This window comes from Oreochromis niloticus, linkage group LG13 (genome assembly GCF_001858045.2).
Source record: "Oreochromis niloticus isolate F11D_XX linkage group LG13, O_niloticus_UMD_NMBU, whole genome shotgun sequence".
NCBI classification, from domain to species: Eukaryota; Metazoa; Chordata; class Actinopteri; order Cichliformes; family Cichlidae; genus Oreochromis; species Oreochromis niloticus.
The window spans coordinates 8296425-8440603 of NC_031978.2; the positions used below are offsets into that span (position 1 = coordinate 8296425).

The 144179-nt window shown below is 42.8% G+C and overlaps 2 protein-coding genes and 2 long non-coding RNA genes across 8 annotated transcripts in view; 1 reads left to right on the forward strand and 3 right to left on the reverse strand.

Moving 5' to 3' along the window:
- Positions 1 to 2231: 2231 nt before the first annotated feature.
- Positions 2232 to 113580, reverse strand: LOC100704929 (ABC transporter G family member 20). Of its 4 annotated transcripts, none has more exons than XM_019366590.2 (22): positions 113388 to 113580; positions 113165 to 113254; positions 112926 to 112991; positions 112228 to 112370; positions 105112 to 105271; positions 102372 to 102526; positions 96666 to 96773; positions 86077 to 86170; positions 79764 to 79838; positions 79371 to 79521; positions 79023 to 79119; positions 78772 to 78937; positions 75946 to 76046; positions 59325 to 59395; positions 41150 to 41199; positions 38057 to 38113; positions 37862 to 37932; positions 36219 to 36307; positions 34911 to 35014; positions 29922 to 30081; positions 7502 to 7606; positions 2232 to 4614 (listed from the first exon to the last, which is right to left on the reverse strand). In XM_019366590.2, exons 2-22 carry the CDS (start codon positions 113204 to 113206, stop codon positions 4508 to 4510), a joined length of 2172 nt encoding a protein of 723 aa, XP_019222135.1. In that variant the 5' UTR covers positions 113207 to 113254; positions 113388 to 113580; the 3' UTR covers positions 2232 to 4507. The 4 variants fall into 4 exon arrangements, with proteins under 4 accessions (XP_019222135.1, XP_019222136.1, XP_019222134.1 ...); XM_019366591.2 differs by having other exon boundaries at positions 79377 to 79521; positions 113376 to 113580; XM_019366589.2 differs by having other exon boundaries at positions 113376 to 113580.
- Positions 15651 to 25661, forward strand: LOC102076722 (uncharacterized). Of its 2 annotated transcripts, XR_003213604.1 has the most exons (7): positions 15651 to 15770; positions 20713 to 20930; positions 21648 to 21731; positions 22806 to 23000; positions 23505 to 23738; positions 24653 to 24722; positions 25261 to 25661. It is a non-coding gene; the product is annotated as an uncharacterized LOC102076722 (long non-coding RNA). The 2 variants fall into 2 exon arrangements; XR_003213603.1 differs by lacking the exons at positions 24653 to 24722; positions 25261 to 25661 and having other exon boundaries at positions 23505 to 24437.
- Positions 99663 to 100070, reverse strand: LOC112842033 (uncharacterized). Its single transcript, XR_003213608.1, has 2 exons — positions 99951 to 100070; positions 99663 to 99743 (listed from the first exon to the last, which is right to left on the reverse strand). It is a non-coding gene; the product is annotated as an uncharacterized LOC112842033 (long non-coding RNA).
- A 21375-nt stretch (positions 113581 to 134955) lies between the features above and the next one.
- LOC112842013 (uncharacterized PE-PGRS family protein PE_PGRS54-like) overlaps positions 134956 to 144179 on the reverse strand; it is a 13596-nt gene continuing 4372 nt past the window's right edge. Inside the window, exons 2-4 of the mRNA XM_025897742.1 lie at positions 136123 to 136530; positions 135805 to 136032; positions 134956 to 135771 (exon numbers count right to left, since the gene is read on the reverse strand). Coding sequence (XP_025753527.1) covers positions 135076 to 135771; positions 135805 to 136032; positions 136123 to 136530 — 1332 coding nt within the window. The 3' untranslated portion in view covers positions 134956 to 135075. The remainder of the gene's footprint in view (positions 135772 to 135804; positions 136033 to 136122; positions 136531 to 144179) is intronic.

Sequence of the window (144179 nt, forward strand, 5' to 3'; positions counted from 1 at the left end):
TGTTTAGATTACTGTAATTCTTCACTTGTTTATGTAAAGCCTCCTTGGAACGTCTGCAGGTTGTTCAGAATGCTGCTGCAAGGCTTCTGACAAGGCTTCGCATGTCACACCCTTGCTGATCCAGCTGCACTGGCTCCCCATTAAATTCAGAGTCCACTTTAAGATTCTGACTCTAACATTTAGAGCTCTGCATGGACAAGCACCAACATACATTAGAGATCTTTTACATCCATACATCCCCAGCAGGTCCCTGAGGTCATCTGATCAGGGCTTGCTGGTTGTCCATCATATGAGGCTGAAAAAGAAAGGTGACAGAGCTTTTGTAACAGTGCCCTGATCAGACAGGAATGCAGGAAAGCAGAACGAAAATGGAAGAAAGATAAGCTCCACGTTTCTTACCAAGTGTTTAGAGATTGTTTAAATAACTATCAGCGCACCATCAAGGTAGAAAGAGCAAATTATTTCTCCAAGATCATTACTAAGAATTCTGGTAATCCTAAAGTTCTGTTCAACACAATCAACTCTGTCCTGCATCCCACCACTTGAGCCATATCTGAGACTGCCTCACACACTTCTGAGGATTTTCAAAAGTTCTTTACTGAAAAAATTGGTAATATCAGAGCACATATCCCGCTCCCATCCCAGGACCCTTCTGAACCACCTACATGTTCATTCTTTTTCTCTGAATTTAAACCAGTTTCATTATCCCATCTTACTGATATAATAATGCACATGAAACCAACTACATGCCCCTCGGATGTGTTACCTACGCCATTTCTCAGAGATGTGCTGAAGACAGTCGGCCCTAACGTCCTCGCTATTGTAAATGGCAGTATCTCAAATGGAACTGTTCCTCATTCGTTTAAACAAGCTGTTGTCCAGCCGCTTCTAAAATAGACTGGTTTGGACCCGTCAGTTCTTGGCAATTTTAGACCAGTCTCTAAGCTGCCATTTTTGTCTAAAGTTCTCGAGAAAGTTGTCCTCCACCAATTATCCTCATTCTTAGATACACATAATATTCTGGATAAATATCAGTCTGGTTTCAGAGCCTGCCACAGCACAGAGTCTGCTCTACTGAAGGTGTTCAATGATGTGCTTTTAGCTGCTGACTCTGAAAGAAGTACAGTTTTAATTCTTTTAGACCTGAATGCAGCATTTGACACTGTCGATCACACAATCCTATTAAACTGTCTAAAGGCGTGTTGGCATTCAAGGCTCTGCTCTAAAATGGTTTGCCTCTTACCTGGAGAGCAGATCATACTCTGTGATGTTCTGTAACAAATACTCTTCCCCAGCTACACTCACTTGTGGAATACCTCAGGGGTCTATTCTGGGCTCATTTTTCAGAAACACCAAATTCCCTATCACTCTTATGCAGATGATACACAGTTCTACCTCTCTCTAAAACCAGGTGCTGATAGTACACTGCAGAAAGTCTCAGATTGTCTTAGTGACATACATTGCTGGATGTCTCTGAACTTTCTCAAATTAAATCACGACAAAACCGACATTATAATTTTCGGTAAGCAGGACTCTGTTAGTCTTATAAGAAATGACTTGGGCCCATTATCAGCTAATGTACATCCCCAAGTAAAAAATCTTGGTTTCATTTTTGATTCTACCCTCAAGCTGGACAAGCAAATAAATTCAGTTGTTCGTGGCAATTTTTTCCAACTCAGGAGCATTTCTAAACTCACAAATATCCTGTCATTTAAAGACCTGGAAACTGTTATCCATGCTTTCATATCATCACGTCTTGACTACTGTAACTCTTTCTATTTAGGCATCTGTCACTCAAGCCTGTCCCACCTGCAACTTGTTCAAAATGCAGCCGCAAGGCTCCTGACGGGTACCAGAAAGAGAGAGTATTACTCTGATACTCGCATCTCTACATTGGCTGCCAGTTAAATATAGAATTTATATATTTATTTATTTTATTTATATATTTTAAGGTTGTATTATTTGTTTTTAAAGCTCTCCATGGTTTGGCTCCAGGTTACATTTCAGATCTTCTTACACTCAAAAAAATGAATGAGGTGGATTGTTCATATTTATTTTCATTTTACTTAAAATATATGTTTTTGTTAAGTTAAAATATGTCTTTCTAATAAAGTCTACGTAATTGTGTCTATTATTGTCTGTACAGAATACTAATGTGTTACTTGATGGCATAACATTTAAGTTAAGTTAATTAGGATCGATATACTTCGTATATCCACAAGGCAGCATTGTAGCTATTCGAGTCTATAATCAATGACTAAACAAGCAATTTTGCCACTGTTGTGCTGCATCCGTCTTACCAAAGTCTAAAATATTTAATTTGATATGCTTGTTCTTGAGATATCGTTAGCATTATAGGACCAATACAGGAGAATCCCCATAGCTAATTTAAATCAGGATCTTTAGTTGGATCATTGCAGTTCATGTAAATCATAAGATGCAAAGACATGCAGACCTTTGTTTAGATGTTTGCTTTTACATATTATTTAGCTGGTCTTGTACTTACATTTCCAACTGGAGTGTGGGAAAGTAAATGTAAGTAGTGAACACAAGATTATTACTCACTAATCGATACAAAGCACTTTTGAACAAAAATCTGACATTTTACACAGATCAAACTGAGTTTTTGGCAACAATATATCAGCTTTCCAAGAACAAACCAAACAAACAAAAGCATCTTTACAGAATCAGCAACAGTTTTACTTGAGCTGTAACAATTTACCACCACTTTAACATGATCTTATATAAAGACACATTACCGTGTGACAAAAGTCAACTGAGGCACAGAGGTAAGATTATGAACAGAGCTACAGTATATCCTCACAGTTTGGCAAAATACAGTGAAGTCCATTTAGAAGTCCTCTGAACATCACAGAAAGCTGTTTAATTAAGACGAATAAGTCAACGCTCCCCTATTTCTACCAATCAAGAACACAATGTCCCTTAAAATGTGCGACAGGAACACTGATGAATGTACAGCAGAGCAGCAAGAGATATAATTACATTGCTGGGGAGGTGCACATCAGGTTATTGTGCATGGTTTTTGGTTATGATGCACCTATGATGTAGATTTAAGACAGAAAAATAAACAACCTGTGAGATATAGGCATGTCTTGTTTTAAAATTGTTTTCATCATTGTTTATTCTAACCTCTAATTGGAAATATACCCCACAAAACAAAGAGTGGTATCTGTTACAGCATGTCAAAACACCCCCAAAAGTCCATTCAAGATTAAAATTTCTTCATTGCAGTTTACTTCTACATAAAAAAGGAAGGAAAACCAAGCTTTCTGACTATAAACACCTTATTTCTGTATTTTCATTTGATTTTTCTTCCCTTTTTTTCTCCCTACTTTCCATAACATGTTTAATTCAAAGCAGCATTACTCCTGTGTGCTTTTAATCTGTATTATTCTTAAAGAAAGATTAATAAAAAGTCTGAGCAAATTAAATGTCTTTGTAAAAAATAAATTTGTATGGATTAGTACAGCTATATACCAGCGAAAGGAAATCTGTCCAAGAACCTCCACTCTGTCCAGCAAAGTAGAGAGAAATAATAATTAAAAAACAGATACAGTACCAATACTTTCCCCATCACCAATCTCCTCCTAAAAGAGATGCAGGCACACCAAAAAATGAGAAAACCTTCAGGCTGAACAGTCAACAGCGATAATGCACCTCTACGTGACGATTTTGCAGCACCTGGTAACACGGTGAGATGCAACCACTTCCTGTCAAGTCATAAACAGACAGGACAAAAAGCTGAACACAAACATTAAAAGCGAGCAGATAGAGAAGATGGTGTTTCTGTGGGAAGTCTGAATGGGTGAGAACCTTCTGAGCAACATGATGCAATCAGCACTTTAAAACTAGTCCCACGACATTATGCAACAATCCTCCACTCAGGTTCTCTGCTTGGAAAACATTTTCACATTTTCTTGTGGACAAAAAGCTTCTGTTGTGCTAAGATTCTTTTTTTTGAACATATAAAATTGAATGGATTTGTCTTTATAATGCAAATACATGTAGGATAGACAGTATATACTTTAAGGACAAAAAACAGTGTCTTACATTTACATGTAAGACACTGTTACATTCAGTACATTCACCAGCCACCCACCCCCAACATGGACTGCGCCACTTGAAAAAAAAATCAATCCTGTAGTATTAAAGACAAAACATCAAGAACAATACATCATTTTGTTGGAAAATTTAATTTACACTAATCTTTGTATATTTATGAGTACAATATCCTTTTTTCTATTACACACTTAAAAAAATATCTGACTGTACTTTTATAGAAGGTGCAGATAGAAGTGAAACAAATTAAAAGATCCTATATGATCCCTAGATAACATACTGCATATATTACAGCTTGTGTATTTCTGTGTGAAGAATCCCAAATGTACACTTCCATTTAAACAGGCCGAGGTGAGTCTTTGACTTCAGGGCTTCGCTTGACACCTCCACCCCCCCGTTCTGAGGGAGGCTCTGTGGGGTGAGGCTGTCACATCCGCAGCTTCAGGATGACTGTCGCCAGGATGACGAAGAAAGTGTTCCAACCCAGGGTTACAGCAAAGCCTCGCCACACCATCATCCGAGACAAACCCCAGCCTGATGAGAAGTGTTAAGGAATATATATATATTTTAGTACTTATTTTCTGATTATTTTTGTCTTATGCAGGCCAGTATATGAAAAAGGCCACTTTTCAGTCATAAAGTGTGTTAAAGGTTACAAAGTGGTGAGCAAGACTGAAATACTGTGCAGAACAGGAAGTCTTTTGTAGAGATGCAGAAGCAGTATATTAAGAACAGGAAACAGATGGAGACAGAAAAGCGGAACTAAGCAACGCACACACACACATCAAGTAAGGGCAGACATGTAGTATTGAAATAGATTAAGTGACGGTTTAGTAGGGGAGGAGCGAGCGGATTATAACATAGTGCTTCTTTTATTACAAGCATATCACCTAAGAAAGAAGCAACAGCAATTTCAACAGAAATGTTAACGTTCAATTCATTCTATTGTAATAAAAATTAAAGCTGCAAGCAGCACTGAGAGGGCCCTCGTACCCAAAGCGTCGAGACACGCCCAACACCTACACCCAGCAGGTCCGATCTGATATCACATTGATGGATTTCATGCGTAGAACCACAAGCTAAAATTTCATCTCGTTCAATGATGATTATACTCGTCCTACTAGGTGGCACTTTAACCATTACTGACAAATGACATATAAAACATTTCCGAGCTCGACTCTCATCATGCCTGTGAAGTTTGGTAGAGATTGGACATTGTGTTTTTGAGTGACAGCAGTTTACTGCTTTTTGGCGAGTGATTGAAACTCCAGGTGCCGCCATGACCACCTTGTTTTATGAACCGTAAAAAGCGCCGCAATTTAACATTGCAAAGGTCTTTAGATTCCACACTCCAAAGATCATGTTGATGTGATGAAATCCCTAGGAGGAGTTCTTTAAAGTATGAGGCCTGAAAATAGGGAAAAATGTAGCTGAAATGACATGTTCAATTGAAAATGGATGACTTCCTGTTTGGTTTGGGATATTGCTCCTAGAGCCTTTTTTTGTTCATGTTGATATTTTACATAAGCCAGCCAGATTTCAGACTCATAGATGAAACACAGGGCAGGAGCTGCTCTTTTGAAATTTTGTAGGGGGCGCTGTGGCGCCATTTTGTAATATTCCATGAAAATGATCACATAACAAGAAAGCCTTCGTGACACTGGAGGTGTGTGCAAAATTTCAAGAGTTTTTTGAGCTTTCCAAACCCCTCAAAAGCTACTTAATTTTTCATGGCAACTCGCCTTGCCACCAGGGTGCACCGTTCAATGTCAACTCACAATTATTACACTAAAGAATCAGGAGGGACTGATGTTTATTCTCACTGCTTTTCAGGTGGATCTCATCAACCTGTGAGGAGCAGTACATCAAAGTTTAAGACATGACATTTCCTGTTCCCACTTGGTGGTGCTCTGACTATTCCTGACAATGGGCACATCAATCTGTTCAGGAAGGATATGTTATCACGTCTGTAAAGTTTGGTAGTGATCTGACTGGATTTCTTTGAGTTATAGTAATTTCGTTCCTCACTGCGAGACATCAATGTTCACCATGCTGCTGGGGTCACACCCTTTGGTGAAAACTCACCGTTTCCAATATAATCCAAGACCAACTCCTTAAGGATTTCCTGGAGAAATTTGGGGTACAGTATAGAGGTGGGTGACCCAAAGACCCTCAAAGTGTAAAACATGGCATTTCGTGTTCCCACTTGGTGGCGCTGTCGCCAATGTCAAATATGGCAGTAGAAATATGTTCAGGGTTGGAGCCTTATCATATGTGTGTACTTTGGTCCAGTGCAAACCAGGCTCCAGCCCGACTAAACATAAACATCAGGGTCTGGCTCACAGGTTGATCCAGTTTCCTCCTCCCCCACTGAAAGGAGGAATTACTGTTACGATGGAGGACCTGCAGTGAATTGACAGTGAGCAATACCTTAATGATGTTATCATTGATTTTTACCTCTTTTTTACCAATATATTTGGGAATGAGAGCAATATAAATTTCATGGCAAATCATCATAATTCCCTGTGACAAAAACTCAAAAGCTCTGCAATTTAATATGGCCCAGGTGTGTAGTTGACACTGACCAAATAAGAAAATGATCCAATCAAATCCGTAGGAGAAGTTCGCAAAAGGTAAAATTCGAGCCAAAATGTCACCTTCAATTCCAAATAGCAGGCTTCCAGTTTGGTTTATATGGAAGCGTAGAGCTGCCACCCAGGCAAAATAAAAATAGAGCTGTATCACATTATAACGTGAAAAGTTTGTTCTAACAATATACTTTTCATGTTTGTACAACATACTATCATGTTACTACAATGTACTTTTCACGTTTGAAAAATATAATATCAAGTTATTACAATATACATAATTATCATGTTAGTACAATATAATTATCACCTTCATACAATATTTATATTGTACGATTGTGATAATTATGTATATTGTAATAACGTGATATTGTGAGAGAACAAAAATTCTAATTAGAGAACAATCAGTTTTCATCAGGAAAATCCAATATTTTCTTCTATGTAGACAGGACAATCTATTGATATTTTTATGGCACAACTTGACATGTGTGTTCAACCTAACATTAAAGGTGGATGAAAATGGTGTTACTCATGTGACTAAGAAGTTCATGTTAAAAATTATTCGAAATTCTTTATTTTTCAGTATTATGAGATTTAACTATATATAACATAACATATATAACATTCAGAAAAAGTCACTAGTTGTCTTTTGCAGTTTGTGTTTTTTCATTCATGTGTGTTCAAATATTAGGCTTTTTTCATATTTAAACTAGCTTACACTAACTTGCATAAGTTTTCATATAGATCCTGATTCATTTTTTGCAATAGTTTTTGAGATGATCATGTTCAAACACTGCCTCATTTCAATTTCAATCTACAAAAATGAGTGTTACCTCTGTACATGATACAGCGAAGGGCTTCTGTGGTGTAGGTCAGAGGTAGGACCAGGCTAACGTAGCGAAGAGGATACGGTATACATTCCACGGGCCAGATGATACCTACATCACAGGACAGAAAGGACAATGTGTCAGATGTAGGTAAGATATCATATACACCTCCAGCAGAAATTAATTATACTTGGATTCTGATAACAAGCAGGCTGTGAAGCATTTTTTTTCCTGTTTCTTTTTAGATTCCAAATCAGGTTCAAAGTTCAGTCTGAGCAGCAAAAAAACTAATCTGCATGGTGCATTTAGCAGCTCTTCTGCAGCAATCACTTCATCAGCATGCGGATTTTGCTTTGAATTGCAGATGTTCAGAATTCCATCTTTTTTAGGGAAATCTGGACTAAAAAGCTCAAAGATGGAAATATTGAGATATGGCTGGAAGATCCAGAGTAGAACAGCAACAGGATGAACACTGCGGTGGAGAGATTTTATTCACTGCTGTTTCCATCCTTTTAGGCTACAGCATCAAAATAAGAGTAAGAATTTCTTATTATTCTCTGTGTTCTGACATCACAGATAAGCATTTAACAAATATGCAGAATGTACTTGTGAATTGTTAACCGGGACAAACAGCCTCGCTGTTTCGTGGATTTTTTTTGTGTGCAATTTTGCACGCTTTTTTTTAACAGCGCATTGTGTTCTGTGCTCTGATTGGCTGTAGACCATTGTCAATAAATCTCGTGCCATGTCTCCTGTACAGTACAGAATGCGTTCAGCTTGTCAAATTTACATAAATCTGTGATCGCTAGCAGTGTGACTCTGAAGTGCCGTACTGCATGTTTGTAAGTTTTCTCCCCAACAAACACAACAATGTCGACGAAACGTTTTGCACCGTCAAAGGCAGATGCACCCAAAAGGCAGAGGAAGATGCTAACCATCGTACAAAAAGTTGGACTTCTGGACATGCTAAAGGAAGGTAGAAGTTACAGCATTTTTCGGACCATAAGGCGCACTAGATTATAAGATGCATTAAGCGAAACAAAACAGTCAGATAAGTAAAACTTTACTCAACTTATTCGTCTTGCTTCCTCTACTTCAGTACCATTGGTCAAGTGGATCAACAGTGAGGTATGGCACATACTGCGTACTCGGTCTCTTGCATTTAGATCAGGCATTGAGACAGAGTACAAAGCTGCGAAATATGGACTGAGGAAAGCCATCACAGCGGCCAAGAGGCAGTACAGAGAGAAGCTGGATGGCTTCTATTCTTCTGCTGACCCCAGCCGGATGTGGCAAGGCCTGCAGCACATCACAGAGTATAGGGCCACCACCAGCACCAGCACCGTCAGCTCTGCAGGTGGTCTGCTGGATGATCTCAATGCATTCTACACCCGCTTCGAGACCTTCCAGACCCTCCAGACCCCCCAGATCACCTGGACCTGCCAGAACCCCCAGACCACCCAACCCACACCCCCGCCAGCGGTCTCAATAGACCAGGTGCACTAAGCCCTGAGGAGGATCAACCCCCGCAAGGCAGCAGGACCAGACAACATCCCGGGACGGGCCCTTAAAGCATATGCCAATGAGCTGGCGGAGGTTCTTACCTCCTTGAACACTGTCCCCACATGCTTCTAGACCACAACCATCATCCCTCTCCCCAAGAAAAGCCCAGCCACCTGCCTGAATGACTATAGACCAGTTGCACTCCCTCCAATCATTGCAAAGTTTTTTGAGAGAGTGGTACTGGTCTTTATCCAGAGTAACATTCCAGACACTCTGGACCCCCTGCAGTATGCCTACTGGCCCAACAGGTCCACATCAGACGCAATTGCTGCTGCCCTTCACTATTCCCTCTCCCATCTGGAAAACAAAGACTCATACATCAGAGTACTTTTTGTTGACTACAGCTCCGCCTTCAATACAGTCATCCCACACAAGCTCACTCACAAGCTGGCAACACTCGGCCTGCACCCCACCCTCTGTGGCTGGCTACAGGACTTTTTGACTGGCAGGCCTCAGTCCGTCAGGATTGGCAACAGGACTTCAGTCAGCATTATCACAAACACTTGCGTTCCACAAGGTTGCGTCCTCAGTCCCATCCTCTACACCCTGTACACCCACAACTGTGTCACCTCCAACAAAGACAACATCATTTTGAAGTTCGCGGATGACACTGCAGTGATCGGTCGCATCACTGGAGGAGACGAAGTGGCTTACAGGAGAGAGGTGGCCGGTCTAGTGTCTTGGTGTGAGGACAAGAACCTCACCTTAAAAACTGACAAGACAAAGGAAATGATAGTTGGTACGAGGAAAAAGAGGAGGCCTCACCAGCTGCTGTTTATCCAGGGCCTTGAAGTGGAGGGGGTGAGCAGCTTTAGGTACCTGGGTGTTCACATCAGTGAGGACCTCACCTGGACACTGAACAACACACAGCTGGTCAAGAAGGCTCAGCAGCGGCTGTACTTCTTGAGGAGGCTGCGGAAATTTGGTATGTTGGCCAAGATCCTCAGCAGGTTCTACAGCTGCATTGTGGAGAGCACACTGACCAGCTGCATCACTGCATGGTACGGCAGCACTACTGCTATGGACTGCAAATGCCTGCAGAGAGTGATAACAACTGCGGAGAAGATCACCAGGAGTCCACTGCCCTCTCTGCAGAGCATCTACCATCGCAGAGTCCAGAGAAGAGCTGCTTCCATCCTCAAAGACCCCACACACCCCCAACACAGACTGTTCATGCTTCTGTCCTCGAGACAAAGGTAAAATCCAGAACGTCTCGACTCAACAACTCCTTCTTCCCCACTCCTTCTTTCCCCACCGCTATCAGGCTCCTGTTGCCGGTGCAGCCGAAGGTAGCGTATGCTCTGCTAGCTGTGCCCTGGCAGACTCTTCCGAGCAGCCGAGGAAACAGGATTGGTTGGGTGATGGTGAGGAGGAAGCATAGTCTTAAACAGAAGCCCAAGGTATACCACCAACCTGTTCATGTCTCTAACCGCTTTTCCCCACTCGACACACCTGTCAGGGATCAAACTCTGGTAATTGGTGATTCTGTTCTGAGACAGGTGAAGCTCGAGACAACAGCAACCATAGAATATGAAAAGTGGCAGGCTAGCCTCCTTAGACTGAGATTTCCATCATTAATGGGGGACATTTAAAAGTTGATGTGTACTGTAAATCACCAATTACCAGAGTTTGATCCCCGACAGGTGTGTCGAGTGGGGAAAAGCGGTTAGAGACATGAACAGGTTGGTGGTATACCTTGGGCTTCTGTTTAAGACTATGCTTCCTCCTCACCATCACCCAACCAATCCTGTTTCCTCGGCTGCTCGGAAGAGTCTGCCAGGGCACAGCTAGCAGAGCATACGCTACCTTTGGCTGCACTGGTGAATCTGATGTTTTGGTCCACCGAATTAATGTGATCCGTGAATTGTGGTATGTTGTGAAATTTGATTTTCACCCAGGTGTCATCCACATACCTGAACCAATGACTTGGTTCAGGTATGTGGATGACAGATCATATATAACAGATCATCTGCAGAGGAATGGCTTATTTGAAGAGTTTCAGTCAGGTTTCAGAGCTCATCACAGCACAGAAACAGCTTTAGTGAAGGTTACAAATGATCTTCTTATGGCCTCTGACAGTGGACTCATCTCTGTGCTTGTCCTGCTAGACCTTAGTGCAGGGTTCATTTCTGTTGACCATAATATCCTCTTAGAGTGATTAGAACATGCTGTAGGTATTACAGATACTGTGCTGCAGTGGTTTGTATCATATCTATCTAATAGACTCCAATTTGTTCATGTAAATGGAGAGTCCTCTTCACACACTGAGGTTAATTATGGAGTTCCACAGGGTTCAGTGCTAGGACCAATTCTGTTTACATTATACATGCCTCATCAGTAAAAATAGCATTTTCACTGCTATGCAGATGGCACCCAATTTTATCTATTCAAGAAGCCAGATAACACACACCAAGTAGTTAAACTGCAGGAATGTCTTAAAGACATAAAGACCTGGATGACGTCTAATTTTCTGCTTCCAAATTCAGGAAAAACTGAGGTTATTGTACTCAACCCTGAAAATCTTAGAAATATGGTAACTAACCAGTTTCTTACTCTCGATGGCATTACTTTGGCTACTAGTAACACTGTGAGGAACCTTGGAGTCATTTTCCTGTTTCATGCATTTATTACTTCTAGGCTGGACTACTGTAATTCATTGTTATCAGGATGTCCTAAAAACTCCCTGAAAAGCCTTCAGTTAATCCAAAATGCTGCAGCAAAGGTGCTGAGAAGGACTAGAGAGAGAGAGTATATTTCTCCTGTTTTGGCTTCCCTTCATTGGCTCCCTGTTAAATCAGGATTTGAATTCAAAATTCTTTTCCTCACATACAAGGTCGTGAATAACCAGGCCCCATCTTATCGTAATGACCTTATAGTATCATATCACCCCATTAGAGCACTTCGCTCTCACAATGCAGACTTACTTGTTGTTCCTAGAGTATTTAAAAGTAGAAAGAAGGGAGAGCCTTCAGTTTTCAGGCCCCTCTTCTACGGAACCAGCTTCCAGTTTGGTTTTGGGAGACAGACACTATCTCTACTTTTAAGATTAAGCTTAAAACTTTCCTTTTTGCTAAAGCATATAGTTAGACCCTAAATTCTCCCCCTTAGTTATGCTGCAATTCCCATGATGCATGGAGTATTTCTTCTTCAGTCACCTTTCTCACTCACCATGTGTTAATAGACCTCTCTGCATTGAATCATACTTGTTATTAATCTCTGTCTCTCTTCCACAGCGTGTCTTTTGTTCTGTCTACCTTCTCTCACCCCAACCGGTCGCAGCAGATGTCCGCCCCTCCCTGAGCCTGGTTCTGTCGGAGGTATATTCCCCTTTTTGTGGCTTTTACTCTGTAGTAAGTTATTTGCATATCATCATTTACATAAAATAAAATAATGATAAACAAAATACATTCGACACAATGGCTGGCACGGTAGACCACTAACTTCACTGTCTGTGAATGTTTTCAGTCATCCAGGTCATTGTAATCTAAGGAGCGTGGAAAGAAAAGCGTCTGGAATTCTTTAAGTTTCTTCAAGACGTTTCACCTCTTATCTGAGAAGATTCTTCAGTTCTAAGAGCAATTGGTGGAGAGACCCAGATTTTTAAGCCCTATTGGTAGTGTCCCCAAGAGGGTTGTTGACCCACTATTGATCATCACTAATCACATGAGCCAAGGTGTGGAAAGAGGTGTGGGTCACTATCAGCCAAGGTTTCAGGTGAACCCATTATGAGACCTTGCCCCATCATGTGACTTAGTGAGATCAAATGACCCAAGATGCGAGTGGGCCATAAGGATTCTTCACAGTGGACATAGATGGCTTCTTTTACTCCTCTTTCACACCATCTGTCTTCTTCTCTTCTGTGCTGTGCACATTAAGGAGCATGAAAAGCTCAACATTGAAGTTTCCAGGAATTGATTGATTGATTGATTGTTAATTTATTTCAAACATGTAAACAATATACAGGTACATTTAGAAAAGAAAATAAGAGAGAAAAAAAATACTATACAAAAGTCAATACATATCAATATTGCTACCGTTCTGATTCATTTACATGTTGAAAGGGAGTGGGAAGAAGTACACACTTATTTAATCCCACCCCTTTGCTATAAATTATCAGTTAATATTTAGTCATCTTCCTTACTGATATAATCTGTAATAAAAATAGTGAACAGATTTCTGATATACTATATACTATAATATCACATCATGATTTTTTTTAAATAGAGACATTGACTTAATTTCAATATTTTCCCCTTATAGTTCGAGAAGATCATATTTTTATAACTCTTTTTGGACTGTTTTATGTTTGGACATTGCTTTAATTCCATATTCAAACTGTTCCACACAAGTTACAAAAACCCCTTAAATTATAACTTCCTTCTTTCAAAAAAAACATACTCTGAATATTACCTGGCAGTTCTTCATTTTTTGCTTTGAATAGAATTTGCGCTGTTTGGAATTTCACTAGATCGGCAATTTTCAATATTTCAGACTGCAAAAATAGTGAGTTTGTATGTTCCCTATTACCTGCATTGTGGATGATTTGAACTGCTTTTTTTTGAAGAGTAAAAAGTGAATGTAATATGGTTTTATAGTTGTTGCCCCAGACCTCTGCACAATAGCTTAAGTATGGTGAAACCAGTGAACAGTATAGAATATGAAGTGATGTTCTGTCGAATACCTGCTTTGCCTTGTTTAGTATTGCAATGCTTCGTGATACTTTGGAATGAATATATCTTACGTGAGCTCTCCAGTTAAGTTTTTAATCTACACTGTTAGCCTTTGCAGTAATTTCCATAGCTTAGTACTGCAAAATCAACAGTAAAAAACTCTAAAGGATGTTTGCAATTTAGTACTGTAATTTGCAAGTAATTGTGGGAAAATTCCATGAGATTACATTATTTTTACGGTAACTCACCGTACTCATGGAAACAGCTGTAAAATACAGCAAATGTAACAATTGGTGATGTTACTGAGATTATACTATTACACCATCGGGATTTCTGTTGTTTTCTACTGTAGATCTAAGAGTAATGACCTAAATCCTCATTCAGAGTGTATTAGCATAAAATGCAATTCATTGTGAGAGTAGTATCACATGTAAACTACAATATACAGCATCATTTTTAACTTGAGTAAGTTGCAGTTACACTATTTGAAGTATTTGAAGTATAACTGAAGCATACTAAGAAGTATAATGAAATACCCAGCAAGCATTGCAGTGCTTTAACTGTAAAATTAAAACAACTATGAAACAAATAATTGATGTTTTAAACAAGAATTTGTCACAAATTCTTGTGTAATGTCTTTTACCTTCTGAACAGAGTAAGTGGGATAAAAAAAAAAATGTTTAAACCGTGAGGGAAAAGGGTTAATAGTTAATAAACCTCAACTCTCAAATCATTTTCTCACCTGTTTGCAATATAATTCTGGTACTTGAACTATGAGTGTAGTTCTCTGCAAAGGAAGCCTTCTGATAGTTGGAACTATTATCTGACTGTCTGGGGAATGGAGTGATTTGTTACATGTGAAAAATATGTTTCAACTGGATTTTAATTACTATGTTTCAACCAGAAGTAACTCAAATATAAACTAAAAACTAAATCAATAGTATACTTGTAAGTTTAGTATTGTGTTGAGTAGAGTATATTTTAAGTATACTCTTATAGACTGGAAAGGACATTATGTTAGTACAGTTATAGTGAACAAAAAGTACATCTAAAAGTTCATTTCAAGTATACTTCTATATACTAAAACGGGGGCCAATGTAGTCCCCAAGAAGCATTAGTAGTATACTTACTAGGTAACGTATACTTAGACTGATTTCCTTTCTATATGTTACATTTAGACTAATGTTTAAAAGTTACTTCATTTAGCAGGGTGTAGCTTTTTTTCTCTTCTTATTCTTTTTTATACTGGAACTTCATTTTTTCTGTATAAGGTGGTACTTTTAAGACACCTCTGCCTAACTACAGTGAACTAACCAGAAGTCTCGGAATATGCTCTTGTGGTCATTTTACACAAATTCAGGTGTCACATCCATGAAACCTACACCACTAACCAGACTCAGTCCTACAACTTCACTATCAAATTTAATAAATTCTGGGACAAGCAGAAACTGTATTTTTAGCTGTGCATTTTGTGGCAGGCCAGACTGCTATAAAATGCACTCTCCTTGTAGCACCACTTTGTCTTGGTTCAGAAGAGATGTCCTGGATATACATGATAATGTAACACGGGTGTTTTTGTTTGTTCATGTTTAGCGCGTTGGGTCGTGTTTTTAAAACGAATGTTACGTTTTTAAAGCGTGTTATGCGACAGGTGTGTGTAGCACTGGTTACACATCTCAATGGGAGAGCATTAGTCGAGACCACACCTTTACCTGACGTACAACGTGACGTATGGCGCACACTTTCAAAACAACAATGGCGGATAGAAGATATTGATCGAGGCGGCTAATGCTCCTTTCGCTGGTTGCCAACCACCATTAAATAACAACAAGAAGAAAATATTTATCTGCTTTTCTTAGTTTTGCACGTTTAAGACGCAATTCAGACTCAAACAAAGCTGCAAAGCAGGAGAAAAACATGGCCATCGACTATTCTGTGCCACAGATCCAGTTCGCTGCAGCACAGAGTGATGATGAGATGGTGGAAGAACAACAGAGACAATTTACGGACCGTTAACATGTGCAACTTAGAAGTAGTCAGAGGTTACTGAAACCAGGCAAAGACCCTGTATATCCCTCAAGCTACCGTCCAATATCCCTTATTAATGTAGACCTTAAAATAATCTGCAAAGCTCTCTCAAAGAGATTAGAGAAAATGACCCCCCTTTTAATTCATCCTGACCAAACTGGTTTCATAAAAGGTAGGCACTCATCAACAAATACACGTAGATTACTTAATTTAATAGACTACTCATGCAGTAAAAACATTGAAACCATAATATTGTCTCTTGATGCAGAAAAAGCATTTGACAGAGTTAACTGGAAATTTCTGTTTGCAACTTTACACAAATTTGGTTTTGGAACTTCTTTCATCAACTGGTTAAAAATATTATATAATTCCCCAACAGCTTGTGTCAGAACAAATGATCAAACATCCTCCAGCTTCTGTCTCCTGAGGGGCACCAGACAGGGATGTCCACTCTCCCCTTCACTGTTTGCAATTTTTATTGAGCCACTAGCAGCAGCAATTAGACAGAATTCAGTAATTAAGGGCATAAAATGCAAGAATGTAGAACATAAAATCAGCCTTTATGCGGATGATGTGTTACTTTTTCTCCAAAACTCACAAACCAATATCTCTGGGGTGATTGAATTGATAAATTCTTTCTCAAGAGTCTCAGATTATTCAATCAACTGGTCAAAATCTACAGTTCTTCCGATTAATTGCTCCTTCCATAATTCTTCTCCTACACCACTGCAATCTGGAAATATAAAATATTTAGGTATTAATGTCTCTCCTAAGCTTTCAGAATTAACTAAATTAAACCACATCCCGCTTTTAAAGACAGTAGAAAGCGATCTGGCTAGATGGAAATCTTTACCCATATCACTCATGGGAAGGGTTGCCGCTATAAAAATGATGGTCTTGCCAAAAATAAACTATTTGTTTTCAATGATCCCAAATAAGCCATCACAAGATTGGTTCAGATCTCTAGACTCATGTATTTCTAAATTCCTTTGGAAAGACAAACCCCCACGTATCAGCTTAAAAACATTACAAAGGACCAAGGATAAAGGAGGATTAGATCTGCCTAACTTTATTCACTATTTTTTAGCCAACAGGCTTCAGTTCATCTCTAGATGGTTTAAACATACCTTCTTAGATGAGCCCTGGCTAGATGTAGAACAGGCACTATGTAATAATCTAGAAATTTCAGACCTACTATTTATCAGCTCAAACATCAAAAGACATGAATGCTTTAAAAGCATCAACATCAGCTCTTCTCTGACAGCATGGTGGGAGTTTCTAAAAATGACAGCGTCCTCATTAATCCCATGCAAACGTACACCTATCTGGAACAACCCTGACATACTACAAAACAATAATATGATTAATTTTCCAGAATGGAGTTGTAAAGGAATTAAATACTTAGAACATATATTAGAGGGAACAGAATTTATTCCATTTGACAGGCTAGCTACACAATATGGGATCAACAAGAAAAGATTTTTAGAATATCAACAAATTAAATCCATAGTAAAAAAGAGATTTAACCTCAGTCAAGCTGAATTACAAACACCACCAAGTGCAGTACACTTTCTTACTCTTAAATCCCCCAAATTATTATCTAAAATATACAGAACACTTTCTAAAATAGATGAATCAATATCCCTTCCTATTGCAAAGTGGGAAGCAGATTTATCAGTAAGCTTAGACCAAAACTTCTGGTCTCAGGTATGCTTAAAAACCTTTAAATTGATTAAAAATCCCAGTCTGCAATTAATACAATACAAAATACTACATAGAGTGCACTATACAGGTCATCGGATGTTCAAGATGGGCTTTACATCTTCCAACAACTGCTCACACTGTCAAGGCAATACACCAGACAATTACATCCACGCTCTTTGGTTCTGTCCACCAGTGCAGAAGTTTTGGCGTGAGATATGTGAAGACTTATCAAAGTGTCTGAAATGTAACATTCCCGCCTCCCCTTTAGTGTGCTTGCTGAGCAACTTGGATGAGGTCACTGCAGAAATAAACACAGCCCACATTGTTTTTACAGCCCTATGCATTGCCAAGAAAACGGTCCTCCTTAACTGGAAAAATAAAAATAATCTTAATTCTAATCAATATAAAAACCATTTAATAGATCACATTAGTCTTGATACAGCCTCTGCCACCACATTTGATCAATCCCTTTGGGCTCCTTTGATCGGCTTCATCACCTAGTGGGGGTGGGGGGTCATGGTTTGGTCCTGCCTTCGCTATTGTGGTTGTTGTGGAGGTTGGGACGGGCTTAGGGCGCCAGGAGAACCCCTAGAGACGTTATCCCTGGAGGGCTCAACGCGGGGGGTTGTGGTCATAACCTGGTGAGTGGCTCTGGTCGCTCTTAGAGGGTGTTCTCCTCGTGGCTGCGTGCAGCGGGGCTGGGGGATGGTTTGTACTGGCGGACGTAGGTTACTGGCCTGGTAGCCTGGCTGCCCCTGAGTGGATCCGGGGCAGGCGGGGGGGCTTGGGGTTCGGGGGTGCTTCGTCTCTGTGATGGGGCTCTGGCTGGGCCTTGGGGGCTTCGGTCCTCGTCGGTGTGTCGCCGAGGTTGTGGGCGGGTGGGTGCACGGGGGCTCAGCCCTGGCGCAGGAGGCCTCTGGTGCATCGGCCTAACTGGGGGACTCTTCAACTGGCAGGGAGGTTGTTCCATCCTAGCAGAAGTCCACTCTGCAGGTGGGGGAAAGACACAGGAGAGGTGGAGAATAAACCTAACCTGGGTGTCTGTTGTCTTGTGTAGTCTGGAGATGATTGAATGTTGGGGTGGGTATAGTTTCCTCTCCGGTGGGGTGGGGTGGGCTTCCCCAGGTCCTGTAGGGCTTAGCGGTGCTGCTGCCATAGGCCCCGGTCTGGATGGGCCTGGGCTCCCTTGCCTTGGTGGGTACCAGAGGACGGGGGTGCCTACTGGGGTCAGCCGGGGAGCTGGCCCTAAGGAGGGGCATCTTGCCCCTCCCTTCTTTTCCTCCCCATCCCCGGCTGCCTCCCTCTTCCCGCTCCACCACACCCACCCACACAGGTAGGGCCTTGGGGTGCGGGTGTGTCACCAGGGTGCAGGGGAGGCATTCCCCCCCCTCTGTCCCCTTCTGGCCACCTGCGCCTCAATTTTATTTCACAACTTAGACATCCACATTATTCACACTCTCATAACACACACACACACACACACACACACACACACACACATATATATATATATATATATATATATGTAGGGCCTTGAGGGTGACCACGTTAACGGCGTCCAGAGGACGGTCTGCGTATTCAACCCTACCTCTGGCGCCGGTGCCCACCTCTCAATTTTAAATCCATGTAGACATTGAGGGTTCTCGGGAGGGGCCGTGCTAACACCTGCTGCTCTCTGGCAGCAGCACCATGCCCTCCCTTGTTTTAAATGCACTTTAGAACAACACGCAGCAACACTACACATGAGCGGGAGGAGGGAGGTATGGGGTCTTCACACACCCCGTTCTCTACTAGCCATCGGGGCGGGGGGGCTTGGAGGAGGTGTTGGCCGTCTGATTGGCCTCCCTGCTGCTGCGGAGCCTGGGGCGGTCTGCTTGCCTCCACCCCGGGGGAAAGGGTCACATCTCTTGGGTCTGGGTGCCGTTTCCCCCTCTGGGGGCGAGGGTACCTGGACCCGGGGTATAGAGTATGTTTGGGGAGTATGATTGTGTGTACATGTCTATGTATGTCTGTCCCTACGTTGGGTGAGTGCTGAGTGTTTGTATATGTGTGCATGAGGGTGGGAAAGTATGTTTATGTCTGTGTGTGCCTGTTTGTCTGTGTCTATATGTCAGGTCGGGTCTTAGACTCCACCTCCCTGGGTACTCCCAGGCCCTCCAAGTGTGGAGGCCTATCTCCCCTCACCACACTCCCTGCCGGTGACTGATGCCCTCAGGGGTTGGTGCATTGGTGGTTCTTGGTGTCCGGGGCTGGGCGCTCAGGTATGCACCAGCTCACTCCCGGTGGCTAATTGGCGGGGCCTGGTGCCTGTCGCTCGGTCAGGCCTCTTCCGGAGCAAAGGGGGCCCTCGGGCCTCCGGCCTCGGGGCCTGCAACTCGGTTCACTCTGGCACAGCTGGCTGCCGGCAGAGCCGGCGGGCACGCCGGTGCAGCCCCCTCTGGCTTCTGCTCCGTGGCTACTGGGTGACCCCCTCGTCTGGGGATCTCCTCAGCCCTTCCCAGGAAGGTGGCACGGATGCCCCTCCGGTGGTACTCCTTGGGCTCTCGCACTCTGGGGCCTCTGGATGTCTGGAGCCTGGATCTCCTCCATGCCTGCTTCATGCCCTGGGGGACGGGGCTATGGGCCTCCACACCCTCTAGCAGACCGTTACATGGGGAAACCTTTTGTATACAAGCGCGTTGATCCACACAGGTGTACACACGGGTGTTCACTGTTCGTAGACAAACTACACCTTTCTTAGCTGCTACTTCAAAGCACATTGTGCGCTGTCTGTCCTGCGTGCTGCACAACAACTTTCAATATTTAGTATTTACTGCTGTTCACACTCAGCTAGATTAACGTGATGGTGTTGTGTTTAGTATGTTGCTTTGTTTTTTTTTTTGTTTTTTGTTTTTTGCTTGTCCTCTCCTTTTTCTCTCAACAGGTGATCCAGGAGATTTTTTTTTCTTTCTCTTTGTCTTTGTAAGTGCCCTTTCTCACTGTCCCTTTTCCCTTCTGTTTTTCTTTTCCTTCCTCTCTTTCTTTCTCCCTTTCCTATCCCCCAGTCATGTCTGTCCCATCTGTAACAACTGAAAATAAAATAAATAATAATAACAAAGTTTGATCAAATGGACCAATACGGCAATGCCATGATGATCCATTTGGCAAAATAAATCCATTTGGTATCCTTGTTGGTCTTCAGACAACAATTCTGACGGCTTAAGAACCAAATGGGACAGGCAAAAAAAAAAAAAAAAAAAGAAGTAGTCAGAGGTAACTGGATGGAGTTCAGTCAGGTTAAATGCACGGTTGATTGGATTATATCTGAAGATCGTATGCTATTCGTGACAACTCTACTAGACTCCAAATTTCTCGTCCATGAGGGAGTATCTCAAAAGTAAATGAAACAACTAAACTTAACACTTTTTCCCTAAAACTGACTGACATGGGAAACATTAAAGTTGGACTGACACCAGCTAATCAGTCTGAAGGTAAGTGTTTTTTCACTTATTCGAGAGAAGTCAGAAATGCGTTCTTATTACTGTTTGTTTTGACTTTTAAGCTACACAGCCAGGTTATTTTCATTCAAATGCTAAGACAAAATGTCAATATCTATGAATGTGGAGACTCAAAAGACTAGTTAGGTAATAGTTGCCGATGGATTTATGAGACTTGATAGAAAGTTGGACGTTTGCAACAGGTGAATCGGTGAACTACCGAGGTTGCGCCCAAATGCTTAAAGCTGGTAGCTGGTCAGTGTTTTCAGGTGTGCTTGTACTACCTGTATGGTGCGGAGTGCTGACTTAGTCAGGCTAAACCCATTTAAGCGTCGAGCTCAAATATCTTTTCATTTTTGTGCACTGCTCTCTTGTCTTTTGTCAGCACACATTCTCTGTTTATTGAAGCCTTTTGTTAATAATTTTGATCATGTAAAAACTGGGAATTGGTCCCTATTGACAATACTCTTATTATTTATTTATTTATTTATTTTTTGCATTGCATATGTCATTTAGGAAAGGGAATTGGTCATTGAATTTTGCAACTATGTGTATTTGTAAATTTTGTGGCTTCCGTGCACACAAATTTATATTGTTCAGTTTGTATGTTAAAAGCCACAAACATGTAGCTAACTATAGGCTTTCTTCTGGAACTGAGAACTGTCCTGCCACTTTCAGAACATTTTCTGCCTTTCATTCACATATGCCTAGGAATCACAGAACAAGAAGGGAGACCACTGAGGAGAAGTTCTATGAGTTCACGGGTGACCTCAGCTGTCAAGTTCCTGGATGTGGGTATGCTGCACAAAACTTTACAACTCTGTGCCCATCTCAGATTTCACATCCAAGACGGGAAAAAAGTATTATGTCCATTTGAAGATTGCTCTAAATACTTCAGTGTCCGAACATCATTTTCCAGCCGTATTTCTCGAAAACATAAGTAGACAGTTCAGCAGTCAAGGCAACAAGAAATTGGGGAATTTGCCATAATACAAGGACAGGACACAGTTAATCTATTAGAAGACAGTTGGCTTTGTGTAATTTAAAAATGCAGGCTAAAATGCTCTTACCAACCAGCACTATACAGAGCATCATAGAGGAATTTCAGGATCTTCTCAGCTGTGCAATGCACAATGTTCTTGCAATACTGTCTGACAAACTGTCTTCATTTAATATTCCACAAGCAGAAGTGGACAAAATCAATCAAGAACTTTTTTCATAGAGGATTATATGTATCTGAGACACAGTAGGTTTCCTGACAAAGCTTTAAAAGCAAAACATCACTATTTGTTACATTATGCAGAGCTTATCCTTCACTTTGGACCACTCATTCGTTTGTGCACCCTTAGGTTTGAGAGCAAGCACTCGTATTTCAAAGCATGTACAAGTTCAGTCTTGCATAACTTTGTCAACTTATGCAAGACTGAACGGCATCAGTTACTGCAGTCCTACCTCTCAGTGGGCCAAATGTTTCCACCTATAGTTCAAATGATTGGAGAAACAAGAGATTAGAATCCTCATCTTTACAACGCTCTCATTCAAGAAGCTGTGGCAAACTTTAGATGTGTCAGCAGTTGTCTACAAAGGTACCAAGTATGTTTCCATTGTAGATGACACTGATGATGGCTTGGTTTTTGGGAAGATAGCTGTTATACTTGTTAACGATTCTGAATTGTACTTTGTGCTCGAGTTGCATCACTCAGTACTTCTCATTGACCTTGGACTTCACTGCTTGCGTTACCCTACAGAAAGAAGTGTTTGTGTAAATGCTGACAGTCTGATGGATTATTACCCACCACCACTTTATAACATGGCAGGCCTTTTTGTTGTCTCCCTACACCATTCAGTTTCCTCTTAATTCTCTTTCAGGGATGGAAATTGAAGAGGAACTCACAAGCCTCCTGCTGGCACTAGACAGAGAGAAAATAATCTGCATTGTAGAACATCTGAAGGACGTTATTGGTGTACAACAAAAAAGTGATCTTTTGTTTGTGGAGGCGGAAGATCTCAAACCCTTTCTCACACCAATTCAAATACGTAAACTACTTCTTGCATTTAAAGGAGGTTTGTGTAGGTTCTGTACAAATCATAGACTTGAGTCTATGATTTGAAGGTCACTCATAGACTCATATGTCACTGATTAGCTTGATTAGCTTTTTTTTTTCTCTTAACCATACTACACATGTACTTTGACAGTATAATATTGAAGAGCGTTTTGGGGCTCACATTGTCTGGTAGATACTTAACACGGAAAACATAAACAAAAGTAGACACCTTATCTAACACCATTAACCTTTCATTGGTAGTGGTACAGCTAAGGGTTTGAAATTGTGACATACTGTAAAATATATTGACTCAAGGTCTTTTCAATGCAAGACCTTGAGTTTGTAGTTCTTTTGCAGTCCTGGGATTGCTTCTTTTCATCTTCAGACAAGGTCCCCAAAAACTGCCTTGCCGTTACTACTCAATCCTAATTGAAGGGTTCATCTTTTAGTGAGGACATATTTGTTGACATAGTAGCTTTTTAAGGTAACTTTTCCAATGATCTTTATTTATTTATTTGTTTAGATGGCAACAGACCAGAGAACCTGAATGACACCATTACTCTGGAGCCTTGCCCTGCTGCATCAGCTGAAACATCAAGCCATCCACCTCACCCCTCCTCCTCCACGTCCACCACTATGTACAACCATTACTCCAGCTCTTGGGTCTCACACTTACAGATTCCTTGGGAAAGATTTCCACTCCGACTGTCGCATGCAATCACAAGAGGGGACAGAGCTCATCCAGAGGACAGGAGAAGTATGGTTAGAATTGTTGTGGAGGCCATGCAAGTTCTCTGCAGAAACCTTAAACGTGCATCTTGTGAAGAAGTTGCTAAAATCATTGTAAACAGATACCCTCAAACATTTGCAGATTTTACTGAAAAGGGAGAAAGACTGGGTTGTGGACATTATTCACTACTAAGAAGCATCAAATCTAGAGTTGAACATGTTAATCGAGATAATACAACACATAGACTTCGTCAAACAAAGAGAACCAGGAATGAGGAAGACTGAAGTCCCAACAGTAATGCAACCTCACCTAAAAAAGTTAGATGCCTTGTTGATAGCTATGGTTGTATAAATTGGCAGCCAGTTGAACTTCCTGAGGGGGAAATGCCAGCTTCTTTAGAGGAAAAGAAGCACATCTTGTTAACAATTTTTAATTCAGAAGGACCTGGAGCTGTGGAGAGACCTGATGTGGATGACTTCATGTGCCTCACATATATTTCTCAGCGGCAGCTTATCAACAGTTGTCCCTCACTTTCAGTAGCTGAAATTCAGGAGCAGTGGCCATTCTTGTTTACTCGGAAAGGTCTTTCGAACCACTTTTACAAACTCACAGGCATCGATATCAGTGAGCACTTAAGTCAGGCCCTCATAACCAAAGGCAGAAGGATTATTAACTATTTCTCCAGCCAGAAGCTCAAATGGAACCTTGGTATAAGGACACTCATCCAGCAGATGGTCAAAACTCCCTCACTTTCTAACAACAAGGTTGGCACAGCAACCATACTTCTCATGATGAAGTATTACAAGGAAGATGAAGACTCCCTCTTTGTCTTAGCAGATGTAAGCTTCTTACATACAGCTCTATGTTTAATGCTGTTGCTTGCTGTCCTGTTTTTGTTTTGTTTTTTGTTACATAAAATGTTTTGGTCCTTTTTCTGGCAGGAAACATCTACCAGGATGTCCATGGAAGCAGAGAGCAACCTGCCAATCACTCCAAGGCTGATTATGCTTGGTAAGAAGTCATTTATGAAATAGAGCTGATTAGACCATATTAAAATGTCTGTTTGGCACAGGAGCTTTTCATGGACACAGGTATCCAGTCTCTTTTTTCGTAGCTCAAATTTCTGTAATTTCCTTTATAAACCAAGGTTGTTGGACATGTGTCTCAGTGAACCCAGCAAGGTAACAATATCACATTTCACATTACATATTACTGATCAACATAGTAGTCTAGCTACACCAACAGCAGAAATACTGAAGTCAATACTGTAAAGTTTAACAGCAGCACACACAACTCCAAAATAACCATACAGTTGATTCATCTCCGGTAATTTAATTGGGCTGACTCTTTGTTAGGTGTGTTTAATGTGCAGAATAATTCCCAATTATGTACAATTATAATATGTTAAAACGGACTTATGTACATAAGGCCATTAATAATTAACTGTACGTAGCTATTTGCTTTATGACTATCTAGACAGTGTGAAGAAGTGAAGTACTGAAATTATTTTGTGTTGCATAATGACAACATGTTGCCCGTATACATACAGGACAAAGTTCAATGACCGCCACCTGCTGGATGGTGAGTGCAGAGGGGCGTGTAATTGTTGAGCTGGACAAAGAGAACACCTTTGCTGATGTGATGTCAGTCTTCTTTGGTTCATTCTATGTATTGAACCTGGAATACCAGGAGTCAGCATGTGCAACATTGGAACTAATTCAGAGGTATGTTTGAACAGTTAGCTAATAGTGATAGATGATGAATAAATTATCCCTAAGTAACTCATTATTTCAAATCACAACTCAATGTTACTGTATGTTACTATTTATTGTGGCATGTTTTAAGGTTTTTTGTAAGGATAAACCCTGAAGAGGGAACAAAATGTACCTCCAAGGTTGGGACAAGCAGAAAGACTGGGACCACTGTGAAGTGAAAGGTTGTTCACATTAACCCTCATATCATAACTTTCCTCCAGTGGCTTACTGAATTTGAATGGAAAACTTCAAATTAGGTAACTGTTGTTGCCATTTATTGTGAATTTCTTGTATAATTTAAGTGACCAATGTGTTGTTACCTGTGTCTCCACAGATGATCCATGGCCCATGCTTTCTGGACATTTACACAAGACGAACAACAATGAAGACAAGCTCTCTTGCCATCTTGCAAGACGCTGTCTCTGTCCAATAGGTTTTTTGAGTGCAACAGTTTTGATTTTCTTTTTCCTTCTTTTACCCGTTTGTTAAAAATTATTTCAGCTACTTACACTTTAATTGTCACATGTATTGGCTCACCCTACAAATCAATGAACTCAGTCCACAAAGCAAGGTCAGGGTTCAGTGCAGGTCAGTCAAGTTCCTTCACACCACACACCCTCATCCATGTCGTTGTGGACCCTGCTTTGTGCATTGATTTGGTGGTGTGAGCCAGTATTTTGGATAAAGTGTGTATAGAGGCAGAAGTGTGGGGCTTGATGTTCTATTCATTACAATTCAGTTTATTTGTATGGTGCCAACAAAATGAATGCCAGGGCACTTCACAGTGTAGGTTTAAGACCCTACAAAATATAACTAAGAAAACTCATCACTTGAGCATATGTTGGCTTTTATGATATAAATATGACATAATATCGTTATTGTTTGTACAACCATCTGAGAAAATAATGGATTACATGGTTTAGTAAAAACAAGTGCTTCCTCAATGAAAATATGTTTTCAGTTCTTTTTGGTTCTTGATTTTGGAAATGTGTATTTCAGCAGGGAAAAATCAGAACAGAAATAAAAAGTGGTGTAAAGCACATGAATTATTGTGTGTGTGTGTGTGTATCTATCTATCTATCTCGATCAATCGATCTTTAGTGGGTATATATATGTTTTTATATAAATAAATAAATGGTACCTTTTTTTTAATACAATACAATTTTTTTTTTTTTTTTTGGAACCCTCCAGTCTCTTACAGTATGTTACTGTTTCCTTAAATTACGGTAAATTACGACGTGTTAAACAGTAAATGACCGCCTGTAGGAACACGGTATCCTCTAGCAGAGATTAATATTTTTGGTACTGATGATGCGTAATAACGGTAAGTTACTGGTAAATATATTGCAGTTTATTACCTTGCAGCGGGCTTACAGTGACATACCGTGAATAAACGGTAGTATACCAATTTCTTAATCACAGTATAATGTTACTTTGTTGACGTAATTTACGACATTACGACATAACGGTATCTCACTGGCGACAGTGACGCCAGTGAGATACCGTAAAAAAAAAGCTACGGTGCGTTACCATAATTTGTCCAAGAGTATTATACCACAACAGCAAAAAACGGTATCGTCCTGCAGAACGGTAAGCTACCGTAATACGGCGTCACGGTATGACGCTGGCAACAGTGACGCCAGTATGTTACCGTAAAGTGGAGATGAAAAGTCTAACAGTGTATTATTACCCCCAGAAATTTATTTTCACTGACTCTTTCAATATCAACACCATTTATTTGAATCTTAGCATTTGTATTTAAACTACTATTTCCAAATAACATAAGTTTAGATTTATTCAAATTTAATGATAATTTGTTTTTATCAAGCCAGAACTTCACTTTACTTATTTTATTAGCCATATCCTCCAGTAAATTCTGCAGATCATCACCAGAGCAAAAAATGTTTGTATCGTCAGCAAAGACAACCATTTTTAATACTTTGGGCACTTTACAGATGTCGTTAATGTACAAGTTGAATTTTGGACCCAGAACTGACTCTTGGGGTACACCATAAGCAATGTCCATACATAAAGAGCAACCACCAAACTGCTTCCTGTTACTTAAATAACTCTGGACCCAATCTAAAACTACCCCTCTGACACCATAATGTTCCAGTTTTCTTATTAATATATCATGATCTATTGTGTCAAATGCCTTTGTCAAGTCTATGAATAACCCAGCCACATATTGCTTTTTGTCTATGGAATTTGTGATGTATTCTATTGAATCTAATAGTGCCAATGATGTTGATCTGCTTGATCTGAATCCATACTGACTCTCGGTGAGTAGTTTATGTTTATCTATAAATTTTTCCAGTCGGTTGTTAAACATTTTTTAAATAATTTTTGAGAATTGAGGTAGTAAAGAGACAGGCCTGTAGTTTGTGAAATGGTGTTTGTTGCCAGATTTGTATAGAGGTATAATTTTTGCTATTTTCATTCCGTCTGGAAATTGACCGGTTTGAAATGATAAATTACAGATGTATGCAAACGGTTTTATAATAGCCTCAATGACTCTTTTAACAACTATCATATCAATATCATTACAATCCAAAGATTTCTGATTTTTACATTTTTTTATTTCTATTTATATCTAATTGCTTTTTACTATATCTAAGTATATTAGTTAACCTATTTTTATAGCTTTTGTATCTGATTTCAGCATCTTTAGTTCTCTTTCTTAAGAAATCTCTGTATAGAGCATTTTTCTTTATACATGCATTTTGCAGACCTTTTGTTATCCATGGACAGTCCATATATTTATGTTTCCTACTATATTGCTTTATTGGACAGTTGGTATTGTACAGTAATGTACATATTCTAATGAATTCATTATACCCACTATTAACGTCCTGTTCCTGATATACTTCACCCCAGTTCTCTTTCAATAAATCTTTTTTAAATGCATTCATTCTTTCTTCTGTTCTTATTCGCCTGTACTCTTTTTTACTGTCCATTTTATTGATCTTGTAATTCCTATCATAGATTGTAAATCTATGAAGCCCACACACACCACCCTCTGGATCCTACAACACCAGGTAGAAAATGTTCCCCCTAAGCCAGAAGGGAAAGAAAAGGAGCACACACATGTAAAGACAGCTCTTAAAACGTGTGGTTATCTCAATTGGGGTTTCATTAAATCAGCAAAGATGCACAGTGAAGAAGATGCATGACGGACCTGACCATGTTTCAACACTTTTTGGCATTTTCCTTTATTCCAGTTGTCGTCTTAACACACACATGGACGCAGCTTTTCAACAGCATCCTGCACATAACAACAACAACCATTCAGGACCCAGTTCACGCCTTTTATGCCGGGGAGGCATGATGAGCTGATTAAGCTCAGGTGTATCAGCCTCCCCCACAGCTGCACCATGAACCACACCCTGCCACACACAGAAAAGAAGGTCAAACATCAAATTAGGGACAAACAGACGGACAAATGGAACAACACTGTCATCCCTTATGCAGCAGGTTTATCAGAGAAACTCAGGAGAGTCTTCTCCAAGCACAACATCCCAGTGTACTTCAGACCCAGCCATACACAAAAAAAACCCTGGTTCATCCCATGGACAAAACTCCAAAACACAAACTAAACAGTATAGTATATTCTGCACAGTGCAGCGAGGAGTGCTCAGACCTCTACACTGGAGAAACCGAACAGCCACTTCATAAATGCATGGCACAACATAGAAGAGCCACCTTGACAGGACAAGACTCGGCTGTCCATCTGAATCTAAAGGACAAAGGTCACTCTTTTGAGAATGCCAATGTTCACGTTTTGGGCAGAGAAGGCAGACGGTTTGAAAGAGGAGTGAAAGAAACCATCTATCTGGCACTGTCTGGCACCTATAATCCAGTTTTGAGATCCCTTCCCAGATGCCTTAATATCTACTCACATCTTGGTCATAATGCTTGGTTCATTTGATTTCAGTAAGTCACACTGGTTGGGTCAAAATCTCACAATGGGTTCAACCGAAACATCTGCTGAAAGTGATGCACACCTGTTTTCACACCTTGGCTCATATGATTAGGCAGATGATCAATAGTGTATCAACGACCCTCTTATTAAGGGACACTCCCAATAGGGCTTGAAAATCTGGGATTCTCCACCAAGTGGTCTTAGAACTGAATAATCTTCTCAGACAACAGGCGAAATGTCTTCAAGACACTTAAGTCCAGTCCATTTTCTTTCCAAGCTCCTCAGATTACTGACTGAATTTTGCTAAAGTGTGAGACTTTATTTCCACATGCATCCTCCTATAGTATCTAAAGTTTCGAGGTTCTATTCCAACTTAAAAAACAAAACAAAACACCATTTGCACCATCAACAAACACGCTTATATCCAGTTCACAAAGTCGAAGAGGATTTAATCAGATTCCCTGATTCAATGATGCTCAGATTTACTGTGCTTGAAGGCATTTTACACTCACAACACTCAATCTTACTGCTTACCACCAAGTAGAAGATTGGGCTGGAACAGTCCCGCAACGGCCTGGAGGGCATTCTGCTCGTCGTCAACGACAGATGAGATGACGAGGCCGAATGAGATGCCTGTGACACCCTGCAGCACCATCAGAATTATGATGAGCACCAAAGAGCCTTCATTAGGTATCTGCAGAGAGAGAGGGAGAAAGATCTATGAACAAGGATGAGGAAACGATAACAATGTTGAGTAAGTTGAGTATTTTCACATTGAAAGCAGCAGCAGACCTAAAAGTGGCAAAAAGCTAAAATAAAGCAGTACTTCCTGGGCAAATGCAGAAAGAAAACCTGCAGTCAGCTGAGACTGAAGAAGTCACTTGGATGAGTGACGAAACTCAACAGAATTTTAGCAGAAACACAACCAACTTTCTGGGATTGTTATTGATGTTTTCCAATGAAAACCTTTCCAACACAACATATTCCTGCACCAATAAAGCTGCAAGTGAAACTAATATTTAGTTTCACCATAAATAACAAGGAAAAATAGTGTTCACCCTGATTCTATACCAGTTAAATTATCCTGTGATGTTAAGTGTTAAATATTAAAGAGTGTTTGGTAAAATCAGGCACTGAGTTTAACTGTCTATCGCAAGTCTGTAATGTTACAGGAGTGCAATTCTAAATCACCTGGGGCAATGAGGACTCTGAATAAGTGGAAAACTCATTTAAGTAACAGAGGAAAAGACGAGAAGATGAGTGAAATGGCAAAATAGATCATTGTCACTGAGTCTGCCATCTATTTAGTTATTTCCTGTGGCCTCTCGTTCCATTTATGTTGATTATTGTTCTTAGTTCCCTGTCTGTTTTTCTAGTCCGTCCCTGTGTCTCTCTGGTTCCTTTGTGCCATGTCTTTGTAGTTGTGTCACTTGAGTCTTGTCTCCTCTTTGTGTTTTTTTACTATTTCACTTCTGTTCTACTCACAAGTCCCGTGTTCTGAATCCTTTTGGGCCCTAAACCTGCCTGCCACACAGGACCACATGACAATATTAATAATAATAATTTTTAAAAAAGCACTCTGATGTTCTGGACTTCTCTTCAGCCAAAAATACCACAAGAAATGGAAAGAAATATAACTGATAAGTAACTCTGGTTGGGGCTGTAAAAGAAATATTAAATTTTTTAAAATCACATAAAAACAGCACAACAGAGACTGGCAGTCTCCCCTCAAAAGATTTCAGGAGAAGTTCCTTAGCTAAACCGGGTGTGTGTGTGTGTCAGCAGCCTCCATGGAGTGTACACTTCCCGTGTCCCCTGACAACATGCAAAAATAAACCTGCAAGAGACCACATGATCACTTGTTGGCACAGCAATCAAGGAGGACCTTAATCAACACACACACACGCAATTTTATGCGTGTGCCCCTCTCTGATGTATGTGTGTGTGTGCAGAATTATAAGGCTTTGATGTTAGTCTAGATGTTGGGTGTCAAAAAGCAAGAAACATCCAGTTCATGTAACCCGTTTCACTAGGGTTACATATGTAGTAGCATTCCAGCAGTTCCCTATTCACATCCCTTTTTCCTTTATACCTTCTTGTTCCAGTAGCCTACTTCTCATCAGTATGTCCTGATTCCTTAACAGTTGACTCAGACCTTGTTAATACAGCCAACATCCCAGCATCAATTACATGTCTCTCACTCATGCACCAAGATAGGCTTTGGATAGTATGGGCCTGGACTGAGGACTCTGACTTGAAGCATACATATATATAAGGGAAGTGTTTTGTCATAAAAGTTTATTTCTTTCCACAGCTTTATTGTGAACAGATTCGGAGCATTACAGGAAAGTGGAAAGTGGCATGGTTTCTACTGTCATGGTCCAGATAAGGTACCTGTGTTTTTCCACGTTTTCCCTGTGTATCCACCTCTGGGCAGAGCCCTCATCAGTCCACTTGCTCACTTCACCTGACAGAAATCCCGGACAATCAACAAGGTAGTATTTAAGAGTAGTGTCAACATCTCTTCTCCGCAAGTTCATCAGCTAACCTCACATTAGTAACAAGCCGCTTTTGGGGGTTTTCATTCTGTGTTTTACTTACCTGATTTTCATTGTGCCTCTAGTCATCTCTCTGAACCATAATTCCACTAACCTGCATCTTGCATTCTCAGGATGCTGGTCGCACATTAAGACACTTGGTCTGTTTCACATTCCCAAATTCACTCCTCACCACCTGCCTGCCCTCCTGCCCTCCGGATAAAACAGGTCGAACTCTCTCCATGTCCCACCTTCCAGAACGCTCACTCAACCAGTCCCTCTCCCCACCCTGAGCTTCATACACTCCACCTACCAGGTAAAAAGCAAACCCAATCAGTATCACTATTTCCAGGCTCACGTTTCCTCCGCTCCCTTCCTAATCGGTCTCTCCCTCTGTCTGCAGTTCCATCACATCAGAGACACTTGCCCTTACATATCCTTGTGTTTGTCAATAAAGCTCAGTTCAAAGTTCAGTTAAATTCAATTAAATTCAATTTTATTTACAAAGCACCAAATCACAACAACAGTTGCCTCAAGGTGCTTTATATTGTAAGGTATACCCTATAATAAAACATACATTGTGAGAATCTTTATAGCTGTCTTCGCCTGTTTGAATCCACATTTGGGGCCAAGTCCAGGCATTCAGGCCCCCATAACAGTACAAACTGGCCAAATGAAAGATGGACCCAGTAGATCCAACCTGTGCAGCGATCTCCAAGCAGGGAATACTCTGTAATCACAAACAATTGATACAGTTCCTACTAAACCAATGCAAGTCTATCAGTGACACGCCTAGCCAGATCCCCACCATTCCTATGTCTGCACCATTCCCTGCTCCTGAGTGAGTCGTTTCACCATCGTTTTCGCAAGGCAAATTGGCCACTCCGAGCTCTCTCCGGAGGAACATCAACGACATTTTCTCGCCCACAAATGTTTCTATCGCAGGTATTCTGACCATTTCCTCACTGTTTGCCCAAATCAACCAAAAGGCTCCACCCGTTGGTAAGTCCTCGAATATGGGTGAGCGGATCTCTAACTCATTCTAAACCCATCTTATTATTACCTTTGCCACTAAATGTAAACCAGACCACTCATTCCCTACATGCTTTCACTGATACTGGGGCTGAGCAGAATTTAATAGACTTTAAGCTAGCCAAGCAACTGCATCTGTCTCTCATTCCCTTTGACCCTCCCATTCTTGCTACGGCCTTGAACAATCAGGTGTTGGCCCTTATCACCCATCAAACAGAGCCCATCATTCTGACCACGTTCGGCAACCACTGAGAGGTTCTCACATTCTTTACATTAAAATTTATGTCCAGACACTCCACTAGTTCTTGGCTACACTTGGCTAAAAAAGCATAACCCAATCATAGGCTGATCCAGGCACAAGATTGGTAGCTGGAGCGTCTTCTGTCTGGCCAACTGTCTCACCTCAGCTCTTCCCCCAGGACCTTCCGAACCTCCACCCATCGAGGCGTCCCCACCGGATCTCTTGTTAGTTCCTCAGTTGTATCATGATCTTCAAGAAGTCTTCATTAAGCATAAAGCACTGTGACTACCACTCCACGGGCCCTGTGACTGCGCAATCAACCTCATCTCCAGAGCTCAGCTACCTACCAGCCGGCTATACAGCCTGTCCTGGCCCAAAATGGAGGCCATGAAGAAGTATATCCGGGAGTCCCTTGCGGCTTGCAAAGTTGTTTGTTGCAAAGAAAGATGATATCCTAATATTCGCCAAGTCATTTCAGGAACATCGTATCCATGTTTGCTCTGTGCTGCAGCGCATTGTGGAAAACCGTTTATACAAGACTGAAAAGTGTGAATGTTATTATTTTAATTTTATGTCAGCTGTCACTTTCCTCAGTTACATCTTTTCGGGGGGGTGGGCAGGTGAAGACGGCCCCGGCTAAGATCCTTTCATCTGAACCTCTGAAGCCGAGGCCACTTTCACCAAGCTAAAACATTGTTTATGTCTGCACCAGTCTTTATTTACCCTGACAATAATTTCTGTGGAATGTAATTATGATGTTGGCAACCATGAACTACAATCCTTCACTATTTGGACTTTTACCATTTGAACTGACCATAAGAATATAACTCACCTGAGGACCACCAATAGGCTCAATGCCCGTCGGCCCGCAGGTCTCAGTTTTTTGGTCATTTTAATTTTTCCATTTCCTATCATCCAGGTTCCTGCAATGTCAAGCCCAATGTCCTGTCACACGAATTCACCACCAACACAAATTTCTCTGAGGTCACAACCATACTCCCTACCATCTATAAGGTCAACTACATTTCCTGGGACATGGAGGAAGTCATCTGTTGGGCTCTTCTGGATGAGCCCGTTCCCAGCACTGGTCCTCCCGACCAAAAGAGGTCCCTCTTTTTGCAAGTTCACTCCATGCTACATTGGACCTTATGAAGCTGAAACAATCAGTAGCCCCTCTGCTGTCAAACTGAAGCTTCCCTCATCCATGCCCATACACACTATGTTCCATGTGTCACAGCTCAAACCGGTGCATTCCAGCCTCTGATCAGTCAACAGGAGAAGACCCTTGAGGGGTGGGGTACTGTCATGGCTACCCGTGCTTTCCACGTTTTTCCCGTGTATCTGCCTCATGGCAAAGCCCTCATTAGTCAACCTGCTGGAGATCCAGGACAATCAACAAGGCAATATTTAAGACCAGACATCTGTTGTCCACACTGACTAAAAACAAACAGAAAATCAATTAAAGAAACAAACAGTGAGGTGACATCTGTTATACTGTGATGTTAAAACAACAGTGAGCTTTGTTTACATAACCAAACCGTTCTTTAGGCTGCTGTTTATATCATTCATGTCCCCTGCTGCTACTTTCTTCCCTGTGGACTTTAATTTTTACTGCTGCAAAGGCTCAGTCTTCAATCAATTCATATCAAAGCTATATCTGACCATATCTGTATTTTGCGTATCTGTACTGTTTTGTGATTTTATTGCTTCTACCTTGAAGACGAGCAGTATCATAAGAAGCAGCAGGATGATCTGAACGCTGATGATGAACAGCTGAGAGAAGAGGTGAGCCAGTATCATCTCAAAAGACCTCATGCCTGGTAGAAACACACAGAGAGAAAATACATTTTATTCACTAAGAAATTTTACAGTATTTACACATTTTACATTCACACAGAGTGCTGCAACCTTTAACCTTTAGAGCTGCAAGGATTAGTCACTTAATAGAAAATGAATCTGACAATCTGACCTTATCATTTGAAGATGCAGTAAACTACAAATGATTTTCATTTGAAATCCATAACTAGCTAAAAAAAAGTTATTCAAAACAGTAAAGCAGTTTATATGATAAAAACATAAAAGCTGAAGGCTTAGATTATTAAACTTTTAATTAAAAAAGGTTTTCCTTTTCTCGTGTCCTCTCTAAATACAGGATTTGAAATTAATTTAATTAATTATATCGTCTTGCAGTCAATGTATGAATCCCCTTAAGCATAAAAAAGGATAGACAAACTGCTTCTTTACACATTTTACTTTTGTGCAATTACTTAATAAATAATATTTATAATAGTTAATAACTACTCAGCAATATAGTACACTTTTTATAATAAAAATCAGTCGCTGTCACATCACTCACATAGCATTAACAGTTTTAAAGCTAAAAACAGCAGTATAAAAAAAGTTAAAGCTTCGTCGTCGTAAATTGCTGCTGTGATTTTGCTACTACCTCTATTGGTCATATCATACATTACACTTAAAATAAATTAAATGTATTAGATTCTTGTTGGTATTAGATGTTTAATACTAAACACAGGTTAGATTTATTTTACAGTTCTCCTATAGTAAATTATCCAAACCAATCCTCCAAACCATCTAAAAGTGAACTTTTGCTGTCAGACTGCCCAAAAAGATGAAATGAACAATAAATGAACAATGAACAATATGCTTCCTAAAGGTGTCATAAAATTACAGCATTGATGACAAAAAGTGGCGTGGCAACTAAGATCATCTGATCTGAAGGATACTTTAGGAACATAAGTCTACAAAGAGATAGCTAGATTCCTTTCCTTTTCCCTTAGATCTCCCGAAGTTGTTTCACAATAGTGTACAGTTGTGTTAAGTTTTAGGAGGTGGGTGGGCTGGGAGCACCTGAGTGTAGGTAAATGGAGTCCAGGCAGTGCTTTAATATAAGATAGAAATGTATATATTAAGAATTTTCATTTACTTCTATACTCAAAACTGCAAACATAGTTATTGTATTTGTGTGGCACTGTGGAAGCAATGTGAGTTTTGATACCTCACCTGAAACAAAGCATCTGTCCAACAGCCCCTCTTTCCTCTCCAGAACAAACGCGAGTGTTGTCAGACCAATGGCCTGGTAGAACATAATACTAATAAAGCAGGGATCAAGAGGAAAAGGAGAAGGGGGGAGTGAAACGGCAGGTTAGTATGTTGTTAAAAAAAAAAAAAGAAGAAATCTCAGTTATTATGTGTTACTGTCTGACAACCCATCCATCATTCCATTTTCTTACACTTATCGGGGGCCAGGTCGTGGGGACAGCAGCCTAAGCAGAGAAGCCCAGACGTCCCTCTCCCTGGCCACCTCCTCCAGCTTGTCTGGGGGAACACCAAGGTGTTCCCCCAGACAAGCTGAGAGATATAATCCCCCCAGCGTGTTCTGGGAATGCCTCAGGGCCTTCTCCGGGTGGGACATGGCCAGAACACCTTACCCAGGAGACATCCTTGTCAGATGCCTGAATCACCTTAGCTGGCTCCTTTCGATGAGGAACAGTGGCAATAAAAACTTTTTTCGAACTAATAAAGGCTTGTCTTTAATCATAATCTTTACTCTGAGCCCCTCCCGGATGGACAAACTCCTCACCCTATCTCTAAGGGAGAGGCCAACCACCCTTCGGAGAAAACTCAGTTCCGCTGCTTGTATCCACATTCTCATTCTTTCAGTCACTACCCAAAGCCTATGACCACAGGTGAGAGTAGGGATGTAGATCAACTAGTAAACACGATGGACCAGTTCAGCGTCCACATCACTGCAGCTGCAGCACTAATCTGCCTGTCAATCTACTGCTCCCCTCACTCATGAACAAGACCCTGATATACTTAAATTCCTCCACTTGGGGCAGGAACTCGTCCATGACCTGGAGTGGGCACTCCACCCTTCACTAAGGACCATGGCCTCGTCGCTTCACACTCAGCTGTGATCCACTCCAGTGCGAACTGGAGGCTGCCACCTGATGAAGCCAACAGAATCACATCATTTGCAAAAAGCAGAGATGAGATTCTGAGACCACCAAAGTGGAATCCTTATGCCACTAAATAGTATGAACAAAATTGGTGACAAAGGGCAGTCTTGGCGGAGTCTTCCACCCACTGGAAATGAGTCTGAATTATTGCCGGCTATGCGGACAAACTCCCATGCACCCTCAAGTATCCTCGAGAGGATAAAGAGCTGGTGCAGTACTCCGTGACTGGGACGAAAACTGGATTGTTCCTCTTGTATTCTATGTTTTAACTAATGGACAGACTGCCCTTTCCAGGACCCTGGCATAGACTTTTCTGGGGAGGTTGAGGAGTGTGATCCCCATATAGTTGGAGCACACCCTCCAGTCCTCTTTCCTGAAGACGGGAACCACCATCTCAGTCTGCCAATCCAGAGGTACCGCTCCTCAACACACTCTGCTACCTCTACCAATGACAGGTCAGTGGGAAGTATTCCTTCCACCGTCCAACAATGTCTTATGTTCAAACATGGTGTTTCTATGGACAAACTGTGGTTTGCACAAAAGTCCAGTAACAGAATACCTCTTAGGTTCAGATCTGGCAGGTCATTCCTCCCAGTCACACCCCTCCAGGTCTTACTGTTGTCGCCCAACAAGTAGTTTATTCATCTACTGCCCTATACTTTAACCAGCACACAGTTTACTGACCTGAGTGCAGCGCCAGGTGTCACAAATGCAGCAGAGACTTTGTTTTGGCTGCCGTAGATGGGCTTCTCAAACTAGTAGGAGAAATCATGAAAAATTTTACTTTATAATGTAGCATGTATAAACTCAACTACTTTAAATACAATATTGAGGGATTTTTTTTCTGGATCTCCTTTGACATCGTAATGCAACTCTCACCTTTACTGGCAGGGCAACCTGATACGCCCTGTCACCCAAATTATGATCCACAAAGGCCTGAAGATAGAAGGCAAAACATATTTAATGCATCTGTTTTTCATGTTACATTGCAATTTGTATTCCTTTAGACTGGAAGTGAAAAAATATTAATTTTTATTAGCTTTAAGTGTAATCATTAAGTATTAAATCAGATTAGTTCAACATTGTTTACATAATTTAAGTTCACATAAAGAAGATGGAAGGAACTCCACTGTCTGGAAGTTCTTCAAACCTGGATTTTTTTCCAATAGGCAGTAGGAGGTAACTCTGTTTGCAAAATGATTTTGCAATTTTGTACAAAAGTACATTGTCTTGGTTCTGAGTCTTTGGCCCAGTAGTTTGAGTTTTTTTGTGGGTTTGGTTCCTTGTGTTTTCTTATTAACTGTGTCCTGTATATGTGGTCCCCATTTAGTTCTGTCAAGCTAGTATGTCTTGGTCCCAGTTTTAGTTTCTTCCTCTTTTATTTTGATGGTCTCTCATCTCATGTGCATTATGTTCAGTTTTGCTTTCCCTTGTATCTTTAAGTTGGTTTCATCTCAGCTGGGTTTCCCCAGGTGTCTTTACTCTGTTGTAATATCCTGTTGTGTATTTAAGTCCTCTACTCCCAAGCAGCACCACCTGTGTTGGTCGACATCAACACCATCCTCTGGGTGGCCAGCTCAGAGGATGACCAGCGATAAGTTCTTGTCTGCTACTGGGTCTGGGGCAGGGGTTGCTGGATCCACATCTGTTACTCTGCGCGTGTGAACCGACACCAGGCAATCCAAGATCTCTCCCACAGTGAGCTGTTTTAATCACTGGTGTTCCTCATCTTGCTGAATTAGCTTTTCTAGAGACTGCTGTTCATCTATCTTAGCCAGCTCAGCCTAGGGCTGCTAATTGTGTTTCCCAGCTAGCTCAGCCTAACACAGAAAAAAAAAAAAGTTCTTTACTGTCAAACATCAAATCAGATTAAACCTTTTGTTTTACTTCAATAAATATTAAAATATTTTTTGTATTTGTGAAATGTCAGAGTAAAGAGAGAAAAAATTGTTATGTATTTTTTTTATTACTTTCATCAAAGTCAGAAGTATACATACGCATCCTTAGTATTTGGTCGAATTGGCCTGAAACCATTTCACTTGGGCCTGGTCAGAGGTCAGGTTTTTAGGCCTTGCTTGCACTCGCATTTTCAGTGCCGCCTACAAATTTTCTATGGAATTGAGGTCAGGGCCTTGTGATGGCCACTGCAATACCTTGACTTTGTTGTTCTTAAGCCACTTTTTAACTAATTGGTTGGTAAACCTGGTTTGATTGTCCATTTGGAAGAACCATTTGCACCCAAGCTTCAACATCCTGGCTGATGTCTTCAGATGTTGCTTCAATATGTCCACATAATTTTCTTTTCTCATGCCATCTATTTTGTGAAGTGCAGCAGTCCCTTCTGCAGCAAAACAGCCCCATAACATGATGCTACCACCCGCATACTTCACAGTTGGGGTGGTGTTGTGAGGCTTCAAAGCTTCCCCCTTTTTCCACCAAATATATCGCTTATCATTATGGCTGAACATTTCAATTTTTGTTTCATCAGACCACAGGACATGTCTCCAGAAATTAAGATTTTTGTTCTCATATGCAGTTGCAACTTGTAGTATGGCTTTTTTTTGGTGGTTCTGAAGTAATGGCTTTCTCCTCCCAGAGTAACCTTTCAGCTCATGGTGGTACATGACCATGGATAGTGACACTGTCTTCTATATGGTTGCACATTTTCTGAACGAATGAACTTGGGACCCAGAGGCATCTGGAAATTGCACTTCAGGATGAGCCACACTTATAGAGGTCCACAATTCTTTTCCTGATGTCTTGGTTTCTCTTGATTTTCCCATGATGTTAAAGAAAGAGGCTCTGCGTTTGGGGTGTGCCTTTATATGAATCCACAGGTGTGCAAACATTTAACTCAAACCCACAGTCTCTCTACCAGTCATATGAAAAGGCATCTGAGCACACTGTACAGCCATACTCATTGGAGGTGACGGCTGAGTGCTCTGCTAATCCAAACGGCATCCACTCAGACATGCTGCAGCTTGTGTCTCTTGAGGCTAGATCTCCAGCTCTTCTGCCTAGGCCCACTGCCCCACCGCCTCTCTGTCCACACCCATATGGAAAAGATATAAATCTTATAAGTTTGTATCTGTCTTGTGTGAAACTTGTATGAAAAGCATACAGGAGTGAAAACACATATAAGATCCCTTGAAGAAATTATATAAATAAAACTTGTATGTTTTGGATACTTACTAAAACAATATATGAAAGTGGCCACTTTCATGAGTAAATCATATAAGCCTTATATGATTCACTATATGAAGTAGGCCAAATCTGATGCAAGTCTTTTATAAGTGTTTTCTATTTCTTTTCCATATGGGCATGAATCCGAGCCTGTGGTCTCTGGGCCTTCCATGCTGTTGAAGCCTGAGAATCCTGAGCGCGTGATCTTCACACTACCTAAATCCAAGTCAGAGACTTGTGTGCATCAGTGTCTGTGCCATTGCCCACCTCTAGAGGGCCTCCATCTTCCACGTCGATGTCAACCTCCGAGGTGGCTATTGTCTCTGTTAACTCCGGCCTTGCATTTCCTTCACCGGTTTGCTGAGGTTCTCTCTGAGCTCCCAGCAAGCCCCCTGAGTTGCTTTAACCCTGTCATTGGCTTGGCTCCTAGGTTTTACCCAGAGCCCCGGCTGCCCCCCGGAACTGCTTTGTCTCTTCTGCCTAGCCCCATGTGCAGGCCAATTCTCAGTGCTATTATGTGTTTTACTTGAGCTCCTTGTTTTTCTTTATTTTTGTTTTCTTCTTTGGCTGCACAGTGAGACTTCTCTAAGGAGTATCTGATATCAAGGTGGCTATGTCCATCTTTTATAAACAGTCATCTCAAAGCTCTTCATAAAGTAAGGTAAAGACCTGACAACCAGGGTAATTCCCCTGAAACAAGAGCACTCAACCATGTGTATTTTATGTACACAGTATAAAACTACAAATGTGTCACTTCAGTCAGATTCAATGATGTTTATGCATTTATACCTTAAAGGCCTCCTGCAATTTCTTCTGCAGCATGAAAGCAATTTGTTGATCTAATAAGAAAAAAGGCAAAAAATTAGCAACTTTAACTTCTCACAGACAAATTTAGAGATCAATGCAATGTGTTCCTTTTACTAGAAGAAAATGTTTAGATTTTTTATGCACACACTGCTAAAAAAAGAAATCAATAAGAACACTGGATCTTGATGAACAGTCAAGAAGCGGAATGTCATTACTGACATGGATTTTATAATTTGTTAGGAACAAAATGATGTAACAAAAGAAACAAAAATCATCAACATTTGAGGGCTGGACTGGAAAATCACATACACATGCACAAACAAAAAACAAAAAACATCATAGGTTGGTCCAATTTGCAGGATTATGTGCGTCAGTAGTGTGTTCAGCCCCAGAATACCAACACTCCCAAAAATATCTGGATATGCTCCTTATGAGATGGTGGTTGGTGTCCTTGGAAATTCTCTTTCAGATTTGCATCAGGTACTGGTGCACGCCTGGAGAGTCTGTGGCTGCACTGGAATGCACTGATACATGAGATCCCACAGGTACCCATTGGCATTGAGGTCTGAAATCCAGAAATTGCCTTCCTGTATAAACTTTGGCCACATAAGGCTGGGCACTGTGTTACACCGGGAGCTACACCAGGAGGAAGCCAAGCCACCGTGGATGTGCCATTATGGAGGACCTGGAGCTTTCCTGATTGCAGTATCTGTGTGAAGGGTCCAGGAGAGATCCTCAGTGATGTTGAATCCAAGGAATTTGAAGCTGCTGACCCTTTCGACCTTGACACTGTCGATGTGCATGGACTGGTATTCCCCGACTGGTAATTTCCGGCAGTCCACTATCATTTCTCTTGTTTTGCTGATGTTGAGAGACAGGTTATTTTCCAGGCACCACTTGTACAGTGCCATCACCTGCTCTCTATAGGCCGTCTCATCAGTGAGTGATGAGGTCTATGATGGCTGTCATCCGCAAACTTGATAATGGTGTTGGACTTACGTTTAGCGACACAGTCCTATGTGAACAGGGAATATAGGAGGGGGCTAAGCACACCTCCCTGTGGCGTTCCTGTGTTTAGGATGAGTGATGAGTAGGTGTGCTTACCAACTTTCACCACCTGGGGCCTGTTTGTGAGGAAGTTCAGAATCCATCTGCAGATAGGTGTTTCCAGCCCAAGGTTGATGAGCTTTGAGGCAAGTTTTGAGGGGATGATGGTGATAAAAGCTGAGCTGTAGTCGATGAAGAGCATTCTTGTACTATGTATTCCCTTTTTCCAGGTGAGTGGGGGCAGTGTGCATTGTCAGGGCGATGGCATCCTCAGTGGCTCTGTTTGTTTGATAGGCGAACTGAAGAGGGTCCAGCATGTCAGGGATGGAGGAGCAGATGTGACCTTTGACCAGCCTCTTGAGGCATTTCATGATAATAGATGTCAGTGCAATAGGGCAGTAGTCATTCAGACAGGAGACCACTGATTTCTTGGGGACAGGAATGATGATGGATGTTTTGATAGATGTGGGGACCACTGATTGCCTCAGGGAGAGGTTGAAGATATTGGTGAACACCCCCTGCCAGCTGGTCGGCGCACGCTCTGAGAACCCGGCCTGAAAACCCATGCAGTCTGGTCCTGGACCTTTGTGAGGGCTGACCTTTTTGAAAGACCATCTCATGTTTTCTGTTTTGAGGGTTAAAGTTACAGCCTCACTGTGCTCCTGAGGATAGAGGATCTGCTCTTTGTTGTCTGTATCAAAACGAGCATACAGGGAGTGCAGAATTATTAGGCAAATGAGTATTTTGTCCACATCATCCTCTTCATGCATGTTGTCTTACTCCAAGCTGTATAGGCTCGAAAGCCTACTACCAATTAAGCATATTAGGTGATGTGCATCTCTGTAATGAGAAGGGGTGTGGTCTAATGACATCAACACCCTATATCAGGTGTGCATAATTATTAGGCAACTTCCTTTCCTTTGGCAAAATGGGTCAAAAGAAGGACTTGACAGGCTCAGAAAAGTCAAAAATAGTGAGATATCTTGCAGAGGGATGCAGCAGTCTTAAAATTGCAAAGCTTCTGAAGCGTGATCATCGAACAATCAAGCGTTTCATTCAAAATAGTCAACAGGGTCGCAAGAAGTGTGTGGAAAAACCAAGGCGCAAAATAACTGCCCATGAACTGAGAAAAGTCAAGCGTGCAGCTGCCAAGATGCCACTTGCCACCAGTTTGGCCATATTTCAGAGCTGCAACATCACTGGAGTGCCCAAAAGCACAAGGTGTGGAATACTCAGAGACATGGCCAAGGTAAGAAAGGCTGAAAGACGACCACCACTGAACAAGACACACAAGTTGAAATGTCAAGACTGGGCCAAGAAATATCTCAAGACTGATTTTTCTAAGGTTTTATGGACTGATGAAATGAGAGTGAGTCTTGATGGGCAAGATGGATGGGCCCGTGGCTGGATTGGTAAAGGGCAGAGAGCTCCAGTCCGACTCAGACGCCAGCAAGGTGGAGGTGGAGTACTGGTTTGGGCTGGTATCATCAAAGATGAGCTTGTGGGGCCTTTTCGGGTTGAGGATGGAGTCAAGCTCAACTCCCAGTCCTACTGCCAGTTTCTGGAAGACACCTTCTTCAAGCAGTGGTACAGGAAGAAGTCTGCATCCTTCAAGAAAAACATGATTTTCATGCAGGACAATGCTCCATCACACGCGTCCAAGTACTCCACAGCGTGGCTGGCAAGAAAGGGTATAAAAGAAGAAAAACTAATGACATGGCCTCCTTGTTCACCTGATCTGAACCCCATTGAGAACCTGTGGTCCATCATCAAATGTGAGATTTACAAGGAGGGAAAACAGTACACCTCTCTGAACAGTGTCTGGGAGGCTGTGGTTGCTGCTGCACGCAATGTTGATGGTGAACAGATCAAAACACTGACAGAATCCATGGATGGCAGGCTTTTGAGTGTCCTTGCAAAGAAAGGTGGCTATATTGGTCGCTGATTTGTTTTTGTTTTGTTTTTGAATGTCAGAAATTTATATTTGTGAATGTGGAGATGTTATATTGGTTTCACTGGTAAAAATAAATAATTGAAATGGGTATATATTTGTTTTTTGTTAAGTTGCCTAATAATTATGCACAGTAATAGTCACCTGCACACACAGATATCCCCCTAAAATAGCTAAAACTAAAAACAAACTAAAAACTACTTCCAAAAACATTCAGCTTTGATATTAATGAGTTTTTTGGGTTCATTGAGAACATGGTTGTTGTTCAATAATAAAATTATTCCTCAAAAATACAACTTGCCTAATAATTCTGCACTCCCTGTAGAAGTTGTTGAGCTCGTCTGCGAGAGACGCGGTGGACTGAATACTGCCTGTGTTTACCTTCTTGTAGTCAGTGATGCAGCGCAGTCTATTCAACAATCGCCTGGCGTCAAAGCTGTGGTAACTGGACTCCACTTTGTCCCTGTGGTCCTTTCTGGGCTTTTTTATGGACTTTCGGAGGTCATACCTGGCTGCTTTATATGCATCAGCATCCCCTGAGTTAAAGGCAGAGGTGCGCACTTTTAGCTTAGCACGAATGTCTTTATTTACCCAGGGTTTCTGATTTGGATTTTGGTGTTTTGGTGATGATATCGTCAATGCATTTTTGCAAAATATCCAATGACAGAGTCTGAGTTCATTGATATTGAAATCAGGTGCATCCACAAATATCTGCCTGTCAGTTGTCTCAAAGCAGACCTGTACGACCCCCTCAGCCTCACTGCCCCTTTGTAGATGCCCCTGGAAATTGTTGTTTCCTGTTTAAGCCTTTGTCTGTAAGCAGGCAGCAGCAGTATGGAACAATGGTCTGCCTTGCCAAAAGCTGGGCGGGGGAGGGGTTTGTAGCAGTCCTTGAATGGAGTGTAGCAATGATCCAGTGTTTGATCACCTCTTGTAGGGAGGGAGATGTGTTGGTAGTATTTAGGGAGAACTTTCTTCATGTTGACTCTGTTGAAGTCTCCCAGCACAATAAAGGCAGCCTCAGGATTTTTGTTCTCAAGTCTAAAAAAGACGTCATACAGTTCATCCATAGCTGTAGCTTTATTAGCATGTGGGGGGATTTAAACAGCTGAAAGGAGAACTGACCTGAACTCCCTCGGGAGGTAAAAAGGTGTAACTTTAATAGTCAGCAGCTCAAGGCTCTGAGAGCAGTACAGTTTTTAAGATACATATATCCCTAGCACACAGAGAGTTAACCATAAAGTTAACCAATGTTTCTGTTCTGTGTCCTGTGTACTGTTTGTTTGTATATGTGTCTTTCTGGCTGCTGTTACAACCAAATTTCCCCTTGTGGGACAATTAAAGGATTATTCTATCTTCTATAAAGCACACCCCTTCTCCCCTTTTCTTGCCTGAGTCCTTTGTTCGGTCTCCCCGGTAAACAGTGAACCCATCTGGCTTGATGGCGCAGTTGGGGACGCTGGGCTCCAGCCATGTCTCTGTGAACCCCAAAACACAGCAGTTCCTGATGTCTTTTTGGTGTTTAATCTGTGCGCACAGCTCATCTAGTCTGTTGTCTAGAAACTGAAGGTTCGCGAGCAGGATGCTGGGCAGAGGTGGTTTGTTGTTTCTCAGTCGGGTTCGGCTCAAAACTCCGGTGTGTTTCCCCCTCTTTGTTTTCCCTCGGCGATGCACGAGCAAACAAAGGATCCCAGGCAGCAGAGCATCCACGGTGTCGAAACCTGCCGTAAAGTCTGAACTGGCTGACGAACATAACTCCAAAAGTGTTTGTCTGTCATACAGAGTATATGATAGCGCTGTGCGCACAAAAATGGCAAGTAGTACAAAATAAATAATAAAATTTTTGCTGAGATGACTCGGAACTCTCGTCAATGCGGTCATCTTACGGTGCAACCGGATTTATTGGAACTCCACGAGAAAATGCTGCAACACATCACGAAGGAACAGAGTGTGTTTCTCCAGGTTGTAACTAAACTAAAAGGTATGTTTACCGCGGTAGTGCAGAAAGTGTTCCATCCTCTGCCTTCACTTGACGTTGCTGCTGCCTGCCCGCTACCTCCCTCTCCTCACCTATACCTTGGGAGCACCCACTACCAGTGCTGGAGTAATTTTTGGGGTAACTGGATAAGAGTGGAGGTTTTCTAACACAGTATGCTCTGGTCTGTGCCGAGGTTTCCTTCACGGTGGAACCGCTGACAGGGCACAAGCGATATTAAAAGCTCATCCTGAAATCTCTTATCACAAATTTCTGTATAAGTTCCGCTGTGTATTTGATAAAGGCTCCAACCCTGACATGGCTGCGCAATGGATGTTCACCCAAGGCAGGAGAAGTGTGGCAGATTTCTCGATGGAATTTTGAATTTTAGCTGAGGAGAGGGTGGGAGGAAAAAGCACTCCGTGGAGCATTCCCGAACAGCCTGATTGAAGAGTTTAAATGTGAGCTGGCCACAAAAGAATTTCCAAAATCATTGGATTCTTTTATTGATATGAGTGTTAGGTTGGATGACCATACGCACAAGTTTGGGAAATGGACTGGTGACCCTCGGCGGGCTGTCAGAGGTTTGAGCCCTTGTACGGGGTTTCAGTCCGCAGAACGGTGCATCGTGGAACACATGTCCACCGTACCATCCGGGAACTCTTCTTGTTTAGCACTCGTAATAACACAAACACAAAATCCTCCTTCTCTTGTGCTGTTTTGTAGCAGTGTATACACCTGAGACTATCAACTGTCTGTCTGTCCTGCACTCTCTTTTTCTTTCTCTCTGATTGTGGAATAAAAGTATGAACATGTATTTATAAGTTACACTTGTGTTTGAATCCTGCAGCTTATCACACATTTGATTTCTATGTGTGACAACTGCAAATGTCCAGAGTGAGGACAGACTGAGGGACCCACTGCTGCACATCACCTGTGAAGCTTTACACCCCTGATGATCTACCAGGACAAACTCAGCAGTGTGTGAGGAAGATGAGGGGGAAGAGCCAGCAGCAGCTGACAGATGGAGAGAAGAGACAGACTGTTCCCTGTTTGTGAAGGACTGCTAGAAAAGTTTAAAATAACAAATTGTCTGTCCTGAATCAGTCTTATTAGGTAATGTTCAAATAATTTTATCATTCAAGTGTTTTCAGTGTGCGAGAAAGTACTCAGGGTCTTCAAGTTAAATACTACAAATGGCAGTAACAAGTTTAATATTCAGAAACCTAAAGTATGTATCAGCAGCAGAATGTACCTAAAAATAAATGTCCATGTTTTTTGCAGTTATATGAAGCTTTGATTATTTTGGATTAGTAGTACTGCTGTTTGTTGCATCATATTGCTGTAATTGTTTGTATGCTTTATATATTTTAAGGTACGTTGATCTATAGTGTTACATGATATTCTATAAGGATGTTATGTGTTTTGTATACTTTCTGTCCATTTTGCAGAAGTCAGCCTGTTTAAGGCCCTGATATCTAGTCTGGATGACTTAAAGCAGTTATAACATGGTATGATTTTCTCACCCAATAATGGAATATTTCATATATCATTCTACTCTTCATTTTATCAAAAGCAGTTATCACAGCTCGTACATTTTCTTTTTAAACATATGTAAGCATTGAGCCAAATTTAGTAATGCCAACCTAATGAAAGAACAACATTTGTCTCTTATATATTATACATCTATACATACACCGTAAAAGACACTTGTCTTTGAGTGAAGATTTAAGGTGATAGGAAATATAAATAAACTGAACCTGAATCTTTATGGAAGCTCAGTATTTGAGCAAATTTACTGCTGTAATAACTAATAATGATTAATATAATAATAACTTTAGTCTCAACATTAGCAACATTAGCTAGTAAATAACAATTAGCCAATCTTAAAATGGCTGTTCAGTACAGAAATGAAATCCAACATCATGTTTTTACAGTCCCGTGGTCTCAGTGTCAGATACTTATCAAATCAAACAAAGCTCATATAAAAACAAACAGTTGACCAAAAAAATTTTGTCCTTCATTTCTATCAAACAATGCTGTATGAAACTAGTGATGTGCGATACCACTGATTTCCTTTCCGATCCGATACCAAGTAAAATTCAGGGTGGTATCGACGATACTGATCCGATACCGATACTTTGTACAAAAACTTATTTTATTTATTGTATCTTTTATTGTATCTCAAATTATAGCGTTATCATGATTACAGGACATCAGACTACTTGTTCTTATCACTTAATAATGCAGAATTCATCATATAGAAATAAAAAAAACTGAAGGTGGGTGCTATTTGAACACCTTGCCTGCCTGCAGCACTAAAGGACTCCGCGAGAGACGTCTGTCTCGCCCTAGCAGCACCTGTCCCTCTCCTCCTCTTCAGTTCGCCTCAACATACGATCGTCATATTCTGTGATATGATTTACTCTGAGGGGTTTGACAATGTTAGTGGTGTTGCCACAACACCTCACTTTCTTGCCACATGTATCGCAAACCACGTCTTGGCTGTTTGTGGAGGTAAAATACGTCCACACATGACTCCATTTACGCTCAGCCATTGTTGTGAGTGTGCACGCCAGGGGCTGGACACATTTATACAGCCGTATTTCGCACATGACTATGAAAGGCGTAAGAGGAAGTAGTGCCTTCCAATGTAGACAATCCGAATGATATAGTTTCTTTCCACTGTGTTCCTGTTAATGATAAACTACAAATTTACCCTAAATTACTAAAATATTGATATTTCAATATGAGAATCGATTCTAGAACATAAATGACTGGTATCGGAGGAATCGATATTTCAGAATCGATCCGCACATCACTATATGAAACGTTTGTAGCGGTTAGTATCATGGTTGCTAAGCAACCTGAGCAGCAATTATATCCACGCTCTTTGGTTCCGTCCAACAGTTCAGAAGTTTTGGCGAGAGATATGTGAAGACTTATCAAAGTGTCTGAAATGTAACATTTCAGCTTCCCCTTTAGTGCGCTTGTTGGGCAGCTTAGATTATGTCACTACAGAAACGAATATAGCCCATATGGTTTTCACTGCCCTATGCATAGCCAAGAAAACAGTCCTCATGAACTGGAAAAATAAAAATAATCTTAATTCTAACAAATATAGAAATTATCTAACAGATTACATTAGTTTTGATACAGCCTCTGCCACCACATCAGATCAATTGCTCTGGGCTCCTTTGATCAGCTCCATCACCTAGTGGGGGTGGGGGGGTCATAGTTTGGTCCCACCTTCGCTGTTGTGATTGGTGTGGGGGTAGGGACAGGCATGGGGCGTCGGGGGATTCCCTAGGAGCGTCTTCCTTGGAGGGCTCAATCCGGGGTTGTGGTCATGGCCTGTTAAGGGCTCTGTTGGCTCTTAGGTGATGGTTTCCTCGTGGCTGCATGCAGTGGGGCTAGGGGAGGGTCTGTGCTGATGGACGTGGGTTACTGACCTGGTAGCCTGGCTGCCCCTGGGTGGGTCTGGGGCGGGCGTGGGCTTCTGGGGTGCTCCATCTCTGGGCTGGGGCCCTGGCTGGGCCTTGGGGGCTTGGGTCCTGGTTGGTGTGTCGCCGGGGTTGTGGGCGGGTGGTTGTATGGGCGCTGCTGAACTGGGCCCCGGTCCGGAAGGGCCTGGGCCCCTTGCCCTGGTGGGTTCCCGCGTATGGGGGTGCCTACTGGGGTCAGCGGGGGAGCTGGCCCCAGGGAGGGGCCACTTGCCCCTCCCTTCCTTCCCTCCCCATCTCCAGCTGCCTCCCTCTTCCCGCTCCACCACAATCACCCACACATACAGGGCCTTGGGGTAAAGGTGTGTCACCAGGGTGCAGGGAAGGCATCCCCCCCTCTGTCCCCTTCTGGCTGCCTGTGCCTCAATTTTATCCCACAACTTAGACATTCACATTACTCACACTCTTATAACACATACATATAGGACCTTGGGGGGTGGGCACGCTACATGGCATCCAGATGACCATCAGGGTGTACAACTTCACCCCTGGTGTCGTTGCCCACCTCTCAATTTTAAATACACATATACATTGAGGGCTATCAGGAGGGGCTATGCACTTACCTGCTGCTCTCTGGCAGGTAGCTCCATGCCCTCCTGGGTTTTAAATGCACCTTAGAACACACATACATCAACACTATATATGAGCGGGCGGAGGGAGGTTTGGAGTCTTCACACACCCCCGTTCTCTGTTGCCTGTTGGGGCGGGGGGGCTGGGAGGAAGAGTTGGCCGTCCGATTGGGGTCTGGAATGTGGGGCCTCCCTGCTGCTGCGGAATAAGGGCGGTCTGCTCCTCTCCACCCCAGGGAAGAGAGTAACACTACTTGGGTCTGGGTGCAGTTTCCCCCTCTAGAGGCAAGGGTACCTAGACCTGGGGTATAGAGTACGCTTGGGGAGTGTGATTTTGTGTACAGTGTCTATTTATGTCTGTCTCCACGTTGGGTGAGTGCTCAGTATTTGCACATGAGAGCATGAGGGTGGGAATGGATGTTTCGTATCTGTGTGTGCCTGTTTGTCTGTGTCTATATGTCAGGTCGGGTATCAGACGCCACCTCTCTGGGGACATCTCAGGCCCTCTAAGGTATGGAGGCCTATCTCCCCCCACCACTCCCCTGCCAGTGGTAGACGCCCTCAGACATCGGTGCATTGGTGGTTCTTGGTGTCTGGGGATGGGCATTCAGATAAGCACCAGCTCACTCCTGGTGGCTGCTTGTCGGGGCCTGGAGCCTGGGTCTCGCTCGGGCCCCTTCGGGGGGTGGGGTGCCCTCGGCCTCTGGGCCTGGGGCTCGGTCACTCTGGCACAGCTGGCTGCCAGCAGAGCTCACGGGCACGTCAACCCCCCACTGGCTTCTGCTCCACGGCTGCTGAGTGACCCCTCATCTAGGGTTCTCCTCAGCTCTTTCCGGGAGAGTGGCACGGTTGCCCCTCCATTGGTCTTCCTTGGTCTCTTGTGCTCTGAGGGTCTCTGGATGTCTGGAGCCTGGACCTCCTCCATACCTGCTTCATGCGCTGGAGGACGGGGCTATGGCTCCTCTAGCAGATCATTACATGAAGGAACCTTTTGAATACAAGCGCGCTCATGCTCACAGGTGTACACACAGGTGCTCACCTACCTCAAAGCACACTGTGCGCTGTCGATTTTACGTGCTGCACAATAATATTCAATATTTAGTATTCAGCCAACATATGGGCGATCGTGGGTCAAAGAGTTGGCAGTTCGTCTTGTAACCAGAAGGTTGCCGGTTTGAGCCCCGGCTCGGACAGTCTTGGTCGTTGTGTCCTTGGGCAAGACACTTCACCTACCGCCTACTGGTGATGGCCAGAGGGGCTGATGGCGCGATATGGCAGCCTCGCTACTGTCAGTCTGCCCCAGGGCAGCTGTGGCTACAACTGTAGCTTGCCTCCACCAGTGTGTGAATGTGAGAGTGAATGAATAGTGGAATTGTAAAGCGCTTTGAGGGCCCCGAAAAGCGCTATATAAATGCAATCCACTATTATTATTATTATTTACTGTTATATTCACATAGATTATCGCGATGATGTTGTTTATTATATTGCTCTCTTTTGTTGCTTGTTTTCTCTTTTTTCTTTCTCAACAGGTGATCCAGGTGATTTATATATGTAGTTTTTGTCTCTTTGTTTTGTTTGTTTTCTTTTTTTGCCCTTTATCACCATTCCTCTTCCCTGCTGTTTTTCTTTCCCTACCCCTCTCTCTCTTTCTCCCTTTTCTTTCCCCCAGTCATGTCTGTCCCGTGTGTAGCAAATAAAAATAAAATAAAATAAACAATAAAAACAAAGGTCAATCAAATGGACCAATACGGCAAGGCCGGGATGGTCCATTTGGTAAAGTAAATCCGTTGGGAATCTTTCTTGGCCTTTAGACAATAATTGTGATGGCAAAAGAACCAAACGGGACAGGGGGGGGGAAACCTGAGCAGCGCGACGGAGGCTAGACCATCAAATTTCACAAGCCTCACACTTCCGGCCTTCTCGGTCTTCGAGAATGCGGCCCACGTAGACCGCAAAGGCCGCGTCCTCCAAGAATGCAGACCCTGAATTGGGACACACCCTGTGACTTTCTACATCAATAAGTGGACAGAAGATGTAACGGTCTTCAAAAACATCACCACGCGAGCCAATGAAAAGCCCTGGTTCACTGCAGCGGTACGTGCATGAGAGAGAGTTGCTGCTTTCCAGTCTGGACATAAAACAGCTCTCAAAACAGCCAGAGCCAACCTCTCTAGCTCCATCCGACAAGCAAAGCGTGCACACACAAAAGATCCAGAGTCAATTCCACAACATAAAGACTTTCAGGTTATGGCAGGACGTCACACAGTACAAGCCTGCACCAAGCAGCTGTGATGGCAATACCACACTTCCTGAGGAGCTGAACAACACACAAGCGAAGAAAGCCACACCCCCCACCACCGACCACATCATCTCTCTGCCTGCAGCCAACGTGAGGAGAACTTTCACCAAGGTCAACCCACAGAAAGTTGCTGGACCAGACAACATTACAGGTCGCGTGCTGACAGTCTGTGCTGATCAGCTAGCCGATGTCGTCACAGACATTTTCAACTCATCGCTGAGCCAGATGATCATCCCAGCATGCTTCAACTCCACCACCATCATCCCAGTGTCAAAGAAATCCTCAGTATCCTGCCTGAATGACTACCGCCCCTGACCCCCATCATTATGAAGTGCTTTGAGAGAGTTGTCAAGGCACATGTGAAGAGCAATCTCCTCTGCTCACTGGATCCCCTGCAGTTAGCATACCGGCTGAACAGGTTGACCGAGGATGCCATTTCCACTGCACTTCACCTTTCCCTTTCCCACCTTCACAAGAAAGACGCTTATGTCAGAATGCTGTTCATAGACTTTAGCTGAGCATTCAACACCATTATCCCCCCAAAGCTGTTTGAGAAACTCAGCAAGCTGGGACTGAGCACCTCTCTCTGCAACTGGATACTAGATTTCCTGTCAAAGAGGCCTCAGTCCGTCCGAATCGGCAACAACATCTCCAACACCATCAGGTTAAGTACTGGAGCTCCTCAGGGCTGTGTCCTCAGCCCACTGTTGTTCACCCTCCTGACACGTGACTGCACCACCCTACACAGCTCCAACCACTTCATCAAGTTAGCTGACGACACAACCGTGGTTGGACTCATCAGCAGCAACGACAAGTCAGCGTACAGAGATGAGGTTCAGCAGCTGGTGTTCTGGTGCAGCGAGAACAACCTGTCACTGAATGTGGACAAAACCAAGGAGATGATTGTCAACTTCAGGAAGACTCGCTCCACCCACACACCACTCAGCATCCACGGTTTCACAGTAGAGACTGTTAAAAGCATCAAGTTCCTGGAGTTCACATTTCATACGACCTCACCTGGACCATCAACATTAACTCCATCACTAAAAAGTTTCCACAGCCTTGACTAACTCTGACTTTTATGATGCTAATTGTAAGATAACTACCCCAGTCAATGGACTTGCTAACTCCTTTATCTCTACATGTACCTCTATCTTGAAATCTGTGGCTCCTTTAAAGACTAAACACTTTAAACCCCCTCGCTAACCCTGGCTGAATGAATCCACCCATACTCTCAGACGTGAATGTTGCTGAGCTGAAAGGAGATGGAAAAAAGACAAACTCCAGATTTCCTTGGACATTCTGCACAGCTGCTGTTTGAAATATCAGAAGACTGTTAAAATCGCAAAAGCTTCTTTCCTGTCAGAAATCATTGTGACTAATAGCCCCAAGTTCTGTTTAGAATTTTTAATTCAGTGATTAACCCATCCTCTGTCACTCTGACGGAGGCCTCCCCGGCTCCCTGTGAAAAATTCCTAAATTATTTTATAGATAAAATCTCAGCACTAAGGGGCCCATATCGATTGGCTACAAACCAAATTCCAATTTCTGAATGCTCAACGGTCTTTCAACAGTTTTAGCCTGTGACTCTCCTGACTCTTAAGGAAATAATAAACCAATTGAAAAGTTCTAACTCCCGGCATGACATTCTTCCTTCCTGTATTATTAAGGATGCTCTGAAGATTATTGGGCCCTGTATCTTACTCCTAATGAACTCATCACTGTTATCAGGCTGTATTCCGGCTGCCTACAAACATGCAGTCGTGCAATCTGTTATCAAGAAAAGAAACCTTGATCCCAATGTTCTTTCAAACTATAAGCCGATCTCTAAACTTCCTTTTATGGCCAAAATCTTGGAAAAAAATAGTCCTTCATTAATTACTGACCTTCTTAGAGACTAATGGAATCAGTGAAAAATTACAGTCTGGGTTTGAAACGCGTCACAGTACTGAGACAGCACTACTAAGAGTTTTTAATGACCTTCTTTTAACTGCTGACTCAGGGCACTCAGTGGTCTTAGTTTTATTAGACTTAACCTCGGCTTTTGATACGGTTGATGACAATATTCTCCTGCCAAGGTGTTACGTGCGTGTGTTGTTGGTTTGTTTGTTTCTTAATGTGTGTATGCCAATTCACCTGTGCAGGGGCTCGGCTGTGATTGGTGGACGGAAGGAACGGCCTGATGTAACTGGCTCCCACTGTGGACGTAGGACAATTGAAGAGCTGCAGTGTGTGGGGTGTGGCAAACTTCCCGTGCACTTGCCTCAGGTCCAGATGGAGCAGCCATAGCTACTTAGTTAAATTCGGGCATGTATGTGAAATGCGGAGCAAGTGGGGGTGAGCTGCCAATTATTTTGGGAAGCTTTGTTTTCTCCTGTGTTGTTAGACCAGGGAGGTCAGACTGTGTCATTTCTTTTGTTTTTTTTCTTGAAGAGGTCAAAGGGGAACCGAAGCCTACGTTGGGTTTTGTTTGTTGTGTTGGCCTTTGTTGTGTTGGCTCACCCTGAAATCATACACTCCCACTATCGTTGTACTGAGTGCCATTGCCGTGAATAAATTATTGTTAAAAGTCCGATGCTGTGGCTGTGTCTGTTTGGGCGTGGGAAGTCGTGGGACACCCCGCTCTTTTTACGGTCATTCCGAGCCGGGTTGTAACATGATTTGGGGGCTCATCCGTTTTGTCTCATTTTTTCTGGCTGGTTTTGTTGTCTGTAGTTTGTTCAGTCGGCTTTGCTTTTGTGTGGGGGGGAAGTGAGGGGTGAATGTTTGAGGATGGAGTTTTCTTTAGATGACTTTGTTACCTCGCCTTCCTGGGATAAGATAGAGATGTGCAGGAAGGCAGATTTGCTTATTATAGCAAGTTTTTTTGATATTCAAATGTCCTATAGTGCCCGTAAAGCGGAGGTGAAGGCTGCTTTGTGTGCAGGGTTGGTGGAGCAGGGCATTCTCCCTTCCCTGATGGCAGCTGTAAAGCAGCCTGGCAGGGGCGGCGTGGAGGTGGCTCTGGAGACTGAGCCGAAGCTGGATGCCAAAGGGCCTGTTAACGTGCTCCCGGCTGAGGTGGAGCCTGGTGCGGGTGAGGTGGAGTCGGATGCGGCCGAGGTGGAGTCTGGGGCGGCTGAGGAGCCTCAGGCAGTAGGGTCCACGGAGGATCTCTGTTTTACCCTCCGTATCAGGGAGGTGGAGGTTCACGCTAAAGAGCTTGAAGTGCAAGCTATGCACCTCCGTGTCAGAGCTTTGGAGTTGAAGCGCAAGCCCACCGCTGTCTCCACACCTGTTTCCGCTGCCTCCACACCTGTCTCGAGTCGCCCTGACACATCCACAGCTACTTCAACAAGCTTTGACATCACCAAGCATGTTACACTAGTACCTCCATTTCGGGAGGCTGAGGTTGATTCTTATTTCAGCGCTTTTGAGCGTATAGCAGCTGCATTGAATTGGCCTAAGGAGTTTTGGGCGCTGCTACTCCAGTGTAAGTTAATCGGCAAGGCTCAAGAAGTATGTACTAGCCTTTCCGTTAACGACAGCCTCCAATATGATATTGTGAAAAAATCCATTCTGCACGCGTATGAATTAGTTCCTGAGGCTTACCGTCAGAAATTTCGTAAAAGTGAAAAGACCGCTGACCAAACGTTTGTGGAATTTGCCCGTGAGAAACATCGCTTGTTTGAATGCTGGATGCAAGCCAGCAAAGTGAAGGATATTCAGGGATTAAAGGAATTGGTTCTTTTAGAAGACTTTAAAAAGTGTCTCCCGGATCAGTTAGTAGTTTATTTAAACGAGCAGAAGGTGACGTCCCTGGCAAAAGCAGCAGTTTTAGCGGACGAATTTACCCTCACACATAAAATCATTTTCCCAGCTGGAGCAGCACGAGAAGTGAGGGGAGGGCAGGAAAATAAAATAAAATCTCCTAAACAGACCTGAAGGGCGAGACAGGAGGAAACTGAAAGGCGGGAATGTTTTTATTGCTGTGAGTCTGGTCACCTGATTGCCAGTTGTCCTGCGCTGCGGAAGAAAGAGCAGCGCAGAGGGTCTAAGGGACCCGTGGGGCTCATTAAAGTAGTTTCCCCACCTATATGTCCTGATCGGATACAGGGGTGTGACCCAGAAATGGAGGTAGAGTCACGTTTTATACCATTCCTTTCCCAAGGCTTCATTTCGGTGACAGGAGAAGACAAGGACAGGGTTCCTATCACTATTCTCCGAGACACCGGGGCACATCAATCTTTTATGTTAGATGATGTGTTGCCACTGTCGGATAAAACCGCCTGCCACACGGATGTGTTAGTGTGGGGAATTGAAATGAGTGTTCTTCGGGCACCACTCCACAGAGTATATTTACACTCACCTATCACAACTGGACCTGTGAAAGTCGCCGTAAGACGACAGTTACCGTTTAAAGGTGTGTCATTTATTTTGGGCAATGATTTGGCCGGAGGGACAGTGTTTCCACCGCCTGAAGCAAAATTTGCTGTCACGGGACACCCCGCTCTTGTTACGGTCATTCCGAGCCGGGTCGTAACATAGGATTGTAGGCTAGAACATGTAGTTGGACTTAAAGGTAATGTCCTTTCATGGTTTAAATCATACTTATCTGAGAGGTCATTCTCCGTCACCATGGGGAATTACTCCTCCTCTTTTGCCCCTTTCCGTTGTGGTGTGCCCCCGGGTTCGGTGCTAAATCCTACATTATTTTCTTTGTACATGCTGCCCTTGGGACTCATTGTTTCATTGTTATGCTGACGCTATCCAACTCTACCATTTGGTTCGCATCTGTAAGGGAGATGATAGGAAAACGGCATTCAACACTCAACTGGGTCACTTTGAGTATCTTGTAATGCCTTTTGGACTCACCAATGCTCCCACTGTTTTTCAGGCAATGGTGAACGATGCACTGAGAAATTTCATTAACCACTTTGTGTTTGTCTACATGGATGACATTCTCATTTTCCCCAAAAATCAGGCAAATCGCGTGAGACGTGTTCAGCTGGTCCTTCAATGACTGCTTGAGAATCGTCTGTTCGTGAAAGCAGAAAAATGCGAATTCCATGTGCAGACCGTGTCCTTCCTGGGGTTCACTGTGGAACAGAGGCATCTGCGGGCAGACTCGGCCAAGGTCAGGGCTGTGGTAGAGTCGCCCGAGCCCAAAAACCAGAAGGAGCTATAGAGGTTCTTGGGATTTATAAACTTCTACCATCAATTTGTCAGAGACTTCAGCAAAGTGGTAGTCCTCTCACTCCGCTTACATCACCCAAAGTGTCTTTTTCACTGGTCTTCCTCTGCTCAACAGTCCTTCGACCAACTCAAGCAGCTTTTCTCACCTGATGCCTCTGACTCAGGCATGGGAGACATCCTGTCCCAGCAAGTGGAAGGTAAATTGCATCTGTGTGCCTTTTTCTCCCGTTGTTTCGCACAGGCTGAGCAGAATTACGACATGGGTGATCGTGAGCTATTGGCCATTAAGCTGGCCCTGGAGGAATGGCAGCACTGGTTGGTGGGCAGTGACCACCTGGTGTTGATCTGGACGGACCATAAGAACCTAGCATACCTGCAGGCAGCTAAGCACCTGAACGCCCGGCAAGCCAGGTGGGCACTATTTTTCACAAAATTCATCCTCACTATTACCTACAGGCCCAGATCAGGGAACACGAAGCCAGATGTGCTGTCCCACCAGTTTGTGTTACATCAGGAGGCGTTGGAGAAGGAGAAAACCATTCTGCCTTCCACACATAAATGGGCCGATTCACTGGCCCATTTGAAATACGTGTGTGGTGTTTTGTTTATGTTTCTACTCCCCTTCTGTCTCTGTCTCCCTGTTGTGTGGGTTTTAGTGTGGGATGTTCATGTCCCCGGACGTAAATGTTCCTGTGCTAGAGTCAGCCACACCTGCCGCTCATCAGCCGCCGCCAGCTGCAGCCGATTACCGTCATTGGCGATGTCCCTACTTAACCGTGTGGCTGAGCTTCAGTTGATGCTAGATTGTTGAGTTAAGTCATCAGTACAGCTGTAGATTGCCTTGAGAAAACTTTGTGTGCGTGTGGATTGCCTAGTCATCATTTGTGTTTTTCCTTCACTAGGAATCGGGAGCGGAGTTTATCACGTGAGCGTAGCCAGTGTACAAATTAAGAGTAGCTGTTTTAAGATTCACGCCAGAGACACGAGCACTGTGTAGGATTTTGGGAAAAACGCCAAAGGGACCACAGTGCTGGGACTTGCACATTGTTTATCAGTGTTTTTTACTGTAAATAAATCTGCTCCCTTATTTGTATTTGGGTCTGCTCATTACCTCAGACCTGACATCAAATGCTGGCTCATCCAAAGTTAGGTTTTGATGAATACTCAGATTATCCTAGATACATTTCTGAAGTCAATAAAGTAGATAAGGAAGGAGCTGTCGCTGTCTCCCATTGTTTGAAACAAAAGATTTAAACAATAGGAGAAGATTATTTGCCATTGCTGTTGTTAGTGTGTAATATTACTGTGTGTTCTGTGTTTAGTGTGGCTGTGTTTAGATTGCTGTGCCTGTTTACTACCTCTCACTACTGTTGTGTGTGAAGGGGCGTTCCTAATAAAAGGCTGTGCTTCCTGTAGCTTAGTGGTGAGGTCAGCGCAGGAATAGCAGGTCAAAACAGAAGTCTCTGTTTCCTACTTTGTCTGAGCTCGCCACAATATTTCATCACTTACATAATACAGCAGAATTTGTCATATGTGTTATTTGTCCATTTCTTGAGTTTGCCATGCATTGTTCTGACAGTTATTCAAGAGTAACTGGCAAAAAGAAGAAAATAAAACCACAAAAGTAGGTTGTCTTACTTGTCTCATCCAGCCAGATATGCACTGATCCTCCATCAATTATCTCTCGAGAAACCTGTTGCTCGACCATCCTGCAAAATTAGGAGCAGAGTTATCGTTACAGTTATCTGCTGACGATGTAGATTTTTAGAATTTGTCCAGAAGACAGCCCAGACAGATAGTGTTAGGGTTCAATGTTGAGAGAAGAATCCATAAATAACCACAGATCCAGGCGTGTGCAATTAGACAGCATTTTAATGAACACATGTGTGAGTTCAACAACCCAATCAGTGTTGAACTGTCTTTCTCATATTCAGACAACTGTTTTATGGGGTTAAGAATTGTACAGCCCCCTTTTCTGTTACTAGGCAGAAATACGTCACACCAAAACCACAATGACTTTTAACATAGAACATCATCTTCGTGTCTACGGCTGATGCTTCCTGTCAGCCCGCCTTCGCTGTCGCTCGTCTGGTGCACTTCCTCTAAGTACGTCGGCACACTTCTGCATTTCTGCCCTACCAAAATAGATCTACCATGGTGTGTATGTGTGTGTGCGTACACGTGCAAGGGCGCGTGCATGCTGTGTACTGCGTACGTGTCATGACCTCTCACTATTGGTGTCTGTATGTATATGTCTCGCCCTTAAATGCTCTCACATCTCACCCGTTACACTTCTGACCTTCACGTGACCAGAGTCTCCCCTTTACATATAATAACCTAACTGGAACTATATATGTAATCTACTGAATAAACACCCTACTCTTTCAGCTTACGCTCACTCTGCTTTCGGTTTCACTTCTACAAAAGCTGCAACTTCAAAGACATAACTTCCTGTCTCATTTTGGCACAAAATGTATTTTCCTGTCTCTGCCCTCTACACAGAGATCATAAAAGCATTAATACCATTTAAATTATAGATTCAACTCAACCATTTAAAATGGTTCTTCTTTGGACCTGTAATAAAGGCTAATATAATACCAATATGTTTGAACATCTGAATGCATCTAGGAAAGCAACATCACCATTAACACTGAAATGTTAATGATGATTATAAAAATAGCAGCAACTAATAGCAGGACAATATTTCTATTCCTGACACTCCCTCTCTTGGTGACCCTTAAAAAGGGTCACCATACACTTATAACATTACTCTGACCCTCTCTAGCAATGCCAGCTCCCCCTAAGAACACTCCATGGGTAAAGTCAGGTTCGTCCTTGGTCCCTCTCTCGTGGAAATCTCCTCCTGTAAAGGATAGAAAACACTTTCTCCCTACTTTATTCAAACCTGATTCCAGCTAATATTACTCAAAACATGAACCTAATTTTGTATTTGGTTTTTGACTTTTATTTTTATATCTCATTCAACCGTACTCAGCATTTGTAAAACTCTCACAGCACTGCCTTTAAGAGAATCGAAGGAAGCACGTCTCTGCATGTGCTTCCTCTTTGCTCCTTATCTGATCATCAACATCCTGTGCACAAAACTGTCACTGCTGCAAGGGCCTGCCTCTCATCTAAAGTCACCTATCACAAGCAAAATCATCATAAAATCATTATAAGGGCTTATTCTACTAAAAGGATCAAAGAAAAAACAACCACTTTAATCACTAAGTGTAAGCACCTAGTTAATTGCTCCTAGATAAACTTCATCATAGCTAAAAGCTGAACTCTAACTGTATTTTGAACTCCCATTTCCTGGGTGATAACCTGTTTGAATCTATCATTTTATTTCATTTTGCTGCTTTTAATGTAATGACTCCTTCTAACTTAAACTTTATCAGACTTAACCAACATATATAAGCTTTCTCCCTTTGCTTCTGTTTTGCTTCAACAAGTATTTGTTATTCTGTAACTGCTTTTTATATAAGAGGACTAAGTTAGAGCTGCATGTGTTATCTCAATATTTTATATGTCACTCAGTTTAGTTACAAGCAAAACTCCTATTCAGTTCCTCTTTCTGTCATTTGTTATTGGGCCAACTCAAATTCAGTTAAAAGCTAAAGGAATTTCAGGCCCTAGGCCTCACCTATGTTTAAACCATATGTGTTTGTAAGCGTGAATGCTGTTTATCCTTCTGTTGCTCCAAGTCCCCTACAATATATCGACTGAGACATAACGCTCATCGAAGCTTATGACCTTCAAATGGACCGAACCTCAACTCTGTTAATGAGCACGATTGCAATGTGTAAGAAAAAATCATTTCTACATATATAATCTCCAATATTATTCATTTGAGTCCATACCACTTTTAACATCCTCATAAAAAGCTCTCCTCTACCCTAGAAATAAATCTATTTACTATCTGTTTCTAAAGCCTACATTATAACAACATTCTAACATTATGTCACTGTGACAACTTATCCTAAAAATCAAAAAGAAATCACACATTTTCTACTCATAAAATCTTCACTATTTTCCCCAAAGCATATCCTTTATTCCCACAGTTTCCCCCTAAGTTTGGTGTACAACTTCTTATTAACCCCAGCAATTTATCTCCTAAACCTAATTCAGTTCATTTTAATCCTTTCTTTTAACAAATCCTCAGTTTTACTATATCTAGCTTATCAAACAACCCCAATCATTATAGAATCCTAGTAAAACCCATTTCAAATTAAACAAATTAAATCTTAAATCCCTCTCTTTTTTGACACATCTCATGTGGCAAAAAACTCAACATGCTTCACCCCAGCTTAACAAATTAAAAGGAAAAAAGGTTAGTCATTTCATTTCTCAGAACAGCTCAGCCATTCTCCTCTCCGGTGTTTTGCTTCAGCCCTGAAAACCTGTGTTTAAGGAACAAAATCAATTTAATCATCATGTCAAATCTCCTTCAACCCGTTGCTCCATGCAAAGTCTGGATCCTTGGAATTTCCTGCAAACAAAACCTTTACTCAACTCTCCCCCTATATGATCCAATCTGTGTCATAACCCCAAAATAAACTTACACAGAACAGTTATTAATCATGTGTTACCTCAGTTAATGGTAACTTGAGTTACATCAATGTTTCCCTTTTAGCATTTAGCATTCTCCCAACAATATAATGTAATCCCATAATCTAACCCCAGTAAAAAAGAAATTTTCTCCAAACATACATCAGCAACCCAAAATCAGCATCCCCAGATTTAAGTCTCCCACTTGTCCTGTTTGTCAACCTTTTATTTGTTTCCCCTCTTGGTCCCATCACTCACATTCACTCCCATGCATTCACACATGATATTTTTTGCTGATCTGCAGCCTTCCGCGCATGTCATCAGATGCTCCACATCAGCAAAATGAGCTCAATCATTTGTTTATTTCGTTTTCCTTTTTAGGAAAATAGTTCTCTATATTTTTGACTGGATTGACACGCTGCAATCATTTTTTAGACAGAGACTTGCCGCCAATCAGTCTCTGATTGTAATCAATTATAATTCTGTAAAGCCCACCTGATTTTCGTACTTGGTAATTTTGTCAGCGCCGTCCGTTCACTCTCTTCCAGGCCTGCTTAGAACAAAAATGAAAAAAGAGAGCTGATTATTAGCTCATCAAAGTACCAAACAAAATCACCTGACAGGTTTTTTCTCTAAGTGCACTGTTACAAAAACTATGGGCCCTTTTAGACATGTCCATGTTTATCAAAACTCCCTCTCTTGAAATAGAAACAACAGCCTCAAAAATCTAAAACAATCTTAAATTTCACCCATTCAACACACCGAAAACCTCGCCAAAAGCTACACCGTTTCGTACACAACAATAACCCCGGTTAAGCACATTACCATACTCAGATTCAGCCTAACACCTTACAACAATGTGTCAACACTAATTTATAGACCTCCTAATCAAATTTGCACCTCTGAACAATCTACCCTCCTTTAAGGCCTCAATCACACACACACAGCAAGCTCCTCTGTCCACATTCACACGAGCTCTCAAACTTTTGCATACTCAGCCATATCTCAACAATTTAACTTGGCAAAAGAAATACATGTTTAAACTTTATCACATTATTGAATTATTTTCATTTTCTTTCTATACTAATCACTTACTTTGATAAATCAGTGCAAGAGCACTCCTAAGTAATCACTCCTCTTTTGTTTTGTTTTTTTTTTTCCATAACTCACTCCCTTGTCATACAGCTTCGTTTGAGTTATTCCACAACAACTCTATTTTATCCAAGTGTGTTTTAAGTGTATTTCTTCAACATTCACACCATTTTAACCCTCATGAAATTAGCAGGCTGATTTAATTACGTATGTTTGTGTTCTTAGCCAAGTTTTAATCACTATCTATGCATTACTCTTCATGAGCTTATCTCTGTAAGGTTAGTGCATTTTCCGTTTGTATGTGTGATTTCTATAAATGTTTCTTTTGCAGTGTTTCAAACTCCTTTGACAGGGTGTATTTTCTCTCTCTGGTTCATCACTGGTCATTGTTAATGACATTTCCCCTTCGTCTGTGCCCAGTGGCCTTACCTGTTAAATCCCGTCTCCTCCAGTGACTCCAAGGTCACTCCGGGACTTAGGTTCAAGCAATCGTGACTGCGCCTTGCCTTAGGTTGTCCCAGGGTTTCGAGGTGGGATCTTACCCGTCATGGGCTGTCCAGCCTTCCATGCCCGCCTACTACAGGAGCCAACTGGGCAAGGGTGTTATCAGACCTAGGGGACACACTGGTTCTGGAAATTAAAGGAGTGTAAACTGCTTTCTTTATTAAACTTTCCAACCATAATTTCACATGTAACAGTTTGTGTACGTGCGTTTTCAATTCATTAATGTAATTGTTAGTTCATGTATTTATTTCTCTCGGTCTGTCTCTTTTCTAAACCCTGTAATTAATATAATTTTATTACTTTATTACTTTTTCTTAAAACATGCATTCGCTTCATCTTCTTAGAATTTAACTCTGTCTATTTCTCTGGGTGCTCCCCTGACATCATCAGTCACACACACACACCTTCCTCTCCCACACTTTTAAATAGAGCTCTTCCAAACATCAGGACAACTAACACTTCTCCACGCACAGGACCATTCTTTAGGTCAGTTTTATAGCATCAGTCACCCAATAATCTCTTAACTGGGCTTCCCAAGTGTATATACTTATGTGTTTTCAATCGGAAAAAATACACTCAACCTGTCATAACATCTGTCATGGATTTCTTGAATTAAAAGCACTTTCAAACTTTAAAACATCCTACTTTTCCTCACAAAAGAAATATATTTCCCACTCCTTTATTTCATACACACGTTTAAAGGTTCTAACCTCTTTAGTCATTCAGTAATCGTCTCACACACTGCCTTTTCTCTCTCAAACTTCCATTTTCCACTCACTCAGACAAATCATGCAGAGTCACTCAAATCAAATACTGACAGCATTCACACAGTTAAAATCACACACAATACGCTTTCATATGAGTATTTTGGACATGCCTTCCATGATCAGAAAGAGCAAGTCAAAAGAAAAAGAAAAAGAAAACTGAAACCTCTCATCGTCTCACACCCCGCTTCTCCCCACACACACATAACTGAAAATAAAACACACCAACATTTATGGCTCACGAAATATACATCTATCCATATTCAGTCATTTACTATACATCCACACTAATATATTCAAACTGTATTTACACTCTCATAATAAACAAAACCAACCTCTTATATACAGGCATTTAGCAAAAAGCTCAGTCCTCTCGAAAACTGAAACCACCCTCTCTGCGCGTCACTGCTGCTCATTTGCATTTACACACCATCCGTGCACATCCGGCTGTGCATCACTGACACAGAGACTGATCCTACTCATAGATCTCATATTTTATATTACAGACGTCTTATTAATTACAACTGCACAGATTTTTTAGGCCTTTTCAACTCCTATGTAATTTCGATAATAGAACATAACGGCTCCAACCGATCAGTCCCAGACTTTTTGTGCTCAATTCACCAGGGCGGTCCCAGACTGTCCTGTCCAGATCTCTAAACCTAACTTAATTTGCCAGCATACCCAATAAGCGCAAAAATAGGAGACTCTAACTCCTAGCAATTTTGAAGATTCCCCAGTCCTTCCCGGCTCGTCGTGCCGTACTAACCCTACTCTTCAGGGTAGGTCAAGGATAAACGTCTTTATCCAGGAGGGAGCGTTACCTCCGAGAAAATGCGCTTCTTAACAGACGCCGCTGTCGTCCTAGAAAAATTTATAATAATTTGAAACAACAATCTACACCCGAAGCAGGATTAAGATTGAGGACAACCCTCAACAGTTTTAGAGATTCCCCAGTCCTCTTCCGATGTTGCCCGAAACTATCCCTACTCTTCAGGGTAGGTGAAGGATAAACGTCTTTACCCAGCAGGGAGCGTCACCTCCGAGAAACTTCTTCAGGGTTGCATAACCAATGGGACTTGAACCCACACAATGACCAAATTCCCTATCATTCTAAGAGTTCACTTAGCAGCTCCAACTGCTTTCTCTTTTCATTCCTTTATTCTCATTACTCAGTACTGTCACTTATACTTCCTTATCATTACTTCAACCGGTAAACTTCATCAAAACTTCACCAAAATTAAAAACAGACATTCACCAGTAATTTTCAGTGAGTAGACTTTAATTTGACATGTCCAATCTAGCACATTTTGGAAAATTCAACAGGTATGTGCCTTACCTTTGTTTAAGCCGGCTTGTCTCTCACTTCAGACCACTGACTCCTATCTGCCCATCCAATCACCACAGACCCTGGATCTCTCCAAAACCCCAACATTATTCCCTCTCTCTCACCGGAACGAGCCCCCAAATGTTAGGGTTCAATGTTGAGAGAAGAATCCATAAATAACCACAGATCCAGGCGTGTGCAATTAGACAGCATTTTAATGAACACATGTGTGAGTTCAACAACCCAATCAGTGTTGAACTGTCTTTCTCATATTCAGACAACTGTTTTATGGGGTTAAGAATTGTACAGCCCCCTTTTCTGTTACTAGGCAGAAATACGTCACACCAAAACCACAATGACTTTTAACATAGAACATCATCTTCGTGTCTACGGCTGATGCTTCCTGTCAGCCCGCCTTCGCTGTCGCTCGTCTGGTGCACTTCCTCTAAGTACGTCGGCACACTTCTGCATTTCTGCCCTACCAAAATAGATCTACCATGGTGTGTATGTGTGTGTGCGTACACGTGCAAGGGCGCGTGCATGCTGTGTACTGCGTACGTGTCATGACCTCTCACTATTGGTGTCTGTATGTATATGTCTCGCCCTTAAATGCTCTCACATCTCACCCGTTACACTTCTGACCTTCACGTGACCAGAGGCTCCCCTTTACATATAATAACCTAACTGGAACTATATATGTAATCTACTGAATAAACACCCTACTCTTTCAGCTTACGCTCACTCTGCTTTCGGTTTCACTTCTACAAAAGCTGCAACTTCAAAGACATAACTTCCTGTCTCATTTTGGCACAAAATGTATTTTCCTGTCTCTGCCCTCTACACAGAGATCATAAAAGCATTAATACCATTTAAATTATAGATTCAACTCAACCATTTAAAATGGTTCTTCTTTGGACCTGTAATAAAGGCTAATATAATACCAATATGTTTGAACATCTGAATGCATCTAGGAAAGCAACATCACCATTAACACTGAAATGTTAATGATGATTATAAAAATAGCAGCAACTAATAGCAGGACAATATTTCTATTCCTGACAATAGCATACAAGACAGACATAGACAGAAAGCACAGCTGATGTATGCGCTAGGAAAAATAGTATTTGAGCAACTCTGGCTGAAGAATTTGGTCATTCATTTGGTCATTTAGATATATCTGTTTAGCCTGGATTTTCTTAAAGCATTTATTTTAAATGTCTCTTATGTATTAATGTCAACTGTATATAGCTCTACCTATAAGTATGTTATGTTATGTTATGTTATGTTATGTTATGTTAATCAGCTTGTCTGTAACACTATCAGCTTTGCAAGCATGTTTGACTGTTATAGCCTGACGGTTTTACTCAGGGAAAGGACTCAAAAGCAAACTCACAGGTGAGCAATTCAGGAAAAGCTTTATTTAACTTAGGGAGCCACAAAAGAGGGAAAGGCTTAGGAGGGATAGTGAGGGACAAGCTGCTGACAGGTGTGGGGGACAACGAGGGAGAATCAGCAGGGACGGAGGAACCGTGGAGGGTCTGCAAGGAGACGGAGGAACAATAATTAACACGAGGGTATGAGTTATTGACTGGAGGGAATGACTGGAGAGAGTAAATTGTCCTTAAGCCTGTTAAGTATACTTAACAGGCCTGATATAGAGTGCACTGAGGAGGGGCGGTCCGGGGGAGTAGAGGCAGGCCGGGGGCAGGCAACCGAGCAAAAGTAGCCGCGGATCACCAGGATAGGTAGGTGAGAACACTCCAGGCAGCATGAGCCACATCAACCTCGCCGCATGGCACACAACAAACTGGTGAGGCATGGTAGTTTGCACAGGGTTTAAGAAGCCCTCCTGCCGATTGCATGCAACGGGATCCAGGTGGGATGTGGAAGGCTCCACCCCAAAGGGGAGGAGAGGGGACCAGCAGCCACAGAAGGAAACTCCCAGGCACTTCACGGATTGTGACATTTGACAGCAGATGCTTTCACTTGGACACTTACTGTCTCTATAGCTCAGTGGATATATTTATTATTTATTACAATCAGAATGGACAAGACTTGGGGACAGAAAAGAAGAAAGAAAGAGAAGTTGGGGAGAAAGCTACCAGAAGAAGAGGGAGAGAAAAAAAAATAGAGAGAGAGAGAGACAAAAAACTGAAAATGTTGCTGAAATCCCCCCCAAAAAAACCGACACAGAAGGAAAACCACAGCAACAACCAATATATGCAAAAGTAAGAGTAAATAATAAATATTAAATGTTACTGAGCAGCATACAATATTAATGCTACATGATATGTTTAGAGGCAGCAGCCGACCAAGATAGTACGTGAGGACATGTTTGGAAACCTGTGTGCACATCTTTGTGTGTGAGTGTGGTTGTGTTCATAAGGTTTCTCCATTTAAGTATTTAATAGTAGGCGTGGGGAGCAACAGCTCTGCCCCCCAAGACTTGAAACAGGCATGAAGGAGACCTGGGCCTCAGATATCCAGAGGCCTTCCAGAGCACGAGAGCCTGAGAGCATAAAAATACTTACCCAACATGGAGACACATAGAAAGATTGTCTTATTAAGTGAATGATGAGTGCAGTGTTGCCAACTCCTCAGTAAGGAAAATCACTATTGGCTGTCCTAAAAGTCGCTAGAAGTCGCTAAATGACGTCATCGCCTAATTTGCATAATTGGTCATGCTAATGTAATTGTAACCTACATTGGAGGAGAGAAAAATAACATTGTGTAAGAGACAAAGTGAGTTAAAAACGTCCTAAATGCATTTAGAATTTATTGAGAACTACAAATTAAATTTCTTCTAGCAATTATTGTTTTTTTTAATGTCACAATTCCAACCCTGCTCCTTTATCCAGGCTTGGTCTGGCAAAAGTGACCTGAAATAGGCACTCTGGTGGAGTTACTTTGTATGTGTGTGTGTGTGTTTATAAGTAGTTTTAAACCTTGTGATCCACAAAACAACATAACAGTAAAAGAACTGACTGCGTTAGTCATTGTGGGAGCAGCGGCTTCGCTCATGCGTGATTCATTTGCAGTTTGGACACATAGATGTGAACATCTTCTGCCCTGACAGCAGCTGAGGGAGGACTATCCTCCGCCCGTGAGTGCTTTGGCACGAGCGAGGTGCCCGCGGCAGCACCCGCTTCTTGTTGAGAGTAAGAGTGATACGTGCTTTCACGTCAAAAAGTCGTCATAAATGAGTCTCCAATAACACCAGAAAAAGTCGCCAGATTTGTCGCTAGTCGCTTTTTAGAAAAAAAGTCGCTAAGGGGGTCTGAAAACTCACTAAATATAGCGACAAAGTCGCTAAGTTGGCAACACTGGAGTGAGATTTTACCTGAGCTAATGTAGGTAACTATAGTCAGTCAGCCAGCATGGCCTATTGCTAAAGTGTGTCAAGTCGTCAATGACCCAAGAACCCTAACAAAGTGTATGTGTGTGTTTTTGCCTGGTGCAACTTGAACATGCCTCATCATTGCTGTGATGTAGATGAGTATTTTTTATTACTTTTTATGTAAAGGGAATATATTTAATTGTTTACATTGGACATTTCAGTCTCAAGTGCGAGCTGTAGCTCTGCTTTGTGTGTGTGTGTGTGTGTGTGTGTGTGTGTGTGTGTGTGTGTGTGTGTGTGTGTGTGTGTAACTAGGTATTGACGTATCACTAGGGATGGGTATTGATAAGATTTTCACGATTCAGATTCCATTTTCGATTCTGTTTAACGATTTGATTCTTTATCAATTCTCTTATCGATTCTTATTTTTAAAAAAGGAGAACACCAAGGTCGATTAGCTTAGAACAGGGGTAGGCAACCTTTCTGATGGCGAGTGCCATTTAAAATTTCCTCAGAAGTCAGTGTGCCATATGATTGCATTAGCAATAAATTTAATAACGCTCTATATTAACAGTTACACACTATATAGAACCACTTTATAGAATTATATTTGTTTGCAAATGTTGGCAGCTATCAGCGAATAGTTATCAGCTATTTTGAGACAAACAAAAAAAAGACACTTTTTATCCATAACAAGAACTCCATAACAGCAAATACAGAAAATACAAATGCTATTTATGGTCTCCTCACAACAATGATAAGAAAAATAAACTGGGCCAACATGTTAATGTGATCTCTGGTCTCACACTCAGAGACACAGGTCTCCGAGTGTCCAGCATTAAGACAGCTACCTGAGGACACTCATGTGAGAGAAAATCTGCTCACACAGATATGTAGAGCCAAATACTGTCAATAAGGCCTCTGCAATGTTCTGAAGACAGTCAAACTTGTCAGGTAGTAATGTCCAGCAGGTGACAATGCAAGCTCCATGAACACGCACATCTATGGATTCCAGCTATTTCGATGTTATATGTATGATTTCTATACATTTTATGTCAGATAAAAAATTTGGTTGTAAGCTTCAGATAATTATTTAATGACACCCAGACATTTTAAATGAGAATAAGAAAGTATTTCTTTGTGCCCCCCTTTCCCTGTTAATGCCCTACCTGGCCCCCTGGCAAAACTTTGCTAGATCCGCCCCTGCACAGTTACCAGCTGTTAGCTACTTAGAAAAGGATCCTGGTGTTATTTGTCTCTCAGAAACAGTTCATAACTTCCCTTCAACTCATTAATGTCACCGAAAAGGTAAACCTGTTTCTCCATCACCTGTTCAGCTCTGATGATTCAGTAAGGACATCTCCTGGTTTCATCTTCATGTTTCCCTCTCACTAGATATACAAACCATCATGACCAGCAGCTTTACAGCTGTGGCTCCAGCAAACATCAGCTGATACTAGAAAGTAATATTAAATAAATTCTAACAACAGCTGATCAAGCTTAAACGTGCTGCTGTTGTTTAGCGCGACATCCGCTGGTTTCCTCTTTCTGGCGCAAAGTGGGAGATAAACAAACAAGAGAGAAAAGCTGATCAGCTGATCATTGATCAGTTTCATGATTGAGCAACAGGAGAGGGAGGGGGAGAATGAGAGAAGAAGAAACAGCTGACAGCGTAACGACAGAATAACTCCAGCTTTGTGTCTTTTTTTCATTCTAGCTGAAGTCCGGGACAAACTGTGTTCCTTTTCACCTCAATACGAAACGCGTAATATTTTCTCTGAATACGAGACAATTCAGTCTTTTTACAGGCAACTCTACTAACTAACCTTATGAATAAAATACAGTTCACTATGGTATCACTAACATCAAAGCACCCACCCAGCTGTATAGAAACTCTGTCATGCTAGCTAGCACGCAGTACGAGTTATTGTAACTGACTGTAAAAAGTCAGCACAACGAAAATAAACTCCACCTAAACTTGGTTTATATCTGACCCAGATAGACTGCAGATCATAACTTCTTACCTGAAGTTCAGTTCACCTGAGACTCGGACCGGCAGCTGCCTCGGGTCGCTCCTCCTACTGCCTCCCCTTTCTCTCATCCACCTGCTGGCCTCCACCACTTGCTAATTTTACTGAATCTGAGGAAGCTTTGCCATAGCCACCACCAAACAACTGAGTTATTTTTACACACCGACCAGCATCTGGCCAATCGACCACCTTTCATTGTTTATACAGCTACAAAGGAAAAAAAAGTCACCCGGCCACCGAGCAAAAGCCCGATGGCCAGTCCAGCATTGGTCGTGCCATCAGTTAACCCTTCGCGTGCCAACTGTGGCACACGTGCCTAGGGTTGCCGACCCCTGGTTTAGCTTATTTTAGAGTTTAGGAATGTGTTAGATAGGATGTAGAATTGTTGTAGAGACACTGACACTGCCCTGGATGTCATAAAGGCCTGACTGTGTCATAAATTTAGGAGTAGATTTTAGGAGACCCTCCCCCAGTTGAACTGCGAAAGTAAGACAAAGAGGAGTTAATGCTGAGTGGAAATTCCCCAGGGGATACCTGGGTGGGGGTCTCAATATTTGTAACTGGATAACTGTGGTCTGGAAGGGAGATGGACTTTTATGAGGCCCAGGAAGTCACGTATACAGAGACACACACCCACAGTGCTTTAACTGTTACACACCCACACCTACATGCACACTCACTCACGTGCACTCACATAGACACGCGGGTACGCGCACACACAGGCACTCACATGCTCGTGCATACACACAGACACATAGAGGTTGCAGCACAACATGGGGGTTTTATGATGGGTCACTTCTACAAAACTGCGTGTAACAGACAAAGGAGTTGAGATCTGCAGAGAAAGTCAGGGGTCCTGTACATCTCCCTTCTAGAAGGTGTAATCAATGTGTGTGGATTAATAAAAGTGTTGTTAAATGACTACTGAGTCCCGGTGTACTTTCTGGAGGCCTGAGGAATATACGAACCGGGGTGAAACTGCTTTTTGCAACACTAATGAAAAGCTAAAGGCTAAGCTAACGGATACTGAGTCGAGAAACAGATGCTGCAATGCCCGCCTTATCCGTCTGGAGGAAGGGATTGAGGGTCCACAACCCTGTAAGTTTTTTTTCACAGATGTTGCAAGACGTTTTTGGGAGAGACATTTTCCCCTCTTCCCCTGAACTGGATCATGCACACCGTATTTCGGCCCCCAAACCGGCCCCCGGAGGCAGGCCACGGCCCGTCATTGTCTGCTTTCACCGCTACCAAAACAAGGAGCTGCTAATACGAGAGGCTAGGAGGAGGAACGACCTGAAGTATATGGATAAACCATTCCGGGTCTACGAAGACTACAGCCCTGAGGTGGTAAGCCAACGGAGAGAATACAGGTAAACCTGTACAAGATGGGCCTGAAACCATCACTGCTATACCCGGCGCGACTACGCATCGTTAAAACAGATGGTGTGCGCCTCACATTTGGCTCTGTGGCTGAGGCCGAAAGGTTTGTGCAAGACTCCATGGATGACTGAACTGTTTTGAGGCGTGTGGAGCATGGGACTACTCCTGATGACTGTTACGGCATTGTCATGCTTCCTATGTTGATCTCCAGACCGTATAACTTCACTTCTTTTTCTTTATTATTTTTTGGCGTGACAGTGCAATTATTTGCGCATATTTTGAATGGTGGGTCTTATTCCAACCTTTACATTATGCGGGCTTAAGGAGCTTTAGGTAGGATAGTTATGGCAGTTTTTCAGTTAGATTGGGTAGGTGTGCTGTTTGTTCTGACAGCTAGTGTCACCTGGGGGTTCAGGGGGTTTCTGGGGGAGGTTTCTGTGTTCGACTGTCCAAGTTAAGAACCAAGTGTTTTATGTTTCTTATCTGGGATATTACAATCTCTTGTCTGTTTTCTATATGGATTCCCTGGTCCCGTCCTGGATTTTCCTGAGCGTGAGCGAAGTCGCAAGTGTGGAGTATAGAGGAGCGTATTGTGTGGCAGGAGTAGAGTGTGTGTGGCGTGGCTGAGGAGGAGCGTGGGAGCATATCGTGGACCATGTGAAATTCTCTTCACCATACCCCGTGGAACCCTGGAGCCCCTGTACTCCCCCTCACATTTTATATATAGGCTGTCTCTCAATTCCGGTACTGCATCCTTCCGAGGCCGCATTTGAAGGCTGCTCCAAATGCTGCCAACAAATGGGTCCTTCATTTCCCCAAATTTGAAGGATGGTCGGGTGTATCCTTCGTGGCCCAACCTATCCCAGAATATATATCATGTTAAAAAGAGTTTTAACATGATATATAAGTCACTTAGTCACTTGTTATTTTTTGGCTTTTTTCAGTGTTTTATTTTTTTCTGAGTCCATCGGTTTGGCTGAGATTAAAGTTATAGTTTTCACACAGCTGAATAAACGTAAAAAAACCTGATTAAACAGAAGTTTGATATGGTAGAGAATTTACTCCAGCTGAGTTTATTAAACTTCACCGAGACAGCGATGACACAAATCTAAAGGCTAGACCAGGGGTGTCAAACTCAAATACACAGTGGGCCAAAATTCAAAAGTGGAACAAAGTCGTGGGCTAACATTAATATTTATTGAAAAAAAATATCTTCCTCCAGATATAAGAATGAATCTTTTCTTATGGACTCAAACAAGTTTTGCTGAAAAACTGAATATGGAACAAGCAAAGCTTAATACTAAACGATATATATATATTAGCTGTATAATACCAGTAGGCCAGCTCTAATAGTAATTTGACATGGCTTCGCGGGCCAAATGTAATTAGGCTGCGGGCCAAATTTTGCCCGCGGGCCAGAGTTTGACACCTATGGGCTAGACTGTCCCATTTCACGGCCTCGCACTTCCAGCCTTCTTGGTCTTCAGAGGACCCGGCCCATGTAGACCACGAAGGGCGGGTCCTCCGAAGGATGCAGCCCCTGAATTGAGAGACAGCCATAGTTACTTTGTGTTTTGTACATAACCCTCTTTGAACTTTTCCTCAAGTCTGCGCCTGAGTCCGTTCTGTCAGCCTTGACAGCAACAATGATAGGTGTGCATACTTAAAAGCCAGAAATAATTTTCTGCACCACCAGTATCTCCTTATTTAGTGTCTTTGAAGTGACAACTTCAAAGGGGCCTGCAAGTCGGTTCACTCTGGCACAGCTGGCTGCCGGCAGAGCCGGCAGGCACGCCAGTGCAGCCTCCTCTGGCTTCTGCTCCGTGGCTACTGGGTGACCCCCTCGTCTGGGGATCTCCTCAGCCCTTCCCAGGAGGGTGGCACGGATGCCCCTCCGGTGGTACTCCTTGGGCTCTCGCACTCTGGGGCCTCTGGATGTCTGGAGCCTGGATCTCCTCCATGCCTGCTTCATGCCCTGGGGGACGGGGCTATGGGCCTCCACACCCTCTAGCAGACCGTTACATGGGGAAACCTTTTGTATACAAGCGCATTGATCCACACAGGTGTGCACACGGGTGTTCACTGTTCGTAGACATAAACTACACCTTTCTTAGCTGCTACTTCAAAGCACATTGTGCGCTGTCTGTCCTGCGTGCTGCACAACAACTTTCAATATTTAGTAGTTACTGCTGTTCACACTTAGCTAGATTAACGTGATGGTGTTGTGTTTAGTATGTTGCTTTGTTTTTGTTTGGTTTTTTTTGCTTGTTTTCTCTTCTTTTTCTCTCAACAGGTGATCCAGGAGATTTTTTTTTTCTCTTTGTCTTTGTAAGTGCCCTTTCTCACTGTCCCTTTTCCCTTCTGTTTTTCTTTTCCTTCCTCTCTTTCTTTCTCCCTTTCCTATCCTCCAGTCATGTCTGTCCCATCTGTAACAACTGAAAATAAAATAAATAATAACAACAAAGTTTGATCAAATGGACCAATACGGCAATGCCATGATGATCCATTTGGCAAAATAAATCCATTTGGTATCCTTGTTGGTCTTCAGACAACAATTCTGACGGCTTAAGAACCAAATGGGACAGGCAAAAAAAAAATAAAATAAAATAAAATAAAATAAAATAAAACGGAGTAGACCAAATTTGACAGGGAGTGATGACCCCTGTTGAGGGTGGCAACATAATCATGCATCTTTTAAATTTGCGTTTTCATTAAAACTGTTTTAAAACTAGAACAGCTACTTATACATGATACCCGTTTCATTGAATCACTCATTTGAAAACTTTCTCTTTATAGCGAATTAGAAAGATGTCTTGTTTGCACAACAGTCTGTTCATATTTGAATGTAGTTACAAGAATTTTAATATTATAATTTGAAGTGATGATAAACAACAATCCATCAGCTTTAAATGAAGCATGACGCAGAGATATTTGTTTTAGCAAATACAGTCATGAGGTTTATTCGATCCAAGTAGTATACTTTATGTATCGATTCTCCTTAGTACATTTGGCATTAATAACATTTCTGGATACAAGGAATATTGCAAATATCTAGGTCAGCAGTGTGCAGTTTTATTTATCTCATCCAGTGAGAATCTGCCTTCCCCCCCAGTGTCTTTGCATTTCAAGTGATGTCAGTGTTTCTAGAGTAACATGAGGGCAGTGAACACTGAGTGCAGACATGTTTTACTAGTCATATCATCAGTTACCAATGATCTGCTGTGCAGATACCAATCCAGCATATCAGCTCAGTCTATGATGCTCTGTCTCTTACCGTTTAATCAGGTAGCTGGTGAAGTTCTTGCCAAAGGTGATTACACCCCAGTACTTTCCATTATAGATCCCCTCAAAAGCTTCTTGGTGGGACAGGCTCACCTGCAGATAAAAAGGAATAGGTTCAATATATACATCAGGTTTATTGACCATATTCTACACTTTAAATTTCCTCAACCAGCCTGAACTTCAGTATACATCTGACCAAATCAGATCAAATTTAAAGGTTCTGCACATTAAGTATGTTACAGTTTGTTGGAAGTCTGGTAATAGTTCCATGTCATGGAGAGAAACAATCTTTCCTCTTCAATGATTTCCTAGAAAGTCTTGGTGTTTGTCGTATAAAGTCTGTTATTTTTTTGATCACAATGAGCTGTCTGAGAAGTTCTTACTCACTTACTCCCGTTTAATAAAATTGCAGCTGAAGTGACAACATAAAATAAAACCCAAATCTACCAGCAAATCTACAGTGACCCTCAGCCTCCTAGGAGATACACATTTGGTATAAATTTGAAAATCCTAGGTGACTTCCTTTTTGAGTTATTGTATCCACAAGATTTTCACAAAACATGACCTCTGACCTTAACATACAGATTTAATGTAGAATCCAATGTTCTTGAAAGGATTTATTGTCATGCCTGGCGAGGCAGACGGCAAGGCGTGAAGATGTTGAAGACCCAAGTGCAGGCACAGCAAAGGACTTACTGAGAGTTAATGTCATTTACAGAGGGGCAAAAACGAAATACAAACAGGAGCTGAACATAGCAGTGACTACACTGAAAAAACCTAAACTGGGAAAACTACAGGGAGTGCAGAATTATTAGGCAAGTTGTATTTTTGAGGAATAATTTTATTATTGAACAACAACCATGTTCTCACTGAACCCAAAAAACTCATTTATATCAGAGCTGAATGTTTTTGGAAGTAGTTTTTAGTTTGTTTTTAGTTTTAGCTATTTTAGGGGGATATCTGTGTGTGCCGGTGACTATTACTGTGCATAATTATTAGGCAACTTAACAAAAAACAAATATATACCCATTTCAATAACATCTCCACATTCACAAATATAAATTTCTGACATTCAAAAACAAAACAAAAACAAATCAGCGACCAATATAGCCACCTTTCTTTGCAAGGGCACTCAAAAGCCTGCCATCCATGGATTCTGTCAGTGTTTTGATCTGTTCACCATCAACATTGCGTGCAGCAGCAACCACAGCCTCCCAGACACTGTTCAGAGAGGTGTACTGTTTTCCCTCCTTGTAAATCTCACATTTGATGATGGACCACAGGTTCTCAATGGGGTTCAGATCAGGTGAACAAGGAGGCCATGTCATTAGTTTTTCTTCTTTTATACCCTTTCTTGCCAGCCACACTGTGGAGTACTTGGACGCGTGTGATGGAGCATTGTCCTGCATGAAAATCATGTTTTTCTTGAAGGATGCAGACTTCTTCCTGTACCACTGCTTGAAGAAGGTGTCTTCCAGAAACTGGCAGTAGGACTGGGAGTTGAGCTTGACTCCATCCTCAACCCGAAAAGGCCCCACAAGCTCATCTTTGATGATACCAGCCCAAACCAGTACTCCACCTCCACCTTGCTGGCGTCTGAGTCGGACTGGAGCTCTCTGCCCTTTACCAATCCAGCCACGGGCCCATCCATCTGGCCCATCAAGACTCACTCTCATTTCATCAGTCCATAAAACCTTAGAAAAATCAGTCTTGAGATATTTCTTGGCCCAGTCTTGACGTTTCAGCTTGTGTGTCTTGTTCAGTGGTGGTCGTCTTTCAGCCTTTCTTACCTTGGCCATGTCTCTGAGTATTGCACACCTTGTGCTTTTGGGCACTCCAGTGATGTTGCAGCTCTGAAATATGGCCAAACTGGTGGCAAGTGGCATCTTGGCAGCTGCACGCTTGACTTTTCTCAGTTCATGGGCAGTTATTTTGCGCCTTGGTTTTTCCACAGACTTCTTGCGACCCTGTTGACTATTTTGAATGAAACGCTTGATTGTTCGATGATCACGCTTCAGAAGCTTTGCAATTTTAAGACTGCTGCATCCCTCTGCAAGATATCTCACTATTTTTGACTTTTCTGAGCCTGTCAAGTCCTTCTTTTGACCCATTTTGCCAAAGGAAAGGAAGTTGCCTAATAATTATGCACACCTGATATAGGGTGTTGATGTCATTAGACCACACCCCTTCTCATTACAGAGATGCACATCACCTAATATGCTTAATTGGTAGTAGGCTTTCGAGCCTATACAGCTTGGAGTAAGACAACATGCATGAAGAGGATGATGTGGACAAAATACTCATTTGCCTAATAATTCTGCACTCCCTGTAAACTTGCCATGAAACTGAAAACAAGAAACTAGAAAACCTGAAATGTGGAGGAAATGGGATGACAAGCAGAGCCAAAATGGAGGAAGAAACATGGGAGAAAAAAATACAGGGCTTAAATACACAGGCGTAACGAGGCAGTGAGAAACAGGAGGCCAACACAGCTGGGACAAATTGCACATAACGAGATCAAGGAAGCAAAGCAGAACACACCGACATGGGACACAGACTGTCAAAGTAAAACAGGAAGCATAACACAGAACTGCAGACTTGACACTCAGACAGAAAATTAAGTCTAAACATACAACACATGGAGAACATAGCAGACCTTTACCAAGAACACAGAGGAAGCAGGGAAACCTAAAAACCAGGAACTATAAATATAATACAAACAGAAAACTATAATTCACAGAATAAAACCAAAACACAAAACACTGGGTCGCAGACCCAGGACCATGACATTCAGATCCCTCGGGTCCAAACAAAATACCTGTTGCACACTGGAGTTGTCGAGGAAGGAGAGGAGTGATTTGCTCACAGAGGGGAATAAAGTCTCATTGTTCACTATAGCAACCCGGATTCCTTTTGGTTCTCCAACACACAGACAGACGACTGTGATCTGCATGACAGGCAGCATGAACTGGAGAAACAGAGAGCTGCCAATGCAGAGTCGAAAAATAAAGTGTCATGAACTCATTACTTACAACCAGTGACAAATAACTTCTGCTAAATGCATCATACCCTGGCATTCTCTTCAGTCGCACAAATGTTTTGATCATCAGGGCAGCGATGTTCCTCCACTTTGGCAGCATGTGTCTGGCTCGCACCTTCCAGTCCACTAAATACATAAAAACAAAATAAATAAAAGTGACTGCAACTTATAATTTCGTAACAGTAGTGGGTAAAATTTACACCTGAGTTTTAAATGACTGTTTACTTAATGAATCAGTAATTTTCTTATTATTATCCACTTCTCATATCTCTACTTTTTACTGTCAGAAGCAGCTGTTTTCTGAAAAGTGCTATAAAATGCCTGGCACAGTGTTAAATATACATAGTTAAAAAAGGAAACATGCTACATATGAGTACCCGAACCTTTGAGGCTTTCCTCTGCAGGTGGAGATCCAACTCTAGGAAATGGCTGGCTCTCTAACGTTCCATCTGGAGGACTTGACTCTTGTTTAGGGTCGTTCTCGTTATCTGATGTTTCACATAGTTGCAGGAAGGCATGCTCCAGGGTCTGCAAAAGAGATAGTATCAGTTGAAATTCACGAGACTACCAAAATACAGCCTTTTTTTTAGCTTCTGTTCCATTTGCACAATTTATTACAACAATGTAACAATGTATCATAGCCACAAATCTGGATCACTGCTTGGGCTGGGTGGGTGGGGTTTACTACTGCCATCATTCTTCATTCATTTTAAAATGTTGTTTGTTTTTTTTTAAACAACCTCCCTGCCTTGACTACCGGCAAACCTTACTGTTGAACAGTGCTGCTGCATGATGGCATCTGGAGGATCTTCAGCCAGCAACTGGCCGTTTCTCATGAGACCAACCTGATGACAGAGAAAAGAAAGAACTATTATTAAAAAAATAACATGTCAGAAATCTTATCTTTTTAAAATTAGTGATTTCATTTTTCTCCTTTACACTTTTGTCCTTGTTTATATGATTATAAATAAAAATTTGACTTGGGACTTCCAGTCAGCATGCAACCCGAGTAGACGCAGTAACGAACTGCTCTGTTGAATTTAACTCTGCTTTGACCAGTTTCACCCCTCCATTTGCCACCTTTAAGTTGCTTACACTCGCAACTACTTTTCTAGTGTTTTGAACACTTTCGACGTTTTCCAATGGCTTCTAAGAGTGCAAAAGCGAACAAAAAGGAGGACACTAGCTTAACACTGGAGGCTATCACCATGCTGCTCCAGCAGCACTGAGATGAGTTAGCGTCTGAATTTAAATCCTCATTTAACTCCTCATTTAACTCCATTGATTCCAAACTGGACCAAGTACGACAAGCCCTAGAAGAACAGGCCGAGAGAGTTTCGTCCTTGGAGCTTGCAACTGAAGACCTGAGCCAACGAATCGCTGACCTTGAAAGCACGTGTGCCGCTCTTCGCAAACATAACAGCCAACTAAAGAACAAAGTCACCGACCTGGAGAGCCATAGTAGGCGTCAGAACATCCGCGTCCTTGGACTGCCTGAAGACACTGAAATTGGGCGCCCCACTCACTTCTTTTCTAACCTTCTGTGCAAGTTATTGGGCAAAGAAATACTTCAATCTCCACCGGAGCTCGATAGAGCACACCGTTCCCTCGCAGTGAAGCCGCCCACGGGGCGCCCACCTCACCCAGTGATCATCCGCCTGCACCGATACCAGATCAAGGACCTCATCATCTGAGAAGTTAGGAGGAGAGGGAAATTTGACTACCGAGGTGTGCCTATCCGAATTGTGGAGGACTACAGTCCCGAGGTCCTCAGTCAGCGGGCGCAGTACAAGGATATTATGCCGGAGCTCTACGGGCAAGGCCTGAGGCCGGCTCTCCTCTTCCCAGCATGGCTTCGCATAACACAGGCCAGCAGTGCCCCAAAGTTTTTCAGCCCCATAGACGAGGCTCAACAGTAGTTTTAGAGGCTCCCAAAGTCACCGGAAGCCCCATGAAGAATTATTACTAATAAAACAGTGACACCAAATGCAGGTACCAAACATTCCATACATGTATATGTATGTTATAGTACTGAAATGCCGATTATTACTTTTCCTTTAACCCATAATTTTGTTTTATTTTATTTTTTATTTTTTGATAAATAAGGAGATAACCTCATTGACCTCTACCCGTTGGGTAATGACGTAATATGTGTTGCATGGAGATGGGGAGCTTTGTTATCTATCCGTAGCCTTTCTGTCTGTTCTCATTCAATAACTCAGTTATACCAGTAGTACTTATTGAACTACATCTGCCTTTTTGTGTTTGGTTGTTTGTTTGTTTACATACTTGGACTCTTCTTTGAAACACTCCAGCAATTACATTTGGACTTGGTGGCTGATACACAGGTTCAAAACTTAACAGTAAGATAAGGGGTTTCAGCTTACTATCCTATGGCCACCGGAGCAGTGGTTAGATTGCTTCAACACCTAGTTTGTTGCTATCATAGACAGGAGGAGTAACACTTTAAATATGTTAAGTTTGAAGAGCTCGCTGCTTGTTCTTGTTCTTTTGACTGGTGCTAAACACTATAACACTGACGTGGCTTTCCTGCAGGAGATCCACGTCAGGGCCTCTGATAATGTCCGTCTCTTTTCACATTGGAGGGGCCAGTGTTTTCACTCACTTTTCCAAGCTAGGGCACGTCGGGTTTAAACTGAACCTTAATAAAAGTGAGCTCTTCCTGTTAAGTAGCAAAGCAAGTATGTTAGACTGCCCTTTAGAGTTGAAAGGAAAAAAATTACATATTTGAGAATCACAGTGTCAAAAAACATAAAAACCTTTTCAAACAAAATGTGAGTGCTTTGCTGAACCAAGTGAAGCGGTCCCTCACCCACTGGACACCACTCTCTATGTCTCTGGTAGGACGTATCAATTCAATTAAAATGACCATTCTACCCAAATTTTTATACCTTTTTCAGGCCTTACCCATTTTCATTCCCAACACTTTTTTTTTTCTCCAGGTAATAGAGTTTTATAATATTAGTATTGAACAGAACAGCTTGGGATGATTTTCATTTGCACAATGATAACACAGTTTTGTTCCTCACAGTGAAACACTGGCTGCTACATTGATGTAACTCCCTTTTGTCTCTTGGTGTTGTTTATACAAAGGTGGCATTCAGGAGTCAAATTAATACTGCCGCTCAGTGTTCATCATTTATAATGAGCAGTATAATCAGCCAATTACATTCATAATAGTCTGTACTGATTTCCAATTTACCAGGATATAAATTCTTCTCAAGGTTTTATAACTTTTGAGGGGGAGGCTATCAGTAGGTCAGATAGCAGGAAAATGAACTCCCAAATTGAAATTCAGTTTTAAAGATATTGTATCTGTTAATCTAAAATAAGCAGAAAACAACAAATCTAAATAAAAGGTGTTGTACTTGCACTAAATGCACTAGTCCCCACTTTTCCTCAGGCTTTTAGTATTTATATACATTATGTTTAGTACATATATAGAACTGTGCAAAAGTCTTGAGTTATCCCTAATTTCTATTAAATGTGAAATAGCTGCATGCACAGTGAAACACAGAATGCATGGCAAAAACATACCATATTTTTTTTTTTTTTTTTTTTTGCCTGTCCCGTTTGGCTCTTTTGCCATCAGAATTATTGTCTAAAGGCGAAGAAAGATGCCCAACGGATTTACTTTACCAAATGGACCATCCCAGCCTTGCCATAATGGTCCATTTGATTCACCTTTTATTGTTTATTTTATTTTCACTTGCTGAATACGGGACAGACTTGACTGGAGGAAAGAAAGGGGAGAAAGAAAGAGGGAAAGAAAAACAGCTGAGAAGAGGGACGGGGAAAAAGGGCAAAAAACAAAAACCAACAGAATAAGCAGACAAAAAATACATATGTCGATCACCTGGATCACCTGTTGAGAAAGAAAAAAGAAAACAAGCAGAAGAAAACGAGAGTAATAGAATAAACAACATCACAATGATATATGGGAATATGACAGTAAATACTAAATATTAAACATTATTGTGCAGCACGTAAGATCGACAGCACACAGTGTGCTTTGAGGTAGGAGCCAAAAAGGGTATAGTTTGTGTGTGTGATCACCCGTGTGTACACCTGTGAGCGCTTGTTTTTTTAAAAGGTTCCTTCATGTAATGATCTGCTACAGGGTGTGGGGGGCCACTGCCCCGTCCTCCAGGGCATGAAGCAGGTATGGAGGAGATCAAAACTCCAGACATCCAGAGGCCCCCAGAACACAAGAGACCAAGGAAGACCAACAGGGGGGCAGCCGCGCCACTATCCCAGAAAGAGCTGAGGAGAGTCCCAGATGAGGGGTCACTCAGCAGCCGCAGAGCAGAAGCCAGGGGGGGTTGCAGTGACGTGCCCGAGAGCTCCGCCGGCAGCCAGCTGTGCCTGAGTGACCGAGCCCCAGGCCGAGGGCACCCCACCCCCGAAGTGGCCCGAGCGAGCCCCAGGCTCCAGGCCCCGATAAGCAGCCACCAAGGAGTGAGCCGGTGTGTGCCTGGGCGCCCATCCCCGGACACAAAGAACCACCAACACACCGATGTCTGAGGGCATCCGCCACCGGCAGGGGAAGTGGTTGGGGGAGATAGGCCTCCAAACCTTGGAGGGCCTGAGATGTCCCCAGAGAGGTGGCGTCTGATACCCAACCTGACATATAGACACAGACATACAGGCACACACAGATAAAAAAACATTCATTGCCACCATCATGCTCTCATAAGCAATTACTCCACACTCAACCAACGTGGAGACAGACATAAAGAGACGCTGTACACACAATCACACTCCCCAAGCGTACTCTAAGAACCGGGTCTAGGTACCCTTGCCCCTGGAGGGGGAAACTGCACCCAGACCCAGGTGCTGTTACCCTTTTCCCTGCGGTGGGGAGAAGCAGACCACCCCGACTCCGCAGCAGCAGGGAGGCCCCACATTCCAGACCCCAGTCGGACGGCCAACTCCTCCTCCTAGCCCCCCCGCTCCAGCAGGCCGCAGAGAACGGGGGTGTGAGAAGACTCCAAACTCCAAAGGGGACAGAGGGGGGGGATGCCTCCTCTGCACCCTGGTGACACACCCCTACCCCAAGGCCCTGCATGTGTGGGTGATTGTGGTGTAGCGGGAAGAGGGAGGCAGCTGGAGATGGGGAGGGAAGGAAGGGAGGGGCAAGTGACCCGTCCCTGGGGCCAGCTCCCCCGCTGACCCCAGTAGGCACCCCCATACTCTGCAACCCGCCAGGGAAAGGGGGCCCAGGCCCATCCGGACCGGGGCCCAGTGCAGCACCGCCGCCCGGCCCCACAGAACCCGGGACAGTCCACCCGACCCCACCACAGAGAAAACTGCACACACCCCATCATCCACTCATCTTCCAGACTACACAAGACAATAGACGCCCAGGCTGAGATATTCCTCCACCTCTCCTGTACCTCCCCCTCCTGCAGAGAGAGTTCCTGAAGAGAGGAAAGCTCCTGCAAGATGTGACAACCTCCCCCACCCATTGAAGAGCCCCCCAGGTGGCTCGATGCACTGGCGGCACCCTGCGCCAGGGCTGGGCCCCCATACACCCACCCGCCCACAACCCCGGCAACACACCAACCAGGACCCAAGCCCCCGAGGTTTATAGTTCTCTTTTTTCTTCTCTTTATTTCCCTTTTTTCTTTTTTCTTCTTTTTTACCCTTTTATTTCACAGCCTAAATGTACAGGCTACTTAACCCGAATGTACCGATCATCTGTAATCCTTCTCTTTTCTTTCTGTTCATATATATAAAAGGAAAAAACTCTTAATAAAAAGACACGTTTAAAAAAATTTGACTTAAAGAAGTGATTGGATATGAAAATAATAAAAACAAAGTAATAACAATAATAAAGATGTAACACAAACAAGGCAGCTATAATTTTTCTAAAAAAAAAGAAGCCTACATGCTCAGCATTCCTACAAAGTTCCTGAGATGATCAGCAACCCACAGATTCTTTCCCAAAATGAAAAAAAGGCATTAACACATAGAAAGGGCTTTTTTAATTAAACATTTGGGGCAATTATACATTTGCTGACTAAACATTGATGACTAACATGAACTGATCAGGGGAATGATTAATAAGATCAATAAGAATCTAGTAACGATATCATACCATGGACAAAGGCTAAAACCATTGCTAGTGTGGTATATGCATTAAAAAATAATATAATATAATATAGTATAATATATATATATATATATATATATATATATATATATATATACATATATATACATATATACATATATAAGTGAAATGTTAATGGTATAAACTGAATGTGCACCAATGAAATAAATTTCATTTGACCAGACTCCATTAAATTTAACATTTTACATTGTTACATTGTTACATACATGTAACAATATTACATGAAAAATTTACATGTAATTAGCTAAAGTCAGCATTGTGACCATAACAACTTTTTGAGTGCATTCAACTGGTGCATGCATGAAGTATGACTGTATTCCAATCAAAGCATAACTATTAAGGTGACCCAAATGTATCCTGTTTCACGGACCAGTCTAAATGGCTGGGATCACAGAGAGTCATCTCTGGCACTCTTCTAAACTTCATGAAACTTCCAGATTCATGAAACCTCTGTCAGTGCGCCCCAGGGTGGCTGTAGCTACATGTAGCTTGCCATCACCAGTGTGTGAATGTGTGCGTGAATGGGTGGATGACTGGATGTGTAAAGCGCTTTGGGGTCTTTAGGGACTAGTAAAGCGCTATACAAATACAGGCCATTTACCATATTTTGGCACTCAAATGATTATTCATTTATTTTCAATGCTTTCAGAAATGGAAAAATAAAGATGCAAGAACCTGTATTTCTTTTTTCTTTGAAGTATCTGTGATTTTATCCCTTATCAAAGCTATTAAAATGTAAAGGTAATCTAATATGATAATTGAGTAAATGCCAATACTCTGTTTTTCTCTGAGAAGGAAAACAGGAGTTGGCTAGTGAGGATGTGGTGTTTCTTCCACTGATTTTTTTTATATGTTGCATGTGTACATTAATACTTAATTTATGTAATTTACATGCTTATTTTTATTCACGTGAGTTCATAACTCACCATATTGGCTTGCCTGGCCTCCTCTATGTAGTGTGTGGTGATGATAACAGAGACTTTTCCCATCTTCACAATCTCTACCAAGTGTTGCCAGATCCTAGAAAGAAGACAGACGAAATCTTTGAAACACTTGGCCCACTCAGTAATTGATTTTTCCTAAAAATTGCAGCTTACAGCTTCACTGCCAGCTGTCTGATCTTTAGAGCCTTTGTGATTACACAATGACACTGGAGTAACACACTGACTGGGTGCAAATGTCTTCTCATCTATGGATCAGAGTACACTTTTGAAATCTCTGTAAAATGTATTAATATTAAAGGGGCCATCTTGATATTTTAATAAGACAGAGAATGTTTAATGCAGCAGAAGTCTTAGTGTAAATGTAATTTTTCTGAACTGGTAATTTTTAGGGATATTTTATATGTATATTTAAAAATATATAAAAATTCTCGAGTGCTCACAAAATAGAAGAAATTGGATAAACAGATCATTAATGATAATATATAAACACAACTGTCTTTAAAGTAGTTAAGATAACATTAACATTTTTAACAACTTCTTGATGCATTCTCAGTCATCCAGGAAAGTAAATCTCCAAAAGTTGAATCTGTTCATCTGGACGTAGCGTTTTGTGGGAGAAACGTTTCGTCACTCATCCAAGTGACTTCTTCAAGGACTGCCTAAAGCTTGTACGTCAGTATGAGCAAACAGCACGTAAGATGGCGGACTACAGGAACCACCTGAGATTCAGCCTCAGATGCCGACAAAACAGGATTACTCCTAAGAGTCTGCAAATGAGCTCTTCAGTTAAAGGCTTCCGGGCAACAAAAATCCTCCAGAAGGCACAGCATCAGTTGCTTAATGAACGGGTGAGGCAGACAAATTTTACCATCGACATGCTAAAATCTCAAGAGGAGCGGATCCGACGGAGACTGACAATGCTTTTAGATGAGAATACTATTAAAAAGGTGTTTGACTTCACTGAGAAGGCTCGTCTAGCACAGCACAAGAAGTCTAAGACCAGGCAACAAAGGAAGTTTGACTTACTTGTTGTACGTCGGAAACCACCGCAAAATACGGAGAGTGTCCTCAGTGGTCAGAAGAGACAAGGATGCGACACAGAGGATGTGGACAAGTGGGTGAAGAATTTGTCTGACAGACAGCTTACCCAAACAGAGAAAAACATCCTTGCCAAAGGGTTGAATTTTGCCGTCACACCGAGACAAATCCCGCTAGTGGAGCTGATCACAGCCACAGAAACAGCAATTCGCAACAACAATATTGCAGAAGTGGAAGCAGAGCAACTACGGACGAAAGTTTCGGCCTGTCTCAGCAATGCAAAGCCCCCAGCATCCAACATCACCATGGAGGAGAGGAAGGCACTCACTTCACTTAGTGATGACAACAACATTATCATCCTTCCGGCAGACAAGGGTAGGTGCACAGTATTGCTTAACCAGAAAGACTATCATGAGAAGATTTTGTCACTACTCAGTGATGAAAATACTTATGAGCCCCTGAAACGAGACCCAGGAAGTGGCTACAGGAAGAGGGTGAAAGACTGTCTGAAGCAGTTAGAACAAGACAAGGCTATCGACCGGACCTCATACCACAGGCTGTACCCAGGGGAGTCTACACCAAGTCTGTATGGTTTACCGAAAATACATAAGCAGGGTGCACCTTTAAGACCTATTGTCTGCATGATCAACTCGGTCACCTATAACATCTCCAAGTTTCTGGCTTCGATCCTCAACCCGCTGGTGGGCAGCTCTGAACACCACATCCAGAACACCCTGGATTTTGTTGAGAAGGTGAGAGATGTCATTATGGAGGCAGATGAAACCTTGGTCTCGTACGACGTTACATCTCTCTTCACTTGCATCCCAGTCACGGAAGCGTTGGAGGTAGTCCGTAAGAGATTACAGGATGACACCAACCTCAGCAACAGGACCACTCTCAGCATCGACCAAGTGTGTTTGCTTTTGGAACTGTGTCTTCATTCCACCTACTTCACATACAAGGGTCAGTTCTACAGGCAGAAACATGGGTGTGCCATGGGCTCCCCAGTTTCACCCATCGTGGCCAATTTGTACATGGAAGAAGTGGAAAAGAGGGCTTTGCTATCCTACCCTGGAACACCACCAAGCCATTGGTTCAGATATGTGGATGACACCTGGGTGAAAATCAAATCTCAGGACGTACTACATTTCACGGATCACATTAACTCGGTGGACCGACACATCAAATTCACCAGGGAGGATATGAAAAGTGGCAGGTTAGCCTTCTTAGACTGTGAGATTTCCATCAGTAATGGGGGACATCTAAAGGCTGACGTGTACCGTAAACCTACACATACGGATCAGTATCTAAGGTTTGACTCTCATCATCCACTGGAGCACAAACTGGGTGTCATCAGGACGCTACAACACAGAGCAAACACCATCCCCACTGACACAGCGGCCAGGCAAGCAGAAGAACATCACATCAAGAAGGCCCTGAGTAAATGTGGTTATCCCAGCTGGACTTTTGTCAAAGTGGGAAAGGCACCAAAAGAAAGCTCCAGTCGATCCAGGAGAGAAGGACAACCGCTGCCCAGGCGAAAACCTGTAGTGATCCCGTATGTGTCAGGAGTATCGGAACAGTTGAGACGCATTTTTTCTAAACACCGGGTCTCTGTGGCTTTTAAACCCCAAAACACGCTGCGCCAAAAACTGGTCCACCCCAAGGATCGGGTCCCCCGACACAAACAGAGTAACATAGTGTACGCTGTCAAGTGCCAGGAGGATTGCCAGGATTTATACATCGGGGAAACCAAACAACCTCTAGCGAAGCGGATGGCACAACACAGAAGAGCAACCTCATCAGGCCAGGACTCTGCAGTTTATTTACACCTACAGGCCAGTGGACACTCTTTCAACGATGAGGATGTACACATCCTGGACAGGGAGGAACGCTGGTTTGAGCGCGGAGTCAAGGAGGCCATTTACGTGAAGAGGGAAAGACCATCTCTGAATCGAGGAGGGGGCCTAAGGGTACATCTTTCGCCATCTTACAACGCTGTGATTGCAGCCATTCCCCAACTCTCTGTGAATGGTACTCATGGCCATTGATCAGTGTTCTTTGATCAGTGGGTTTTGGTCAGTGATTGTTGATCAATGGTCATGGGAATTTGCATAATTATGATTAAGGAACTGACCTCACAGCCCATTGTTCCTTCAGTGGGCTGGTTTCAGTCATTATGCAAATGTACTGTTTATAAGGTTTGGGGAAACCTGCAGTCAGCTGAGACTGAAGAAGTCACTTGGATGAGTGACGAAACATTTCTCCCACAAAACGCTACGTCCAGATGAACAGATTCAACTTTTGGAGATTTTTAACAACTATTAAACAATTAATACACTTAGACTTACTGATTAACAATGGGCCAGGAGGTCAGTTGTTTCATGATCATTAATATGGAAATTGTCACGACCATTGATGACCATTGATTTTATTTCTCACTGTCAGAATTGAATCGGTTGAATAATGAGTGACAATACCCAGCCCTAACTGCAGATGAAAGTTTCAGCCTGTCTCAGCAATGCAAAGCCCCCAAGGTCTAACATGTAGACTTCTTGAATCTTGATTAATCATTATTGTTGTGTTTCTAGAGTGACTCATATTTCCTATTTTAGTTTTCTTATGTTTATTAGTTTTTCTGATTGCGTTTATCCCTTGTGGTTTGTGGTTTAGTTCCCCTTAGTCTTTTCCTTTCCCTGTGTGTTGTCTACAGTGTTTCCTGTGTTTGTCAGTCATGTTGTCATGTCCTCTCTGTTATAGTCTTTGTCTACTGTGTTCTGTCTTTAGCACATACCCTTACCCTCCATGTCCTTCTCTCTCTCTCCCTCACCCTCTGTGTGTGTGTGTCTCTCTCTCCCTCGCCCTCTGTGTGTGTGTCTCTCTTTCTCCTTCTCCCTCTCCCTGTTAGTGGTGTATCTGTGTTTCGTCTCCCCAGTCTGTCATGTGTTTAATGTCTGCTTGTTCTCTCTCCTACTGTTAAGCTCGCCTGTCACTTGCCCATTATCCTGTGTATTTAAGTCCCCAGTATGTCTCTGTTCCTTGTCATGTCGTCATTCTTTATCTGGAACCCTACCAATTCATTGGTTCAAGAATGTGGACGAACATCATATCAAGAAGGCCCTTAGTAAATGTGGTTATCTCAGCTGGATATTTGTCAAAGCTGGGAAGAGACCTTAAGAAAGCTCCCGGTGTTCCGTGGGAAAACAAGTGCTGTCTAAGTGAAAATCTTTAGTGATCCCTTATGTGTCAAGAGTATAGGAGCAGCTGAGATGCATTTTCTCTAAACTCTGTGGCTTTCAAACCCCAAAACATGCTGCACCAAAGATCGGTCCACCCCAAGGATTGGGTCCCCCCTGCACAACCAAACAAATTGCCAGGAGGATTGCCATGATTTATACATTAGGGAAACCAAACAACCACTGGCTAAGCGGACGACAAAACACAGAAGAGCTAATGTGTCAGACTAGGGCTCCAGAGTCTTTTTGCACCTACAGGCCAGTGGCCACTCTTTCAATAATGAGAATGTACAGATGCTGGACAGGTTTGAGTGGCGAGTCAAGGAGGCTATTTATGTTAAAAGTGAAAGACCATCTCTGAATCTAGGAGGGGGCCTAAGGATACATATTTTACCATCTTACAGTGCTGTAATTGCAGTCATTCCCCAGCTCTCTGTGAATGGTGATCATGGACATTGATCAGTGGTCATGACTGGTACCATTGATAAACAAATCAGTGGTACCAGTCACGAATGTACTGTCATATGGTTGGGGACACCTACAGTCAGCTGAGATTGAAAAAGTAATTTGGATGAGTGATGAAATGTTTCTCCCACTAAAAATGCTATGTTAAGGGGAACATAAACAACTATTTGGGAATACAGTTTATGACAGGAGTCTTCCTAAGTGGCCTGAAAAAGAGGAGCTACACTATCTCACAAGAGTACACCCTTCACATTTTTGTAAATATTTTGTTATATCTTTTCATAGGACAACACTGAAGATATGACACTTTGATACAATGTAAAGTAATCAGTGTACAGCTCTTACAACAGTGTAAATTTGCTGTCCCCTCTAAATAACTCAACACACAGCCATTATTGCCTAAACTGCTGGGAACAAAAGTGAGTACACCCCTAAGTGAAAATGTCCAAATTGTGCCCATTTAGCCATTTTCCCTTCTTGGTGTAATGTGACTCATTAGTGTTACAAGGTCTCAGGTGCAAATGGGGAGAAGGCTCACACTCTCTCATACTGGTCACTGGAAGTTTAACATGGCTCATCGTGGCAAAGAATTCTCTGAGGATCTGAAAAAAAGAATTGTTACTCTACATAAAGGTGGCCTAGGCCAGCGGTTCTCAAACTTTTTACAATGAGTACCACCTCATAAAATATATGGCTCTTGAAGTACCACCCTTATGACTGACATTAAAGTATATGCCTATTTAACAGCATATACATTTTACATGAGACAATTTTATTTCTTATATGAATTTATTTTAGTTGTCATAAACAGGATGTGACAAGTGATGGTAATAATAACAACTGTACTGCATTAAGTCTGTGAAGGTTCTCAGTCATCCAGGTCATCGTAGTCAAAGGAGTTTGCAAAGAAAAGCGTCTGGACTTCTTTGAGTTGCTTGAAGACGTTTCACCTCTCATCCGAGAAGCTTCTTCAGTTCTAAGGTCAAATGGCCGAGAGTCCCAGATTTAAACCCAGTGGGAGTATCCCCCCAAAGAGGGACAAAGGACCCCCTGGTGATCCTCTAATCACATGCGACAAGGTGTGAAAGCGGGTGTGGTACCTAATCAGCCAGGGTTTCGGGTGAGCTCATTGTGAAACCTGGCCCCACCCTATCATGTGATTTCCTGAGGTCAGATGGCCCAGGATGTGAGTGGGCGTTAAGGCGTCTGGGGAGGGAACTCAAAACTGGATTATAGATGGCAGACAGTTGGTGTCATAAACCACCGCCTCTGTTCAAAGATGGTCGCTCACAGTGGACATAGATGGCCTCTTTCACTCCTCTTTCAAACCATCTGTCCTCTCTGTCCAATATGTGAACATTGGCATCCTCGAAAGAGGAACCCTCCCGTTAACTTTTTTGAGTGGAAAAAAGTTAGTGTTCATCTATGGGCTCAAAGTGTGGTCATAAATATTTTGTACTTGTAAATCAGTTTTGTACTTGTAAATCAGGATTTGTATGTGTAAAAAGAATTTGTGCGTGCGTAAAAAAGATTTGTATGTGTAGAAAAGATTTGTGTGTGTGTAAAAAAGATTTGTATGTGTAAAAAGAATTTGTGCGTGCGTAAAAAAAGATTTGTATGTGTAAAAAGATTTGTGTGTGTGTAAAAAAGATTTGTATGTGTAAAAAAGATTTGTGTGTGGACTTAGCCAAAAAAACCCCTGCAAGTTACAAGTACGAATTTTGACCCTATTTTTCTTCCTGTCATCTGATTGGTCAATGTCATGTCAATCACAAATGTAACAATCCAATCAGAGAACAGATGGGTTTGGCTGTCGGAGGGGCACTTTTTTGAACTGCAGGTCCTTGAAGGGAATAAATGCCCTTTTACATGCCAACCCAGCGTTTTCCTTCATCACCACGAAGGAAAACAGTCTGTGGTCGTCCGTCGTCCGAGTTTGGTGATTTTTGTGTCACAGGTCTACGTGCTTTATACAGGGACTTCCACAGCCTTTTCAACAGCGCTGCGGACCGCGGGGAGGGGGGGGGCAGTGTTTTGGAAATGACAGTCTTCATTACAAAGCTTTCTTCGTTATGAATTAGCATACATGTTTTTATTGAACATTTGAAGAACTAGCAAAAAAACCAGAAACTGTTGTAGAGGACATAAAGTCAGAGATAGAAACGACAAGGAGCAGGTGCATCTAGTACAGGTAGAGCTGCTGCAAAAACCCACAGAGCTCAGCAGCCAGCGCAACAAATTCTGGATCCTTTGCTTTTAGTTAGCAGTTAGCATTAGCAGCACATCCTGCGTCCGATGTGAAAGGACCTTTATGCTGCGCACTGTGACTCACAGCAATGGTCCCGGGTCAGCCCTGACTTTGTGTTAAACTAATCCTAAAGTAATAATAGTATTTCTAACCACTGACATACCACAACTTTATCCTTTCAACAGCTGCTGAAAGTAAGGGGACCTAGCTGCTATCGGATATTTATATAGAGATCCTCCAGCTTCAAACTGTATTACCCTTCAAGGACCTGCAGTTCAAAAAAGTGCCCCTCCGACAGCCAAACCCATCTGTTCTCTGATTGGATTGTTACATTTGTGATTGACATGACATTGACCAATCAAATGACAGGAAGAAAAATAGAGTCAAAATTCGTACTTGTAACTTGCAGGGTTTTTTTGGCTAAGTCCACACACAAATCTTTTTTACACATACAAATCTTTTTTACACACACACAAATTCTTTTTACACATACAAATCTTTTTTACACACACACAAATCTTTTCTACACATACAAATCTTTTTTACGCACGCACAAATTCTTTTTACACATACAAATCCTGATTTACAAGTACAAAACTGATTTTTTTTTTTTTTTTTTTTTTTTTTGTCTGTCCCATTTGGTTCTTTAGCCGTCAGAATTGTTGTCTGAAGACCAACAAGGATACCAAATGGATTTATTCTGCCAAATGGATCATCATGGCATTGCCGTATTGGTCCATTTGATCAAACTTTGTTGTTATTATTTATTTTATTTTCAGTTGTTACAGATGGGACAGACATGACTGGGGGATAGGAAAGGGAGAAAGAAAGAGAGGAAGGAAAAGAAAAACAGAAGGGAAAAGGGACAGTGAGAAAGGGCACTTACAAAGACAAAGAGAAAGAAAAAAAAAATCTCCTGGATCACCTGTTGAGAGAAAAAGAAGAGAAGACAAGCAAAAAAAACCCCAAACAAAAACAAAGCAACATACTAAACACAACACCATCACGTTAATCTAGCTAAGTGTGAACAGCAGTAACTACTAAATATTGAAAGTTGTTGTGCAGCACGCAGGACAGACAGCGCACAATGTGCTTTGAAGTAGCAGCTAAGAAAGGTGTAGTTTATGTCTACGAACAGTGAACACCCGTGTGCACACCTGTGTCGATCAACGCGCTTGTATACAAAAGGTTTCCCCATGTAACGGTCTGCTAGAGGGTGTGGAGGCCCATAGCCCCGTCCCCCAGGGCATGAAGCAGGCATGGAGGAGATCCAGGCTCCAGACATCCAGAGGCCCCAGAGTGCGGGAGCCCAAGGAGTACCACCGGAGGGGCATCCGTGCCACCTTCCTGGGAAGGGCTGAGGAGATCCCCAGACGAGGGGGTCACCCAGTAGCCACGGAGCAGAAGCCAGAGGGGGCTGCACTGGCGTGCCCGCCGGCTCTGCCGGGAGCCAGCTGTGCCAGAGTGAACCGAGTTGCAGGCCCCGAGGCCGGAGGCCCGAGGGCCCCCTTTGCCCCGGAAGAGGCCTGACCGAGCGACAGGCACCAGGCCCCGCCAAGTAGCCACCGGGAGTGAGTTGGTGCATACCTGAGCGCCCAGCCCCGGACACCAAGAACCACCAATGCACCAACCCCTGAGGGCATCAGTTACCAGCAGGGAGTGTGGTGAGGGGAGATAGGCCTCCACACTTGGAGGGCCTGGGAGTACCCAGGGAGGTGGAGTCTAAGACCCGACCTGACATATAGACACAGACAAACAGGCACACACAGACATAAACATGCTTTCCCACCCTCATGCACACATATACAAACACTCAGCACTCACCCAACGTAGGGACAGACATACATAGACATGTACACACAATCATACTCCCCAAACATACTCTATGCCCCGGGTCCAGGTACCCTCGCCCCCAGAGGGGGAAACGGCACCCAGACCCAAGAGATGTGACCCTTTCCCCCGGGGTGGAGGCAAGCAGACCGCCCCAGGCTCCGCAGCAGCAGGGAGGCCAATCGGACAGCCAACACCTCTTCCCAGCCCCCCGCCCCGATGGCTAGTAGAGAACGGGGGTGTGTGAAGACCCCGTACAAAACTGATTTACAAGTACAAAATATTTATGACCACATTTTGAGCACATATTCATCCTCCAGCTTCACTGTACTAATGTGTTTATTTTATGCTAACCATAGCTGTGTAGCTAGCCACCGCGTGCACATCATTATATACCAGCTAGCCCAACTTTAATAGTAATAATAATGATGGATTGCCCTCAAAGCGCTGTACAATTCCACTATTCATTCACTGTCACATTCACACACTGGTGGAGGCAAGCTACAGTTGTAGCCGACTGACAGAAGCGAGGCTGCCATATCGTGCCATCGGCCCCTCTGGCCATCACCAGTAGGTGGTAGGTGAAGTGTCTTGCCCAAGGACACAACGACCGAGACTGTCCTGGGCTCGAACTGGCAACCTTCCGGTTACAAGACGAACTTGCCAACTCTTTGAGCCACGAACTTTAGTAACCCTACAAATGTCACTGCTGTTTATTTTCCTGTGTTCATTTATATCAGAAGTGATAGAAGAGCGTACGTTTTAATTTTTCAGAAATCCTTCAGTCAGAACATAGTATATCATTGTTAGATGGAAACTAGCAAGCTAACTCCCTGCTATCTCCCTGCTTTGCAGTGTTGGAAATAATGGTGGCCACACAAAATATTGACGCTTTGGGCACAGTTTGGACATTTTCACTTAGGGGTGTACTCACTTTTGTTCCCAGCGGTTTAGGCAATAATGGCTGTATGTTGAGTTATTTTTAGGTGAGAACAAATTTACACTGCTATACAAACTGTACACTGACTACTTTATATTGTATCAAAGTCTCATATCTTCAGTGTTGTCCCATGAGAAGAGATAATAAAATATTTACAAAAATGTGAGGGGTGTACTGACTTTTGTGAGATACTGTATATGCTTTGCTGTGCACTAATTATCTTCATTACATACTTTTATCATACTGCATACCTAATTCTTCATCATTATCATTATTTTCGATCAATATAATTTGTTATTGGTGAGTACCCAATGACTTCACAGTAATTTAATTAAATTTAATTAAATTATTAGTGTATTTACCCTACATATAGAAAAGAGATGTGCTTGGATAGATAACAGTACATATAGGAATAACATTGGTATTTTACATTCTAGCACTGCAGGAGACATAGCAGTACAGTACTGTATATTATATACATTACGCTGAGTTTTAGGGTTTAAACTACCAAAATAGGTATTTATAGGCATTTTTTTGACCACATCCAAAATGTGGCTGCTGAGGATTTCCATCATGGACTGTGCATTTCTACTTAACTAAACCTTTTCACTCACATTGTGTTTATACACCACTCTGCATTTAATCATTAGTTATTATTAATCTCTGGCTCTCTTCCACAGTGTGTCTTCTGACCTGTCTGTCTCTGGTGACTTAAAGGTTTCTCTATGCAGGAAAATATTTGGTAACATCACCTGGAAAACAATGGTGCACGTGTGCTGCATGATAAAGGAGAAAACAGACGGGTTATACATACTTAGATCTGAGCACAGGGTCTACTCCCACTGTTGGTTCATCGAGGATGAGCAGCTCTGGATTATGCAGCAGAGCCACCCCAAGAGACACCCTTCGCTGCTGACCCCCACTGTAACACAAAAGCAATCAAATGCCAAAGTGGGAGAGACAAAACCTACAGGACAAACCTGCCTGACAGCACGGAGGCACACAACAGCATCTGAGGCAGGGATGTTGGGAAGAATGCACATTTTCATAAATTAACCTGGATTTATTTATATGGTCTAAAAGTAAAAAACATTTTCTAACACCCCAGACATAAGTCGACTTATGTTATATATTCTTCAAGATCAAACAAAAAATATTATGCAGAGTGGACAGTTTCAGCAGCTTGTCAGTTACATAAGGCTGCAGCAGAACAAGCAGAGGTTAGAAGAGCAACAGCCTGTTGCAAAATCTTTACCAAAACAGTTAAACAGACAGACCAGCATAAAATAGTTTTATCCATAAGGTGCAGCTCGGTAACATGCAGAGTTGACAAAAGTGCAGACATCGTGTACTTAAGAAGTACAAATACTACTGTTAAAAAATACTCCAGTAAAAGTACTGATTCAACTTCTTTATTGAAATAAAAGTAAAAAAAGTGACAGGCTCTGAAATGTACTCAAAGTAAGAAAGTAAAGAGTAGCTCCTTGTTCTATTTTAACATAATCATAAAATAATATCACTACATTTCAGCCACATTTTGGATGTGGTCAAAAAAAACACTGCAATGTAACTTTTTTAAATTAAAAGGAAAATAAAAAATATATATCTATTTTCTGTTGCCAACGTTGTAGAGGTTGACTTTACCTCTAAACAGTGGTCAGTGGGATTCAGCAGATGGGGGAACCCTAAAATTGGTTGTAATGGCTCTCGGAAAAGAATCATAACTCACAATAATTTCTATTGAATGCTCCAGTAGATTTTCTTAGTGTACAGGCTGTGATCTGGTGACCAGCTGCTCTTTGTTGATATACACAACTGAATTTACCCAGATGTCAGCAGATGTTTCATAAGGTGTCTCAGCTGATTTTCACACTGACGGAACACCCTTTATGCTGTGATTACATTAGACAGTATAAAGTTGGTATGAAGGTGGGATTCAGTCAATGGATCTAAGCATAATCTGCTAAAATTCATATAAGTGCACCAGTCACATACTGTTCTTCACTTTAAATCCATCACAGCACAGCAAACTAACCTGTTTATCCTGCACTAATCTGCAAAGGATTTTCAAGCAGCCTTTAAATGAAGCTTATGCATAAGTTCAGTAAGGAAAATCTATAGCTTCACATCTGTTCACTCCCAGGTGCTGCCGACTAAATCTAAGCATTATCACTTCCACTCTCCCACGCTGTCAAGCTGTTTGTGTCATCACTGGTCTTGTCCAATCACTTTCTCCTGGCCGTCTCCAGGCCAATCAGCATTTATGCCGCTTCTGCCGTGTCTTTCTCCTTCGCAGATGCCTTTGTGCCACCCACCTCCTTCCCATTTCCACCTCTCGTCTCTCAAGCTCCATTCAAGCCACCTTCATTTCCACAACTATCTATATTCTGTTCAGAGGCGGAGGCAGACAATCGAAACACCTGGGGCTTAGCCCTAAAGGGTAGTATGCATGTGGGATTTTTTTTTGGGGGGGGGGTAGAAATGACTGAAAGATTAATAGGCTCTGTTTTGAGTTTTGTTCAAAAAAGAATGACTTCATATAGGGAAAAATATATATCACATCTGCAGGACACCTTAAACTAGTTTTTTTCATTAAGCAGCAAGGCAGAACAAAGTCAGGGCTGGATCAAGACAAAGGGACTAAACCCCAATTCAACCAGACCCAGAACTGATCCAGAATTAAAACAGGACTACAACAGTTCAAAATCAGGACTACTTAGGACTTCACCAAAACAGAACCAGAATCAGAACTAGATGATAGTAGCACTAAAAATCATCATAGACCTGCACTACACTTATTTTTTAATTCTACCAAAGTACACTATTTAGATTCAGAAAAGTTTATATAATTATTTAGCCTTGTTGTTCAAACAAGCCTGGATAACTTAATAAATATAGAATTTGAAAAATAACAAACCTAAAAAGAAACACTAGGTACGAGATACATGAGTACCTATGATACGGTGATACTTTTGGTAAAAAACCATTTGACTAACATGTCGGTCTCACCTGCTCTTGTTCCCTCTCTGTTCTGTCCTCATTCTCCATCTCCCTCTCTCTCTCTGTTCCTCTCTCTCTCTCTTTGTGCTGACAATCATCAAATATACAGTTGAAACCAGATATTTACATACTCTTCAGATCAAAACACAAACACTTTTTTAATTGTAACATCAAATCAGACTAAATGTTTATTTTTTTTAGATTGATAAATATAAAAAACATATTTGTTAACTTTAAGAGTAAAGAGAGAAATTGTCTGTATTTCTTAATTGCAAATGGCACCAAATTGTATTCAAAATTGAGCCACATTTATGGAGCTCCACAATTCTTTTCCTGGTGTTTTGGTTGACAGGCATATAAGGCAAAACATAGGCTCTGTGTTTTGCCTTATATGCATACACAGGTGTGCCACCAATTTACTCACATGGACTCTACTAACCTATCAGAAGCTTCTTAAGCTCAGAATGGAATTGTCTGGAGTTTTCTTATTAATTAACAATAAACTTGGTGTATATGTACTCCTAAATTTGATGAAAGTGATAAAAATAGACAGCTCTGTCTCTCTTTATTCTGACATTTAACTAATTCAAAAGATATTTCAATATTTATTTATCCAAAACAAAACAAGTTTACTCTAAATTGATGTTGTACAGTAAAAAAATGTTCTTGTGTTTTCCATAAAGTGTATGTAAATATCTGGTTTAAACTGTGAATATACTGCTGTGTATTGAAATTCCTCTTGTTTTGCATAGAAATATACTGAACAACATACAAAGCATAATATATAAAATAACATCTACCAGAGTTTTTTCTTTGAAAGAAGCTCCTTATGTCCATTCTTGTATATCAGTACATTACTGAAACCGATTTATTTAGCCATGGAGGGTAACAACTGAAAATATGAAATAAACACACATGTAAGCTAAGACTCTCTAAACAAACAGCATTGTTGTTGTTCGGCTTTTCATTTCGTCATTTGTTGATTCACTTCAAGAGCAAGTAACGTAATATGGGTCAAGTGATCAGTTTGATATCAATCTTTCGTGATACACCGTCATATTTACATCATTTGTACAGTACGAATGATTTGCTTTGGTACCTGGTCAAACTTCAGTTCTCCTCTGTCTGCCTGGCTGCGTTTCTCCAACAGCGCACTCGAGGCAGCAGCTCCCCCCGCCCCCTCGCTCAGTCGCTTAGTGCCTGAGCTCGGATCATACCAATATTAGGGGGGATTTACGCACAGTTGTAAATTCCCACAGTGTGCACTATGTGCTTCGAATATTGTGTGTAGTTTTTGTTTTATACAGTTGTCAGTCAGGCATCTAACTATGAAAAAATTACACTCCAAAAGACCCCGGGCTTCTGAAAAAACAACCCAGGCTTAAGCCCAGTAAGCCACCCCCCCGCTCCGCTCTGATTCTGTTCATCAATAAATCATGTTTATCCTTTCTAATGATCTGTCCTTATTGAAATAGCAGTTAGTCTAACTCGGTTTGTTTTGCAGCATGTTTCACAATATAAAAAAAACATAATGTCACATGTACAGACCAAATATTTGATTTTAAAAAATAGGGACTTACATGTAAGTTTTAAATTTTCAGTTTATCAAATCCCACTGAGCAGTCCTTACATTTAAATCTAACCTCTCTCCTCCCCCTCCTGACCTGTCTTTCTTATCTTTGGGCGAAGTTGGCTCTCTTTCTTTTCCCTCCTTGTGAAATACAGCAGCTGGACCTTTAGCTAGCAACACATTGTGAGACAAACTGCACAAAAACAGTTTGTGTGGTGGCTGATGTTTGTTAAGCTGACAGAAATGTTACATTTGAAATTACCTGCTACTTTTTGTCTGTTTTGTTTTAAATGCCCTGGTATTTCTTTGTGAAGCACTTTGTGATCTTTGTCTTGAAAGTGTCTGTGAAGGTTCTCAGTCATCCAGGTCATCGTAGTCAAAGGAGTTTGCAAAGAAAAGCGTCTGGACTTCTTTGAGTTGCTTGAAGACGTTTCACCTCTCATCCGAGAAGCTTCTTCAGTTCTAAGGTCAAATGGCCGAGAGTCCCAGATTTAAACCCAGTGGGAGTATCACCCCAAGGTCCTTTGTCCCTCCTTGGGGGGATACTCCCACTGGGTTTAAATCTGGGACTCTCGGCCATTTGACCTTAGAACTGAAGAAGCTTCTCGGATGAGAGGTGAAACGTCTTCAAGCAACTCAAAGAAGTCCAGACGCTTTTCTTTGCAAACTCCTTTGTCTTGAAAGGTCCTATAAATAAAAGTTTACTTACTTACATAACTACTTTAAAATGTCACTCCCTTTATGCTTGCTCATCTTCAGTAGGGCTAGCTAGATGCAATTGCAACTTAGGGACACCTGCAGTAGTTCCAGTGTGTGCCAAACAAAAACAAGAAACAAAAAACAACCCAGACCTTTCATCTCTAATTATGTCACAGGGCTACCACATAGTGACAGACAACCATTCACACCCAAAGGCATTTTAGAATTACCAATTAGCTTAACCCCATTAACTGCATGTCTTTGGAGCCAGAGTACCTGGGAAGAGCATGCAAAGAAAGACCCTAGTCAGGTGGTGGAATCAAATTCAGGATCTTCTTGCTGTGAGCCAACAATGCTAATCACTGCACCACCATGCTGCCCCAAGTTACACCACAAACAAAATTGGCATTTAATGGCATTAAATGAGCTTCCAATAAAAACTCGTGTGAGGGGCTCCGGGAGAACAGACGGCTCTTTATAATAGATAGCAATTACTTTTATCAAAGGGCCATAAAGTTATCTGTCACATGTACTGATCTCAGTGCCTTAGAGATTGTGCTGAAGATTCATACTTATGGAAGTCGACTTTTAGAGCTGCTTCGTTTGCGAACAACACAGCACTAGTAGCTATGGACTAATTAGCCAGCAGTTCCTTAAACAATGCTAACTGCTACAAACTGATTTTTTTCAAAAATGACAAGTGACATATGATAGATGACAAGTGTTGGATTATCTAAATGTCTATCACCACTAACAACATGCTGGAAAAAAAGAAAACCCCTGCAGTCTATGGGGCTTGACAAGCCAATTATTCACAGTTATTTAGGGTACCAAGCCATAAAGTTACTTGGTCAGTCGATGATTATTGTTGTCTTTGTAATGAAAAGTTGCAAATAAAAGGCTGTCACAGAATACTTGAGAAATATTTGGACAATTTGTCAAGCATTCTGTGACAGAACAAATATTTGGACGATCTTCTGTAACAGCTAAAATGTGACCATAGCTGCAACTTGTTTGGTGTCCAGTTCTTCAAACAACTATAATTAGGCAGGATTACCTTCGGTTGTGATCAAGAAAACTGATATTCAGAAAATTAAATGTAACTGATGTAATGGTACATCTCTCTTTATGTGAGTCTTGCTTTCAGTATTATTGTTCTCGCAAAACTAAACTGAATATAAGCTTTAGCTCACTGAATTTTAAAATAATGTTTTCTGTAAAGTTAACTGCTGCATTTTATGTGGTTTTTACCTGAGATTTTGAACCAGGCTGGTCTTCTGAGGTAGCTCCAGAACGTCAATGAGATGATTCATGCGCTCCTGGATCTTCTTAGATGTCAGGCCATGAATTCGGCCATAGAAGATCAGGGTGTCACTGATGGTAAACTCACTGTACAGCGCCAATTTCTGTGCAACACAAACGCAAACAAGACATAAAACTGCTCTGATTAGGTTAAATGTTTTCTCCACAAGGACATACATCATATGCCTGACTTTACCCCAAAAGACTTGACAAAATAAAATGATGAGAGAAACATCAGTTAATTTGATTATTACTGCGACACAGTCAAACAATAGTGCTGCCTGACAAACCTTACATTGCTAGTTTAAAGCCAAATCTATCCGATCCAACCTGAAGAGATGCATCAGAGAGGCGAAGGGGGGACTATAGGAGGAGGATTGAGGACCATCTGGAGAGTAACAACAGCCGGCAGGTGTGGCAGGGCATCCAGCATCTAGCCAACTATAAGATCAATCTCGGAGCTGCGGAAGGTGACCTGGCGCTGGCGGAGGAGCTGAATATCTTCTTCACCCGCTTTGAGGCCATGATATTGGAGGTATTGGAGCCACAGCAGCAACACGCCGCCCACAGAAGCACCACCCTCACCCTGGAAGAACACGAGGTGAGGCGCACTCTGCAGGCCGTTAACTCGAGGAAGGCGGCGGGTCCTGACGGTGTGCCAGGTCGAATATTGAGGGATTGTGCAGAACAGCTGGCTGGGATCTTCACCAGGATCTTCAACAAATCCCTCACACAGGCGACTGTCCCACTCTGCCTGAAGTCCTCCATCATAGTCCCCTTGCCTAAGAAGCCCCATATCACCAGCCTGAATGACTACAGACCAGTGGCACTCACCCCAGTGGTAATGAAATGCTTTGAGAAGCTGGTCCACAGACACATCACAGCAGGCCTGCCCCGCAGCCTGGACCCACACCAGTTTGTTGACAGAGCAAACCGGTCCACAGAAGACGCTGTAGCCACAGCACTCCATGCTGCCGTAACACACCTGGAAGAGCATGGGAGCTATGTGCGGATGCTCTTCGTGGATTACTGCTCAGCTTTTAACACCATCCTTGCACACAAACTGGTGGCCAAGCTACAAGACCTGGGGCTTCCATACAGCACCTGCTTGTGGATCAACAGCTTCCTCTGGGGCCGTAAACAGAGAGTCAGAGTTGGCCATCACACATCCTCAGCCCCGAGTCTCAGCGCTGAATCACCCCAGGGCTGTGTGCTCAGTCCACTGCTCTACTCTCTCTACACATACGACTGCACTCCTCTCCACCAGAGCAACATCTTTGTGAAATTTGCAGATGACACCACCGTGGTGGGGCTCATTTCCAGGGGTGACGAGTCTGCTTACAGAGATGAGGTGGAGCAGCTGTCGTCATGGTGTAAGGCCAATAACCTCCTCCTCAACACTTCAAAAACCAAAGAACTCATAATAGATTTCAGAAGGAAAATGGCAGAGATCCAACCACTATTCATTAATGGAGACTGTGTAGAAAGGGTGGCAAGCTTCTGCTTCCTGGGAGTCAACATAGAGGAGAACCTTTCCTGGAGTGCGAACACCTCCGAGCTGCTGAAAAAGCCCCAACAGAGACTGTACTTCCTGAGAATTCTCAGGAGGAGTAACATCACACAGAGGCTGCTGGTGTCCTTCTACAGAGCCACCATTGAGAGTGTTCTAACCTATTGCATGTGCATCTGGTACACTAGCTGCACAGTGGCTCAGCGGAAAGCACTCCAAGGGATCATTAACACCGCCCAAAAGATCACTGGCTGCCCTCTCCCCACTCTGGAAGATCTACACAACACCCGCTGTCTTAAAAAAGCCCAAAACATTATAAAAGATACCTCACATCTTGGCCACTCCCTGTTTGAACTGTTGCCCTCAGGCAGACGGTACAGAGCAATCAGTGTAAGGACTAATAAACTCAAACACAGCTTTTATCCAACTGCAATAACACATCTGAATACTGCTACAAAAAATGTCCATCACGCCACTCTTGTATTAATCTATGCGCTGACTGAAGCATGTATGTGGGAATGTATGTGAATGTTTGCTGATACTTCTTATTAGCACTTTAAGTATTCTATTTATTTTATTTATTGAATTTTATTGTTTTATTTATATTTTGATATTGTTAGGGATGATGCACTGATCGGGCACCATTTTTAATTTCGTTGCACCTGTGACAATGACAATAAAGATTCTGATTCTGATCCACATTGTGGCAAAAGAAAACATTTAAGAAATTACATTCCTCCCACTCTAGGTTGCAGATTGCTTCCTGCATTAATGAATGCAATGCTCAGGTTAACACATAGGAAGACAAATACCATGTTGTGTTATCTGCTTCATGAGATACTGCAGCAAAGGCTAAATTACAGGAGCCTTATAGCAAGGTGATACAATTTATAGAGAAGCTGATGTGGACGTTGGGGTAATTATTTTCTGGATTGAACACAAATGCTCAAAGCTGGCATGGACAAATAGCTGAAAATAAATTGTAGCCTATTTGGGTACGCTTTGCCAAACAAAAGATACAGATTAAAGAAACAAGGAAGTGTTGCCTTTGTGTCAGTTCAGTAAATTTGCTGCTTTTTCAAAGACTTTAAGGACTTTTGGGTACATAAGAATTTCAACAAATCTAAACAAGAGAAGGACCACACCTTTTAACATGAATAGATGCTGTGTAGTGTTTACCTGTGGCATGTATCCAACTTTCTTCCCTGGAACTTTGTGACCCGGAAACTTAGGCGGCTTCCCCAAAACAGTAATGTGACCCTGTGAGATTTTCAAGGCTCCCACAATGCATTTCAGAAGTGTGGTCTTCCCACATCCGCTGGGTCCCAAAAGGCCATAACTGCAAAACAGTCACAAGAATTTTAGATAAAACTTAAAGTGTCTGTGTTAGATTTTTCAGAGGTAAATGTTTGCGTAGTGCAAAGCATATGACGAGTAGATGCTGCTCTTTTCCTGGCACACAAATAGAGTATCACAGCCCTTCTGGAGTTTGAGTTAATTCAAAGGAAATTGATTTACCATGCTAGAAAAAGTACCTCTAGTAGACTGGAAGCCACCATGTTCCCCCACCAACCTGCTCATGTGTCTAACAGCACACAAACTTTGGTAATTGGTGATTCTCTTCTGAGATACGTGAAGCTAGAGACACCAGCAACCACGATAAATTCTCTTCCAGGGGCCAAAGCAGGCAACATTGGGGGAAATTAAAAACTGCTAGCTAAGGGCAGCAATCTTACACACCAGCTTATTAATCAACCAAAGATTCAGAGAGAGTTTTAATTCATTTGAAAGCACGACGCTTAGCCATGTCCACCCTAGCTGGAAAAACCAAAAAACTGTTTTATTTGTTGTTATCTAAACTACAGTAATTATTGTGGGTGATTTTAACAGCCATGTAGATGCTAAAATGCAAACAATGGATTACACAGCAGTGGGGAATAGATTTCATTGTAATAGATGTAGTAGTAGATGTTTCTGAAAGTGCTTCAATGCCTTGTAAAACTATTCTTCTTTTGAGTTGCAAACAATTAAAGTTGGCTCTATGAACATGTTTTATTGTGTTTTAATTTATCGCCCTCGTGGCCCTGCTACTGTTTTTGTAAAGGATTTTAGGGACTTAATATCTTCTATTATCAAGCTGGAAAAATCAAATTTTGGGGGGGATTTTAACATTCATATTGATGATGCCTCATCAAACTTAACAGCTGAACTTTTATCTATATCTGATTGCTTTAACTTTGTCCAACATATTTCTGGACCAGCCCATCTAAAAGGCCATATCTTGGACCTTATCTTTTATTTGGGCGTCAAGATTAGTAATGTGTTTGTGGAGGACGTACATTTGAGTGATCATAATTGTGTCTTTTTTTAACCTCAATTTTAGCTGTAAACAAACACTCTTAAAATCAAAAAGTCATACATGCATAATAACTGAGCCCGCTGCTGTGAGGTTCTTTGTCATGTTTGACAGTTCTCAACTTTATAATGGAAATTGTCATGATTCGGCTGTGTAGCAGGCAGGATTGGATCCAAATGCAAACTCACGGAGGCAAAAGTAAACTCAAACACAGGAAAAATAATACAAAACTATACTGGGAAATTATATAAACTAACACACAAAGAGGCACACAGGGAAACACACAGCCATGATTGAGGGAGATGACAAAGGACCGAGGGACACGCTGACATAAATACACAGAATGATAATGAGGAAGTGAGAACACACGGGGAACACAGCAGACGAATAAAAATGACACCACAGGGGAAGCAAAACAAGACACGCCGAACATGGAAACATGAGACCTTCACAATAAAACAGGTAATGGAGGAACACAAGACTGACACGTGTTTGACAGAGGAGTTTAGGAAAGGCAGACAAGAGGGAGCAAGGGAACACTAGGGAGAGAGGAGACATGATGAGCTGGGGAAACATAGAATGTTAGACCAGGAGGGAAATAAGATGCAAGAGGTCACACAACATATATAAACACAGACACACCGAGAGAGAGACAGAGGGCAAAGACACAAGAGGGAATCTAATAATCAAGAATCTAAACAGGGAATAAAATAAATTCATTATAGAATAACTAAGATGATAAATAAACCTGAACATAAACTATAATACAAAATAATACTAGAACACAAGAAACTCAAAATGCTGGGTCAAAAGGATCCAGAACCATGACAGAAATGATGTAAACACTCTTATCCAATCCTTTAATATAGAATGCTCATGAATTTTGGATCAAGTGTCACCTCTTAAAACAAGCTCTATCTCACAGGATAAAACATGACCTTGGATAAATGAGTCTCTCTTGAACTTCAGGAGAATATGCCCCAAAGCTGAATAACAATGGAAGAAAACTTAACTTGAAGTACACAGGCTCTATTTCAGAGATCTCATGCTCTCATTAAAGGAAATAGTGAAAAATGTCAGATCAGAATATTTTTCTGGACTCATATCAAAAAACAAGCAAATCCCAAGATTCTGTTTGATAAAATCAGTGCTATTGTGTCCCCAGATTTGGTACCTTTAAATGTGCACTCTAAAGCAGACAGCAACAAACCTCTTCGATTTTTGGTTCATAAAATCAAAGAAATCAATGCCAAAATCTCTCCAAAGCTTCCTTGTTTTGCTAGTGAGGCACCTCCTTCGCACTCCTGGTCAACTTTTGCAACTAAATAGCAAGCCTGATGGACAAAATGAGGCCATCTTCAAGCCCATCAGATATTCTCTTCACTAAGCTTTTCACCAACGCCTTTGATACTATTTGTTCTTGGGTTGTAAACCGCGGGCCATGTCCATGCCTGTCATCCACTGATCCAACTCATCCCTGCCGCTGGTCCATGGGCCAAGATGCAGATGGTCGTGGCCGATTTCCCATCCTGCAGTATTCTGTTTACTTGTCTAAACAATAAAGGGCTGGCTCGTCTCCAGGTTGTTTAAAACTCTGAATATATACATACACATACATATACACATACATACACACACACACACACACACACATACACATACACACACACATACACACACACACACATACATACATACACACATACATACATACATACATACATACATAGATAGATAGATAGATAGATATACATAAGTTAAAGATGGAGGTGAGAACATCAGCTTCAGCATGTGTATATATATATATATATACATATATATATATATATATATATATATATATATATATATACATATATATATATATACACATACATATATATATATACCATAATACCAAGGGCTCAGAGAAGAGCTCGAGAGGATGTGGAGGGTGAAGGTAACGGTGGTCCCCGTGGTAATCGGAGCACTAGGTGCGGTGACTCCCAAGCTAGGCGTGTGGCTCCAGCAGATCCCGGGAACAACATCGGACATCTCTGTCCAGAAGAGCGCAGTCCTGGGAACAGCTAAGATACTCCGCAGGACCCTCAAGCTCCCAGGCCTCTGGTAGAGGACCCGAGCTTAGAAGGATAAAACCGCCCGCAGGGGCGTGCTGGGTGTTTTATATATACAGTATATATATATATATCTATATATATCTATATATATATATATATAGATATATATGTATATATATAAATATATATATATATATATATATACATACACATATATATACATATATACATATATATATATACACACATGCTGAAGCTGATGTTCTCACCTCCATCTTTAACCTTTCCCTAAGTCAGAGCATCATTCTCACATGCTTCAAGACCACAACTATCATCCCTCTCCCCAAGAAAAGCCCAGCCACCTGCCTAAATGACTACACACCAGTTGCACTCCAATCATTGCAAGGTGTTTTAAGAGAGTGGTGCTGGCCTACATTAAGAACAATATTCCAGACACTCTGGATCCCCTGCAGTATGTCTACTGGCCCAACAGGTCCATGTCAGATGCCATCACTGCTGCCCTTCACTATTCACTCTCCCACCTGGAAAATAATGACTCCTACATCAGGGTACTCTTTGTTGACTATAGCGCCGCCTTCAACACGGTCATCCCTCACAAATTCATCCACAAACTGTCTACACTTGGCTTGCACCCCACCTTCTATGACTGGCTACAGAACTTTTTGACTGGCAGGCTGGCAATAGGACTTCAGTCAGCATTACCACAAACATTGGAGTTCCACAGGGTTGCGTCCTCAGCCACATTCGCTACACACTGTACACTCACGACTGTGTCGCCTCCAACAAACAACAACCTCACCCTCAACACTGATAAAACAAAGGAGATGATAGTGGACATGAGGAAGAAGAAGAGGCCTCACCAGCTGCTGTTTATCCGGGAGAGTGAAGTGGAGAGAGTGAGCAGCTTTAGGTACCTGGGCATTCACATCAGTGAGGACCTCACCTGGAAACTGAACACCACACAGCTGATCAAGAAGGTTCAGCAGCGGCTGTACTTCCTGAGGAGGTTGAGGAAATTTGGGATGTCAGCCAAGATCCTCAGCAGCTTCTACAGCTGCATTGTGGAGAGCACACTGATCAGCTGCATCACTGCATGGTACAGCAGCACTACTGGTATGGATCACAAACGCCTGCAGAGAGTGATAACAACTGCGGAGGAGATCACCAGGACCCCGCTGCCCTCTCTACAGAGCATTTACCATCGCAGAGTCCAGAGGAGCTGCCTCCATCCTCAAAGACACACCAAACACGGACTGTTCACACTTCTGCCCTCGAGAAAAAGGTTTAGAAGTGTGAAATCCAGAACGTCTCGACTCAACAACTCCTTCTTCCCCACTGCTATCAGACTCCTGAACAGCTGACCTACCTCAACTGCAATTTGCACACTAAGTTCATTTTGCACATTAAGTTCCTTTGTACATCCATTTACACTGACAACTGCATACCTCACTTGTCTTCATTTACTTATTTTGTACTTATTTATTTATCTTTCACTATTATTTATCCTTATTTTTACCTTATTTGTCTTAATATCTTGTCTTATTTTTATCCTTATTTATCTTGTTCCTTCAACCCTACCTAACTTGGCATTTGTGTATGGACAGCAAAGGAAGAATTTCATTGCACAGAGAAATGCTATTTCTTCTGTACACATGACAATAAACACTTTGAATCTTGAATATTTTCAAAAGTGCTCTAATGTTTTCGGAGATGCCAGGCATGAACATTTTCACACTTTTCTCTCTTGTTTTTCTCTCAAAGTTCAAACCTTCGTAGAAAAATAACTCCAGTATTATAGAAGATCAAACCCTGTTTTCAGGTCCAGAACATGGAACAACTGCGAGAGAATTCAACATTAATGAATCAATGGTACCGAAGTAGAGGAAGCAAGTAGAATGAGTTAAGTTTGACTTGTCTGACTGTTTTGTTTCGCTTAATGCACCTTATAATCTGGTGTGCCTTATGGTCTGAAAAATATGGTATATGGTAACTTCTACTTTCCTTTAGCATGTCCAGAAGTCCAACTTTTTGTGCGATGGTTAGCATCTTCCTCTGTCTTTTGGGTGCTACCGCAGTTGCCTTTGACGGTGCAAAACGTTTCGTCGATATTGTTGTGTTTGTTGGGGAGAAAACTTACAAACATACAGTACAGTACTTCAGAGTCACACTGCTAACGATCAAAGATTTATGTAAATTTGACAAGCTGAACGCATTCTGTACTATACAGGAGACACGGCACGAGATTTATTGACAATGGTCTACAGTAGAGCTGGGCGATAGAACGATAACGTTATGTATTGCGAAATAACTTTTTCTCGATAGAAAAATTAAACTATTGCGATAGGCCGCATCTCTCTTGTCCTCTTAAAAAATAGTAAGAAGAACAGCCAATCCAAATTAAGTAGCGCAGAGCCAAACCAATCAAAGCTGCAGCGTCGCGTAACGTGACTTGTTACGTACAGCACAAGTGCCAAGCCGCACATGTGTATTTGTTTGGGAAGCAGCCAGCCGCCGTGCCGCTCGGGTAATGGAGGAAATGAGTGTGCCGACTAGAGAAAAATCAACCGGTTAAAAAAACAGGTTAAAAAAAAAAAAAAAAAAAAGAGAAAAATCAACCGAGAGCGTGACCGAAGGTTACCGAAGAGAAAACAGATGATGGTTCCAATACCGTAGAGATTGTCGAACGGAAGGGCCAGAGAAGTTCCGTAGTGTGAAGGTATTTCGGCTATTTCAAGTCTGACAAAAAACAGAGTAGCGCGCACTGTAAATTGTGCCGAAAGCAAGTCTGGAAATACAATAAACCGGTGCATGCTCAATCTCTGACTGAAAGCGCTAATTCGTCATTCGGCTTTTGTCAGACTAAAGTAACTGTTTGAAAAGCTAAGCTTTACAACAAGGAGAGATTGAGAATTTCCTTTTAGTTCTCAGTTTATTTGATATTGACAAAAGTTAGTCAATTTTGTCTGTTCTTCTGTAAAACAAACTAAGATTTATTTTTAGAATTAATATTTTGTTTCTAAGTGGAATTGACAATTTAGTCTGTTTTGTTTGTTCTATTTTGAAACTTCAACGCTTTAGCGGCTGCATTTGTGTAGTTTGCAATATTTGCCTTTATTTATCTGAAACTGAAGTCTCATGTTCCTTAAGTACATCTACCCTGTTGAACTTATTATGGGAAATAAATATTTAAATCAAAACAAGCTGCTGATTATTTCACATTTTACTTGTGAGCAACGGCACATTTAAATCTTACAAATATAGTTATTTGGCTTATATCGTGCTATATATCGTTATCGCCTGAAATGAAAAAAACATATTGTGATATGAAAAAATCTTATATCGCCCAGCTCTAGTCTACAGCCAATCAGGGTGCAGAACACAATGCGCTGTTAAAAAAAAACAAAAAAAACACGCAAAATTGCACACAAAAAAATCCGTGAAACTTCGAAGCCGTGAAAGGTGAACCGCGTTATAGTGAGGGACCACTGTATATGCACTTATAGTATGAGTTATTGCAATTTTCCCATTAAGATTTCAATGAGAAACAATGTCATTTTTTTAAGCAATAAACCAAAATATCCTGCAGCAAATTAAGGATTCAGCAGCTAATCAGTTAGCAGATGTACAACAAGGAAAAGGAAAAGTTGACTCTGTCATTGTTAATGCTAATATAAACCAAGGGCAGGAAATTTTAAAATACCTTCAGCTTTTCCCGATTTTCAGTATTCCTTATTAAAAAACATTTTGCTTTTTTTCCACATAACTATTATGATTTACATTCATTGGGTTGTATAGTTCTAGCATTCTCTGAAACAACAATCTTAAATCACAGCTTGGTTTGAGTCAGTATTGTTTACTCACATCTGTCCCTGTGGCACAGCAAGGCTCATGTTGCAGAGAGCCTTCAGTTTGCCATAAGATTGGTACACATCTTGACACCAGACTGCAAAGTTTTCCTGTCCAGTAGGTAGAGGCAACTCCAAATCATCCTCCATGTTCTCCTCCTTCAGTTAGAAGAGAGAGCACACGTTGTTAAATACCCATAACAAGCCTAATATACACCTTTGTGCAAAAACATACTGACTAATGATCTAACAGGAAAACAGCAATGTCAGAGTTTTCCAAAGTAGATTAAAGAACAATTTGTAGCAAAGCAGATAAGACAAACAAGCACAATATTATTTCAGTCTCTTAAAACATTGAGGGTTTTAAGCAATTATAGTAGAAATACAGACATAAAAAAAATCATATTGCCACTCAATACAGCTGGACACAAAGCAAAACAGTAATAGCGTTACTTTTTGATTTTAATGTTTTTGAATGGCTAAGGATCAAAACAGGACATCAGGTACCTAAATTTCAGTGAAATGGCAACCATCCTGTTCAAGCCATGTTTAGAGTGATATGAATCCTGTTAAAGGATTATTTAAATAGAACAATAAATATGTTCTACTTAGAATGTCCACTCACATTTTTAAATGTTTTTTAACGTTGTACAAACAAAATTATTTTGTGACCTTTTTTCTGTCGGCTAAACGTTAATAGTTTTTCCAACTCACCTGGTTCCTTACGTTTCTCCTGCTTCCGTCTTTCAATATTTCCATCATCATCACTTCTTCTTTACACTGACAGTCACACATAAACATACAATAATCAACTAAAAATATAAAATAACATAACGTAAAATAAAAATTAAGTTATTATAAAAGCGGGTTGGGGGTCCACATTTGATAACAGTGAACACATGCTTAGTTACAGGATAACTTCGGTGACTGTGATTTTATATGTCCACTCTTACCTGTTTCCTTTTGCCCTCTCTTTTTCTTTTTGCTGTCCTCATCCTGCTCGTTCTCCTTCAAACTTCTCAATCTTCCTTTCAGTCTTTGTGCTATCACCCAACAAAGAACAACGAAAGAGAATTACAACATTATTGAATCCAATTAAAGTCATATGTTGATTTATATCAGTTTCTATAACAAAATTTAAATCGAAAGTGGGCTGCTGCTGACCAGTTACTTTACTTTCTATGGAACGATATTTATCTCACAACAAGTGCGGAGCAAAAAAATAATAATCGGAGCAAATAATTTCATTTCACAGGCGCATTAAATTTCGCGTGCGTAGAACTCAGCAGTCCATCGCACAAAAAGCCATCGTGCAAGTGCGAGTGTCTGCTTCTTATACGTTGCTACAGTTTGACGCTCTTGCAGGTAGCTCTCTGCGCTCCGAGAGAAATCCTTCTGGACCGAATACTTTTGACAACCTGGAGGCGGAACCTAAAGGAGGCCGGGCTCCTAACGTGATTGGTCACATTGGATGGATGGATGGATGGACACTTCAGGTTACTGCGTTAAACTGAGTTGCACTGTGGCGGCGAAAAAAAAGCTGTTTAAACTGTATTTGTTTACAATTTCAAAAATAAAGTTTGCCGAATTAATTATCAACAGTTATTGTTTGCTGTGCAGCAGAAGAAACACAGACAAATGCTACTGGGTTATTTAGTGTTGAAGAAGTATTTCAAACCAGAGGATTCTAAGGCAAGTTATGAAGCATCTGCACTGCTGTCCCATTAATTTGCTATGAAAAAACAACATAATGAGAAGCATGCATCAATCCTATGAAAAAGATGAACTTGCTTATTATTTAACTAAGCAAACTTAATTTTATAAAATGTGAATAAATATAACATGTGTTTATGTTGCTGCTAGTGAGTGTTCTTTACTCAGTGAAACAGCTGTACACATTTGGCTGCAGAGCTCCACTCACTGTTGGTTCAGGCTCCACTGTAATAGTTCATCCAGATAATATTTCGGGTTCTCTGAACAGACAAACTGTGGAGTGGATAGGAGAGGAAGATGTGACAGGCTGTCTTTGGTAAGCAGCTCACTGGTCTGATAAAACAGTTCAGGTTGTTGCTATCATGCTGTTTAAGAGTGAATGTTTTAAGTCTTTTACTTAAACAATCTGATATCCCCTTTAGACTTAGCCCCGCTGGCTTTAAATATTTGGGAGTTAACGTGACTCGTACTTTGTCTTCTTTATATTATTCCAATTTCTCGCTTTTGATCACTCAAATTCAATCAGATTTCAAGAGATGGAATTCGTTACCTTTGTCCCTAAGTGGTCGAATTAACGCAGTAAAGATGAACATTTTGCCTCGATTGTTATTTTTGATTCCTGTATTCCTGTATTTCTGCCTAAAGCTTTTTTCAAAAAGTTAGATCAGATAGTTATATTATTTTTGTGGGGAGGGAAACATCCCAGGGTGAGGAAATCACTATTACAGAGACTGACATTTGACGGTGGTCTTGCCTTGCCTAACTTTTTATTTTACTATTGGTCCGCTCATATTCTCAAATTGACCCACTGGCTTGAATCTTAAGAATTGCTGTGGTGTAAACTGCCTCTTCTTCCAAATGTCCGTTCAACTGTGGGAGGAATTGTTGTCCCTTATACCCAATAAGAAATCAATTATATCTTTGATATATAAACAACTTATGGATTCAGATGTCCATTCAGTGGTTAAAATTAGGAGGGCTTGGGAGCGGGAGTTAGGAGTAATCTTTTCGGATATACAATGGGAGAAAGCAGTATCCAATGACCGTTATAGTACGTCCTGTGCTAGGTTACAACTTATCCAGTTCTAAGTATTGTACAGGGTTTACTATTCGAGGTCTCGTCTGTCTGAGATTTACCCACAAGTGGTGGATCAGTGTGAGAGATGTCATGCCACCCCATGTGACTTGAGTCACATTTTCTTTCTGTTCCCAAGACTCCATGGCTTCTGGAGTCAGTATTCAGTTATTCTTTCCAAGGCTCTTGGAACCCAGGTCTGCATGGACCCTTTTTTATTAGCTATTTTCCGGCTTCCAGTTAATACTGTTCTAACTAACCCTACACACTTCAAAATATTAGCCTTTACATCACTTTTGGCCAGACATTGTATCTTACTCCTTTGGAAATCTTCAAGACCACCTTCAGTTTCTTTTTGGTTTCGAGATGTGATGTCATTTCTTAAATTGCAAAAGGTAGGCCTAGCGGCAAAGGCCAAATAATGAGAGTTTTATCGTATCTGGGGCTCCTTTGTAAACTATTGCAAGTCATTAAACATTTTACCAGCTGATTAATATTACCCCCCCCCCCCCCCCCTCCTCTTTTTTTTGTTGTTCTTCTTTGTTTGTTTGTTTGTTTTGAGGTTAATTTGAGGGGGATTTAAGTAAAAGCAGAGGGTTTCTCACACAGTCCTCGCTGATTTTTAGGCAGCAGGCCCAAGCATATGCTACTGATGAGTCAAAAATTGCTTTTATGGTGGCAATAATGACGGGCCGGGCATTACAGTGGGCACAGGCAGTGTTGAGTGTTCAACCCACGATCTCATATCGTGACTTTTTGTGCAAATTCCGCTCTGTGTTTATCAAGGGTTCCACTCCAGACAGCGCTGCGCACCGTATGTTCACCCTGAAGCAGGGAAGGAAGAGTGTGGCAGATTTTTCGGTGGACTTCTGGATCCTGGCTGAGGAGACTGGTTGGGAAGAGAACGCACTCCGTGGAGCCTTCCTCAATTGTCTCAATGAGAACATCAATAATAATAATAATAATAATACATTTTATTTATAGGCGCCTTTCAGACCCTCAAGGTCACCTTACAGTAGCAGGTAAACAATACAGACGTGAGTTAGCCACAAAAGAGCTGCCCAAAACGTTAAGCGCATTGATAAATATGTGTATTCGTCTTGACGACCACATGAGGGAATTTGGGAAGCAGTCAGGTGAGGGGCGATGGGCCATGTGGGGGTCCAGCACACCTACCAATCTCCCCCCCCTCGAGTGGAGGAATCCGGAGGAGGAGCTGTCGGAGGAGGGAGAGCAGCCCATGCAACTGGGTCGGACCAGATTCGGCTCCTCCAATCGGAGGAGAGATCAATGTGGGGGTGAGTGCTTCAAGTGTGGAAAGAAGGGACATTTTGCGGACAAGTGCACCACACCGGTAAAAGAGTCCGCCCGTCAGTAAGCGTGGGGATACTGACGGGCGCTGCCGCTAACACTGTTCCTCACCTGAGTTGTTCGGCTAAGCTAACCTTTCAGTCTCTAACTCACCCATGTAGTGCCTTGATTGATTCTGGCGCGGAACAAAGTTTCTTGGACAAGACACTAGCTAGTGAGCTAGGCCTCCCGGTGGTACCCCTACCAGAGACACTTCAAGTAGCTGCGCTCAACGGTAGCCCGCTAGCTGCCGTCACACACCGTACCGAGGACATCACTCTCTCCCTCTCTGGTAACCACACCGAACAAATCAGTCTTTTCCTCTTCAAAGCCCCCGACACCTCATTGGTGTTGGGCTACCCTTGGCTTAAACGCCATAACCCACAAATTGATTGGGAGAGGGGCAGGATCATGGGTTGGAGTGCTTTGTGCCATGAACAGTGTTTGCGTTCTGCTATGCCTAATAAAATGTCCGTTTGCACTACTAAACCTGACTTTTCCCCAGATCTGTCTGCAGTTCCGGAGGACTATCATGATTTGGCTCCAGTTTTTTGCAAGGACAAGGCTCGATCCCTATCCCCTCACTGTCCTTATGACTGTGGGATTGATTTGATCACCGGCGCCCCCTTGCCCACCAGTCGGCTGTATAGCATCTCCAAACCTGAGCGCAAGGCTATGGAACACTATATCACAGACTCTCTGGCTGCTGGCATCATCCGGCCATCCACATCTCCCTTGGGCGCTGGATTTTTCTTCGTGGATAAGAAGGATAAGTCTCTTCGTCCCTGCATCGACTTTCGTGGCCTGAACAAGATCACCATAAAGAACAAGTATCCCCTTCCACTGCTTGCTTCCGCGTTTGAACTCCTTCAGGGAGCAACCATCTTCTCTAAACTTGATCTCCGCAATGCTTACCATCTAGTACGGATACGTGAGGGGGATGAGTGGAACATGGCGTTTAACACTCACCTGGGGCATTTTGAGTATTTAGTGATGCCTTTCAGGCTCACTAACGCCCCTGCGGTGTTTCAGGCACTGATTAACGATGTGTTACGAGACTTTCTAAATCATTTCGTTTTTGTCTATCTAGATGACATCCTCATCTTCTCCCGGAACCGGGCAGAGCACGTCAAGCATGTGAGGCTCATGCTGCAGCGCTTGCTGGAGAACCGGCTATTCATCAAGGCGGAGAAATGTGAGTTTCACGTCCAAACTGTTTCCTTCCTGGGGTTCATCATCAGCAGGGGTGATTGAGAGCAGACCCTGCTAAAGTAAAAGCGGTTGTGGAATGGCCAGAGCCCAAGTCCCGTAAGGAGCTGCAGAAGTGCCTTGGATTTGCTAATTTCTACAGGCGCTTTATCAAGGACTTCAGTAAAATTACTCTGCCTCTGACAAAACTCACCTCACCTAAACTGTCATTTCAGTGGTCCTCGAGCACCCAGCAGGTGTTCACTCTGCTAAAGTCTCTGTTTTCCTCATCTCCGGTGTTGGTGCAGGCAGACATTAACCTTCCTTTTTTTGTTGAGATGGACGCTTCAGACTCTGGGGTTGGCGCCATCCTCTCTCAACAGGTTAGTGGCAAGTTACATCCCTGCGCTTTTTTTCCCCGACGCCTGTCCCCTGCTGAACGGAATTACGATGTTGGGGACCGGGAACTCCTCGCCATCAAGCTGGCCCTGGAGGAGTGGCGGCACTGGCTGGAGGGCAGCGAGCACCCGGTGGTGGTCTGGACCGATCATAAGAACCTGGCGTATCTCCAAGCGACTAAACGTCTCAACGCTCAGCAGGCCAGGTGGGCTCTGTTCTTTGGACGCTTCACCCTTACCATTACTTACAGACCCAGCTCTCGGAACACCAAGGCCGACGCGCTCTCTCGCCAGTTCGCACCGGACCTGGACCCGGGGGAGAAGGACAAACCCATCTTGCCTCCGTCCTGCATTGTTGGAGCATTGACCTGGGAGACTGAGCGAGTGATAAGGGATGCCCAGAGGCGGTAGCCAGACCCAGCGACAGGTCCTGCGGGGAAACTGTTTGTTCCAGCATCGGCCCGGGGCAAGGTCATCCACTGGGCTCACACTGCAAAGTTTGCCTGCCATGCCGGTAAGAACCGCACCATTGCTATGCTCCGACACCAGTTTTGGTGGCCCTCTCTGTTTCAGGATGTCCAGGAGTATGTGGCGGCCTGCGCCATTTGTGCCTGGAACAAGGCTCCTAACCTGCCGCCTGCTGGCCTCCTACGACCGCTGCCCGTCCCTAGACGTCCTTGGTCGCACCTCGCCCTGGATTTTGTCACCGGTCTCCCTCCGTCAACCCGTAACACGGTCATCCTAACCATTGTTGATTGTTTTTCCAAGGCTGCCCATTTCATTGCCCTACCCAAACTCCCGTCTGCCCTGGAAACCGCCCAGCTTCTCACGCAGCATGTTTTTCGCCTTCACGGCCTCCCTCTGGACATTATCTCTGACCGTGGACCCCAATTCACATCCAGGGTGTGGAAGGAGTTCTGCACTAGCCTGGGGGCCCAGGTTAGCCTGTCGTCTGGTTTTCATCCTCAGACAAATGGTCAGACGGAACGAGCGAATCAGGAGCTGGAGGCAATGCTGCGGTGTGTGGTCTCTTCCAACCAGGCGTCGTGGAGCGACCAACTGGCTTGGGTGGAGTACGCCCATAACTCCAGCACGTCAGCTGCCACTGGAGTTTCGCCTTTTGAAGCCTCCCTGGGGTACCAACCTCCGCTCCTTTCTGTCTCAGAGGGGGATATGGCTGTCCCCTTGGTCCAGCATCACATGTGGCGTTGCCGGCAAGCGTGGCGGGCCACCAGGGTGGCCCTTCTTAGAACTGTGGAGCAAAACAAGAGGCTGGCTGATCAGCGGCGCATTCCGACCCCAGCGTATCAGGTCGGCCAACAGGTATGGCTCTCAACGAAGCGCGTGCCTTTGAGAACTGAATCCAAGAAACTGGCTCCTCGGTTTATTGGTCCTTTTCCAGTACAGGCGGTCTTAAACCCTGTTACTGTTCGTTTGACTCTGCCTCGTAACATGAGGGTGCATAATGTCTTTCATGTCTCCCAGGTGAGGCCAGTCCGGACCAGCCCTTTGTGCCCACCCTCCGGGCCCCCGCCACCCAGCCGGATTATCGACGGCGGCCCGGTGTATTCCATTACACGTATAATGGATGCCAGGCGCCGCAGTAGGGGTTTTCAATTTTTGGTGGATTGGGAGGTGTACGGTCCGGAAGAGCCTTCTTGGGTGCCGCGGTCAGCGATTCTGGATGATGGCATGGTGAGGGAATTCCGCCGCAGGCACCCTGAGTGTTCTTCTGCATTTTCTCCTTCTCCGTCTCTCGGGGCGTTGTTTACGGAAGTCCCCTCCAGACGCCGGGTGGCCCGCGACCCGGAAGTACCTCCGCGCGGGAGCTGCCGCGCCAATGCGGCACACAGCTGTTTCTAATCATCCGCCATCTTGTGAGGGCTATTTAACCACGGAGCTGGGTGACAGTCGGTGTGGGAATATTCTCCAAGCCTGGTAGTAGCACTGAGAATCGTGTAATATAAGGACTGTGAAGAAGTGAACTAACCGTAGCTATACTTATTTCCCTAGGATAAAGGACGGAGAGGAAATAACTGAAGGAGGAATTCACGAGCACAGATTCACCTTGAAGGAGGACACAGACGCATTATCACGCACAGCTTGGGACACGGGGAGAAACACACGGAGGACGACGTGCATATTGAACTGTTGTTTGAACCGTTGATCACTGTAAGTAAACGTACTGCCTATTCATTCCACAAGCTCCGCTTTTGGGTCCCTCATTTTACTCACCGTGACAGTCTTACATCGACGCTCTCTCTTGATCTCTGTCTGTCTCCCTGTCAGAATAAAAATTAACAAAAATGTGCAACAGTCAAGAACTGGAGCATTTATTCTTGCAAGGGAGCAACAGCATCAAATACAAGGTTTCATGCAAGTGCTCGAACTGGGAAGTCTCCAGTTACGTTACATTTTGTCAATCCCTACCTTCTTTGCCATTGAAATCCCATTTTTAAAAATCAAATCAAATCACTTTTATTGTCACATCACATGTGCAGGTACACTGGTACAGCACATGCGAGTAAAATTCTTGTGTGCAAGCTTCACAAGCAACAGAGGTGTGCAAAATACAATAACATAAGAACAAGTAAAATATAAGAATGGAAATCTGAGAATTATAAGAATAAATATATGTACAAATATAAGAATGTATAAAATAAAATAAAATAAAATAAAATAAAATAAAATATACAGAGGTCAGCAGTTGGATATTGTGCAAAACAAGTGGCATTTGGAAGTAGTCTGAAGAGTTTATGGCCGGGGTGACTGGAGTCTTTGATGATCCTCCCCACTTTCCTCAGGCACCAGTTCCTGTAGATGTCCTGGAGGGAGGGAATCTAACCTCCAATTATCCTCTCTCTGGAGAACTTTGCAGTTGTAAGCGGTGCTGTTGCCATAGCAGGTGGTGATGCATCCAGTGAGGATGCTCTCAATGGCACAGTGGTAGAAGGTCGAAGGTCCTTAAGAACAGTTGCCTTAATGCACTTTATATCATAAAGCAAAGACCCTCCAATAACACTGAGAAAATCATTTATACCTAACAATCCAAGTCAAAGTTTTTTTTTGACGAAAGCACCATCTCTCTGTGACACTCTGCAATTGAGTGAAAGGGGTGTGTTCATAGTGGAAAGCAGATATGCTCCAAGGGAAGGTGGGGGGTGTCTCCCAGCAGCAATTTTGAGTGGCTTTATCTGTAAGGATAGATAAGACTTTACTGAACCCACGGTGGGGAAATTTGTGCGTTACCTCAGCTCAGGTACAGATAGCAGAAGAAAAATACAAAAAATTCCAACAAATACAAAATAAGTAAGATAATACACTATATACAACAGTAGCATACACAGTATGCGATTATGGATAGAGGGTTGTGGTAATATGCAATACATAAATTTAACTATTCTACCATTACTATTACTATGTAAGTAATAGATATCTATAAGTATCTATAAATATAGACATGTACATGCACACACACGTACACACTAAATATACATATGTATACATATACATACACATATACACATCCATACATATAAAAGGTGCATTATGCATAAAGTGTGACCGTGGATGTCCACAATGTCCAGTGACTCATGACATCGTGATTGAGGAGTTATAGAGTCAAACTGCTGTTGGGATGAATGATCTGCGAGGGTGTTTCAGTCTCTGACTAAAGGAGCTGTTCAGCACACTCACTGATTCATGCAGATGGTGATTTGGGTTGTTCATGATGGATGTCAGGTTTACTAACATCCTCCTCTTGCTTACTGCCTCCACAGTCTCCAGAGGACATCCCAGCACAAAGCTAAACCTCCGCATCAGTTTGTCAATGCTGCTCCTGTCCCTGTCCGTGCATCCGCTCTCCCAGCAGGCCACTGCATAGAAAAAGGCAGATGCTACCACAGTATCATAGAATGTCATTAACAGAGTCCTGCAGACTCCGAAGGACCTCAGTCTCCTCAGCAGGTGGAATCGACTCTGGCCCTGTCTGTATCCAGTCCAATCCAATCCAATTTTATTTATAAAGCACTTTAAAATACCCAGCACAGGACCAAAGTGCTGTATAGAAAATAAGTTAAAAATAGTGCTGTCAACGTTAATCTCGTTAAAATGCCATTAATGCCATAACCGCATTAACGCGGTGCTGCATCTGAGTCCGTGCGAGGGGCCGCACGGCATTAACACGTTAACGAGCTAACTGCGCTGACGCATTGACGCCGTGCAGCCCTTGCACGGGATGATCCACGTTAACTCACTAACAGAGATCATGCGGTTATGGCGTTAACATCATTTTAATGAGATTAACACTGACAGCACTAGTTAAAAATAATAGAACAATAGAAAACAGCAAAAATAAATAAATAAAATACGTAATACATAAAAAGTCCTATTTTAAAAACAAGATAAAACAGCATAGAATCAACTAAAAACAACTTAAATAAAACTGAAAATAAAAACCAACATCTCACATGGTGTCAAAGGCCAGGGTAAAGAGGTGGGTATTCAGGAGTGATTTAAAAAAAGGTAGGGAAGAAGCCTGTCTAATCTCTAAAGGGAGATCATTCGACAGTTTTGGAGCTGCTACAGCAAAAGCACGATCTCCTCTAAGTTTACGGCCAGTCCTGGGTACATTCAGGAGCAGCTGATCAGCTGGGTGGGTGTATAAGGCTGTAGCAGCTCAGAGAGATAAGATGGGGCTAGGCCATGGAGGGCTTTAAAAGCAAAGAAAAGAATTTTAAAATTAATCCTAAAAGGAATGGGTAGCCAGTGAAGTGAAGCTAAAATAGGGGAAATGTGCTCAAACTTTCAAGTGCCAGTTAAAAGACGAGCTGCGGCATTTTGCACCCTCTGTAGATGAGTAATGTATGATGCACTGATCCAAATATAAAGTGCATTACAGTAATCCAGCCGAGTGCTAACAAAGGCATGGATCACTGTCTCAAAGTGCTGCTGTGAAAGAATTGGCTTTATTTTGGCCAGCTGCCTGAGCTGAAAGAAGCTTGATTTTACCACTGCCTTAATCTGATTGTCAAGCTTCAGATCACAGTCCACTTTGACCCCCAGGTTTGTGACAGTTGGTTTAACATACACACATTGGGGGTCTCAGTGGGGGTACCAAAAACCATCACCTCAGTCTTTTTATCATTGAATTTTAAAAAGTTAAGAGACATCCAAGCCTTAATGTCATCAAGATATTGAAGTAATGGCTGTGTGGAATATGTGCCTTTTTTCTTTAGAGGAACATAGATCTGACAGTCATCAGCATAAAAGTGGAATGCAATGCCATGCTTTCTCAGTACAGAACCAAGAGGAAGGAGATATAAAGAGAAGAGGAGGGGGCCAAGAACTGAGCCCTGTGGGACACCACACAAGAGAGGAGCGGAGGACGACACATGGTCACAGAGAGTAAACCAAAAAGTTCGCCCCGCCAAGTAGGACCTGAACCACTCCAGTGCTGTGCCCCTAATGCCCACCCAGTGCTCCAAACAAGACAGTAAAATGGCTTGATCCACTGTTTCAAACGCAGCTGTCAAATCTAAAAGCGCCAGAACAATGTAGTCCCCAGCATCAGTAGCTAAAAATATGTAATTAAAAACTTTTAAAAGGGCTGATTCAGTGCTGTGAAAGGGTTTAAAACCAGATTGGAAAACCTCTAAAACATTTTGCTTTTCCAGGAAGGTCAGTAATTGGCTGTGAACTATCTTTTCAAGAATTTTGGAAAGAAAGGGTAGTTTGGAGATAGGCCTGTAATTTGCAAGAGTCATAGGATCAAGAGCAGGTTTTTTAATCAGGGGTTTGACTACTGCATGTTTAAAATCTTTAGGTACTACACCTGACATCAAACTGTGGTTTACCAGCTTGAGAACCAAAAGTCCAACTGTAGGTAACACCTCTTTTAAGAGTCAGAGAGGGGCAGCGTCATTTGGAGACCCTGCAGGCTTAAAACAACCAACAGTCTCCTTTAAAAGGACAGAGTCACAGACTCAAACCTGTCAAAGACAGCAGAGCAGGAAGCAGAGACTGAGGGGTCATGAGCACACGGAGAGATCTGAAACCTGGTGGAGGAGACCTTCTCAATAAAAAAGTGTAAAACATTTTCACAGGCTTCAGACGAGGGCTCGATACAGTCAGTATGTGGCTCACTAAGAACAGAGTTAATAGTTTTATTAAAAAACATGCAGGTTGTGACAGTTTGACAGAATAATGTTTGGTTAAAAACTGTTGAAAACTACTCAGCAGTGGAGGAGTTGCTTGCGCTGCTGCTCGGCGCTGTCGAGCAGCAGCGCAAGGTTTAACTGAGGTATAGGCAAGAGGAACTTCAAACATCACAGGACTGTGGTCAGAACACACACTATCACAAATCTCTACGTTAAAAACAGAAAAACCATGAGATAAAACAAGATCAAGTGTGTGTCCACGTTCATGTGTGGGAACGGTCACACATTGCACCAGATTAAAAGAATCAATGAGGTTTAAAAAGCCCTTTGCCATGGGCATATCAGGACAACACAAGTGAATATTAAAATCCCCAACAATAAGAACATGATCATATTTTCGCATGTATTCAGCCTAGAAGTCAGCAAAGTCATTCACAAAGCCCTTATTGTATTTTGGAGGCCGATAAACCACCACACACAACACTGTGTGAGAGCAGCCCAGCTCAAACACACAGTTCAAAGCTGATGAATGACGGGGTTGATAGTATTTGTAGTGTGGTCCAGTTTATTGTTCAGGTGAACACCCAGGTACTTGTAAGAGTCCACTATCTCAATGTCTTTTCCTTGGATGTTCACCAGTGTTGTACGGGGTGACTTCCTCCAGAAGTCTATGACCATCTCCTTTATCTTGCTTGCTTGGAGCGCGTTCGTCTCACACCAGCCAGCAGTCACTGATGACCCCCCTGTATTCCTGGTCATTCCCGTTTGATACACATCCGATGATGGCTGTATCATCTGAGAACTTCTGTAGGTGGCAATGGTCCGAATTATAACAGACGTCCGAAGTGTATAGGCTGAACAGGAAGGGTGAGGAAGGGTGAGAGAACCTGCAGCACCCCCGTGCTGCAGATTACCACCTCAGACACACAGTCATGGAGCCTCACATACTGTGGTCTGTTGGTAAGGTAGTCGATGGACCTTGCCTCTCAGTAGTGCAGGCTGGACGTATGGGCAGAACTTTGTGTCATCAGAAACTGAATTTGAATAAGTTAAATTCAAATTTGAATTGCTCAGATTGAATCTGAATTGTAACTTGAATGAATGCTTTTTAAAACTGAATTGGAATTAGCCTAATTTGAAATTCAATGTACTGGTTTAAAAATCGTTAGCTAAAGAGTTGGGATGCTGTGTAAGACATAAACCTAAAATACAATGGTTTGAACATTCATTTGCATGTTTCCCTACTGTAGGGGTCTCTGCAAGCATACGGGGCTCTGAGAGGGTGCAAGATGGCAACTTTGGAATTCTGCTAGAAACAGTCGATCATATTTGTTTGTTAAAGCTGAACCCAGGGCAAACTACACTAAATTAGCGTTTTTAGCTAACAGGTACAATGAGCATAAAAGTGACTGTACAGCTATGATTTGTTAACATGACGCTTGTTCTTATACATGTAATACATTTATTACCAACCTGAGAGTTTATCCGCTGGTCATTCGACATGACGATTGACTTCTGAAGTCTTAATCCAGCTCCAGCTCAAGATGCTGTAGATTCCCGTCAGTAACACTTTCGGTCCGCTGGTAAAACGTAGTTCTATTAATATGCACTTGATTACTCTGGAACTGGATGTAAGTCCCAAAAAACTGAATTTTGGAACTGAAATTGAATTGTAGACCTGAAACTGAATGGTGAGAAGTAAAACTGAAATTATTCGAGAGCTACATTTTTAAAGGATAAAATACAGTTTCAAAGCAAATGAACTCATTTTAAAATATAGAATTCAATTTCAATTTAGTGGCGATCATTTCATTTCTGATGGCACAAAGTTCTGCCCATATGGATGGCGTTGAAAGCACTAGAGAAGTCAAAAAACATGATCCGCCATCCACGCCGATTCCAGACCGGTAGGCGAACTGCAGGGGGTCCATCACTGAGCTCACCAGTGGGCTAAGGTGGTGCAGGATGAGCCTTTCCATGGTCTTCATCAGATGAGAAGTCAAGGCCACAGTCCTGAAGTGGTTGGGCTCCCTGGGGTGTGCGATTTTTGGCACCAGAACCACACAGGAAGTCTTCCACAGTTCAGAAACCCTCTCCAGACTCAGGCACAGGTTGAAGATGTACAGGACCACCTGACAGAGCTGGTCTGCACAGTCCCTGAGCAGTCTGGAGCAGATTCCATCCAGACCTGCTGCCTTCCTTTCCTTCGTCCTCTGGAGCTGACTTCTCACCTGCTCAGCTACGAAGTAGATGTGAGGCTGGGCTGGGGTGGAGGGTGGGGCTGGCTCTGTTGTGGGTAGATGTGTGGATGGGGGTGAAGCAGGGTTGTTGTGTGAGGAGAGCTCAGGTAACAACGGAATTGCACCAGGAGAGGCGGGGAGGGGGGCAACAAATGGAGGGGTGTTGATGGAACCTGGAGGATGGGAGAGGTGATAAGTGTACCACTGTCAAATCTGTTGAACAACAGAATAATGTCTGAAAGGTCTGGAGGAACATGAAAAAAATCTGTTTGAGTTGATTTTCCATCTTCTGAAGCCCTCTTCTTCTCGTTCAGCAGGGCCTTCAGTTCTTGACACCCACGGTTTATTGTTTGAGAAACACTGTACCTTCTTGGTAGGGAGAGTGATCTCAACACAGAAGTTGATATAGTCCGTGATGCAGTGGGTGAGGGCGTCAATGTCCTCACCGTGAGGCTTGTAGAGTTCCTGCCAGTCTGTACATTCAAAACAGTCTCTCGGGGCCTCACTGCATTCCTCAGAGCACACCCTTATCACCTTCTTCGTGGGGGTTTTGGTTTCCTCTTCACCATGACAGTCTAAGTGGGGTAGAGAAAGACCAGGTTGTGTTCTGAGTTCCCAAGCGGGGGGAGGGGTGATGCGCTGTAAGCCTGCTTTGTGTTGGCAAACATTAGGTCCAGGGTTTTTCTGTCCCATGTATGGCAGTCAATATACTAGGAGAAGTTAGGGAGAGTGGCAGACAGAGAGATATGATTGAAGTCCCCAGAGATAATAATGAGGGACTGCGGATTTGCCATCTGTAGCTGAGAGACTGTGGAGTGAATGTACTCACAGGCTGCCGTAGCGTCGGCCGAGAGCGGGATGTAAACAGTCAGCACAATAACGTGTGAAAATTCCCTGGCCTGAATAACTGCCAACAGTTCAATGTCTTTGGTACAGCGCTGTTCCTTCACAGTGATGTGTCCCAGGTTACACCATCTCTCATTGACATACATTACTACCACCTCTCCTCTTACCACTCTCCATTGGGTTCCGGTCTGCTCTAACCAGTTGAAAGCCATTCAGAGTTACGACAGAGTCCGGTGTGTCATCCGTGAGCCATGTCTCAGTGAACAGACGCAGGCTGCTCTGCTGGTACTCCCACTGCAGTCTGGTTAGTGCAGTTAGGTCTTCCATCTTGTTTGTTAAAGATCTTCCATTACCCATGATAATGGATGGAATGCTCGGTTTGTACCATCTCCTTCTTTCCCAGTACCTCACTCCAGCCCTGCATCCCCTCCTCCGATGCCGTAATTCCTTCAGAATCATGGGTCGCTCTTCTAGGAGTACCCTCCTGTTGCACAGTGCTAATAGCTGCTCCTTGCTGTAAACAACGGGGTGGCTTACAAGTTCTCCAGAAGTAGCGGTGAAAAGTCCCAAAGAGAGTAGAAGACATGCTACTACGCTCATGAAAATGTGTGGGTCCCTGTCAGGTTGCAGTTCAAATAAAACACGACCAAGAGAGTTGGGGAAAAAAGCTTAAAAAACAAGAAAAATAAAAGGAAAGGAAAAGCGAGCTGGGAGCTGAAGTAACAAGCTGCCTACTGTGGCGCCATCTTCAAGCATTCTCTATATCGCATACTATCAACTTTTTCATTACTTTCCTGGCTCTTTAAACACTCTCTAACATGCGCTATTGTTTACAAAGACAAAAAATCCCTTCATGTGAGGTGATTTTCTTTAAGGAAAAGATAGAAAAGATAGAAAAATTAAGGAAAAATACAGAAAATACATGAAAAACTACACACTTCTTTGCTTACATCGTGAAAGGTCTGTTTAAACTGTAAGGATCCAGGGAGGTTCCTCAAATTCACAGAAAAGAGAAGAAAACTTCACATTCTTTGTCTTGCTGTTGTAAAAACAAATGAGAATTAAAACACCTTGTTGCCCCAGTGCTTTTGAATCACAGAGACATTTGAACATTGAACATGATCTGTTTATTATTTAAGTTGGTTTCTGTTAATACTTTGAAGTGCTGTAATTTATTCTGATAATTTAATCATCAAAATGTATGTGTGTGTGTGTGTGTGTACAAGTGTGTGTGTGTACAGGTGTGTGTGTGAGTGTGTGTGTGTGTGTGTGTGTGTGTACGGGTGTGTGTGTGTGTGTGTGTGTGTGTGACAGCTACTTTGAGTAAAGGTTTGCTCAATCCTTTCAAGAGTATTGTTAAAGTTTATTTAAGTTATAGTTTGTTTTATAAATACAGAAAAGGTTTACAGCTGACAGTTCAGCATACTGCATATTTTTTTTGTCTTGGTTTATATATTCAGTTCAATTCAATTCTATTTATAAAGCACCAAATCACAACAACAGTCGCTTCAACTCAACAATCATATGACCCCGTATGAGCAAGCACTTTGGCGACAGTTTAAAGGAAAAACTCCCTTCTAACAGGAAGAAACCTCTGGCAGAACAAGGCTCAGGGAGGGGCGGCCATCTGCTGCGAACGGTTGGAGTGAGAGAAGGAAGATAGGACAAAAGATATGCTGTGGAAGAGAGCCAAAGATTATTAACAAGTATGATTCAGTGCACTCACATAGTGAGTGAGAAAGGTGACTGAAGAAGAAATACTTAATGCATCATGGGAATCCCCCGGCAGCCTACACCTATTGCAGCATAACTAAGGGAGGATTCAGGGTCACCTGATCAAGCCCTAACTATATGCTTTAGCAAAAAGGAAAGCCTAATCTTAAAAGTAGAGATAGTGTACTCCAGGAAAAACCAGTAAGCCTGCAGAGCGAGAGCAAAGTGGTCTAATGGGGTGATAGTGTACTATAAGGTCATTAAGGTAAGATGGAGCTTGATTATTTAAGACCTTGTATGTGAGGAGCAGGATTTTGAATACAATTCTGGATTTAACAGTTGGCTAATGAAGGGAAGCCAGTATAGAAGAAATTTGCTCTCTCTTTCTGGCCATGTGTTGTCCCTTAAGCAGACAGAACAACAGACAATGTCTGCTATTGGCACAATGGCATTCCCCTTACAACCGGTTGTCAATGACGCTTGTCCCTCCATGAACTAGCAAAAAGTGCCTGGTACAGAGGGTCATGCACGACTACATGCACTAACGGGAATGAGCACGCCTGAGGGGGACTGGGGGTGAGGGGTGGGAAGAAAAGTTGAATAAATATTGTTTTGCTTTTTGTTTTTAAAAAAAAGCTCATTGAGCTTACATGGAACTTCAACAGAAGTCAGAATTCCTTGCCAACATTTCTAGTCATCTGAAACAACTTCATGTTATGAATGTGAATTAAAAACAGAAGCAGGTCAGGCAGGGTTTTTTTTAATCACCACTGTTCATCAACAATGAAAAGGTATGAGTGCGAAAACAAATGAAGAAGTAAACAACTTCTTTCATTTGTGTGTATCCAATCCAATTTTATTTATAAAGCACTTTAACATACCCAGCACAGGACCAAAGTGCTGTACAGAAAATAAGTTAAAAACAATACAATAACAGAAAACAGCAAAAATAAATAATAAACACAATTAAAATAAAACACATAATAGCAAAATTATCAAAATCAAAAAGCCATCTCTAGACCCAGCTGTCTTAGCTAATTATAGGCCAATCTCCAACCTTCCTTTCATATCAAACATCCTTGAAAGAGTAGTTGTCAAACAGCTAACAGATCATCTGCAGAGGAATGGCTTATTTGAAGCGTTTCAGTCAGGTTTCAGAGCTCAGCACAGCACAGAAACAGCTTTAGTGAAGGTTACAAATGATCTTCTTATGGCCTCTGACAGTGGACTCATCTCTGTGCTTGTCCTGCTAGACCTCAGTGCAGCGTTCGATACTGTTGACCATAATATCCTATTAGAGCGATTAGAACATGCTGTAGGTATTACAGGTACTGCACTGCAGTGGTTTGTATCATATCTATCTAATAGACTCCAATTTGTACATGTAAATGGAGAGTCCTCTTCACACACTAAGGTCAATTATGGTGTTCCACAGGGTTCGGTGCTAGGACCAATTCTGTTTACATTATACATGCTTCCCCTAGGCAGCATCATTAGAAGACATAGCATAAATTTTCACTGCTATGCAGATGACACGCAGCTCTATCTAGCCATGAAGCCAGGTATCACAGACCAATTAGTTAAACTGCAGGAATGTCTTAAAGACATAAAGACCTGGATGGCCGCTAACTTTCTGCTTCTAAATTCAGATAAAACTGAGGTTATTGTACTCGACCCTGAAAATCTTAGAAATATGGTATCTAACCAGATTCTTACTCTGGATGGCATTACCTTGGCCTCCAGTAATGCTGTGAGGAACCTTGGAGTCATTTTTGACCAGGACATGTCCTTCAACGCACATATTAAACAAATATGTAAGACTGCCTTCTTCCATTTGCACAACATCTCTAAAGTTAGAAATATTCTGTCTCTTAGTGAGGCTGAAAAACTAGTTCATGCATTTATTACTTCCAGGCTGGACTACTGTAATTCATTATTATCAGGATGTCCTAAAAACTCGCTGAAAAGCCTTCAGCTAATCCAAAATGCTGCAGCAAGGGTACTGACGGACTAGAAAGAGAGAGCATATTTCTCCTGTTTTGGACTTTAACCGCATACAAGCAGTATAAGTCCTCCCTCTTTTTAAAGGAAGAAAAAAATAAACACAGGGTTTAAGCAAATAATTGACTGGATCCTTGTTGATCACACGATCCACAATATAATTTTTATGGCAGTGAAAATGAAAGAGTGTTTGTTAAAATTTGTATGAGTTGAAGCTGAACACACCTCAAACACTGTAAACTACGCCAGGAATTATTTTTAAACTGAACAAACACTTAAACCAACTGACTCTCTCACTTCTTCTGTTCGACTCCAGCTGTCTAAACATGATGAAAGAACTAATGATACTTCTCTTCATTCACACTGCATCTGCAGGTAAGATTATCATTAACATTTAAGAAATACATAATTTTCTAACTGACTTTACCATGTTATGGGGATGTGTAGGAGAAAATTTTAAACTTTCAGATTATCCAAATAATATGTGCACAAAATGTAAAAATATTAATTAGGCAATAGGTCAATGTAATTTATATACTTTGACACAAAGGGAGAAGTACGTTTGTGTGTGTGTGTTTGTGTGTGTGTGTGTGTGGGGGGGGGGGGGGGGGGGGAGGGGGTCACAAAACTTCCTTTTGTATATGTTATTTATATCACTTCTGGTTGGCTTACAGTTATACATTCCTTGAAGTGTAATCTCATGATATCTTCTGGAGTCCCAAATGCCCCTGAATATTTGATAATGGTCAATGTTGACGATGTCCTATCGGCTTACTATGACACTACCACGAAAACACCGGAACCCAGACAACACTGGGTAACAGAAATGATGGAAACGGATTCAGTGCTATGGGAAATGTTCACTGCACGTGGTCCAATTTATCAGTACTATCTCGCAGAAGAGACTAAGAATTTCTATCAACAACCTCGAGGTATGTGATTGACATAATGTTTCCTGTTAAGTTTGACAATAGATTGAAGTAAAAACTTGTTTTGTACAAAGGTTTTACAAAAAACTGATTTAAAAAAACAAACAAAACAAACATCACTTCATGGTTAATGGAGTCAGATAGACAGGACAAATTTCTTAGTACCAGCAAAGATTGTTATCATTTGTAGGATCCGTATAAAAAAATAAAAAGATCCCACTTCTTGTTAGTGTTCTTCAAGTGTAAATTACTAAAATGTTTTATTGTTATATTTATAATCAACCCTATATTTATGCCCAATATTCAGCTGACCTTTTAAAAAATGTTAATTAACCAATATCTCAACATTTGGTAAATAATATATGGTCACACATACAAACTCACTCACCAACTGTGCCTTTCATTAAATTAACCGTCACAAAATTCGGTACAAAACACTTACACACAACCTGCTGGCTGCTTTTTGATCACATACATGCATCTTACATGCAGGTTTCTCACTGTACACTGTAAAAAAAATATTGTAGAATTTACGGTGAATTACTGGCAGCTGTGGTCGCCAGAATTTCACCGTGAAAAATAAATTGTAAATGTAGAACACAAAACGGTATCATATTTATATGATTTATAGTTTATATAGTTATAACTACTTTATATTTAACTTTAACCTCTTCAGCCCCAAGGGGGTTTCTGAGCTTCCTGCTCGAAAATGCAATGCCTAAATTAAATTGATTATTTCTCTGCAATTACAAACTCTGTCCTTACAATCTTGGTATCAAAATGAAGCTAACACTTGGGACATTTAATCAGAGGTGTAAATATTAAAGCAGATATTACTGTGTCAAAGTTACTGAGACTGGAACACAGAAAAAGTAAGTAGATTTTATTCTCGCCTAATTTTTTTTTGTAATTTTTAGCATATAACCCTTTTAAAAATATGCCTCAGCTCATATTTGGTTCCAGAAATCCAGTAACCAACATATAAGCATAATCTGTGCAAAGATTTGTGTTTCTAAAGTAAAACAGTGAAAAACTACAGCCCTGTCAATACATGAATATCCAGACGTTGTACAAAAATGTCCAATTTTGGCACACAATTGGACACCATGCCAGTTTATTTTTTTAGGTATTAAAGAGCAGAAATTAATAAATTTTATTAACAGGCCTAAAAATGCTTTTTTTTTTTAAATATATTTTTGAAGAATTAACCACACATTTACATGTTAATGGCACTTTTCTGCCCTGTGCATAGAGCGCTTCATTGGCCTCTGGCCCTTTAAATTCTGATGGGCTGTAACTGTCATGGTTCTGGGTCGGTGACCCAGTGTTTTTGATTTTGTACTCTTATTTTTGATATTATGAATTATGACAGTTTGTTTTGGTTTCCCAAGTGTTCATTCTGTGCTCCCTGTTTTCCGTCGTCCCTGCCTGTGTATCCCCTCTAGTGTGGTCAGGTCCCTGTATTAAGCCCGCGTCTCGGAGTCTGTCTGTGTGTGTGTGTGTGTGTGTGTGTGTGTGTGTGTTTCCTGTTTTATATTGAAGGTCCGTGTCTTATGTGAATGTGTCCTGCTTTGCTTCCTTGTCTCGTCAGTCCTGATTTCTCCCAGCTGTGCCCTCCTTCTGTGTCTCGTTCCCCTCGTTACTTCCAGTGTATTTAAACCCTGTGTTTCTCTGAGTCAGTGTCGCGTCGTCCCTCAAGCTGTGTGTTTCCTTGTGTGCCTCCCCGTCAAATGTAAGTTTATATTTCCCAGTTTAGTTTTGTATGCTTTCCCCTGCCAGCAAATAAAGCTGAGTTTTGAGTTCATCCTTCGAGTCTGAGTGTCTGCACCTTGGGTCCTACTCCTGCCTGCCACACAGCGTTTCATGACAGAACGACGCGACCAGACATGGACCCAGCAGCACTCAACCCACCAGAAGAACTGCGTCAAGACATTATTTACTCTGTGGAGAGACTCCTTAGACTCTGGTTAGAACATGAGGGGAAGGAGCTCCATTGCGCTTTGGAAACTAAGCTACAGAGATTGATTTCTGGTCTCCCTTGGCTTCTCGGTGCGCTCCACCCGCTCGAACAGGATTTTATCCTAAATGAGCTCCACATTCATCCCCCAGCTGCTACAACTCACCTGCCCGACAGGCCGGACGTGGAGCTGCCCGGCCCATTGGAGTCATCATCAAAAAGGAAGCGGCGATCACGCCGCCGACGTCCATCACCACAGCCAGACCCCGTGACCTCTGAGTCGCCAGCTGTGGTAAAAGAAAGAGACAATATTCAAGAGTTTCCTGAATTTGGGACTGTTCATTCTGGAACCATTTGTTTTCACTCAGCGGCCCAGCCTCCTGTAGCTCACTCAGCGGCCCAGCCTCCTGTAGCTCACTCAGCGGCCCAGCCTCCGGTAGCTCACTCAGCGGCCCAGCCTCCGGTAGCTCACTCAGCGGCCCAGCCTCCTGTAGCTCACTCAGCTGCCCAGCCTCCTGTAGCTCACTCAGCTGCCCAGCCTCCGGTAGCTCACTCAGCTGCCCAGCCTCCGGTAGCTCACTCAGCTGCCCAGCCTCTGGTAGCTCACTCAGCTGCCCAGCCTCCGGTAGCTCACTCAGCTGCCCAGCCTCCGGTAGCTCACTCAGCTGCCCAGCCTCCGGTAGCTCACTCAGCTGCCCAGCCTCCGGTAGCTCACTCAGCTGCCCAGCCTCCGGTAGCTCACTCAGCTGCCCAGCCTCCGGTAGCTCCATTTTCACCTCAGCTATCGCTCCAGCCATTAATTCAGTATGCTCTTCAGCCTCCTTCAGTTCGGCCTGCCACTGAGTTGCCCTTAGCCCCATCATCCACACTACCACCTGCTTCTCTTCCACCACAATCATCACTACACTCAGCCGTCCAGGCTACCACTCAGTCAGTCATTCACTCTATAGCCCTGCCATTAATGCACTCTGTAGCTGAGCCATTAGCCGCCTGGCCCGCAGCCAATTCAGCCACCCTTCCACCCGTTGCACCTCAACCACAACCGTCACTGCAGTCTCCGGCAGTTCAGCCTTCCCCAGTGCAGTCTTCCACTCAACCACCAGCTCCACTTTCTCCCCAACCGTCACTACTACCTCTAGCTCAGTCTCCTGTACAGTCGCCTCTAGTTCGGTTCCCTGTGCAGTCACCCCTAGTTCATTCCCCTGTGAAGCCATCAACTCCACCACCCACTCCTCTTTCACCACCACCAGTAGCTCAGCTCGCACCTGACCCATTGGCCCAGTTCTCCGTAGCAGTTCAGTTTTCTGGCCAGCGTAACATTGAGCCAGGGGTCCCAATTCCCTCTGGCTCTACATCAGCTCCTGCTGGAAGCTCTGATGAGCCCATCCAGCACTCCGCGGCTCCCATGCCGCCACCTGCCTTCTCCGCTGGAGGGTCCGAGGGGCCCGTCCAGCCGCCTGTCCCCGCTGGAGGGTCCGAGGGGCCCGTCCAGCCGCCTGTCCCCGCTGGAGGGTCCGAGGGGCCCGTCCAGCCGTCTGTCTCCGCTGGAGGGTCCGAGGGGCCCGTCCAGCCGTCTGTCTCCGCTGGAGGGTCCGAGGGGCCCGTCCAGCCATCCTCAGCCTCCATGTCCGCAGCAGACTCCGAGTCTTCGTCCTCATCAGCTGCATCGCCCACGCCGTCGCCTGCAGCGCCGCCGTCTCCGGCAGCGCCACAGTCTCCGGCTTCCATGCCGTCGCCTTCAGCCTCATCTTCGCCTGGTCCAGCCTTCGAGCCTTCAGCCTCGCCGCCCACGCCTGGTCCAGCCTTCGAGCCTTCAGCCTCGCCGCCCACGCCTGGTCCAGCCTTCGAGCCTTCAGCCTCGCCGCCCACGCCTGGTCCAGCCTTCGAGCCTTCAGCCTCGCCGCCCGGTCCAGCCTCTGCTTCGGCTTCAACGTCGCCCGGTCCAGCCTCTGCTTCGGCTTCAACGTCGCCCGGTCCAGCCTCTGCTTCGGCTTCAACGTCGCCCGGTCCAGCCTCTGCTTCGACTTCAACGTCGCCTGGTCCTGTGGCTGCCACGCCCCCGTCTGTTCCTGCCTCGTCAGCTGGAGGGCCCGAGGAGCCCGTCCAGCCACCTGCTGCAGCCTCACCTGCATCGGCTCCGGCTTCGCCTGGCGCAGCCTCTGCATCAGCCTCTGCATCAGCCTCACCTGCATCGGCTTCGGCTTCGCCTGGCGCAGCCTCTATCTTGCCTGGAGCTGCGGGGGCCTCGCCGTTCTCAGGTCACCAACTGCCGCCTCGGCGTCGCCGGCCGCTTTCCAGGCCTCTGAGTCGGCATCATGGCCGTCGAGGGCGGCCCCCCCGAACTGCTTCCACGTCGCCGCCGTCGCCGTCCGCACGGCCGGCCCCCCGAACTGCTTCCACGTCGCCGCCGTCGCCGTCCGCACGGCCGGCCCCCGAACTGCTTCCACGTCGCCGCCGTCGCCGTCCGCACGGCCGGCCCCCGAACTGCTTCCACGTCGCCGCCGTCGCCGTCCGCACGGCCGGCCCCCCGAACTGCTTCCACGTCGCCGCTGTCGCCGTCCGCACGGCCGGCCCCCGAACTGCTTCCACGTCGCCGCCGTCGCCGTCCGCACGGCCGGCCCCCCGAACTGCTTCCACGTCGCCGCCGTTGCTGTCCGCACGGTCGGCCCCCTGAGCTGCTTCTACGTCATCGCAGCCGTTGGTTTCTGCACGGCCGGCCTCCTGACCGGCTCTGTCGCCTGTGCCACCCACCTGGTTGGCCCCCGACCGTTTGACTTATGAACTTCTGTGCCGGCGACCTCCGGGTTGGCCCCCTGAACTGTTTTTCTGTTGCCGCCGTTGCCGTCCGCACGGTTGGGCCCCTGACTTCCTGCTGAACTGTTGTTTGTGCGCCAGTGTTTTTTGTGCGTGTGTCGTTTTTCGGCTCCTGGTGCTCCTGTTTTGTTTCGCTTCGGGCCCTCCTTCCTGGGCCCCCGCCGCCCGCCCTGGTCGGGTTGTTTTCTGTTTTTGGTCGTTTTTGTTTTCTTGTGTTGGGCTGTCTGGGGCCAGCCCTTGTGGGGGGGGGTACTGTCATGGTTCTGGGTCGGTGACCCAGTGTTTTTGATTTTGTACTCTTATTTTTGATATTATGAATTATGACAGTTTGTTTTGGTTTCCCAAGTGTTCATTCTGTGCTCCCTGTTTTCCGTCGTCCCTGCCTGTGTATCCCCTCTAGTGTGGTCAGGTCCCTGTATTAAGCCCGCGTCTCGGAGTCTGTCTGTGTGTGTGTGTGTGTGTGTGTGTGTGTGTGTGTTTCCTGTTTTATATTGAAGGTCCGTGTCTTATGTGAATGTGTCCTGCTTTGCTTCCTTGTCTCGTCAGTCCTGATTTCTCCCAGCTGTGCCCTCCTTCTGTGTCTCGTTCCCCTCGTTACTTCCAGTGTATTTAAACCCTGTGTTTCTCTGAGTCAGTGTCGCGTCGTCCCTCAAGCTGTGTGTTTCCTTGTGTGCCTCCCCGTCAAATGTAAGTTTATATTTCCCAGTTTAGTTTTGTATGCTTTCCCCTGCCAGCAAATAAAGCTGAGTTTTGAGTTCATCCTTCGAGTCTGAGTGTCTGCACCTTGGGTCCTACTCCTGCCTGCCACACAGCGTTTCATGACAGTAACCTTGGTTTCTTTTGGTCAATTTGCACGATTGACACCTCTTTTTAATCGTTTTAGCCAATAGATTCAAAGTAACGACGCCACGTTCACGTCACTTCAACCAATCAGACGTTGTAATGCCAAAACCCACGTGTGTCCAAATTTATTGCATGTGGCGTCTGTCCAGTCACGTGTCTGTAGGTGGGTCTAAAATGGAGATTGTTGACGGAAAAACGGCTCTGATGCGGCTAGGTTGGCATGGTAACTACCTGCTATCGTGGCTACCGGCTACCGGCGAAAATAACGGAGGAAATCGGGACGGTAAGCCAATTTCCGTCTTAGCGCATTTGCGCCGCTGTGTGTTTTTGTGGTCTTCTTTTGCAGCTAATTCAGTGAATTTTGGTCTGATCGTGGTCAAACTTGGTGTGTGCAGTCAGTGATAGCCCTGGAAGCTAACCAGCCTATTTTTAACCAGTTACATCAAGTCTGAAGAATTTCTGGTTCGGCTTTGTGTGTTTAGCGGACTTCTGCGCATTTACGTAACTGCTCGTTTAATCGCGGCTTGTTTTCGGTGTGTTTGGTGGTTGTAGAAATGGTTTATATGACATTTTAGCTGAGATTCTGAGGTTTCTGTGGATACCACACATGTCTGGATTTATATTTCTCAACCGGCGTTATAACCGATTAAACGTGATCTCCTCCTTTTTGCCCCCAATGCCGGGGGCGTGGGGGAGAAGATTAATAAAAACCAGTAGAGGCAATGATTAAATTAAACAGCTAACATCCATCCATCCATTCGCTTCCACTTATCCTTTTTCAGGGTCGCGGCGCTGGAGCCTATCCCAGGTTTCATAGAGCGGGAGGCGGGGTACACCCTGGACAAGTCGCCAGTCTGTCACAGGGCTAACACACAGGAACAGACAACCATTCGCACTCACATTTACACCTATGGGCAGTTTGGATTAATCAATTAACCTATCCCCACAAACTGCATGTCTTTGGACTGTGGGAGGAAGCCGGAGTACCCGGAGGGAACCCACGCAAACACGGGGAGAACATGCAAACTCCACACAGAACGACCCCGTCCTGATGGTGGAATTGAACTCAAGACCTTCTTGCTGTGCAGCAACAGTGTTGCCCTAAACAGTTAATATTTAATAATCAAATTAATGACTAAAAAGGCACTGATCTAATTAATATCAAACTTAATACAACCAAAAACAAATAAGTACATAATAAACAGTCAAACAAAATTTAAAACACTTGGTACTTGCAGTGGTTGGCAAAGTTTCATTTTATCCAGACTTGATAGTAGAGGGCTTTCAAAACAGTCTCTGATGGTGTCTGAGGATCTGGAACAGGTTTTGGATCCAATGTGCTGGAGGACTTGCAGATGCTTCTTCAGATGCTCGGTGTAGATTAGCCTTCTTTCCTTGCAGTCTGAAAGCAAATACAAAGCACAATAAAGCAAACTGCCCATGTCAAAAGCAAATATACAATCTTACATTTAATAGAGCTGACACAATTAATCGTATAATGACTTACAATTGTAATGCATTGCAATGCGGACATAAAGCATTCTTAATCCATTCAGAAGAAACTAATCGATTATTAAATACAGTCCCGATCAAAAGTTTAAGACCACTTGAAAAATGGCAAAAAATCATCTTTTGCATGGTTGGATCTTAACAAGGTTCCAACAACATGCAACAAGCAGAAATGGGAGTGAGACAAAACATTTAACTTACATTTCACAAACTTAAACTGGGACAGGCTGTTTTACAGCTGATCAAATGTTTAGGACCACATGCCTTTAAAAGGCCAAATCTGTGCAAAACTGTGGATTCATTGTCATTTTCTGTCAGGTAGTCAGACTGTCAGAATGTTCTGATGGCAAAAGCAAAAAAACTTTCCTTTTTGAACATGGTCGGCTTGTTGAACTGCATAAGTAGGGTTGCTCACAGCGCGCCATCGCTGAGGTGGGATGCAGTTAAGACGGTCATTTCTTAAATAATCCTGGGGGTTATGGAACAAAAACGTGAAGTGGAAGACCGAAAAAATCCTCAACCTGAATTAAGGCCATTAGTGGTGCCAACTGCACCCCCATAACCATCAAATGGCATCTGAGACTGAAGGGCTTCAAAAACCAATTCTCTGATGAGAAAAAAATATAACCTTTTTTTTCTCCTGTAAAAAAAATGCAACCTTGATGGTCCTGATGGTTTCCAACCTTACTGACATGTCAAGCAGATCCCACCTGAGATGTTTTCTTCGCCCTACAGACGAGGGGGTGCCACAATGATTGGGGAGATGCTTTTTTCTTCAGTAGAACAATGAAGCTTCAAGAGGTGCAGGGGTGACAAATGGCTGCTGGCTATGTCCAGATGTTGCAGAGAGCATCCCTCATGACTGAGGGCCCTCATCTGTGTGGTCACGACTGGGTTTTTCAACAGGACAACGCTACAGTACACAATGCCCACAGGACAAAGGACTTCTTCCAGGAGAATAACATCACTCTTTTGGACCATCCTGCGTCTTCCCCTGATCTAAATCCTACTGAGAATGGACAACAGTTCCAGACAGTAAAAACCCTTCGTGTGGCCGTCTTCACCACTTGGAGAAATGTTCCCACTCACCTCATGGAAACGCTTGCATGAAGTGATCAACAATAACAGCGGACCAATTAATTACTGAGTTCAAGTTTGGAACTTTCTGCTTTGGGGGTTTACCCATGTTTTTTGGAAGTGTGGTCCTAAACTTTTGATCAGCTGTAAAACAGCCTGTTTCAGTTTAAGCGTGGTTTTTAATAAATTGCATGCTCAAAAAATGTTTTGCCTTCCTCCTATTTCTTCTTGTTGCATGTTGAAGCTCTACTTGGAACCTTGTTAAGATCCAACCATGCAAAATATGATTTTTTGCCATTTTTCAAATAGTCTAAAACTTTTGATCAGGACTGTACAACCTAAAAATAACAGCAATTTGTTTTCTTCAGCCACATACATCACAGTGGACCAACAAGTGCAGTTTGTGTTCAGACAAGCAATAAAAAAATAGCTTATATATACCCTCCTTTATTTATTGGTGAAAACAAACAAACTGCAATGAAGTTATCATGATGCATTGGGAAAAAAATTATATTTTTCGGCGCAAAATGTCTGTAGTTTTCTAATAAAATCTCTGTTACTGAGCCTCACAGGTCCTTTTCTTCTGCTGTTGCGCATCACATGCCAGCGGTGGCTTCACACATGCGCGATTCATTAGCAGTCTGGATGCAGTGGGGTAAAAATCATCTGTTCCATCTTCCATTCCACCACGTCATCAATTATGAGAGGCAACAGCCTCTGTTTTCTACAGTCTATGGTCTGGACCGTCAGAAGTGGCGCTATCTTGTTCTTCGTTGGTTTGGCGGACTACACGCTTCCAAGGAGTATTAGTGCCCTCTGCTGTTGCAGTACCTCACAGTCAGACAGCTATTTCTGACAACATAGTACCCTCCTCTCCTAAGTTTTATAGTTATAGATAGATAGATAGATAGTGTTACGAAATCAGTTTTTACCCCGGTTCTTTTATTCGTCAAGGGATCCAGAAATGGCACCGGAACTCAGTAGTTATTTTTACAAAATCTTTATTCATCTTCATTTAAGCATGCACTTCTAGAAGGGAAGACGAGGCCGGTGTCCCTCTGAAACAATCTTCACCCCTTTGTTAGTTCCAGCCAGCTTTATAGAGGCGACCCCATCATAAATCCCCATGGTGTGCTGGAAACTCTGTGTCTGTGTCTATGTGCACGAGCACATGAGTGCCTGTGTGTGCGCACGTGAGTGTGCATATAGGTGTGGGAGTATATCAGTTAAAACACTGTGGGTGTGTGTCTCTTCCTAGGGGCCATAAATACCATCTCCCCTCCAGACCATAGTTATCCAGTTACAAATCTACTTCTAAGCTCATGACACAATCAGGCCTTTGTTTATATCCAGGGCAGTGTCAGTGTCTCTACCATAATTCTACATTCTATCTTAACACATTTCTAAACTCTAAAGCAAACTAAACATTCCTACATGTCTAAACTCTAAAATAAGCTAAACATTTCTACAAATCCCCCTTTTTATCTGCCCTATGGCAGATAAAACTACACTAAATCTTTCACCATAATGTTTTCATACTGTGACTCCCCATTTCCCAAAAGTGGTCTCCTGGTGTTGGACTTTGTATCAGATTCTCCCACAGCACGATTTATGAGTCTTACGAACAAGGCTCTGATACACGGCACACAACAACACCCACACGTCACTAATATCGTAGTAAAAACAGACAAAGAAACCATAATTGACATAAGGAAACCTTTCCATTGCCCAAAGACAGAGGTCATCCATGCTTCCAGCAGGTTATCCACTCCCGAATGCCCATACATTATGGTGGACAACGTCCTTAGGCCTTCCAGAACTCGGGTCACAGAGCTGTCTGGAGCTGTGTTATTTGGAATAAAAGTACAATACATATCCCCAAACATAGCGCAAACGCCCCCTTTTTCTCCCAGCAACATATCTAACGCCATCCGATTTTGTACTGCCATTAAAGATGTTGGACCCAACTTCTCAGCAAGTCCGTCAACTGCGTCCCTAGTAAGGTTCGCCAATCTCAGGACATTATAATGCACATAATTAATACGATCCACATTCTTGCTAGAAGTTACTGGAAAAAATGCAGAAATTATTGGGAGATTTTCAAATCCTCCAGCAATTTGGTCCGCTACCTTAAATTCATTTAGGCACACCCCTAGGCACTCCAATAGCATCTCTGTATGTTGGTGATCCTATTGTAAGGTCAAACAATCCTGGTGACCGTTTGGACAACACATGACGTCTGCGCGTGGCTGTCAGTTGAGCGGTGCCGGGCTTAGCCAGCCGCACCCCCTTTTCTCCTACTAAAACGAGAGGTGCACCTATACGTACCATGGCACAGTGACCAAAAGTCCCACTAGGAATTCTAACATACAGTCTGTAGCCACCATAATAATACAAACCAGCACATGCCCACAGGCCTATTTCGGTGCCGGTGTCTTTTGATACCTTTCCTCTGGCCAGGTACGTCACAGTGCACCAATCAGCGTTAATCTCCCCGGGCTCATGCTCATGTCTGTCAGGGAAAGACACAGTAAAGTCAAAACATGTGTAGTTGGGTCTTCTTGGCATGAAGGGACCAAGCACAGTATCATTACCTATTGGTGGAAACAAACTTGCTAACATAGTACAATTACCTTCAGAAGCCGCTTCTCTGGTGAGTCTGAGCATGCACTCAAATCCCCACTGGTCTTCGGGATATAAAGGAGCTGGTTCTGTGAAAAGATGTGGGCGGGCCGCTGCGCACGCCACACAATCTGAAACATTCTGTTCCCTAGCATTTTGGATGAGCCAATCTAGCCATAAATTGCTCTCACGGTAGCCAGTGGCCATTGAAATGAGCTGTTTAGGTTTGAGTCTTGTATAATCTACCTCAAGTATTTGTGGGCCCGATTCTGAAAGTGACAATGGTGGGGGAGGTGTTAATACAATTATTTCAGCCACATCAGGTGCAAAATCTCTAAAATTAATTTTAACCAGACCGTATGGGTCCTTCCCTGAGACGTCTACTCCTATGAATAAGTACACCACGGATTGAGCGGGCCACACAGTGTCATGCCAACGATTCAGTGAGAGGGTCAACGGGTTCTGCCCAGCTGAGAAGTCCCGCTGAAACCCAAGCTTCTGCCACGCGGTGTCCTTGTACGGGCGCCACGTGCCAGAATACTCCACTATGGTAGACCAGTACTCACACGGGCCCTTCCAATAAGTGTGATAGGGGTAGCCAAGCTTCTGATTATTACTGATAGGTTTGCAGCTTGAACCTATTCGCTGGAACGTTGAAGGCAATGTAATTACACAGCAAAGCAAGACCCGAGTAGGCAACATTCTTTATGTTTCACGTGCACGGGAGAGAACTGGACAGGCGCCGTTCCTTCGCTTGACCCCAGTTGCTCTCGTCCGCTCTCCCGTAACACTGCTCTTTTATTGTGGTTACATGAATATGCATAGGTTCATTAACATATAACCTCTTATATAGGTATACATGTGAACAAAGAATACCTTGTGTGTGTGTGTGTGTGTGTGTGTGTGTGTGTGTGTGTGTGTGTATCTGTGTGTGGGGGTCAAACTGTGACCCCAGGAAGACTCCCCAGAGCCGTCCATCTAAACAAAAGGCACTTAGACTAAAACAGACATAGATACGTTTATCCTACCATAAAACAATAAGACAAGGTACGACCTTTCCCATGCTCCTAAAATGTGGGTGTGAAAGTCAGAGAGCTCTGGAATGCACACAAAGCTTGCAGACTATTAAGGATCAAACCTCTACCAATCTACACCTAATTATAAAACTCTAAGAATATATAAGTAGATATTTCTAAGCATAAATGACAATCACAATACAAATCTAACAATTACACTCTATATCTACCATTGGATTGTAACCTACCCAGACATCATATCCCCGCCATGAACTATTTAAACCTTTACATTTAATGACAGCACAAAGGTCGAATGTATACGAGGCTGTGGACCCTTTAATGTTGTCCAACTCTATACCGCCATAATAATCAAAACACTCATCTGATTTACCTGTTTCACTGCGTTTGGTTCGCTTCGCCGTGGCCTGTGATGGTGGAGTCGCCGGAATGGATTCGGGTCTGTCTCTGGGCAATTCACTTATAAGAAAAATCACAGTTACAATAACAACAGTTATCACA

Coding starts and splice junctions, on each gene's coding strand:
- LOC100704929 (XM_019366590.2), bottom strand. CDS start 113,206: ATGAGGACAGCAAAAAGAAAAAGAGAGGGCAAAAGGAAACAG. Junction 37,933..38,056: donor AGGTTGCCCTGCCAGTAAAG/GTGAGAGTTGCA, acceptor TTCTCCTACTAG/TTTGAGAAGCCCATCTACGG. Junction 30,082..34,910: donor TGATACTGCTCGTCTTCAAG/GTAGAAGCAATA, acceptor CTCTCTCTGCAG/ATACCTAATGAAGGCTCTTT.